General features: G+C 43.0%; 3 pseudogenes; all 3 read left to right on the top strand.

Moving 5' to 3' along the window:
• The first annotated feature begins 2931 nt into the window (after nucleotides 1-2931).
• On the top strand, nucleotides 2932-7815 carry LOC144821666 (uncharacterized; annotated as a pseudogene).
• A 24693-nt stretch (nucleotides 7816-32508) lies between these two features.
• On the top strand, nucleotides 32509-41609 carry LOC144821665 (uncharacterized; annotated as a pseudogene).
• A 145-nt stretch (nucleotides 41610-41754) lies between these two features.
• Nucleotides 41755-76777, top strand: LOC144821664 (uncharacterized; annotated as a pseudogene).
• The last annotated feature ends 67402 nt before the right edge of the window (nucleotides 76778-144179 follow it).

The following is a 144179-nucleotide window of genomic DNA, read 5'->3' as shown; positions in this document are numbered from 1 at the left end:
TTCATCTCTATCCAGGGACCACGTGACAATTTCTACCCAGTCTCGCTTCTCCACACACCATAAAAACCCAGCTGGCTAAGGGCTCTCCCCTCCCGCATATCGGCAGCCGGCATTTAATGTCTGCAACCCAGGAACACAGACCTAGGTAAGCGCTCTCTCACTCTCCCAAATCCTACTCCAACACGTTGAAGATACCATTCTTCAGACCTGACCTCATACTTTCCTTACAGAACAACCCGATATCTGGATTTAGGAGCAATCGGCTGAGGCCCGCTCCCCCATTGGGATACTCAAGCCATCGCGCCTTCGCCTTCCCTTTCCCATCACTGGATGAGTAAGCCCCCTTTTCCTTCACTCATAAATCTCCATTTGAGAGCGATTCCTTCAGGTCTGGCTGGTCACCATTCGTGCCCTTAGTTCCATATTTGTTACTATCCATGCAGGCGTTGCCAACTTGTATGTGCTTCTCTTCACAAGTGTTCATTCACGGCTTAACTTACGTAAGGCATGCACGTTCACTCTCCCAGTTCACAGCGGAATCACTCGCCTTTTCATATTTCCTAGGCACCATCACAGGGCCAAGCGCAGAATGTGTATGCATTTTGCTTCCTTCCATGTTTTTATCTCTACTCGCACGGCCTCCTTCAGACCTTGTCATTAAGGCAAATGTGTAATTGTACTATATTTATGAGGTGTACCCAAACCTTGCTACATAGAACAAACTAATCTGTATTTTACTCTTATGATTGTACCTGAACCGGTGCTCTCTTTTAATTATTTGTATTTCCTATTTTTCCCCTTTTCCTTCTCCTAATTGAACCTCAATTATTACAGACAATTGCACACAGGAATGCTTATTCTAAATGTCCTGATGATGATACATTTATTACATATATGGATCGAAACGCAGTCGACACCCGAAACACCTTCTACACTGCTCTAATTTGTCATTTAATGTGTAAAGGTGTTCTCTTTCAATTTGTTTGTAACATTGAAAATTGTGCGTTTAACAAACCTACAGCTTTGCCTGAGTCTTTTGTGTTCTTCATTGTTTGTCCCTCTTGGTTTAGTAGTATTCAGAAGTATCTTGTGATCTGGAGCACAGTGACATTACCCAGCAGCTGACGCAGGGGTTGTTTGCACAATTGTTTTGACATATTGGAACTGGGGCAGATGTGCGGCATCTAAAGGTCGGCTGCTGGCTCTTCTTAAATTTGGTTCTGTCCAATTGGGCCAGCACCCATCCGTATACAGCAAGATGCCAAGGTTTGATGATAAACGTGAAGAGATGGCATTGGATCTCTTTGGAAAAAACACGGACACTACCCCGGTGGGACAAGCGGGACAGAGCACTGCGCTCTCTATTTTTGAAACTCGAACGCCTCAAAAAGCAAGAACTTTCAAGGTGGTGGGATGGTGTAACCCTACAGCAATATATTGATAAGAAAGTTCAGAGGGGGTTGCGCATTCTCATCTTCCCTACTTTTGAGGATCTAAGTGATGAGCTGCTTAAGGAGTGGGAGGCAAACTTGGAAGGTGCATCCCTTGTCATGATGCAAATCTTGATAAGGTATGCCATTGAAAAGGGGGCCAAATTGCTATTTGAGATAGAGGCTATTGAAGAGGAACTAGAATCCTGTGAAAACACTGAATTAGTTGATAAAAACTTTGAAATCCTGAAAAAAGTAATGGAGAGTAATCAGGCATATCTTAAAGATGAGAAATTGCGAAAGATTAAACAGGATGACAGAGATTATAAAGAGGGCCGCATTTATACTTTCACAAAAAGATTTGATAATATTACTCTAAGAGATGACAATAACAAGAAAAGAATAAGGGAAGAGAGTGAGGAGTTGTGGACAGCAAGTAGTACATCTCTCTTTTCCATTGACAGTATCTCCTCCAATGTTGCCACAGGTGGACTCCCTTTAGGGGAAGGTTCCTCCACATTCCAAAAAGAAATGGCCAAATTGAGAATAAGTGGCAATCAGGTAAAGAAGGGACAGCAACTAAAAAGACAAGGAGAGGGGGTCGCAGGGGGCAAGGGGGCAAGGAGGCAGTCGGGGACTCGACCGAGGACCCACTAAGAAGGTCCGAAAGGGCGAAGAACAAGATGAAAGATCAGGGGAAGCAGTAGGGAGATTTGGTACAGGTGATGTTACCAGCACCTCTCCTGATTTAGAACTCAAAGTGGTCAATCTATCTAACAGAATGCTGGATGAGAATGAAAAGAATTTACTTTGTAACGGATTGGGGTTTTGCCCCACCCAGGATGGGGATTTTTCTAATGTACATGTTGATTTTTTCAAGTTGGCAAGACAATTAAAATTAAAAGATTTCTTCAGCGACAAGGCTTCACGCACTGTATTTTCTGGGGGGGCAAGTGGTACTGCTCCTATGTCTATAGCTGAAGTGAAAAATTTGCACTGTCTCAACACTTAGGGCCAGATGTAGGTAATTTTAATTTACCACCTCTTAAATACCGATTCATACCGAATCGGTATTTAAGAGGTGGTAAAATAGAGGGGGGGGGAGATGTAGGTATTTCAGGGTCAGTAAATACTGAATCGTTAAGATGCAGCCCATAGGAATCAATGGGCAATACCGATTCTGTAATTACAGATTCGGTAAATACCGATTTTTGCAAGGGTGCAGGGGGTGTCACTTTGACACCCTCTGGCACCCCAAAAATAGTTGGCCGATAGTGGTTTACACCCCAAATCCAAATTCTCGCCGGGTGTGTACCATCGTAATATTGATACTTTTACAGAACGGGTGAGTGAAGGTCTTTACAAACTTGAGAGGGAGAGCAGGGACCGTCGGAATCTGCAATATATTTTTTCCAAAGGGAAAAGGGAGGCCCTTAAGAGATTAAGAAATGACAAAAGCCTAATTATCAGGGAGGCGGATAAAGGCGGTAACGTCGTTGTAATGAACCTCTCTGACTATAAGAATGAGATCGAAAGGCAACTAGGGGACTCAGAATGTTATGAACGAGTATCAAGTAACCCTATAGGGCCTCTTATGGTTGAAATTAACTCTAAACTAATGGAGTGGAAAGACATGGGTTTCCTCAGCGATCTTGAATATCGGTACTTGAAGATCGCTAACCCTAAATCCCCCTGTATTTACATCCTCCCGAAAGTCCAAAAACGCTGTAACTTTCCCCCAGGGCGACCTATTATATCTGGAATAGGTTCAGCAACGGAAAAGTTAGCCGAATTCATTGACCTCAAACTGAATAAACATGTCCAGGATTTACCATAGTTTATCCAGGAGAGTAAGGACATCCTCACAAAACTGCAAGACTTCGAGTGGTCAGAAGAGCTATGGTTTGTCACACTGGATGTGACAAGCCTCTATACATGCATTCGACACGATCTCGGACTCAAATCCGCAGAATTTTACCTGGATAGGGAAGGAGCTGATCTCTTGTTACAGAAACAAATGGTTCTTGAGATGATACAGTTATATCCCTGCTGCAAACATGAACCACATGTTTTGGTACTACTGTGTATTTTGATGTTAGCTGTGAGTTACTGCTTTTCACAAACATATCATGAGACCTGATTTGTTTACTTGTGGAACTTCTGTCCTGGTTGCTCCTGGTGCTCAACTTGAGGGTGCTTACTTTAGATGTTGGGGGATCTGAAGTCTTTATGTACCCAGACGTTTTCATGCAACAACAAAAAAAGTTAACAGGTGAATAATGCTGCAGCAAAAGGAGGTTTGTTTGTCTAGTGACAGTTTTCACAAAAGATTATAAACCACGTTTTCTCAGAACTGTGTATTTTGAGGTTAGCTTTGTTATTGCTTTTCACAATCAGATCATGAGAACGGTTTTGTTTACTTGTTTTTGAAACTTCTGTCCTGGCGTCATCTTGAGGGTGCTGTGTTTAAATGATGTTGGGGCTAAATTTGTGTACTCAGGAGTTTTCATTCAAAAACAAATGTCACGATAACTGGTGAATAATGCTGCAGCAAGATGATTTTTTTCTGACAGTTTTCACAAAAGATCATGAACCACATGTTTTTATCAGAACTGTGTATTTTGAGGTTAGCTGTGACTTACTGCATTTGACACTGAAAAATCCTTTCCTTACTTGTGGAATTTCTGTGCATGGCACCTGTGCTAAAGAAGTGGAGGTCACCTGGTTTCTAGAAGTTTTCCTGGTTTCTAAGGCCTGCTATCCTGCAAATGTCAAAAGAAGCTACTATCATGGTCCATCAACTGTGTTCTAAGGCTGTGGTTAATCATGTTACAGGTTACCCTGCCAATGCAACCTATACGTGTCCTTGTTAAACTTCAAAAGAGACAAGGTTTTTTTGCTGAAACTGGTGTATAATGTCTTGTTTGATAAGGTACAGAAGGATTTTTCTAAAAATGCTTAATTGTGAGAAGAGAGGGCCTACAAAAGAAATACATTTTACTCTTATGTTGACACAGATGCTTCAATAGTATGACTACCTGCTTGCCTACCCCCAAGCTTGCCTGGGTTTTGTAAAGTATAATATTGCCTGTTTTTATGTGATGAACAAAAACACAAGTCCCAATAATGCAGTGTGTTGGCTAAATAAAACAAGCTGAGCACCCCATGATTGTAAGCCTTCCATCACAATGCTCAGCATTTTATTAAAACAGCAATCCTGTGGTGAGGTTTTTTTTTTAAAGCAAAGTGTGTCTGTGCAAATTAACGTTAATGCTCTCTGGATAGCTGACTTGGTATATTGTGGTGTTATTTGGTGTGTGCTTGTATCAACTGGTCTTTTTCTCTCTGACTTTGAGCTGTGGCACAGTGGGAGATGACAATTGGAGGAGTAGTAGCTGGGAACAATGCACAGGCTTAACCCCTTCCCTGCTCATGACAAGCTCAGCTCGTCATGGCATATACCTCTCAGGTCCTCATGACGAGCTGAGCTCGTCATGACCACACCCATTTTCATTGCTGTCCAGCACAGCAGGGGAAATTCTCAAGCAGCGATGAGGTTAATATAGCTCAGACTTCAACCCAGTGTTTCTTCCAGGATGTCTCCCTTGATCTAAGTTGCATTTGATTGAATTCAATTTGCTGACTAACATATTGAAATGTTGATTTGTGTTGCTATAGTGCATTCTGGGTTATAATACTGCATTACAATCAGGAATCACTATAAATCTGGACCAGTACATTCAAATTGGGTATCTTTGTGTGTATCTTTATAGATATTCAAAGTCCAACCTCTTTGCAGTGTCAGTGCTCGAGTGACCCAAGAAATCTGTGTAGGAATACACTGAACAGGATCAGCCACTTCACAGCAGAACAGAGCCAGTGACACACCAGCAGACTGAGTACTAAACATTTGGTCTTTGTCTGTGTACCTCCGGTATAGACACATTAGTATTGGCGAAAGGGCATCATTTAGTATTTCAGAAGGTCTGAACATATTAGTGGCTGGCTGACTTGTATGAAAAGAGATTTCCAACTATGCCAGATAGTTGTGAGGAATAAAAACAAGGAGTTCGGGAACATCATAGATTCATTTTGGAGCCAGCACCTGCTGGACTGCAGCTTCACTGTGACCGCATAATGGATAGACAAAACCATGCTTTATCCCCATTGGTCATACATGTAAAATCATATAGAGCATATTTGAGTTTCTTTCCCTTCCCTGTCTCAGCAGAATAATGTTTAATACAGATGACAGTGAGCCCTGCACTTCAGCTTTGACTTCCAAAAAGGGAAAGTCTGCTGCTAGCCAAAGGAAATTTAGCAAGAAGAAATATGGGGCACGGTACTATCGAACTAAATTCAACCAGTCCTGGACAAAGGTAGTTCAATAAGGTTATATACTTTAAAGTGTGTGGACAATAGCATGTCTATTTTTTTGTATGTTACTTTTGCTATACCATGCTGCAACCTAGGTTTTGTGTTATAGTTTTGAGATGACTCGTATGTTTTAAGACTCAAACCACCACAATGCCAACAGATTTTATGTTTGTTTGCCTTTCATTATATGAAGAGTGTAGATTTTCTACTATGTGCATCAGGTATTGGGAGAATAACATTTTAATAAAGGCTCTCATACATTGTCTATTCCTGGGCATTTCAGTTTCTCTTTCTGCACAGTTTCATTTTCAGTCAGGCATGGATGCTAAACTATGATGACTGGACTGCTCTATTTTATGTCAGTTGAAGGGTGGTCCTGGTATGCTCAATTCATTGCTTGGTGTACTTTCCTAAACAGTGTAGAGTCAGTGCTCAACAAATGTCATAATGCATAACAGACTTTTTGTGTTGTACTGCAGTAGCCAGCATAAGGCGTGGTCAGTAGGTGCTTGTGAGCAGCCTAGCCACTCTATGCACTAGTGCTTTCAATTAAAATTCTCATAGGTTAAAACTCGTAGGGGACATTCATAATTTTGGAAATTCTTTTTACCTGCAGGGATCATTGTTCCTTTTAAGACCAATCAGTATTCCTACCGCTACTACATTTCCAAGAAGAAAGTCTCCTGTGAGCATCAAGGAGAGTTTGATCTGAAACGCCATATTAGGGGTAAAGTTCATACATCTCTTCAAGGCACAACGATTAAAATGAAGCCCATCTTTGGCTACATGTCAATGAAGAGTTCCGGCGAAGACTCCCTTGCCAGAGAGGTGAAAATAAAATTTACAGGATTTTTGACAGAGCATAATGTACCCTTTGCTGCTGTTGATCATTTGGGCAATCTCATAAGGACATGTTTCCCAGACTCTAAAATCATGCAGGGTTATGCTTGTGTGAGAACAAAAGCAACCTGTGTATTAAATGATGCAGTTGCACCAGAGTTGTTGACTCACTTAGTTGCTGACATGACATCCTCAGCTTTTAGTCTGTGTATTGATAGTAGCAATGATCAAAGTATTGAAATGAACCCCATAACTGTACATATTTTTGATACGAAGCAGGGTTTGGTATGCTGCACATTTCTTGACATGTGTTCAAGCAAGGAAAGTACAGCTGAAGGTATATTTACTACAGTATCTAATGTTATGACAAAGCATTCCTTTCCTTGGGAACATGTTATTGGCTTGGGTGTAGATAGTGCCTCAGTGAATGTGAGAAGGCATAACTCTGTTAGAACTAGAGCACTCGCTTTGAATTATAATGTGTATTTCAAGGCCTGTCCGTGCCACATGGCTCACAATGCTGAATCCCATGCTGCTTCTGCCTTCTGCTCTAACTTGAAAAATGTTGATATAGAGGAATTGCTTGTAGATGTCTACTTGTGGTTTGACTACTCTTCAAAATGTAAGAATGTGCATGCTGAACTGCCAATTTGTTGATTCTGATTACCGCCGGATGGTGAAATTTATTTCTGTGAGGTGGTTGGGAATGTCTACATGTTTGGATAGACTGATTCTTCAGTTTGCTGCTCTGCGTTCGTAATTCCTATCAACACCAGACAGTGACAGAACTAGCAAGGTCAGGTTAAGGAGACTTGTTCACAGTTTTGAGAACCGTATGACTGAGGTCTACTGTCTATTTTTTCAGGCTGCGTTACCTGCTTTTATTAATTTCAACCTTTTGCTTCAAAGAGAAAACCCAGTCATGCACCTCTTGTATGATGCCATGATCAAATTAATTGTTGTGCTCTTGAGTAGAGTGTTTCATGTAGATGTCATTCAGTCATTCAAGGGGAGCCCAGATGCCAGTTTGCCTGATTTAACATCAGAGGAATGCCAGATCACAGATATAAGTCTGTATGTTGGCATCACTGTGTGCGGAAAGTTGAGAAACATGCTTGAAAGCGGGGACACTGAGCCAGGAATCCAGACAGCTTTCTACATGGTCTGACCATAAACGTATCCCCTTTGAACTCCTGATAAAGGATAGCTACGAAGCACAGATAAAACTAAAACTTCTCTGCAGGATAAAGCCAGCTGGAAATCAATCATAAGGCTCCCAAATCTTATTCCTAAAGCCCTCGAAGGTGGACCTAATATGACTGGAGACCTTATAACTGACAACCAGCTTTTTGGGCACTGGATGCTCGGATTAAGAGATCAGTTGGCTCCTATGGTTCTGACTAATAGGCCACTAAAAAAGAAACAGTCTGCACCTTGGTTTTCGCAATCCCTAAAAGAAAAGCAAGGTGAAGTAAGGGCACTAGAACGTAGATGGCGCCGAAACTACAAAATTAATGACATTAAAATCTACAAATCCACATGCAGAAAATATCATGCCCTGATCAAGACCACTCAAATAAACTACTACATGGGGGCCATAAAAACCACCAATAACAAACAGAAAGAGATTTTCAAAACAGTAAAATTATTTACGAACCCGAAAAGCCTTCTGCAAGAGATCCCTCCCTCCCAAAGTCTCTGCAACAACATAGCAGAGTATTTTGAAGAAAAAGTTCTGACACTCAATAAAGATTTCCCCCATCCCATGCCATCTATTTCAGATGAGGGGATCACTGCAGGCACAAATACAGCCTGTATGAAAACTTTCCTGCCCATCACCTTGGAGGAAACTCGTCCGGCTATCCTATCTATTAAATCAGGCTCTCCTTTTGACCCCTTCCCCCCATTTTATTACAGGCCCTCATAGACATTGTCAACCCCACCATCAACAATAAAATTAAATTCCTCACTTTGTACAGCAAAGATCCCTATAGAATGGAAACTTGCAGTGGTAAAACCACTCCAGAAAAAGCAATTGGCAGATCCCACAACCCTATCTAACATACGGCCTATATCGCTTTTACCCACCTTGTGTAAGCGAAATGAAACATTTGTGAGCAGACAACTCACTACTTTTTTAGAAGATACAAATGTATGGCACTCCAACCAATCGGGTTTCTGAGCCCAACACTCTACAGAATCCGCGGAAACCCTACGTGTAGCCATGGATCAAGGGAAAGAAGGCAGTTCTGGTGCGGTTAGACCTATCTGCAGCCTTTGACACAGTCTCTCACGCCATTCTTATAGACAATCTATCAACATCTGGCATAGCTGGAAATGTCCTGGAGTGGATCAAGAACTTTCTGCAAAACAGACACCAAGTGATCACTCTAGGGCGGTTCAGCTCAGAAGAAAAAGCGCTCACCTCAGGGACCCTCAGGGATCAAGCCTGAGCCCGACCCTCTTTAATGTATATATGGCCCCCTTGATCAAGCTAATATCGTACTTCAAGATTAATACAATCTCTTATGCGGAGGATACGCAGCTTATTCTGGTCCTGGACAATGATACGACGGATGCAGAAGAAAATCTCAAAAACTGATTCTCAGCCACCTTCGAATGGATGAACAACAACCATTTGAGGTGTAATTCAGAAAAAACAGAAATTCTGCCTTTTGGCCAACAAAATTTATTTGTGCCTAAACTCTGGTGGCCTGAGAGTGCCACCCCTCCTCCCCCCACCCCAATACAATAAATGCTGCCAGGAATTTAGGAATCAAATTTGATACCACTCTCTTTTAAACAACAGTCCCTGGCAGTTACGGGCACTTGCTTCCACATCATTAAAAGCCTAAGGAAATTCTTCGACCTGCTACCATACTCAGCCAGACAAACGGTTGTGGTTGCCCTCATAACATCTAGGCTGGACTACTGTAATAGCCTTTACGCGGGAACCAACAAAGCAGTTATGCATAAGCTGCAGATGGTCCAGCATGCAGCTGCCCGTCTGGTATTGAGGTGGCCCAGGAAATCCTCTGCCACACTTGCACTGTATGTCCTTTACTGACTGCCAATTCATAAACGGGTTTTGTTTAAGGTCCTAATCATTACTTTTAGGGCCTTTCACTCACGAGGTCCTAAATATCTCCAAACGGGTTTCAGGCGCTACTTCCTGTCCCGTAATCTAAGACCATCCAATGCAAATTTGCTGACCATTCCAACCTTTAGAATGATCTCAAAGGGAGGGAAATCTCTGGCGGTCATAGGGTCTAGGCATGGAATCAACTCCCACTCTATCTCCGCCAAATTGCATCCGAATCGGTTTTTAGGAAGGCACTTAAAACCTGGATTTACAGTGCACCTGACACTGTGTTAAGCTCTGATCTGAATGCCTTATCTCCTCTCATAGGAGCAGCAAACCAGTGTCTCTTCACCACCCCTGGTGTTCCGTTTTCAGCGCCAAGATGCTCCTTGGAGTAATAGCTGCGCTTTATAAGACCCCATTTACATTACATTACATTACAGTGTAAAGTACGTGCGCGCTCTGAGTGCGTGTGGTGAGATTGCCCTGGCCTCCCATAGGAATGCATGAGGGATGTGTGTGTCCATGGAATTTCCTGGTATGAAAGGAGTGCAGGGGCGAGTTTAGTATGCATGAACTCGTGAGAATAAATGCTGCACAATGGTGTGCGCAAATTAATGGTGACTGGTGGAGAAATTCCACTTTTAGAAGTTAGTTGGCATTTCTGTGTGCTGTGTGTCTGCCTGCCTGCCTGATGTGAATTGCATGTCTGGATTGTGATTGACAGGAGGTGTGGGTGGCTCCAGGAGACAGGGTGAGTCAGCCCAGTGATAAATAGAGAGATATGCATGCAGATGGGAGGGAGGAGTTGCACCTGGGACCTGAATAGGGCTGTGCCTTCGCTCCACAATACTGGCTCCGTCCCCTGTGGTCTGTCTGGTCACTGAGCCCCCACCTGACAAAGGGAAGAGCAGCTGGGCAAAAACAAAGTGCTCCAAATCCCCCCTAAACTAGTTCTTACTGGAATCCCCAAGCACTGTGTGACACAGAGGGATTTACTGGTATAAATATAGGGGCTATGAGCCCATGAAAAGGTTCCTGTTCTGGTGTGCTGTTCCTGATGGAGGGGGGCTTGCTGCTGCTGGGGCCCAGGAGGAACTGAATGGGGGCTGCTTCCCTGCGGGAGGGCCGTGTGTGCTGGCCCCTGGGCTCAGCTATGCCCCTGAAACCTCTCATGGACTTTTTCTAAAGGAGCTGTGGCTCCTAGCCCCTAAAGAGCGCTTTATTCATATTTTCCCCAGGAGGAAGGAGCGCTTTACTTGGGTTCCCCTGGGGCGCAGGAGCTCCAATATCCCGGGGCTGCACAGCGCTGCTGGGGGGGAATCCCCAGCGTAGGGATTCCCCCATTATGGCTTAGATGTGGGTGCCCAACCCGCATTTTTATTCATTGATAGGTGGGTGCCCACCCCGCAGATTGACCGAAGCAGGTGCCCACCCTGCTTTATACTTCTAACTAGAGGGAGCCAACCCCCTCGTTGCTGCCAGAAGGAGAAGAGGCAGAAGCGCCGTGTCCGCCCGAGCCCAGCACTGCGAGAGAAGTGCTGCCTGCAGAGGAGTTGCCTGTCAGCACCAGTGAGTGCAGGCTGGGTGGGATTCAATGGCCAGCAGCTACTTTCCATGAGCGGGCCTGCCGTTGCGGGTCGCTCCAACGTTGTGTGCATATTTTGTTTAAGGGCCCCAGTGGGGGTCCCAAAGGCCAGTGTGCCCGTGCTTCCCCGTATTGGCCATTTTTCTCCAACTGCCACACTTTGCTAGATGGCAGCTGCAACGCTTTGGGGCAAGTTCTTTTCAGTGCATCAAAGAGCCCCAGAGGGCCCAGTGCGTATTGGGGCAGATTGTCGTGCCTTGTTGGTCCCGCCAGAGAGCGGGTCGCCCCAACAATGGGGGTCCAAAGGGCATAGAGGTGCCGGGCCCCCTCTATGCAAAGTGCCACAGCTGCGCTGCACTAGGGCGGGCAGCTGCAAAGTTTGGCAAATTGTTCAGAGGGCACAGTGGTGCCAGGGCCTTCACAGTATTTACAGCTGCGCAGCACTTAGTGCCAGCTGCTTCGTTTAGGCCCTCATTTGATAATCCCAGCTGCCTGGGCCAGCAAGCAGTGGGCAGCTGCAACGTTTAGGTCTGCGCAATTGCGCACCCCTGACTTCTGCTGCATTGGCATCGTGCCCTGACTTTTGGACATAGGGCATTTGAGCCCCTTTTGAGATTGCCAGTTGGCCAGGGGGACAATTGGGTTTATGGGGCGCCAGGCCCTATGTGAATTATGTGGTGCTAGAAAATGTGATTCATGTAGTATGATTTACGCACCCTGTTGTATACCTCTAAATGAGGTTTTTATGATTATTAGGTTGGTTTGCATATTATGGTTTATGCTAGTGAGATTATGTACCACTGAGATGTTCTAATGTGAGTTATACTTGGGAGGTTGGGGTCTAAGGTGTTTAGAGATGATTGCATAATGTGTTCATGCAGGTGAGGTTGGCACAGAATGTAATTCACGCCTAATGTGATATTGTGCTGTACTGTGCATAATGTAGTTTATGTTACAGGCTCATGCTAAGTACAGTGGTTACCAGTGATTACTGGTTGTACGTTTATGATATGTTTTACTTTTTACTAAGTTCACTCTGTGATGGTTCTGACAGTGGTCCAGTGGGTGCTGTCAGGTGTATCGAATCCCTTGTAAATATGACCCAGTGCCAGGTGGCATCATGTATATTATGTAAGTACTATTCCAATGTGTTATGAGAATACAAAGGCTCTTTTCGATATAACCTTGTGTGGAGTTCCTTTTGTGGTGTGCCTGGAATGTTGTTGCTGTGGGTGTGCGCAAATGCTTTCCACATGGCCTCCGGGATAAGCCTGACTGCTCGTGCCAAGCTACCAAGGGGGTGAGCAGGGGTTATCATTGGCGTGTAACTCCCTTGCCCTGACTAGAGTGGTGGGTGGTCTCTGCCTGGCTTTGGAGCAAGCCTTATCCAACCAGAGATCCCATTTCTAACAGGCACTATGCAGCACCAGTTGAGATATACCACAGAAATGTGTTATATTTATGCAAATATGGCACATTTCTGCTCTCTCCCTTTCATGCAACAGTGCTGCACGTTCCCTTGCTATGTTGCGGTGAATTAAAGTTTAGTAAATATGGGTATAGCAGTATTTTTGAAAATGGTGGACCAGGAAAAAAGTGACATTTTGCAAGATAAAGTCCATCATCTTTCTTTATTGTTCCAAAATATTGCACAATTATTATTATTTTTTTATTAAATCAGCCAACGTGTTTCGTTCCTGGATGCCTAGGAACTTAATCAGGGCTGTAAAATTCACATAAAAGACAATCTAAATCACCACATATAAAACATGTAAAATGGCATTACATAGTTACATATGAAAAGACACACAACACATCTCTATGTATCTCAGAGATCACACCATAAAATACAGGGTTTAGGCACATAACACACCACACAAAAATCACACTAGAAGTAGTTTACAACTTAGCTACCCACAAGTACATATAGTTGAGGTCAGCACAAATCCCATAAAGATCCCAAATAGTATAAAAGTTCAAAGCAAACACATCCCATCTGTATACAGGTATTAATTGCATATAAAATGATGTACAGCATACTATCCCACCTCACGTGAGTGAACAGTGAAAACTTAAATAGGTCAGCAGCATAATAATAAAAGAGAAGGTGGGAACACAGACAAACTAATTGAACTGTGTGCACGTATTGGAAGGACAATTACGGTCTACTAATTGCCCATGATAATAAAGATTCCAAACCACTAGTGTAGCATTTCAGGAACTCTATTTCTCATATAGGTTGTTATTTGCTGATGGATCTCACCTTAAAGTATAGGTTATCGTATTTAAAATACTTTAGAATATTAGTTGCTGTACCTTCCTATGGCAATCGTCATATCACGGGTTACAGTCATCTAGTGCATAGATGGTGTACAGGGACCATATCATGCCCCAGACGAGACCTGTGTGGGAGAGAAACATTTAGCCCAATCATGTTAAAAGCCTCGCGTTGTGAGCATAATAGGTAAAGTCACGATAAGAGCAGCATTAGATAAAAAAGCACCCCTCTCTCCATCATGTCACCGCTGCTGGGGATTACCTGAATAAATGGTCAACCAAGATAGTCAACCTTCCACACAGACATTGCTGAATAAAATGTAGAATTCATCACCATATTACAAGAATTGTCTGTCTTATGTCCACAAAGTCACCAGGAACACCTCCTCAAGTTTGTTGGTACTCCAAAGTAGTTAACAATTGAACAGGCATAGCCACTCAAACAATAAGTATATTCTGCATAATGAGAGTTAATCGATTACATTCATTATCTAATTTCCACAAGGGCCATATCACAAGGCATATCTATATATGTTCTCCCTACCACCATCAAATATTCAAATGTAAAAAAAAATGTGTACAATTTCGACAAACAAATAAGCGTACATAAATAAACACAACAAACCATCTATCAACATCACACAAAAGAGACATAAATAAAACAAATAGGTGTTTATCCAAAGTTCGTCCTTGGCCACACCGGGACTAGAAGGGTTTTGTACATTCAGTCACAAGTAATATGGCCCGATGTCCCCACCGCCTTGACACCCTCTCATAATCCCCCCTTTTTACACCAATCAACATCCATTCCATGTGAACTTAACCAAGTTCTGAGAACTATCAAGTATATCCAGGGGTTTGTGTTCAAAAAGATACGCCATATTCGCTGTTTTAGGGATCAAATGGACGTTATGTGGTGCGCCTACATGAACCAGAAATGTGATGTTGGTCACATGATGAGGGGAGCAACTAAGGACGCTATGATAGAATGGCAGTCGCGCTCTAAAATCCCTATGTGTTCTGTGTAAAATATACAATCAGACGCCAGTGTCATGTATTGTTAAATATCCAGCTTAATATATCAAACAAGGTAGAAATATATAATAGAGCAGAATCAGTTGGGGGACTCATTTGTAATATATTCAATATATCTGATGTGGTACGCCTAAATGAACCGGAAATATGATGACGGTCATGTGATAAGGAGAGCAAACTAGGACGCCATGAAAAAGTGGTAGTCGCGCTCCATAATCCCATTGTGTTCTGTATAAAATACACATTCAGACACCAGTGTCATCTACGATTACATATCCAACGTAATTTATCAAGTACGGTAGAAATATATATTAAAGTGAAAGAAAGTAAAGGACTTATTTGTATTATGTTCAATATATACTGTACCATCCTATAACAAACACTGTAGCAGAAAGCGCCTATAGTACTGTCTCAAATGAGAAAAGGCATAAATATCAAAGAATGAGAAACCGGACACCTGTTTGTGTAGTGAGTAGGTAATGCCAAGGTGACAAGACATGATGCAAGTTGTGAAGAAAGAATTCCTATTTTGACCTAAAAAGATCCAAGGTGAATAAACGTAATCCAATCATGCAATTAACATTGGGTCACACAAGAGAGAGTCTCCTTTACGTAGAACCTACCTACTTAGTTCTCCACAAAACCTCAAAAGAAATAACTCTTACATCATTATAACTGGTACAGGGAACTGGTACAGAGTGCACCAAATAATGTGGGGCTAAGAACATTATTCCTGAGATTGAAACGCTTAAGAAAGCAGGAATTGGCATGTTGGTGGGATGAGAGGACCCTCCAATAATATATGGATAATAGAAAGATACCGAGAGAATTACGAATACTAATTTTCCCGACATGTGAAGATTGAAATGAGGAGCTGTTAAGAGAGTGAGAAAGTAACCTCGAAGGGGCTTCCCAGGTTATGATGCAGATCCTTATAAAGCGAAACAAAAGGGGATGATGGACGGTGCATTCGAGCAAATCAAACACTCACCCCCAGTCAACTGATCTGGGTCATAATCCTCATCAGCCAGGCTATCTTGAATCCAGTGGCCAAGTGAGCAAGGGACTCACGTCTGAGCATACCCTGCCAACTTAGATCCTTATAAGACACGCTAGGGAGAAAGGGGAGAAACTACAACCCGAGATTGAGGCTACTGAAAAAGAGATAAATGACGTTGATTCCAAAGATATTACTGAAAATAATTATGTTATTCCTAAAAAGGTGAAGGAAAACCATCAACAGTATCTGAAAGAGAAGAAATTAAGGAAAATCAAATGGGAAGATAGAGATTACCAGGAGGGACGTATTTACACCTTTGCAAAGAAATATGATAAGGTCCAGGGTGTGGAGGACAGGAAGAGGAATAGGGACGAAAGCAATGATACACGCTCTGTGAGTAGCATCTCAATTTCCTCACAAAGTAGTGCAGCGTCAAACAGTGCACAGCAGGATAACTCTTTATGGGAGGGTTCCTTCTCCTTTCAAAAGGAACTTGCGAAATTACGTATGAACAACACACAACAACAACCAAAAAGATCTGTCAAAACCTGGAAGATAGGGAGGAGGTCCAAAGAGAGGGAGCAGTGGACAATATGAATGTGGTAACTCGATCAAAAAAATCATAGGGCATTCTCTACAGGATATGGAACATATATGGAACCCTAGTGTTATGGAGAGTGAGAATAGTGATCTCAAGATTGTGAATGTATCAGATAAAATGTTGGACAAAGATTAACTGAAAGTATTAAGTATTGGTTTGAATTTCTGCCCCACACAGAGTGGTGACCTTACCAATGTGCATATTGATCTATACAAATTTGTGAGGTCCTTTAAATTAAAAGATTTGTTTGCTGAACGAACCACCCAGCCGGATGTATCTGTTGCCGGACATAGTGCCACGACTCCCACTATCCCTTATGTGCTAAATATTCAGTGCCTTTTATCTATTGAAGGTGGGGGGGTCACTGATATGCCCTCACTCTTGGAGGACCTTAACATTACCCAAAGTTTTAACACAGACAGTGGCTTAAAGCCTAAGTCTAAATGTGTCCCCACCACGGCATACCATCGCAATATTGATATCTTTTATGAGAAATTTACAGAGAAACTGTACAAGATGGAACGCCCAACTAAATTTGCACCACAAGTCAACCACAATATCTCTGCTAAGGAGAGACGGGCACTGAGTAGATTGTGTATGGATGACGATATTGTAAATCGGAGAGGCCGATAATGGCAGATATGTGGTGGTGATAAATCAATTAAATTATATGAATGTGATAGATCACAATTGAACAACAGACCATGTTATAAATTGATTGAGGGGGAAACCCTATCAAGAAGTTGACAACAATGATTAATATCAAAGTGAGGGAGTGGTGAGACACATGCCTGCTGATGCAGGATGAATTTCCCTATCTATGGGACAGATATCCCAAATTACCCTCTATATACATTCTGCCGAAAATCCACAAGGGTGGGCTGTTTCCACGAGGCCGATCAATTATTTCAGGGGTGGGCTCACCCACTGAAAAGATATCTTAATTTGTGGATTCATGGCTTCAAAAACATGTCCAAAATGTACCTTCCTACATTAGGAATAGTAAGAACATACTGGTGAATTTCAAGGACTCTAGTTTTTCTGAGGAACTTTGCTTTGTTAAATTTGATGTGGAAAGTCTGTCCACCTGCATCCACAAAAAATTTGAACTCATGGCGGACCAGTCTTATCGGAATAGGGAGGGGGCAGACTGCTATGAGTACAATGAGATGATAATGCAGATGATGGACGTCATCGTGACTAACAACTTTTTTTCTCCACAATGACCAGCGGTTCCAACTGACACAGGGAGCGCTATGGGTTCCCGGTTTGCTCCCTCTTAGCCTACATGCCTCCCCTGGACTGAACACATCGTCTTCTGGGGGAGGTACATAGATGATATCATCTACCTCTGGTCAGGCTCGGATGATGCACTACACCAATACTTTGCCTTCCTCAATATTAATCCATTCAATGTCAAACTGACAATGACATACCACAAAGAATGGATACATTTCTTGGATTTACATTTTTATGTAAAGAATGGGGTACAGCAGAGTACCCTAAATGGAAAGGAAACAGCTTTCAATGGGGTGTTACATGCTTCTAGTGCACACTTACGGGCTGTAATCAACAATATCCTCTATGGGGAAATGATCAGCATTAAAATGAACTGCAGTGAGGATGAGACATATCGAGTCAATATTCTAGAGACCCAAAGAAGATTTCTTAAAAGGAGATATGGATACAAAGTACTGAACAAAGCCCACTCTAGGATACAGCAGACAGAGAGACTACATTAATGGACAGACAAAACAAGACATCTGATGTATCCCAGAAAGGCAGACTGAGATTTGTGACTCAATACACTACCTACAGTAATAAGATTTTAACGCTCTGAAAAAAGACTGGCATCAGCTTGCTCACGTTCCTGGTCTTAAGGATTCTCTGACTAGGAACTAGGAATTACCTACAGAAGAGTGATATCCTTGAGGAATATGCTTTGCTTGGCCCTAGCTACATTGTAACTCCCCAAAGGAAAAGAACACGGCTGCCATCGAAACCGCAGGGCTTTTTCCATACAATATCTGTCCATACGGTAAAAATAAGACCAAAACATTTATGTATAATATTACTTGCCAATTGGAAATCAGACATTTGATTAATTGTAACACCACGTATGCCGTATATGTATTGGGTTGTTAACGTGGACTGATTTACATGGGCAGCACTATACGATGTCTTGAATATCGAATACAAGAACACCGTAAGGCTACAATGAGTAAAGATGTCCGATATCCCATGATAAAACATTATAGAAGTGTACATCCAGATGTCTCTGAATTCTGGTTTCATGGTATTGATCATGTCAGTGCTGGAAAACGGGGTGGAGACAGGGAATTGGCATTAAGACAGATGGAGGCTAAATGTATTTCCCATTTGAGAACCACCATTGAGGGCCATAATACTGATAACTAGCTCCATTACTTTTTGGAACAATGATTTGCTTTTGATATTGACAGAGGAAATACTGGGACCAGTAACTTTTATTCATAACTGGGGTCTCGAGTTCTGCAGTTATATTATAATGTAAGAGTTTTTTCTTTTGAGGTTTTGTGCCAATTAAGCTTTAGCACTCAACTTGCAGAACTGAGTTTGTAGGTTCTATGTATAAGAGTCTCTCTCGGGTGACCCAATGTTGCATGTATGATTGGATTACATTTATTCACTGAGGAACTTTTTAGGTCAAAAAAGGGTTCTTTCTTTACAACTTGCTTAATGTATTGTCACCATGCCCTTACCTACTCACTACAAAAACAAGTGTCAGGTTTCTCAATCTTTGATATGTATGCCTTCTCTCAATTGAGAATGTACTATAGGCAGTTTCTGTTACAGTGTTTGTTATAGGATGGTACAGGATATATTGAACATAATGCAAATGAGTCCTCTACTTTCTTTTTCTTTAATTTATACTTCTACCTTACTTGATAAATTATGCTGGATATGTAATCGAAGACGACATTGGTGTTTGAATGTGTATTTTATACAGAACATAATGGGATTGTGGAGCGCGACTATCACTCTATCATTGCGTCCTTGTTTACTCCCCTTATCAATTGACCGGCGTCATATTTCCAGTTCAAGTAGCCATACCATATCAGATATATTGAATATATTACAAATGACTCACCTACCTGAGTCTGCTCTAGTATATATTTCTACCTTGTTTGACATATTAGGCTGGATATTTAATCATAGACGACACCGGTGTCTAATTGTGCATTTTACACAGTACACATTGTTGTTTTGGAGCACGATTGCCATTCTATCATAGTGTCCTTGGTTGCTCCCCTCATCACGTAACAGACATCACATTTCCGGTTCACGTAGGTGCACCACATCACGTTCATTTGATCCAAAAAACATGCAAATATGGCATGTCTTTTTGAACACAGACCACAGGATATATGTGATAGTTCTCAGGACTCGGGTAAGTTCATACGGAAGGGATGTCTATTGATGTACAAAGGGCGGTATTAGAGGGTATCAAGACAGTGGGGACATTGGGCCATTTTGGCATATTATGTGTGACTGTATGAATGAAATCCTTTTGGTACCGGCGTGGCCAAGATCGAACATTAGGATAAACACTTATTTGTTTTATTTATGTCTCTTTTGTGTGATGTAGATAGATGGTTTGTTGTATTTATTCATGTCCGCCTTTATGTTTGTCAGAATCGGACAAACAATTTACATTTGAATGTTTAATGGTGGTAGCGAGAACATGTATAGATAAGCCTTGTGATATGGCTCTTGTGGAAATTCAATTATAAAATAAATCAATTAACTCTCATTATGAAGAATATACTTATTTGAGTTTGATATGCCTGTTCAATTTTTAACTACTTTGGAGTATCCACAAACTTGAAGAGGTATTCCTCTGGACTTAAGTCTAACAATTCCTGTGATATGGTGATGAATTCTACATTTTATTCGGCAATGTCTGTGTGGAAGGTTGGCTATCTTGGGTGAACATTGGGAGGGGTGACCAGAGGGAGGGGTGCTGTTTATCTAATGCTGGTCTTATTGCGACTTTACCTATTATGCTCAAAACGCAAGGCTTTTTACATGATTGTGCTAAACAATTCTCACCCGCATATGTCTCGATCTGGGGCATGATATGGTCCCTGTACACCATCTATGTACGGGATGAATGTAACCCTGTGACATGACGATTGCCATAAGATGGTACAACAACTAATATTCTACGGTATTGTGAATACAATGTACTATATGAGAAATAGAGTGCCTGAAATGCTACACTAGTGATTTGGAATCTTTATTATCATTGAAAATTAGTAGAGCTTAATTGTCCTCCCAATACGTGCACACAGTTCAATCAGTTTGCGTTTGTGTTACCCCTCCTTTTTTATTATTATGCTGCTGACCTACTTAAATGTAAGTTTTCATGGTACACTCACATGAGGTTGGATAGGATGCTGTATATAATTTTATATGTAATTAATACCTGTATATAAGTGGGTGTGTTTAGTATGAAAGTTTATACTATTTGGGCTCTTTATGGGATTTCTGATGACCTCAATTATATCTACTTGGTGGTTCCTTAGTAGTAAACTACTTCTAGTGTGATTTTTGTGTGGTGAGTTACGTGCCTAAAGCCTGTATTTTAGGGTGTGCACATGTGTTGTGTCTTTATATATAACTATGTAATGCCATTTTACTTGCTTTATATGTGGTGATTTATATTGTCTTTTATGTGATTGTTTCATCCCAGAAGAAGTTCCTAGGCATCCAGGAACAAAACGCGTTGGCTGATTTAAAAAAAAAAATCTTTGCAATATTTTGGAATAATAAAGGAAGATGATGGATTTAATCTTGCAAAATTGAACGTTTTTCCTAGTGCACCTTAGTTTCAAAGAATTTCCTGTTCTCTACTCTCCAGTGGCACTGAAAGGTGGCAAGTGCCGGAAGCACATGCACAGGACACTAAACTTTATCAGACTGATTTGAGGTGCTAAGACTTGTGGTCCGCTGCTGCTAGCGTTGTGTGGATACTAAATATTTTTTAGGCCTGTTCCTTCATTTGGTCATAGTCAAGCATGTATTGAATTATTGAGGGCAGAAGTCTTTGCGTTAAACATTGGAAACTGTAATCCTCTAATTACATACCCAGATGGTTTTGCAGAATTGTTTGGGGCAGATTAGCATTGGACCTCTTCATATTATAAGAAATTGCAGCCATTTCTTTGAAGTTTAGACATATGGTAAGTGTGTGGTATCATAATTGTACAGAAAACCAGGGTACTTCAAGCTTGCTTAGAGTGTAGGGTAATTTAGAGATTTATTGGATGTTTCACTTGTATTTCTTGGATTTTTATGATGTTTTATTGCAAAAAATTATATTCTATTTTGCCCCAGTGGTTTTGTAATAATGAAGTATTTTACCTGAAGACCTTTCTATATCTCCCTAGCCATCGCCATCCGCACACAGCAGGATACCAAACACCAGAGGCTTTGGACCACAAAATGTTAAGCGACTAAAGATAGGGAATTTCTCATCGGCAAGCCACACAGATCCTTTGACAGCAGGTTCTGAGTTAGTTGAAGAACCTGCCCTGCCAGCTTCCGACTATAATCCAGAAGAACATTTAGCATTGCTTGATTCTGAGTCTCTTGCAAATACAACCACAAGTACACAAACAACTACCAGTCCATGTTTTAAACAGTCATAGAGTTCATACATCTTTGATATAGGAGAACACATACTTGTCTCAAAACTCAGCACAGTTTCATCATCAAACGCAGATGAGTAATGCTACCAACTTTGGAACTTTTCCTGGACACCAGACATCATACAAGTTTACAGTAGTTCAGCTGGGAACTCAAACACGTCGCTTTCAAAATGATTGGTTGAAAATCTATCGGTCTTGGCTTGCCTACAGTGCTAAACTTGAAGGAGCCTTCTGCAAGATATGTGCACTCTTTTCTCATAAAGAAGTTGGAAGAAGTTCTCATCAAACTGTGGGGAATTGAGTGCTTCAGCCCTTAACAAAATGGAAAATTGCACAAAGTGATTTTTGTTCCCCTGCTTCGTCGATTTATCTCAAAGAGTATAACAGCAGCAGCTAAGTTGTCATCTGTTTTTGAAGGGTAGTCTGTTGCTGTTACTATGATCAAGACCAACTGGAAGAAAACTATTTTGGAATACAGAAAATGACTTGTGCGAATAGTGGAATCAGTACTCCATTCTACCAAACAAGGTACAGCTGTTTGAGGACACAGAGACAGTGGGCAACCTATTACATCAAAGGAACCTGAAGAGAATAATGGCAATTTCCACGCTGCTCTGCGCCTACGACTTCAAGCTGGTGATAAAGTTCTGGCATGGCATCTGGCAACATGTCCTTCCAATGCAACCTACACAAGTTGGAAGATTCAGAATGATATTATCTCTGCTTGCAACATTCTAGTTAGAAACAGAGGGGTGGAACGCGCAAACAATGCAAGATGTTTTGCCATTTTAGCAGATGGGACAACTGACAGTGCCACTACTGAGCAACTTGTTCTATTAAATCATTTTATAGAAGGCACATCAGTATATGAATATTTTCTTGGCTTTTAAGAGCTTCATAATGCAACAGGGGTCGGAATTGGAAAGTAAATTCTCCCTTCTTAAGAAACATATGGCCTGACCTGTCCCTGACTGCAGGGGCAGACGCTCCACACACCGCGCGGCTCCCCCCCCCATGAGTGACCCCTCCGCTGATGCCTCGCTACAGCCGTGTGCCTGGAGTGCTGCTGCCAGTATCTTTAGCCTGCGCCTTAGCCTGTGCCCCTGTGTTTAGTAAAGTATTTTGTTTTTCTGTGTGCCATAGCCTGTGCCCCTGTTTCTGCCAATCTACTGTTCTGTTTTCGCCGTCTCCGTGTTTCTTCCCGTCGCTTCTCCCCCTCCCCGCTCCCCGCCGCTGCTCCCCTGCGGCCCCACCCACTTTTCTTTTTGTATCCCGCCCATTGGAAACCCCGCTCCCACCTCCCAGCTGCTCCTCCCTCCCACTTGGCCATTTATGGAGGTCGCCGCACGGTGGTGAGCTGTAACCTGTCCCTGACTGCAGGGGTGGTCGCTCCACACACCGCGTGGCTCCCCCCGTGAGTGACCCCTCCGCTGCTGCCTCGCTACAGCCGTGTGCCTGGAGTGCTGCTGCCAGTATCTTTAGCCTGCGCCTTAGCCTGTGCCCCTGTGTTTAGTAAAGTATTTTGTTTCTCTGTGTGGCATAGCCTGTGCCCCTGTTTCTGCCAATCTATTGTTCTGTTTTTGCCGTCTCCGTGTTTCTTCCCGCCGCTTCTCCCCCTCCCCGCTCCCTGCCGCTGCTCCCCTGCGGCCCGCCCACTTTTCTTTTTGTATCCCGCCCATTGGACTCTCTGCTCCTCCCTCCCACTTTGCCATTTATGGAGGTCGCCGCACGGGAGCGCAGCGGACGTGCGCAGCGGGCGCGCCGATTGTGCGCCAAAGGCAAGCCAGTCTGCGCCCATCTGCGCCTGGACCACGCTCAGCGCCAGAACCACTGGTCCCCGAGGGCACCAGCCCACACGACGGACCTACGACGCCGCCACCCTCAACGCAAACCCCGCCTGCTACCGAGCCGCCCCGAAACGCACCCACGGACCCTTCACCTGCCAAGCCTGCAAGTTCACCTGCATCCGGACCTGCACCGCACCCGACAAGCCAAGCGCCAGCAGAAACCACCTCAAGTGCATCCTGCTCAACACCCGCTCCGTCCACAGACACGCCATCGAACTCTGGAACCTGCTCGACACAACATCACCAGACGTCGCCTTCCTTCCAGAAACCTGGATGAACGCCTCCTCAGCGCCCGGCATTGCCATAGCCATCCCGGACGGATACAAGATCACCCAGAAGGACCGCGTCAACCAGACTGGAGGAGGCATCGCCATCGTACACAAGAACACCATCCACATCACGACCAACCCCAACGACGCCTTCACCGCCGCCGAACACCTCCACTTCCAGATACACACCGATCCCAAGACCACCCTCAGAGGCACCCTCATCTACAGATCCCCGGGACCACGCACACAATTCAGCGAAGACATCGCAGACTTCATCAGCCCGTACGCACTCCCCTCCACTGACTACATACTCCTAGGGGACCTCAACTTCCAACTGGAGAACAACAAGGACAGCAACACCACCTCCCTACTGGACAACCTCGGACTCATGCAACTGGTGAACACCCCCACCCACTACGCCGGCCACACGCTTGACCCCGTCTTCTCCTCTAGCGAGCACAACTCCTTCAGCCACTCCACCGGATTGACCACAGCTGCATCTACTTCAGCTTCAGAAGAACAACAACCCACCACCACCCGAAACAGATTACTCGCAGAAGCTGGAGCAAGATCACCACCGAGCAGCTCACCACCTCCCTCCGCCAGAACCCTCCCGCCAGCACAACGGACCCCAACGAAGCAGCCAGCAACCTCACACAGTGGCTCACCAACTGCGCAAATGACCTCGCACCACTGAAGAACCCTCCCGGCAGACCCGGCAGCAGGAAAGCCTCCTGGCTCACCGACGAACTCAAGAACTTCAAGAAGAACTGCCACACCCTTGAGAAAGCCTGGCACCACAGGCAACATGACTGCCCTCAAGCACGCCACCCGCAAATACCACCAGCTGATTCGCACCACCAAAAAGACAGCATTCACAGAATGACTGGACAACAACGCCCACAACAGCAAGGAACTCTTCAGCATCGTCAAAGAGTTCTCCAACCCCAGCACCGGAAACAACGACATCACTCCCTCGCAAGACCTCTGCGACTCATTCGCCTCGTTCTTCCACCGCAAGATCGCCGATATACACAACAGCTTCGGCGCACCTACCACGCACCCAACCACCGAACCAATGCCCCCCACCACCACCCTCTGCGCCTGGACCCCGGTCAGCACCGAAGACACCACCCGCACGATGAACACCATCCACTCCAGATTACAAACCGACCCCTGTCCCCACCACGTCTTCAACAAGGCCGACTCCATCATCGCACCCCAACTCTGGGTCGTCATCAACACCTCCTTCAACACCGCCACGTTCCCGGAGACCTGAAGGCACGCCGAGCTCAGCGCCCTCCTGAAGAAACCTACTGCAGACCCCCCGACCTCAAGAACTACCGCCCCATCTCGCTCCTCCCTTTTCCTGCCAAAGTCATCGAGAAGACCGTCAACAGACAGCTTGCCGCCTTCCTCGAGACGAACGGATGCCTCGACCCATCACAGTCTGGTTTCCGAGCCAACCACAGCACCAAGACCGCCCTCATCGCAGCCACTGACGACATCAGATCCCTGCTCGACAACGGGGAAACAGCAGCCCTAATCCTCCTGGACCTCTCTGCAGCGTTCGACACTGTCTGCCACCGCACCCTAGTGCAGCGCCTCAACAACATCGGAGTCCAACAGAAGGCACTGGAATGGATCATCTCGTTCCTCCCCTGAGGAACCCAGAGAGTCCGCCTCCCCCCGTTCAGATCCGAGGCCACCGAAGTCATCTTCAGCGTACCACAAGGATCATCACTCAGCCCAACCCTCTTCAACGTCTACATGAGCCCTCTCGCAGGCATCGCACGCAAACACAACCTCAACATCATCTCCTACGCCGACAACACCCAGCTGATCCTCTCCCTCACCAACGACCCCGCCACCGCCAGAACCAGCCTGCACGTAGGGATGAAAGACGTCGCCAAGTGGATGAAGAACAGCCGCCAGAAACTGAAATCAGACAAGACGGAAGTCCTCATCCTAGGATCATCGCCCTCCTCCTGGGACGACTCCTGGTGGCGCCCTGCCCTGGGCACCACTTCCAAACCAACGGGCCACGCACGCAACCTGGGCTTCGTCCTGGACTCCTCCCTCTCGATGACCAGACAAGTCAACGTCGTCTCATCTTCATGCTTCAACACCCTGCGCATGCTCCGTAAGATCTTCCGATGGATCCCCACTGAAACCAGGAAGACGGTCACCCAGGCACTCGTCACCAGCCGACTGGACTACGGAAACACCCTCTACGCCGGAACCACAGCCAAACTACAGAAAAGACTCCAGCGCATCCAGAATGCCTCCGCACGACTCGTCCTGGACATCCCCCGACACAGCCACATCTCTGGCCACCTGAGAGACCAGCACTGGCTCCCCGTCAGCAAGAGGATTATGTTCAGGCTCCTCACCCACGCACACAAGGCCCTCCATGACCTGGGCCCCAAGTACTTCAACAACCGCCTAACCTTCTACGCGCCCACCCGCCAGCTACGATCGACCAGCCACGCCCTCGCCGCCGTACCACGCATTCGTAAAGCCTCCGCCGGGGGAAGATCCTTCTCCTACCTGGCAGCCAAGACATGGAACTCCCTCCCCATCCACCTTCGACTGGCACAGGATCACCTTTCCTTCAGGAAGCTCCTCAAGACCTGGCTCTTCGAGCAGTAGAGGACCCCTCCCCCCCTGCGCCTTGAGACCCTACCGGGTGAGTAGCGCGCTATACAAATGTCCATGATTGATTGATTGATTGATTGAATGTTGATTGTATGCGTGGGCAAACATACTATGGTTGTGCTCCAGAGGGTGTGCCAAAGGCATTTTATGTACATTGTGGAAGTAATTCACTGAACCTTGTGATTGGACAATCATGTGATATACGTGAAACCCATTACTGCCTTTCAACACTTAAGTAGTATCTAATTTTGTAAGAGGCTCAGCAAAAAGGATGGCTGTCCTAAATTAATAATTTTCTACTTTGCTAAATACAAAAGTAAACTGTTAAGTGGTTTATGTGAGACACAGTGGGTTGAAAGGAATGCATCTGTTATTCATTTTGTTGATTTGTACCCAGCTGTGGTGGACTCTCTGATTGAGATCTCAGACTGGCATGATCACGTCTCTTTCAAGACTGAGCAATTTCTTGCAGCTGTTCAGTCCCATAACTTCATTGTTGCTTTACACATCCTGGCATGTTTTTCTGGGCTACTGCTTCCTGTTTCAGCTGCACTCCAAAATCCTAATATAGATATTTTGAGTGCATTGGACAGATTGAAAAATTCAAACAGGTGATTCAAGCTGAAGAAGCATTTAATGAATTTGTTGTGAAAGCCTAAACCACAGCAGGGGAACATCTGACCATGCCACACCTTACTGGCTGGCAGACACAACGGGACAATTACAAGACTAGTGATCCTGAGGCTTACTATAGGATTTCAATATTTTTACCATTTATAGACAATGTATTGAATGAATTGTCAGAAAGATTCAGCCGGCATGTGAAAAAGGCGTGCACAATGCAGTATCTGGTACCAAGGACTGTCAACTAGGAGTCTTTTAAAAACATGAAGGATGCTTTCAACATATACGAGGATGATTTACCTGGCACATGAGAGGATTTAAAAAATAAATAGGACACGGGTTATGACATGGCTGAAGGTACCTATTGAAGAAAGGCCAGGGAATATAATGAATACCTTAAGTCATGCTCACATTGATTTCTCTCCCAACATATACTGCCTGCTAAAATTATTTGCCACTTTGCCAATGACAACCACATCCCCGGAAAGGTGCTTTGGTTGTCTTCGCAGACTGAAAACCTATCTTCGGTCAACAATGGGACCTGAACGACTCTCTGGACTTGCAATGATAAACATTTCATGAGCACACTGTCCTCCTACTGAAGCAATTATTGATGAACTGGCAAAAAAGGGTGGTCACCTTGAAATGGCATTGTGAAAATTGGTTCTATTGTGTTCCTAAGTGTTTTGTAGGAAAATGTATTGAAGTGGACTTTAATAACATTTTCAGTACACTCAGTCCCTTTTTCATAGGACAATAGCAAATAAATGCATCAAATTAACAAAAATGTGTGCTCTAATTGTTTTCCAATATCGAATGCAGAATTTGCCACTTCTTTTTCTCAACTTGGCCTGAGCATTACCCGCTCCTGATTGTCTGCAATTGTAGCCCCGCCCCATTGATTAACATAAGCTATGCCACTTCATTTGACATGTTAGCCTCCCCCCCCGAACTTAAGACGTAGTTGCGCCCCTGCTTGGAGGTACAGCTGCTTCACCATAGATTGCGGCCCGCACATGCTGCCAGTGAGCCAGGGTCCTCCCCATTAAAAGCAAAAGCACCGGACTAAACTCAGCCCGTCCAGGCTTTGAAACTCACAGCTAGGTATCGGACACTGGGGATAACTGGGTGCATGGTCTGGTAGGAGCATTTAACACTACCAGATTGCATTTCTTTGGATTGCTCTGCACCTGCACTCAATAGCAATTTTACTTTCCGTGTAGTGATAATGTGCCTGGAGATTCCTGGCTCCTGCTGAGGTTGGCAGTCATTGCTGCGTGACAACATTGTTTTTTAAATTTAGTTTCTATCTTATTTTACTCACTTTCTTTGTCTTTGCTGCTTGAATTATCTTTTAATTTTGCCAGTATCTCCTATCTCGAAGGTAAGCTTTTCAGACAGGTATTGGACTGCTGGGCTTCTGCTCATGCTTTCTTTGGCCCTCTTGAGTTTTTGCAACATTTCCTACACCATAGTTACCCCCTTTGAAGGCGGACTACTTCATCCTGGCCTTGGCGCGGATGAGGCCTTGGCGCGCCAAAGGTGTGCCTAAGGGAAGCCCTTTTGCACCCTGTATGGTATCAGGGGCCAGGACCACTGTCATTTAGGTATCCAAAATAAGATGCTATACAGCTAGAGAAATCCTTCAGCTTGCTCCCATCTTACTTCTCATATAGCCTCAGGATGGGGCAAGTGTGGTTTTACCTTGTTGGGCCAATTAACAGAGTCCCCCACTGGAGAAAAAAAAACCTCTGCACTCATTTCAGTTGGCCCGCTGTTATTCAATGAATTGTCGATCGCTCCCCTACACACAATGCTGAGATTTTTGATATTCTTACAGACCAAAAGCTGGATGGTCTATTTTTATCAGAAACCTGTCTTACTGAAAACTCTGCAGAATATATTCTTGCTGCTATCCTGCTTGGTTATTTGACAGTTAGGCAGGATAGCAAGTCACAAAGGAGAGGTGGGATTGCAACCATTTTTAAACAAGCTATATGTTGTACTTCTTCAGAAATTGACTTTGTAGATTGTGAAGCAGCCTTCTTTACCCTGATAATGTTCAGCAACTGCACGCTGGCAGGGTTTTTAATCTACCATCCACCTGGATTGGCTTCCAATTTTATCTCCTCATTAGCAGATATATTGCCTTTTTTTTTTGCTGCACTATACTAAACTGTTAGTGCTAGGGGACCTTAATTTACATATCAAAGAAGCTTTTTGCGACCTGGACTCCATCCTCATTCAGGATCTAGAAAAGACTGCAGTTTTTGCAGTGGGTCCACGCCCCAACACACATTTTAGATCACACATTGGACCCAGTCTTTTCCAACTTGGAGGTGATAGTAGAGGTTCCCATCCCTATAATCTGGTCTGATCATTAGATCATTCCTTTTCAGTTGCCCCTGAGTAGTGCCATACCTATCGGTACAGAAGGTATGAAAAGTAAAGTGTGAAAATGGGCTAAAGTCACCTTGAAGTCCGGCACGTATGCCCTAGTGACCAATTGATCCATTCTAAGTATGGATATTAACTCGGCAAACAAGCGACTAAATGACAGGATAACCAGGGCCCTCGAGTGAATTCCACCTTTGGCACAGCATTCAGCTCTCAACCTTCAGCCGAATAGTTCAATGAGGAACTCTTGCTGCTTAAGAAGTCTTGCAAATGCTTGGAGATCCTGTGGCACAAAGATTTTAGTACTGATAGGAAAGCCAATACCCATGTGGCTTTTAAGGAATATCACAAGCAATTTCAAATTACGTCCAGTCAATTCTATGCTCAGAAGACGTAATCATCTCATAACTTTGACAGAGCTATTTTCAATTCTGAAAATACCTGTTGTTCCTAGAGCAGGTATCTGCACACATTGTTCCATCTGTAATGTAAATCGACCATTTTTTTCCAAATTAGTCTCCAAACTCTATGGCACTTTTCCTGAAACAGCTCAAGATACTCCATGTCTTAAGATCTGGTTTAATCCATCCGAGACGAGGCTTTCTAGCTTTAACACCCCTCCCTTAGATGAGCTATAGCCCCACTTCACTAGGGTAAAATATGGACCCCCCAGCTAACCCAGCTCCACCAATGGATCTTAGCTAATGGGATGGAGTCTATTTTGCCAGACTTGTGTAACTAGCTCAATATCTTGTTCACGTTGGGAAAGTTACCTGCGAGATGGAAGTATGCTACTGTCATGCAACTGTATAGAATTTCATCCAATCGGCTCTCTGTTTTTCATTTTTATTTCTCTTTTACTCTCACCTCCATGATCTACTTTTTCTACATTCTCTAGCTATCAGAGTTGCATTCAACACTCTAACACTCAGTCACTTCCTTACCAGCTGAAGATGGTTGACACCATTCTTACTTTCCCTTGTCCCTCGTTCAACTCTATCCAGAGACCACATGACCATTTCTAGCCAATCGCGCTTCACCACACAACAAAAAGTCCCTTGTCTCTCTTTCATCTCTATCCAGGGACCACGTGATAATTTCTACCCAGTCTCGCTTCACCACACACCATAAAAACGAAGCTGGCTAAGGGCTCTCCCCTACTTCATATTGGCATCCGGCATTTACTGTCTGCAACCCAGGAACACAGACCTAGGTAACCGCTCTCTCCCTCCCAAATCCTACCACTACACTTGACATCCGGGCCGCGGGTGCGCAGGAGGGGAGTCGACGCGCGGAGAGGAGTCGACGCGCAGGAGGCGGGTGCGCAGGAGGGGAGTCGCCGGGGCTGAGATGTTACTGGAGCTTCCACAGTCACTTTAACAAAGAAGCGGATCAGCTATTCAACACACAGGAGTCTTCTTATCAGAAAGCCCTTCAGTCACATATCAAGAGTGCAGACAGCATTATGTCCCTCCCCCAGTCAAATCGCTCATCTTCCAGCTCACAAGAGAGCCTCAACCTTGAAAAAGTCTCTATGAGACAAAACACGTGTCGGCGGTGTGAGCTGGGAAGTTTATGTCTATGAAAATAAAGAATTGGAAGTAAAATACCTGGTCTGGATCCATAATTTGGAGTCTGCTGCTAACATTTCAACATTTTTCATATCGATGAGTGGGAACTAATCCATAATATATGATTTTTTGATTAATATATCAACGATATTAGTCCAGGACATTCTAGACTAATATATTTAACATAATAGGCTTTGAGTAGTGCTGCATTGACCTGTTTCTCTTTTCCTTGATATTAGCACTTTGTGCTGTTTGACACCCCGGGTGGTGGGTGTATATCAGGCCATAATAGCACCTCGTTGGATTACACCGACATAACGGTGTATAACATACTTCACATAGAACAGTTCTTGTTGAGATATGTACTAGCATTATGTGCGGACGTTTTCTCTTTCATTAGAGAAACACTACCACCAATCTTTTTTGTATATACTTGAAGATACCATTCTTCAGACCTGACCTCATTCTTTCCTTACAGCACAACCCGATATCTGGATTTAGGAGCAATCGGCTGAGGCCCACTCCCCCATTGGGATACTCAAGCCATCGCGCCTTCCCCTTCCCATCACTGGATGAGTAAGCCGCCTTTTCCTTCACTCATAAATCTCCATTTCAGAGCGTTTCCTTCAGGTCTGTGTGTAATTGTACTATATTTATGAGGTGTTCTCAAACCTTGCTACATGGAACAGACTAATCTGTATTTTTCTCTTAAGTTTGTACCTGAACCAGTGCTCTCTTTTAATTATTCATATTTCCTATTTTTCCCCTTTTCCTTTTCCTAATTGAACTTCATTTATTACAGGCTATTGGACACAGGAATGCTTATTCTAAATGTCCTGATGATGATACATTTATTGCATATATGGATCGAAACGCAGTTGACACCCGATACACCTTATACACTGCTCTAAATTGTCATTTAATGTGTAAAAGTGTTCTTTCAATTTGTTTGTTACATTGAAAATTGTGCGTTTAACAAACCTACAGCTTTGCCTGAGTCTTTTGTGTTCTTCATTGTTTGTCCCTATTGGTTTAGTAGTATTCAGAAGTATCTTGTGATCTGGAGCACAGTGACGTCACCCAACAGTTGACGCAGGGGTTGTTTGCACAATTGTTTTGACATATTATTGGAACTGGGGCTGATGTGCAGGATCTAAAGGTCAGCTGCTGTCTCTTCGATTGGGCCAGCAAGCACTCTTACCCATCCGTATACAGCAAGATGCCAATGTTTGATGATAAACGTGAAGAGATGGCACCAGATCTCTTTGGAAAAAACACTGACACTACCCCGGTGAGACAACCGGGACAGAGCACTGTGGGACAGCGCTCTCTATTTTTGAAACTCGAACGCCTCAAAAAGCAAGAACTTTTGAGGTGGTGGGATGGTGTAACCCTACAGGAATATATTGATAACAAGAAAGTTCTGAGGGGGTTGCGCATTCTCATCTTCCCTACTTTTGAGGATCAAAGCGATGAGCTGCTCAAGGAGTGGGAGGCAAACTTGGAAGGTGCATCCCTTCTCATGATGCAAATCTTGATAAGGCATGCCATTGAAAAGGGGGCCAAATTGCTATCTGAGATAGAGGCTATTGAAAAGGAACTAGAATCCTGTGAAAACACTGAATTAGTTGATAAAAACAGTGAAATTCTGAAAAAAGTAATAGAGAGTAATCAGCGTATCTGAAAGATGAGAGATTGCGAAAGATTAAACGGGATGACAGAGATTAAAGAGGGCCGCATTTATACTTCCGCAAAAAGATTTGATAATATTACTCTAACAGATGACAATAACAAGAAAAGAATGAGGGAAGAGAGTGAGGAGTTGAGGACAGCAAGTAGTACATCTCTCTCTTCCATTGACAGTATCTCCTCCAATGTTGCCTCAGGTGGACACCCTTTAGGGGAAGGTCCCTCCACATTCCAAAAAGAAATGGCCAAATTGAGAATAAGTGGCAATCAGGCAAAGAAGGGGCAGCAACTAAAAAAGACCAGGAGAGGGGGCCGCAGGGGGCTAGGGGGCAAGGGGGCAGTCGGGGACTCGACCGAGGATCCACTAAGAAGGTCCGAAAGGGTGAAGAACAAGACGAAAGATCAGGGGAAGCAGTAGGGAGATTTGGTACAGGTGATGTTACCAGCACCTCTCCTGATTTAGAACTCAAAGTGGTCAATCTATCTAACAGAATGCTGGATGAGGATGAAAAGAATTTACTTTTTAATGGATTGGGGTTTTGCCCCATCCAGGATGGGGATTTTTCTAATGTCCATGTTGATTTATTCAAGTTTGCAAGACAATAAAAATTAAAAGATTTCTTTAGCGACAAGGCTTCACGCACTGTATTTTCTGGGGGGCAAGTGGTACTGCTCCTATGTCTATAGCTGAAGAGAAAAATGTGCACTGTCTCACAACACTTAACGAGGAAATGGAAGTAGATTTGGACACTATACGTGCAGAACACAATATTTTTGAGAACATGTGGGCCGATTGTGGTTTACAGCCCAAAACCAAATTCTAGCCCGGTGTGTACCATCGTAACATTGATACTTTTACAGAACGGGTGAGTGAGGGTCTTTACAAACTTAAGAGGGAGAGCAGAGACCGTCGGAATCTGCAATATAATTTGTCCAAAGGGAAAAGGGAGGCCCTTAAGAGATTAAGAAATGACAAAAGCCTAATTATCAGGGAGGCGGATAAAGGTGGTACCGTCGTTGTAATCAACCTCTCGGACTATAAGAATGAGATCGAAAGGCAACTAGGGGACTCGGAATGTTATGAACGAGTATCAAGTAACCCTATAGGGCCTCTTATGCTTGAAATTAACTCTAAACTCATGGAGTGGAAAGACATGGGTTTCCTCAGCGATCTTGAATATCGGTACTTGAAGATCGCTAACCCTAAATCCCCCTGTATTTACATCCTCCCGAAAGTCCAAAAACGGTGTAACTTTCCCCCAGGGCGACCTATTATATCTGGAATAGGTTCAGCAACGGAAAAGTTAGCCGAATTCATTGACCTCAAACTGAATAAACATGTCCAGGATTTACCATCGTTTATCCAGGACAGTAAGTATATCCTCACAAAACTGCAAGACTTCGAGTGGTCAGAAGAGCTATGGTTTGTCACACTGGATGTGACAAGCCTCTATATATGCATTCAACACGATCTCTGACTCAAATCCGCAGAATTTTACCTGGATAGGGAAGGAGCTGATCTCTTGTTACAGAACCAGATGGTTCTTGAGATGCCACAGTTGGTTTTGACTAATATCCCTGCTGCAAACATGAACCACATGTTTTGGTACTACTGTGTATTTTGATGTTAGCTGTGAGTTACTGCTTTTCACAAACATATCATGAGACCTGTTTTGTTTACTTGTGGAACTTCTGTCCTGGTTGCTCCTTCTTGCTTAACTTGAGGGTGCTTTCTTTAGATGTTGAGGGATCTGAAGTCTTTATGTACCCAGACGTTTTCATGCAACAACAAAAAACGTTAACAGGTGAATAATGCTGCAGCAAAAGGATGTTTGTTTGTCTAGTGACAGTTTTCACAAAAGATTGTAAACCACATGTTTCTCAGAACTGTGTATTTTGAGGTTAGCTGTGTTATTGCTTTTCACAATCAGATCATGAGAACGGTTTTGTTTACTTGTGTTAGAAACTCCTGTCCTGGTGTCATCTTGAGGGTGCTGTGTTTAAATGATGTTGGGGCTGAATTTGTGTACTCAGGAGTTTTCATGCAAAAACAAATGTCACGATAACTGGTGAATAATGCTGCAGCAAGATTATTTTTTTCTGACAGTTTTTACAAAAGATCATGAACCACATGTTTTTATCAGAACTGTGTATTTTGAGGTTAGCTGTGACTTACTGCATTTGACACTGAAAAATCCTTTCCTTACTTGTGGAATTTCTGTGCATGGCACCTGTGCTAAAGAAGTGGAGGTCACCTGGTTTCTAGAAGTTTTCCTAGTTTCTAAGGCCTGCTATCCTGCAAATGTCAAAAGAAGCTACTATCATGGTCCATCAACTGTGTTCTAAGGCTGTGGTTAATCATGTTACAGGTTACCCTGCCATTGCAACCTATACATGTCCTTGTTAAACTTCTGCAGAGACAAGGTTTTTATGCTGAAACTGGTGTATAATGTCTTGTTTGATAAGGTACAGAAGGATGTTTCTTAAAATGCTTAATTGTGAGAAGAGAGGGCCTACAAAAGAAATACATTTTACTCTTATGTTGACACAGATGCTTCAATAGTATGACTACCTGCTTGCCTACCCCCAAGCTTGCCTGGGTTTGGTAAAGTTTAATATTGCCTGTTTTTATGTGGTGACCAAAAAACACAAGTCCCAATAATGCAGTGTGTTGGCTAAATAAAACAAGCTGAGCACCCCATGATTGTAAGCCTTCCATCACAATGAACAGCATTTTATTAAAACAGCAATCCTGTGGTGAGGTTTTTTTTAAAGCAAAGTGTGTCTGTGCAAATTAACGTTAATGCTCTCTGGATAGCTGACTTGGTATATTGTGGTGTTATTTGGTGTGTGCTTGTATCAACTGGTCTTTTTCTCTCTGACTTTGAGCTGTGGCACAGTGGGAGATGACGATTGGAGGAGTAGTAGCTGGGAACAATGCACAGGCTTAACCCCTTCCATGCTCATGACAAGCTCAGCTCGTCATGGCATATACCTCTCAGGTGCTCATGACGAGCTGAGCTCGTCATGACCACACCCGTTTTCATTGCTGTCCAGCACAGCAGGGGAAACTCTCAAGCAGCGATGAGGTTAATATAGCTCAGACTTCAACCCAGTGTTTCTTCCAGGATGTCTCCCTTGATCTAAGTTGCATTTTATTAAATTCAATTTGCTGACTAACATATTGAAATGTTGATTTGTGTTGCTACAGTCATTCTGGGTTATATTACTGCATTACAATCAGGAATCACTATAAATCTGGACCAGTACATTCAAATTGGGTATTTTTGTGTGTATCTTTATAGATATTCAAAGTCCAACATCTTTGCAGTGTCAGTGCTTGAGTGAACCAAGAAATCTGTGTAGGAATACACTGAACAGGATCAGCCACTTCACAACAGAACAGAGCCAGTGACACACCAGCAGACTGAGTACTAAACATTTGGTCTTTGTCTGTGTACCTCAGGTATAGACACATTAGTATTGGCGAAAGGGCATCAATTAATATTTCAGAAGGTCTGAACATATTAGTGGCTGGCTGACTTGTATGAAAAGAGATTGTCAACTATGCCAGATAGTTGTGAGGAATAAAAACAAGGAGTTCGGGAACATCATAGATGGACTGCAGCTTCACTGTGACCGCATTATGGATAGACAAAACCATGCTTTATCCCCATTGGTCATACATGTAAAATCATATAGGGAATATTTGAGTTTCTTTCCCTTCCCTGTCTCAGCAGAATAACGTTTAATACAGATGACAGTGAGCCCTGCACTTCAGCTTTGACTTCCAAAATGGGAAAGTCTGCTGCTAGCCAAAGGAAATTTAGCAAGAAGAAATATGGGGCACGTTACTATCGAACTAAATTCAACCAGTCCTGGACAAAGGTAGTTCAATAAGGTTATATACTTTAAAGTGTTTTGACAATAGCATGTCTATTTCTTTGTATGTTACTTTTGCTATACCATGCTGCAACCTAGGTTTTGTGTTATAGTTTTGAGATGTTTTAAGACTCAAACCACCACAATGCCAACAGATTTTATGTTTGTTTGCCTTTCATTATATGAAAAGTGTAGATTTTCTACTATGTGCATCAGGTATTGGGAGACTAACATTTTAATAAAGGCTCTCATACATTGTCTATTCCTGGGCATTTCAGTTTCTCTTTCTGCACAGTTTCATTTTCAGTCAGTCATGGATGCTAAACTATGATGACTGTACTGCTCTATTTTATGTCAGTTGAAGGGAGGTCCTGGTATGCTCAATATATTGCTTGGTGTCCTTTCCTAAACAGTGTCTAGTCAGTGCTCAACAAATGTCATAATGCATAACAGACTTTTTGAGTTGTACTGCAGCAGCCAGCAGGCGTGGTCAGTGTGAGAAGTTGGCCTGATATATGATGCTCACTAGTTCTAGTGATCACCTTGTATCATGCCAAGCAACCCTTATGGTGGAGGTTGTAAAGTCAACCTTATAGACAAGCTATCCTAGGGGTAGCATGGACTAAGCAGTCTTAGGCTAAACTCTGTAAAGGCATGTGAAGCAAGCTGTTTTACCATACACAATCCCCTTGAATACCAAATGAAAGGACACCACACAGATATATATTGAAAATATATATATAGATTTATTTCTACAAATATCCCCTATACTCTTTATGAGCACAGAAGCAAATGCGTTAAAACAAAACACAGTTTAAATAAACAAATGTTGCACAAATATGGATGAGCCCTAGGGGCCACCTAAACCATATACTAAAATAGTGGTATAAGAACCACTATGGGGAAAGTGAAGAGGCCTAGGGCCTGGGGAATCGCTGGAGCGGTTTGAGACTAGCAGTGATGTAGTCGGGAAAGGCCCGCGGGACTCGGGTGCAGTGCTCAAAGTGCACGCATGCACCAATGTTAAGTCAATGGTGCGTAAAAGTTACAAAGTTAGTGTTTAAGGAACCTTCCGATGGACCTACAAGGATAAAACTTTAGACACAGGCACTAGAGGTGTACACCAGTGTGGGAACACCGGCGTTGCTGAGTTACCTCACCCACAGGAAGCGGGTGCACAGGTGCGAAGTAGTTTCGGGTTTCGTCACGCAGGCCGATGGTGCTTGGAGCTAAAGATGCTGCAGGCGGGTCGTCGAGAAGAGTTCCGGTGGATCCAAGGGTGGATCTTAAGAGGTGAAGACCTGAAAGCAGAGGGGACAATGTTCAAAGTCACTAGCCAGTGACTACCGTGGAACCAGGATGGAACCAGGCGATGTCGGGTGCAAACAGGTGATGAAGTGAAGTTTGTCTCTGCAGCCGCGTGGACATGAAGAGGTCAGGGACGTCCAGGAGTCGATCACGAGCTGTCCCATGATGGCTCTTGCTGATGGCGGTGTCGGCAACTTGATTGGAGCAAACAGGCCTTGGCAAAAGCAAGTCACGCAGGAATCGATACAAGCTTCTCACTCGGACCAGCAAGGTCAGAGCGGGTGCTTCTTTTCAGGGGAGCAAGGGCCAGTCTGAAGCAACCAGACCAGTGGTGTAAGTTGTAGTTTTCGTCGCCAAGATGGCCACTAGCTGCGTGGCAAGTGACCGGGATGGCGCGTCAAGTGGCAAAGTGCAAAAGGGCCCCACGCAGATCGTGGCGATGCTGGGGGGCTGATCTTCGGTGCAAATGCTGCTCGGTGTTGGGGCTTCTCAAACCCCAAAGCACAGCATCGAGGGTGCCTCGGGTGCTGCGCAGTCAGCTCTTCGGGGGTCTTCCAAGATGTCCGGTCCCACGTCTCTCGGTGCCTCCACGGGTCTCTTCTTTTCAGGGACTGTGGATCGGGCTCTGAGATGTCTGGGAGTCTGGGTCTTGTCAGGCTCTGGGCTCGGGCAGAAGGCAGCGGCAAAGCAGACGTAGAGTTGCTGGTTGGTGCCTGTATTCACAGGGTGGTCACTCCTTGGCCACAAGGGAGATTCTCTTCAGTCTTCTGTGCAGCAGAATGTCGAAGTCCAAGTTTCTTCTGTATTTCAAGTCGAGTTCAGGATGATCTGAAGTCTAAGGACACAGCTCCTACTCTTATTCCAAATCTGGGGGCCGGATCACCTACTAGGTCCCTCCTCTGGGTGGGACCAGGAAGGGGGTGGTTACACCCCCTTTCCTTTGTCCAGCTTCGTGCCAAGACTGGGGCTGGAAAGCCCCAGCACCGGTTTGAACTTGCATATGTACAGGGACACCTTGTGTGCCCCAGGCATGTCTGATTCTTTTCAACCCTGTCCTACCCAATGCACAAAATCCTGTCTGGGGTGGTGCTAGCACCTCCCAAGGCAGGAAACCCTTTGTCCAAGCTGCCCTCGCTGGAAGGACTCCCAGCAGCAGGAGGTCAGACTTGTGTCTGTGGTGGCAGCATCCATTTTGTGATGCTGAGGCTCTGTTTAACTTTAACCGGGGTTCAGGCTAGGTACATGTTGTGTCCCTCTAGAAGGGTGGAATGCTACCCCCGTCGCCAGAACTGGTGAGGGGGTAGTATTCCAATTCGTATGACACCTTACTCGACATGTTTTGATAAAGCCAAACCAAAGATAGCATTTAACCGCGAGGTTCATGATGCACTTAAGAGTATATGGTATGGCAGTATCATGGAACAGCTAAAGGACATGGTTCCGAAAGCTGCAGACAGGCTCAGCTCATGCCAGAGCACCATCTCACATATTTCCAAGCACTCTGCCTCCAGGATTGATGAGGCCTTCCATAGGAGTGACTGATAGGAACATATGTGTCCATTTTAGGTTAGGTATAGGAATACTACACCTAAGTAAGGGGTGGTTACACCGACTTACCCCAGCTGAGTGATCAGCCAGTTGTGTCAAATATGGAGGCCAGGCCAGGGGTGGCACAATACGTGCTGCTGCCCCTGGTAGGCCTTGGAAGCACCTATGCCCTGGGTACCTGGGTACACTGTTACAGGGGCCAATAAGGTGAACCAGTTCCAATTTCGTAATGCACCTAAAGTACATTGGCAATAATTTAGAGAGAGAACAGCAGGCTGTGGGTCTGATTAGCAGGCCCACAGCCACATTAAGTCATAAACCAGTGAAGCAAAAAGCAAAAATTTGGGGTGACCATAGGATAGCAGACCCTACTCTCCTACAGTCAGTAGGTGCTTGTGAGCAGCCTAGCCACTCTATTCACTAGTGCTTTCATTTAAAATTCTCATAGGTTAAAACTCGTAGGGGACATTCATAATTTTGGAAATTCTTTTTACCTGCAGGGATCATTGTTCCTTTTAAGACCAATCAGTATTCCTACCGCTACTACATTTCCAAGAAGAAAGTCTCCTGTGAGCATCAAGGAGAGTTTGATCTGAAACGCCATATTAGGGGTAAAGCTCATACATCTCTTCAAGGCACAACGATTAAAATGAAGCCCATCTTTGGCTACATGTCAATGAAGAGTTCCGGCGAAGACTCCCTTGCCAGAGAGGTGAAAATAAAATTTACAGGATTTTTGACAGAGCATAATGTACCCTTTGCTGCTGCTGATCATTTGGGCAATCTCATAAGGACATGTTTCCCAGACTCTAAAATCATGCAGGGTTATGCTTGTGTGAGAACAAAAGCAACCTGTGTATTAAATGATGCAGTTGCACCAGAGTTGTTGACTCACTTAGTTGCTGATATGACATCCTCAGCTTTTAGTCTGTGTATTGATAGTAGCAATGATCAAAGTATTGAAATGAACCCCATAACTGTACATATTTTTGATACGAAGCAGGGTTTGGTATGCTGCACATTTCTTGACATGTGTTCAAGCAAGGAAAGTACAGCTGAAGGTATATTTACTACAGTATCTAATGTTATGACAAAGCATTCCATTCCTTGGGAACATTTTATTGGCTTGGGTGTAGATAGTGCCTCAGTGAATGTGGGAAGGCAAAACTCTATTAGAACTAGAGTACTCGCTTTGAATTATAATGTGTATTTCAAGGCCTGTCCGTGCCACATGGCTCAAAATGCTGAATCCCATGCTACTTCTGCCTTCTGCTCTAACTTGAAAAATGTTGATATAGAGGAATTGCTTTGTAGATGTCTACTTGTGGTTTGACTACTCTTCAAAATGTAAGAATGTGCATGCTGAACTGCCAATTTGTTGATTCTGATTACCGCCGGATGGTGAAATGTATTTCTGTGAGGTGGTTGGGAATGTCTACATGTTTGGATAGACTGATTCTTCAGTTTGCTGCTCTGCGTTCGTAATTCCTATCAACACCAGACAGTGACAGAACTATCAAGGTCAGGTTAAGGAGACTTGTTCACAGTTTTGAGAACCGTATGACTGAGGTCTACTGTCTATTTCTTCAGGCTGCGTTACCTGCTTTTATTAATTTCAACCTTTTGCTTCAAAGGGAAAACCCAGTCATGCACCTCTTGTATGATGCCATGATCAAATTAATTGTTGTGCTCTTGAGTAGAGTGTTTCATGTAGATGTCATTCAGTCATTCAAGGGGAGCCCAGATGCCAGTTTGCCTGATTTAACATCAGAGGAATGCCAGATCACAGATATAAGTCTGTATGTTGGCATCACTGTGTGCGGAAAGTTGAGAAACATGCTTGAAAGTGGGGACACTGAGCCAGGAACCCAGACAGCTTTCTACATGGTCTGACCATAAACGTATCCCCTTTGAACTCCTGATAAAGGATAGCTACCAAGCACAGATAAAACTAAAACGTCTCTGCAGGATAAAGCCAGCTGGAAATCAATCATAAGGCTCCCAGATCTTATTCCTAAAGCCCTCGAATGGACCTAATATGACTGGAGACCTTATAACTGACAACCAGCTTTTTGGGCACTGGATGCTCGGATTAAGAGATCAGTCGGCTCCTATGGTTCCGACTAATAGGCCACTAAAAATGAAACAGTCTGCGCCTTGGTTTTCGCAATCCCTAAAAGAAAAGCAAGGTGAAGTAAGGGCACTAGAACGTAGATGGCGCAGAAACTACACAATTAATGACCTTAAAATCTACAAATCCACATGCAGAAAATATCATGCCCTGATCAAGACCACTAAAATAAACTACTACATGGGGGCCATAAAAACCACCAATAACAAACAGAAAGAGATTTTCAAAACAGTAAAACTATTTACGAACCCTAAAAGCCTTCTGCAAGAGATCCCTCCCTCCCAAAGTCTCTGCAACAACATAGCAGAGTATTTTGAAGAAAACGTTCTGACACTCAATAAAGATTTCCCCCATCCCATGCCATCTATTTCAGATGAGGGGATCACTGCAGGCACAAATACAGCCTGTATGAAAACTTTCCTGCCCATCACCTTGGAGGAAACTCGTCCGGCTATCCTATCTATTAAATCAGGCTCTCCTTTTGACCCCTTCCCCCCATTTTATTACAGGCCCTCATAGACATTGTCAACCCCACCATCAACAATAAAATTAAATTCCTCACTTTGTACAGCAAAGATCCCTATAGATTGGAAACTTGCAGTGGTAAAACCACTCCAGAAAAAGCAATTGGCAGATCCCACAACCCTATCTAACATACGGCCTATATCGCTTTTACCCACCTTGTGTAAGCGAAATGAAAAATTTGTGAGCAGACAACTCACTACTTTTTTTAGAAGATACAAATGTATGGCACTCCAACCAATCGGGTTTCTGAGCCCAACACTCTACAGAATCCGCGGAAACCCTACGTGTAGCCATGGATCAAGGGAAAGAAGGCAGTTCTGGTGCGGTTAGACCTATCTGCAGCCTTTGACACAGTCTCTCACGCCATTCTTATGGACAATCTATCAACATCTGGCATAACTGGAAATGTCCTGGAGTGGATCAAGAACTCTCTGCAAAACAGACACCAAGTGATCACTCTAGGGCGGTTCAGCTCAGAAGAAAACGCGCTCACCTCAGGGTCCCTCAGGGATCAAGCCTGAGCCCGACCCTCTTTAATGTATATATGGCCCCCTTGATCAAGCTAATATCGTACTTCAAGATTAATACAATCTCTTATGCGGAGGATACGCAGCTTATTCTGGTCCTGGACAATGATACGACGGATGCAGAAGAAAATCTCAAAAACTGATTCTCAGCCACCTTCGAATGGATGAACAACAACCATTTGAGGTGTAATTCAGAAAAAACAGAAATTCTGCCTTTTGGCCAACAAAATGTATTTGTGCCTAAACTCTGGTGGCCTGAGAGTGCCCCCCCTCCCCACCCCAATACAATAAACGCTGCCAGGAATTTAGGAATCAAATTTGATACCACTCTCTCTTTTAAACAACAGTCCCTGGCAGTTACGGGCACTTGCTTCCACATCATTAAAAGCCTAAGGAAATTCTTCGACCTGCTACCATACTCAGCCAGACAAACGGTTGCGGTTGCCCTCATAACATCTAGGCTGGACTACTGTAATAGCCTTTACGCGGGAACCAACAAAGCAGTTATGCATAAGCTGCAGATGGTCCAGCATGCAGCTGCCCGTCTGGTATTGAGGTGGCCCAGGAAATCCTCTGCCACACTTGCACTGTATGTCCTTTACTGACTGCCAATTCATAAACGGGTTTTGGTTAAGGTCCTAATCATTACTTTTAGGGCCTTTCACTCATGAGGTCCTAAACATCTCCAAACGGGTTTCAGGCGCTACTTCCTGTCCCGTAATCTAAGACCATCCAATGCAAATTTGCTGACCATTCCAACCTTTAGAATGATCTCAAAGGGAGGGAAATCTCTGGCGGTCATAGGGTCTAGGCATGGAATCAACTCCCACTCTATCTCCGCCAAATTGCATCCGAATCGGTTTTTAGGAAGGCACTTAAAACCTGGATTTACAGTGCACCTGACACTGTGTTAAGCTCTGATCTGAATGCCTTATCTCCTCTCATAGGAGCAGCAAACCAGTGTCTCTTCACCACCCCTGGTGTTCCGTTTTCAGCGCCAAGATGCTCCTTGGAGTAATAGCTGCGCTTTATAAGACCCCATTTACATTACATTACATTACAGTGTAAAGTACGTGCGCGCTCTGAGTGCGTGTGGTGAGATTGCCCTGACCTCCCATAGGAATGCATGAGGGATGTGTGTGTCCATGGAATTTCCTGGTATGAAAGGAGTGCAGGGGCGAGTTTAGTATGCATGAACTCGTGAGAATAAATGCTGCACAATGGTGTGCGCAAATTAATGGTGACTGGTGGAGAAATTCCACTTTTAGAAGTTGGCATTTCTGTGTGCTGTGTGTCTGCCTGCCTGCCTGATGTGAATTGCATGTCTGGCTTATGATTGACAGGAGGTGTGGGTGGCTCCAGGAGACCGGGTGAGTCAGCCCAGTGATAAATAGAGAGATATGCATGCAGATGGGAGGGAGGAGTTGCACCTGGGACCTGAATAGGGCTGTGCCTTCCCTCCACAATGCTGGCTCTGTCACCTGTGGTGTGTCTGGTCACTGAGCCCCCACCTGACAAAGGGAACAGCAGCTGGGCAAAAACAAAGTGCTCCAAATCCCCCCTAAACTAGTTCTGACTGGAATCCCCAAGCACTGTGTGACACAGAGGGATTTACTGGTATAAATATAGGGGCTATGAGCCCATGAAAAGGTTCCTGTTCTGGTGTGCTGTTCCTGATGGAGGGGGGCTTGCTGCTGCTGGGGCCCAGGAGGAACTGAATGGGGGCTGCTTCCCTGCTGGAGGGCCGTGTGTGCTGGCCCCTGGGCTCAGCTATGCCCCTGAAACCTCTCATGGACTTTTTCTAAAGGAGCTGTGGCTCCTAGCCCCTGAAGAGCGCTTTATTCGTATTTTCCCCAGGAGGAAGGAGCGCTTTACTTGGTTTCCCCTGGGGCGCAGGAGCTTCAATGTCCCGGGGCTGCACAGCGCTGCTGGGGGGGGAATCCCCAGCGTAGGGATTCCCGCATTATGGCTTAGATGTGGGTGCCCAACCCGCATTTTTTTTCATTGATAGGTGGGTGCCCACCCCGCAGATTGACCGAAGCAGGTGCCCACCCTGCTTTATACTTCTAACTAGAGGGAGCCAACCCCCTTGTTGCTGCCAGAAGGAGAAGAGGCAGAAGCGCCGTGTCCGCCCGAGCCCAGCACTGCGAGAGAAGTGCTGCCTGCAGAGGAGTTGCCGGTCTGAGCCAGTGAGTGCAGGCTGGGTGGGATTCAATGGCCAGCAGCTACTTTCCATGAGCGGGCCTGCCGTTGCGGGTCGCTCCAACGTTGTGTGCATATTTTGTTTAAGGGCCCCAGTGGGGGTCCCAAAGGCCAGTGTGCCCGTGCTTCCCCGTATTGGCCATTTTTCTCCAGCTGCCACACTTTGCTAGATGGCAGCTGCAATGCTTTGGGGCAAGTTCTTTTCAGTGCATCAAAGAGCCCCAGAGGGCCCAGTGCGTATTGTGGCAGATTGTCGTGCCTTGTTGGTCCCGCCAGAGAGCGGGTCGCCCCAACAATGGGGGTTCAAAGGGCATAGAGGTGCCGGGCCCCCTCTATGCAAAGTGCCACAGCTGCGCTGCACTAGGGCGGGCAGCTGCAATGTTTGGCAAATTGTTCAGAGGGCACAGTGGTGCCAGGGCCTTCACAGTATTTACAGCTGCGCAGCACTTAGTGCCAGCTGCTTCGTTTAGGCCCTCATTTGATAATCCCAGCTGCCTGGGCCAGCAAGCAGTGGGCAGCTTCAATGTTTAGGTCTGCGCAATTGCGCACCCCTGACTTCTGCTGCATTGGCATCGTGCCCTTTTGGACATAGGGCATTTTAGCCCCTTTTGAGATTGCCAGTTGGCCAGGGGGACAATTGGGTTTATGGGGCGCCAGGCCCTATGTGAATTATGTGGTGCTAGAAAATGTGATTCATGTAGTATGATTTACGCACCCTGTTGTATACCTCTAAATGAGGTTTTTATGATTATTAGGTTGGTTTGCATATTATGGTTTATGCTAGTGAGATTATGTGCCACTGAGATTAAGTTCTAATGTGAGTTATACTTGGGAGGTTGGGGTCTAAGGTGTTTAGAGATGATTGCATAATGTGTTCATGCAGGTGAGGTTGGCACAGAATGTAATTCACGCCTAATGTGATATTGTGCTGTACTGTGTATAATGTAGTTTATGTTACAGGCTCATGCTAAGTACAGTGGTTACCAGTGATTACTGGTTGTACGTTTATGATATGTTTTACTTTTTACTAAGTTCACTCTGTGATGGTTCTGACAGTGGTCCAGTGGGTGCTGTCAGGTGTATCGAATCCCTTGTAAATATGACCCAGTGCCAGGTGGCTTCATGTATATTATGTGAGTACTATTCTAATGTGTTATGAGAATACAAAGGCTCTTTTCGATATAACCTTGTGTGGAGTTCCTTTTGTGGTGTGCCTGGAATGTTGTTGCTGTGGGTGTGCGCAAATGCTTTCCACATGGCCGCCGGGATAAGCCTGACTGCTCGTGCCAAGCTACCAAGGGGGTGAGCAGGGGTTATCTTTGGCGTGTAACTCCCTTGCCCTGACTAGAGTGGTGGGTGGTCTCTGCCTGGCTTTGGAGCAAGCCTTATCCAACCAGAGATCCCATTTCTAACAGGCACTATGCAGCACCAGTGGAGATATACCACAGAAATGTGTCATATTTTTGCAAATATGGCACATTTCTGCTCTCTCCCTTTCATGCAACAGCGCTGCACGTTCCCTTGCTATGTTGCGGTGAATTAAAGTTTAGTAAATATGGGTATAGCAGTATTTTTGAAAACGGTGGACCAGGAAAAAAGTGACATTTTGCAAGATAAAGTCCATCATCTTTCTTTATTGTTCCAAAATATTGCACTATTATTATTATTTTTTTATTAAATCAGCCAACGTGTTTCGTTTCTGGATGCCTAGGAACTTAATCAGGGCTGTAAAATTCACATAAAAGACAATCTAAATCACCACATATAAAACATGTAAAATGGCATTACATAGTTACATATGAAAAGACACACAACACATTTGGATCTCTATGTATCTCAGAGATCACACCATAAAATACAGGGTTTAGGCACATAACACACCACACAAAAATCACACTAGAAGTAGTTTACAACTTAGCAACCCACAAGTACATATAGTTGAGGTCAGCACAAATCCCATAAAGATCCCAAATAGTATAAAAGTTCAAAGCAAACACATCCCATCTATATAAAGGTATTAATTGCATATAAAATGATTTACAGCATACTATCCCACCTCACGTGAGTGAACAGTGAAAACTTAAATAGTTCAGCAACATAATAATAAAAGAGAAGGTGGGAACACAGACAAACTAATTGAACTGTGTGCACGTATTGTAAGGAGAATTACGGTCTACTAATTGCCCATGATAATAAAGATTCCAAACCACTAGTGTAGCATTTCAGGAACTCTATTTCTCATATAGGTTGTTATTTGCTGATGGATCGCACCTTAAAGTATAGGTTATCGTATTTAAAATACGTTCGAATATTAGTTGCTGTACCTTCCTATGGCAATCGTCATATCACGGGTTACAGTCATCTAGTGCATAGATTGGTGTACAGGGACCATATCATGCCCCAGATCGAGACCTATCTGGGAGAGAAACCTTTAGCCCAATCATGTTAAAAGCCTCGCGTTGTGAGCATAATAGGTAAAGTCACGATAGGAGCAGCATTAGATAAAAAGCACCCCTCTCTCTATCATGTCACCGCTGCTGGGGATTACCTGAATAAATGGTCAACCAAGATAGTCAACCTTCCACACAGACATTGCTGAATAAAATGTAGAATTCATCACCATATTACAAGAATTGTCTGTCTTATGTCCACAAAGTCACCAGGAACACCTCCTCAAGTTTATTGGTACTCCAAAGTAGTTAACAATTGAACAGGCATAGCCAACTCAAACAATAAGTATATTCTGCATAATGAGAGTTAATCGATTACATTCATTATCTAATTTCCACAAGGGCCATATCACAAGGCATATCTATATATGTTCTCCCTACCACCATCAAATATTCAAATGTAAAAAAAAATGTGTACGATTCCGACAAACAAATAAGCGTACATAAATAAACACAAAAAACCATCTATCAACATCACACAAAAGAGACATAAATCAAACAAATAAGTGTTTATCCAAAAGTTCGTCCTTGGCCACACCGGGACTAGAAGGGTTTTGTCCATTCAGTCACATGTAATATGGCCCGATATCCCCACCGCCTTGACACCCTCTAATAATCCCCCCTTTTTACACCAATCAACATCCATTCCATATGAACTTAACCAAGTTCTGAGAACTATCAAGTATATCCTGGGGTCTGTGTTCAAAAAGATGTGCCATATTCGCTGTTTTAGGGACCAAATGGACGTTATGTGGTGCTCCTACATGAACCAGAAATGTGACGTTGGGAGCAACTAAGGACTCTATGATAGAATGGCAGTCGCGCTCTAAAATCCCTATATGTTCTGTGTAAAATTTACAATCAGACGCCAGTGTCATGTATTGTTAAATATCCAGCTTAATATATCAAACAAGGTAGAAATATATAATAGAGCAGAATCAGTTGGGGGACTCATTTGTAATATATTCAATATATCTGATGTGGTATGCCTACATGAACCGGAAATATGATGCCGTTCATGTGATAAGGAGAGCAAACTAAGACGCCATGAAAAAGTGGTAGTCGCGCTCCATAATCCCATAGTGTTCTGTATAAAATACACATTCAGACACCAGTGTCATCTACGATTACATATCCAACGTAATTTATCAAGTACGGTAGAAATATATATTAAAGTGAAAGAAAGTAAAGGACTTATTTGTATTATGTTCAATATATACTGTACCATCCTATAATAAACACTGTAGCAGAAAGCGCCTATAGTACAGTCTCAAATGAGAAAAGGCATAAATAGCAAAGATTGAGAAACGGGACACCTGTTTGTGTAGTGAGTAGGTAATGGCAAGGTGACAAGACATGACGCAAGTTGTAAAGAAAGAATTCCTATTTTGACCTAAAAAGATCCAAGGTGAATAAACGTAATCCAATCATGCAATTAACATTGGGTCACACAAGAGAGACTCCTATACGTAGAACCTACAAACTTAGTTCTCCACAAAACCTCAAAAGAAATAACTCTTACATCATTATAACTGGTACAGGGAACTGGTACAGAGTGCACCAAATATTGTGGGGCTACGAACATTATTCCTGAGATTGGAACGCTTAAGAAAGCAGGAATTGGCATGTTGGTGGGATGAGGTGACCCTCCAATAATATATGGATAATAGACAGATACCGAGAGGATTACGAATACTAATTTTCACGACATGTGAAGACTGAAATGAGGAGCTGTTAAGAGAGTGAGAAAGTAACCTCGAAGGGGCTTCCCAGGTTATGATGCAGATCCTTATAAAGCGAAACAAAAGGGGATGATGGACGGAGCGTTTGAGCAAATCAAACACTCACCCCCAGTCAACTGATCTGGGTCATAATCCTCATCAGCCAGGCTATCTTGAATCCAGTGGCCAAGTGAGCAAGGGACTCACATCTGAGCATACCCTGCCAACTTAGATCCTTATAAGACACGCTAGGGAGAAAGGGGAGAAACTACAACCCGGGATTGAGGCTATTGAAAAAGAGATAAATGACGTTGATTCCAAAGCTATTACTGAAAATAATTTAGCTATTCCTAAAAAGGTGAAGGAAAACCATCAACAGTATCTGAAAGAGAAGAAATTAAGGAAAATCAAATGGGATGATAGAGATTACCAGGAGGGACGTATTTACACCTTTGAAAAGAAATATGATAAGGTCCAGGGTGTGGAGAATAGGAAGAGAAATAGGGACGAAAGCAATGATACACGCTCTGTGAGTAGCATCTCAATTTCCTCACAAAGTAGTGCAGCGTCAAACAGTGCACAGCAGGATAACTCTTTAAGGGAGGGTTCCTCCTCCTTTCAAAAGGAACTTGCGAAATTACGTATGAGCAACACACATCAATACCAAAAAAGATCTGTCAAAACCAGGAAGATAGGGAGGAGGTCCAAAGAGAAGGAACAGTGGACAATCTGAATGTGGTAACTCAATCGAAAAAATCATAGGACATTCTCTACAGGATATGGAACATATATGGAACCCTAGTGTTATCGAGAGTGAGAATAGTGATCTCAAGATTGTGAATGTATCAGATAAAATGTTGGACAAAGATTAAATGAAAGTATTAAGTATTGGTTTGAATTTCTGCCCCACACCGAGTGGTGACCTTACAATGTGCATATTGATCTATACAAATTTGTGAGGTCCTTTAAATTTAAAGATTTGTTTGCTGAACGAACCACCCAGCCGGATGTATCTGTTGCGGGACATAGTGCCACGACTCCCACTATCCCTTATGTGCAAAATATTCAGTGCCTGTTATCTATTGAAGGTGGGGAGGGTCACTGATATGCCCTCACTCTTGGAGGACCTTAACATTACCCAAAGTTTTAACACGGACAGTGGCTTAAAGCCTAAGTCTAAATGTGTCCCCACCACAGCATACCATCGCAATATTGATATCTTTTATGAGAAATTTACAGAGAAACTGTACAAGATGGAACTCCCAACTAAATTTGCACCACAAGTCAACCACAATATCTCTGCTAAGGAGAGACGGGCACTGCCAGCAGATTGTGACATCCCTGGACGATCTGGCTCCCTTAAGGAAAGTGAGGGATAGGCCTAGAAGAACTAACGCCTGGTTCACTGATGACCTTGGACAGCATAAACTTCGCTGCAAACAGGCGGAACGACTCTGGAGGAGAGAATACAGGGAGTCAGATAAGGCAGCATATAAACTGACCTTGTAGGAATATAAGACTCAGCTGAAGAAGGCCAAAGCCCAATTTCTGGCAGACACATTGGCCAAGGCCTCTAACAAATCGCAGGCACTGTTTAAATTGGTCGACAATCTAGCCAACCTGCCTTGTACTGCCTCGGCTATCCCTGTCTCCCAGGAATTGTGTGATTCTTTGGCCTCTGCGTTTGAGGAGAAGATTAGGATAATCCTGAACGGACTTCGGATCCCTGGTCAGTCTGTATCTTCCTTGTTTCCACTTGTAGAACCCTCTCCCACGGCGGCTCAGCTGTCCTGCTTTCCTAGCCTTTCTCTGGAGGAATTTTGCCTCCTGGCTAATGGCGTGTCTTCAGGATCACCACTTGATCCTATGCCTCATAAGATCTGGAAGGCATTTCAAGATGAGCTGTTTCCTCCGCTCCACACCATTTGCTGCCAGTCATTGAGTACAGCAGTAGTCCCAGATAGCTGGAAGTTGGCAATTGTCACACCACTGCTGAAGAAGGTTTCTTTGGACCCTTCGAGCACGGCCAACTATAGGCCCATCTCGCTTTTACCATTCATAATAAAAGTTGTAGAGAAGTGAGTCACGAGAACACTATCCAGCTTTCTGGAGAACAACTCCTGCCTGGATACATCGCAATTCGGCTTCAGACCGGCTCACGGCACGGAGGCTGCATTGGTCACCGTGTTGGACAATCTACGAACGCGTGTCGACATGGGCAAGTCAGCATTTTTAGTGCTGCTTGACATGTCGGCCGCGTTCGACACGGTGGACCATGCAGTACTACTGAGCCGTCTTCAGAGTACAGGAGTAACTGGCTTGGCCTTGAGATGGTTAACATCCTATCTCAGCAACAGACAGCAAGCAGTGGCACTACCGCCTTTTCGATTTGCCATACAACAAGTGGATCAGGGTGTCCCCCAGGGGTCGGCGATCAGCCCGATCTTGTTCAATCTGTATCTTCGACCTCTGGTGGATCTGATAAAGTCATTCGGCATATCTGTCATCAATTATGCCGATGACACTCAACTGATTTTTTCATTTGAGGGTACTAAGGCAGTATCGAGAGACACTTTTCATTGCTGTATGTCGACTACAGCTGAGTGGTTGCGAGCCAACTCGCTTCAATTCAATGGATCTAAAACGGAGGTTCTTCATTGCTCCCTAGACCGTACCCCCCCGGCCGCTTCCGGACGACTTCTGGCCTATATCCATCTTAGGTACGGTAGAGGCTGCTGAGTCAGCCCGCAATCTGGGAGTTCTGTTTGAACCCAGCCTGCAGCTTGATGCCTCTGTGAACAGGACTATAGCGGTTTGTATGGGCTTACTCCGTGCCCTACGTAAGATCTTACCGCTCCTCCCCATAGAGGCTAGGGCAGAGGTAGTGCGCAGTTCTATTCTTAGTCGATTAGATTACTGCAATGCACTACTTCTGGGAGCCCCCAAAACTTTGATTTTAAAGCTGCAGAGGATCCAAAATATGGCGGCTAAACTGGCTCTATCCCGTCCTCGCTCTGCCTCTTCTTCCGACGCATTGGCTGATCTTCATTGGCTACCCGTCGAGCAGAGAATTTCCTTCAAGGCGTTATGCCTTGTCTTTAAGGCCCTGCATGGACATTGGCCAATACCGCTCCAAAATCTTTTTTCCTGGTACCATGCTGCTAGACTTCTAAGATCCTCCTCCGCGTTTCTAGTGACGGTCCCCAGGATCAATAGAGTGAGGATGGGCGGCCGTGCTTTTAGTTTCACGGCCGCTACTCTTTGGAACACCCTCCCGCTGACGCTGAGGAGTAGACAAGATCTCACTTCCTTTAAAAAGAACCTCAAGACCTTTCTGTTCCCCAGAGTAATGTAATTGTAGTCTACCGCAGGAAAGACGCAGTCTCAGCGCCAGGATACCCTTTGGGTGGCAGCTGCGCTAAATAAGCAAATAAATACATACATACATACTGAGTAGATTGTGTATGGATGACGATATTGTAAATCGGAGAGGCCGATAATGGCAGAAATGTGGTGGTGATAAATCAATTAAATTTTATGAATGTGATAGATCACAATTGAACAACAGATCTTGTTATAAATTGATTGAGGGGAAACCCTATCAAGAAGTTGATAACAATGATTAATATCAAAGTGAGAGAGTGGTGAGACACATGCCTACTGATGCAGGATTAATTTCCCTATCTATGTGACAGATATCCCAAATTACCCTCTATATACATTCTGCCGAAAATCCACAAGGGTGCGCTGTTTCCACGAGGCCGATCAATTATTTCAGGGGTGGGCTCACCCACTGAAAGGATGTCTGAATTTGTGGATTTATGACTTTAAAAACATGTCCAAAATCTACCTTCCTATATTAGGAATAGTAAGAACATACTGGTGAATTACAAGGACTCTAGTTTTTCTGAGGAACTTTGCTTTGTTAAATTTGATGTGGAAATTCTGTCCACTTGCATCCACAAAAAATTTGAACTCATGGCGGACCAGTCTTATCGGAATAGAGAGGGGGCAGACTGCTATGAGTACAATGAACTGATAATGCAGATGATGGACGTCATCGTGACTAACAACTTTTTTTCTCCACAATGACCAGCGGTTCCAACAGACACAGGGAGCGCTATGGGTTCCCGGTTTGCTCCCTCTTAGCATACATGCCTCCCCTGGACTGAACACATCGTCTTCTGGGGGAGGTACATAGATGATATCATCTGCCTCTGGTCAGGCTCGGATGATGCACTACACCAATACTTTGCCTTCCTCAATATTAATCCATCCAACGTCAAACTGACAATGACATACCACAAAGAATGGATACATTTCTTGGATTTACATTTTTATGTAAAGAATGGGGTAGAGCAGAGTACCCTAAATCGAAAGGAAACAGCTTTCAATGGGGTGTTACATGCTTCTAGTGCACACTCACGGGCTGTAATCAACAATATCCTCTATGGGGAAATGATCAGCATTAAAATGAACTGCAGTGAGGATGAGACATATCGAGTCAATATTCTAGAGACCAAAAGAAGATTTCTTAAAAGGAGATATGGATACAAAGTACTGAACAAAGCCCACTCTAGGATACAGCAGACAGAGAGACTACATTAATGGAGAGACAAAACAAGACATATCATGTGTCCCAGAAAAGCAGACTGAGATTTGTGACTCAATACACTACCTACAGTAATAAGATTTTAACGCTCTGAAAAAAGACTAGCATCAGCTTGCTCACGTTCCTTGTCTTAAGGATTCTCTGACTAGGAACCCGGCAATTACCTACAGAAGAGGGATATCCTTGAGGAATATGCTTTGCCCGAGCTACATTATAACTCCCCAGAGGAAAAGAACATGGCTGCCATCGAAACCGCAGGGCTTCTTCACATACAATATCTGTACATACGGTAAAAATAAGACCAAAACATTTATGTATAATATTACTTGCCAATTGGAAATAAGACATTTGATTAATTGTAACACCACGTATGCCGTATATGTATTGGGTTGTTAACGTGGACTGATTTACATGGGCAGCACTATACGATGTCTGGAATATCGAATACAAGAACACCGTAAGGCTATAATGAGTAAAGATGTCAGATATCCCATGATAAAACATTATAGAAGTGTACACCCGGATGTCTCTGAATTCTGGTTTCATGGTATTGATCATGTCAGTGCTGGAAAACGGGGTGGAGACAGGGAATTGGCATTAAGACAGATGGAGGCTAAATGTATCTCCCATTTGAGAACCACCATTGAGGGCCATAATACTGAAAACGAGCTCCAATGATTTGCTTTTGATATTGACAGAGGAAATACTGGGACCAGTAACTTTTATGCATAACTGGGGTCTCGAGTTCTGCAGTTATAATGATGTAAGAGTTTTTTCTTTTGAGGTTTTGTGCCAATTAAGCTTTAGCACTCAACTTGCAGAACTGAGTTTGTAGGTTCTATGTATAAGAGTCTCTCTCGGGTGACCCAATGTTGCATGTATGATTGGATTACATTTATTCAATGAGGAAATTTTTAGGTCAAAAAAGGGTTCTTTCTTTACAACTTGCTTAATGTATTGTCACCATACCCTTAACTACTCACTACAAACACAAGTGTCAGGTTTCTCAATCTTTGATATGTATGCCTTCTCTCAATTGAGATTGTACTACAGGCAGTTTCTGTTACAGTGTTTGTTATAGGATGGTACAGGATATATTGAACATAATACAAATGAGTCCTCTACTTTCTTTTTCTTTAATTTATACTTCTACCTTACTTGATAAATTATGCTGGATATGTAATCGTAGGCGACATTGGTGTTTGAAGGTGTATTTTATACAGAACATAATGGGATTGTGGAGCACGACTACCACTCCATCATTACGTCCTTGTTTACTCCCCTTATCAATTGACCGGCGTCATATTTCCAGTTCAAGTAGCCGTACCATATCAGATATATAGAATATATTACAAATGACTCACCTACCTGATTCTGCTCTAATATATATTTCTACCTTGTTTGACATATTAGGCTGGATATTTAATCATAGACGACATCGGTGTCTAATTGTGCATTTTACACAGTACACATTGTTGTTTTGGAGCACGATTGCCATTCTATCATAGCGTCCTTGGTTGCTCCCCTGATCACGTAACCGACATCACATTTCGGGTTCACGTAGGTGCACCACATCACGTTCATTTGATCTATAAAACATGCAAATATGGCATCTCTTTTTGAACAAAGACCACAGGATATACTTGATAGTTCTCAGTACTCGGGTAAGTTCATACGGAATGGATGTCTATTGATGTACAAAAGGCGGGATTAGAGGGTATCAAGACAGAGGGGACATTGGGCCGTTTTGGCATATTATGTGTGACTGTATGAATGAAATCCTTTTGGTACCGGCGTGGCCAAGATCGAACATTAGGATAAACACTTATTTGTTTTATTTATGTCTCTTTTGTGTGATGTAGATAGATGGTTTGTTGTGTTTATTCATGCCCGCCTTTTTGTTTGTCAGAATCGGACAAACAATTTACATTTGAATGTTTAATGGTGGTAGTGAGAACATGTATAGATATGCCTTGTGATATGGCTCTTGTGGAAATTCAATTATAAAATAAATCAATTAACTCTCATTATGAAGAATATACTTATTTGAGTTTGATATGCCTGTTCAATTTTTAACTACTTTGGAGTATCCACAAACTTGAGGAGGTATTCCTCGGGTCTTAAGGCTAACAATTCCTGTGATATGGTGATGAATTCTACATTTTATTCGGCAATGTCTGTGTGGAAGGTTGGCTATCTTGGGTGAACATTGGGAGGGGTGACCAGAGGGAGGGGTGCTGTTTATCTAATGCTGGTCTTATTGCGACTTTACCTATTATGCCCAAAACGCAAGGCTTTTTACATGATTGTGCTAAACAATTCTCACCTGCATACGTCTCGATCTGGGGCATGATATGGTCCCTGTACACCATCTATGTATGGGATGAATGTAACCCTGTGACATGACGATTGCCATAGGATGGTACAACAACTAATATTCTACGGTATTGTGAATACAATGCACTATATGAGAAATAGAGTGGCTGAAATGCTACACTAGTGATTTGGAATCTTTATTATCATTGAAAATTAGTAGAGCTTAATTGTCCTCCCAATACGTGCACACAGTTCAATCAGTTTGCGTTTGTGTTACCCCTCCTTTTTTATTATTATGCTGCTGACCTACTTAAATGTAAGTTTTCATTGTACACTCACATGAGGTTGGATTGGATGCTGTATATAATTTTATATGTAATTAATACCTGTATAGAAGTGGGTGTGTTTAGTATGAAAGTTTATACTATTTGGGCTCTTTATGGGATTTCTGATTACCTCAATTATATCTACTTGGTGGTTCCTTAGTAGTAAACTACTTCTAGTCTGATTTTTGTGTGGTGAGTTACGTGACTAAAACCTGTATTTTAGGGTGTGCAGATGTGTTGTGTCTTTATATGTAACTATGTAATGCCATTTTACTTGCTTTATATGTGGTGATTTATATTGTCTTTTATGTGACTGTTTCATTCCAGAAGTTCTTAGGCATCCAGGAACAAAACGCGTTGGCTGATTTAAAAAAAATCTGTGCAATATTTTGGAATAATAAAGCAAGATGATGGACTTAATCTTGCAAAATTGAACGTTTTTCCTAGTGCACCTTTGTTTCAAAGAATTTCCTTTTCTCTACTCTCCAGTGGCACTGAAAGGTGGCAAGTGCCGGAAGCGCATGCACAGGACACTAAACTTTATCAGACTGATTTGACGTGCTAAGACTTGTGGTCCGCTGCTGCTAGCGTTGTGTGGATACAAAGTATTTTTGAGGCCTGTTCCTAGTCTTTGCGTTAAACATTGGAAACTGTAATCCTCTTATTACATATCCAGATGGTTTTGTAGAATTGTTTGGGGCAGATTAGCATTGGACCTTTTCATATTATAAGAAATTGCAGCCATTTCTTTGAAGTTTAGACATATGGTAAGTGTGTGGTATCATAATTGCACAGAAGACCAGGGTACTTCTAGCTTGCTTAGAGTGTAGGGTAATTTAGAGATTTATTGGATGTTTAACTTGTATTTCTTGGATTTTTATGATGTTTTATTGCAAAAAATTATATTCTATTTTGCCCCAGTGGTTTTGTAATAAAGAAGTATTTTACCTGAAGACCTTTCTATATCTCCCTAGCAATCGCCATCCGCACACAGCAGGATACCGAACACCAGAGGCTCTGGACCACAAAATGTTAAGCGACTAAAGATAGGGAATTTCTCATCGGCAAGCCACACAGATCCTTTGACAGCAGGTTCTGAGTTAGATGAAGAACCTGCCCTGCCAGCTTCCGACTATAATCCAGAAGAACATTTAGCATTGCTTGATTCTGAGTCTCTTGCAAATACAACCACAAGTACACAAACAACTACCAGTCCATGTTTTAAACAGTCATAGAGTTCATACAACTTTGATATAGGAGAACACATAGTTGTCTCAAGACTCAGCACAGTTTCACCATGAAACGCAGATGAGTAATGCTACCAACTTTTGATCTTTTCCTGGACACCAGACATCATACAAGTTTCCAGTAGTTCAGCTGGGAACTCAAACACGTCGCTTTCAAAATGATTGGTTGAAAATCTATCGGTCTTGGCTTGCCTACAGTGCTAAACTTGAAGGAGCCTTCTGCAAGATATGTGTACTCTTTTCCCATAAAGAAGTTGGTAGAAGTTCTCATAAAGCTGTGGGGAATTGAGTGCTTCAGCCCTTAACAAAATGGAAAATTGCACAAAGTGATTTTTGTTCCCCTGCTTCCTCCATTTATCTCATAGAGTATGACAGCAGCAGCTAAGTTCTCATCTGTTTTTGAAGGGAAGTCTGTTGCTGTTACTATGATCAAGACCAACTGGAAGAAAACTATTTTGGAAAACAGAAAATGACTTGTGCGAATAGTGGAATCAGTACTCCATTCTACCAAACAAGGTACAGCTGTTTGAGGACACAGAGACAGTGGGCAACCTATTACATCAAAGGTACCTCAAGAGAATATTGGCAATTTCCACGCTGCTCTGCGCCTACGACTTCAAGCTGTTGATTAAGTTTTGGCATGGCATCTGGCAACATGTCCTTCCAATGCAACCTACACAAGTTGGAAGATTCAGAATGATATTATCTCTGCTTGCAACATTCTAGTTAGAAACAGAGGGGTGGAACGCGCAAACAATGCAAGATGTTTTGCCATTTTAGCAGATGGGAGAACTGACAGTGCCACTACTGAGCAACTTGTTCTATTAAATCATTTTATAGAAGGCACATCTGTATATGAATATTTTCTTGGCTTTTAAGAGCTTCAGAATGCAACAGGGGTCGGAATTGGAAAGTAAAGTAAATTCTCACTTCTTAAGAAACATATGACCTGACCTGTCCCTGACTGCAGGGCCGGTCGCTCCACACACTGCGCGGCTCCCCCCCGTGAGTGACCCCTCCGCTGCTGCCTCGCTACAGCCGTGTGCCTGGAGTGCTGCTGCCAGTATCTTTAGCCTGCGCCTTAGCCTGTGCCCCTGTGTTTAGTAAAGTATTTTGTATTTTCTTTTTCTGTGTGCCATAGCCTATGCCCCTGTTTCTGCCAATCTACTGTTCTGTTTTCGCCGACTCCGTGTTTCTTCCCGCCGCTTCTCCCCCTCCCCGCTCCCCGCCGCTGCTCCCCTTTGGCCCCACCCACTTTTCTTTTTGTATCCCGCCCATTGGACACCCCGCTCCCGCCTCCCAGCTGCTCCTCCCTCCCACTTGGCCATTTATGGAGGTTGCCGCACTGTGGTGAGCTGTAACCTGTCCCTGACTGCAGGGCTGGTCGCTCCACACACCGCGTGGCTCCCCCCCGTGAGTGACCCCTCCTCTGATGCCTCGCTACAGCCGTGTGCCTGGAGTGCTGCTGCCAGTATCTTTAGCCTGCGCCTTAGCCTGTGCCCCTGTGTTTAGTAAAGTATTTTGTATTTTGTTTTTCTGTGTGTCATAGCCTATGCCCCTGTTTCTGCCAATCTACTGTTCTGTTTTCGCCGACTCCGTGTTTCTTCCCGCCGCTTCTCCCCCTCCCCCCGCCGCTGCTCCCCTGTGGCCCCACCCAATTTTCTTTTTGTATCCCGCCCATTGGCCACCCCGCTCCCGCCTCCCAGCTGCTCCTCCCTCCCACTTGGCCATTTATGGAGGTCGCCGCACGGGAGCGCAGCGGGCGCACCGATTGTGCGCCGAAGGCGCGCTAAAGGCAAGCCCGTCTGTGCCCGTCCGCGCCAGGACCACTGGCCCCCGAGGGCACCAGCCCACACGACGGACCTACGACGCCGCCACCCTCAACGCACTCAACCCCGGCCGGAACCCGGCCTGCTACCGAGCCGCCCCGAAACGCACCCACGGACCCTTCACCTGCCAAGCCTGCAAGTTCACCTGCATCCGGACCTGCACCGCACCCGACAAGCCAAGCACCAGCAGCAACCACCTCAAGTGCATCCTGCTCAACACCCGCTCCGTCCACAGACATGCCATTGAACTCTGGAACCTGCTCGACACAACATAACCAGACGTCGCCTTCCTTACAGAAACCTGGATGAACGCCTCCTCAGCGCCCGACATCGCCATAGCCATCCCGGACGGATACAAGATCACCCAGAAGGACCGCGTCAACCAGACTGGAGGAGGCATCGCCATCGTACACAAGAACACCATCCACATCACGACCAACCCCGATGACACCTTCACCGCCACCGAACACCTCCACTTCCGATCCCGACACCGATCCCAAGACCACCCTCAGAGGCACCCTCATCTACAGATCCCCGGGACCACGCACACAATTCAGCGAAGACATCGCAGACTTCATCAGCCCGTACGCACTCCCCTCCGCTGACTACATCCTCCTAGGGGACCTCAACTTCCACCTGGAGAACAACAAGGACAGCAACACCCCCACCCTACTGGACAACCTCGCCAACCTCGAACTCAAGCAACTGGTGAACACCCCCACCCACTACGCCGGCCACACGCTTGACCCCGTCTTCTCCTCCAGCGAGCACATCTCCTTCAGCCACTCCACCGGATTGACCACAGCTGCATCCACTTCAGCTTCAGAAGAACAACGACCCACCACCACCCGCAACAGATTCCTCGCAGAAGCTGGAGCAAGATCACCACCGAGCAGCTCACCACCTCCCTCCGCCAGAACCCTCCCGCCAGCACAACAGACCCCAACGAAGCAGCCAGCAACCTCACACAGTGGCTCACCAACTGCGCAAATGACCTCGCACCACTGTAAAACCCTCCCAGCAGACCCGGCAGCAGGAAAGCCTCGTGGCTCACCGACGAACTCAAGAACTCCAAGAAGAACTGCCGCACCCTTGAGAAAGCCTGGCACCACAGACAACATGACTGCCCTCAAGCACGCCACCCGCAAACACCACCAGCTGATTCGCACCACCAAGAAGACAGCATTCACAGAACGACTGGACAACAACGCCCACAACAGCAAGGAACTCTTCAGCATCGTCAAAGAGTTCTCCAACCCCAGCGCCGGAAACAACGACATCACTCCCTCGCAAGACCTCTGCGACTCATTCACCTCGTTCTTCCACCGCAAGATCGCCGATATACACAACAGCTTCGGCGCACCTACCACGCACCCCAACCACCAAACCAACGCCCCCCATCACCACCCTCTGCGCCTGGACCCCGGTCAGCACCGAAGACACCACCCGCACGATGAACACCATCCACTCCAGATTACAAACCGACCCCTGTCCCCACCACATCTTCAATAAGGCCAACTTCATCATCGCACCCCAACTCTGGGTCGTCATCAACACCTCCTTCAACACCGCCACGTTGCCGGAGACCTGGAAGCATGCCGAGCTCAGCGTCCTCCTGAAGAAACCTACTGGAGACCCCACCGACCTCAAGAACTACCGCCCCATCTCGCTCCTCCCTTTTCCTGCCAAAGTCATCGAGAAGACCGTCAACAGACAGCTTGCCGCCTTCCTCGAGACGAATGGATCCCTCGACCCATCGCAGTCCGGTTTCCGAGCCAACCACAGCACCAAGACCGCCCTCATCACAGCCACTGACGACATCAGATCCCTGCTCGACAACGGGGAAACAGCAGCCCTCATCCTCCTGGACCTCTCTGCAACGTTCAACACTGTCTGCCACCGCACCCTAGTGCAGCGCCTCAACAACATCGGAGTCCAAGAGAAGGCACTGGAATGGATCATCTCGTTCCTCCCCAGAGGAACCCAGAGAGTCCGCCTCTCCCCGTTCAGATCCGAGGCCACCGAAGTCATCTGCGGCGTACCACAAGGATCATCACTCAGCCCAACCCTCTTCAACATCTACATGAGCCCTCTCGGAGCCATCGCACGCGAACACAACCTCAACATCATTTCCTACGCCGATGACACCCAGCTGATCCTCTCCCTCACCAACGACCCCGCCACCGCCAGAACCAGCCTGCACGAAGGGATTAAAGACGTCACCGAGTGGATGAAGAACAGCCGCCTGAAACTGAACTCAGATAAGACGGAAGTCCTCATCCTAGGATCATCGCCCTCCGCCTGGGACGACTCCTGGTGGCCCCTGCCCTGGGCACCACTTCCAAACCAACGGACCACGCACGCAACCTGGGCTTCGTCCTGGGCTCCTCCCTCTCGATGACCAGACAAGTCAACGCCGTCTCATTTTCATGCTTCAAAACGCTGCGCATGCTCCGTAAGATCTTCCGATGGATCCCCACTGAAACCAGGAAGACGGTCACCCAGGCACTCGTCACCAGCCGCCTGGACTACGGAAACACCCTCTACGCCGGAACCACAGCCAAACTCCAGAAAAGACTCCAGCGCATCCAGAATGCCTCCGCACGACTCGTCCTGGACATCCCCCGACACAGCCACATCTCTGGCCCCCTGAGAGACCTGCACTGGCTCCCCGTCAGCAAGAGGATTATGTTCAGGCTCCTCACCCACGCACGCACACAAGGCCCTCCATGACCTGGGCCCCAAGTACCTCAACAACCGCCTGACCTTCTACGTGCCCACCCGCCAGCTACGATCGACCAGCCACGCCCTCGCCGCCGTACCACGCATTCGTAAAGCCAACGCCGGGGAAGATCCTTCTCCTACCTGGCAGCCAAGACATGGAACTCCCTCCCCATCCACCTTCAACTGGCACAGGATCACCTTTCCTTCAGGAAGCTCCTCATGACCTGGCTCTTCGAGCAGTAGCGGACCCCTCCCCCCCAGCGCCTTGGGACCCTACCGGGTGAGTAGCGCACTATACAAATGTCCATGATTGATTGATTGATTGAATGTTGATTGTATGCGTGGGCAAACATACTATGGTTGTGCTCCAGAGTGTGTGCCAAAGGCATTTTATGTACATTGTGGAAGTAATTCACTGAACCTTGTGATTTGACAATCATGTGATATACGTCAAACCCATTACTGCCTTTCAACACTTAAGTAGTATCTAATTTTGTAAGAGGCTCAGCAAAAAGGATGGCTGCCCTAAATTAAAAATTTTCTACTTTGCCAAATACAAAAATAAACTGTTTAGTGGTTTATGTGAGACACAGTGGGTTGAAAGGAATACATCTGTTATTCATTTTGTTGATTTGTTCCCAGCTGTGGTGGACTCTCTGATTGAGATCTCAGACTGGCATGATCACGTCTCTATCAAGCCTGAGCAATTTCTTGCAGCTGTTCAGTCCCATAACTTCATTGTTGCTTTACACATCCTGACATGATTTTCTGGGCTACTGCTTCCTGTTTCAGCTGCACTCCAAAATCCTAATATAGATATTTTGAGTGCATTGGACAGATTGAAAAAGTCAAACAGGTGATTCAAGCTGAAGAAGCATTTAATGAATTTGTTGTGAAAGCCTAAACCACAGCAGGGGAACATCTGACCATGCCACACCTTACTGGCTGGCAGACACAACGGGACGATTACATGACTAGTGATCCTGAGGCTTACTATAGGATTTCAATATTTTTACCATTTATAGACAATGTATTGAATGAATTGTCAGAAAGATTCAGCCGCCATGTGAAAAAGGCGTGCACAATGCAGTATCTGGTACCAAGGACTGTCAACTAGGAGTCTTTTAAAAACGTGAAGGATGCTTTTAACATATACGAGGATGATTTACCTGGCACATGAGAGGATTTAAAAAATAAATAGGACACGGGTAATGACATGGCTGAAGGTACCTATTGAAGAAAGGCCAGGGAATATAATGAATACCTTAAGTCATGCTCACATTGATTTCTCTCCCAACATATACTGCCTGCTAAAATTATTTGCCACTTTGCCAATGACAACCACATCCCCGGAAAGGTGCTTCGGTTGTCTTCGCAGACTGAAAACCTATCTTCGGTCAACAATGGGACTTAAACGACTCTCTGGACTTGCAATGATAAACATTTCATGAGCACACTGTCCTCCTACAGAAGCAATTATTGATGAACTGGCAAAAAAAGGGTGGTCACCTTGAAATGGCATTGTGAAAATTGATTCTATTGTGTTCCTAAGTGTTTTGTAGGAAAATGTATTGAAGTGGACTTTAATAAAATTTTCATTACACTCAGTCCCTTTTTCATAGGACAATAGCAAATAAATGCATCAAATTAACAAAAATGTATGCTCTAATTGTTTTCCAATATCGAATGCAGAATTTGCCACTTCTTTTTCTCAACTTGGCCTGAGCATTACCAGCTCCTGATTGTCTGCAATTGCAGCCCCGCCCCATTGATTAACATAAGCTATGCCACTTCATTTGACATGTTAGCCTCCCCCCGAACTTAAGACGTAGTTGCGCCCTTGACTGGAGGTACAGCTGCTTCACCAGAGATTGCGGCCCGCACATGCTGCCAGTGAGCCAGGGGCCCTCCCCATTAAAAGCAAAAGCGCCTGACTAAACTCAGCCCCTCCAGGCTTTGAAACTCACAGCTAGGTATCGGACACTGGGGATAACTGGGTGCATGGTCTGGTAGGAGCATTTAACACTACCAGATTGCATTTCTTTGGATTGCTCTGCACCTGCACTCAATAGCAATTTTACTTTCCTTGTAGTGATAATGCGCCTGGAGATTCCTGGCTCCTGCTGAGGTTGGCAGTCATTGCTGCGTGACAACATTGGTTTTTAAATTTAGTTTCTATCTTATTTTACTCACTTTTACTTTGTCTTTGCTGCTTGAATTATATTTTAATTTTGCTAGTATCTTCTATCTGGAAGGTAAGATTTCCAGACAGGTATTGGACTGCTGGGCTTCTGCTCATGCTTTCTTTGGCCCTCTTGAGTTTTTGCAACATTTCCTACACCATAGCCACCCCCTTTGAAGGCGGACTACTTAATCCTGGCCTTGGCGCGGATGAGGTCTTGGCGCGCCAAAGGTGTGCCTAAGGGAAGCCCTTCTGCACCTTGTATGGTATCAGGGGCCAGGACCACTGTCATTTAGGTATCCAAAATAAGATGCTATACAGCTAGAGAAATCCTTCAGCTTGCTCCCATCTTACTTCTCATATAGCCTCAGGGTGGGGCAAGTGTGGTTTTACCTTGTTGGGCCAACTTACAGAGTCCCCCACTGGAGAAAAAAAACCTCTGCACTCATTTCAGTTGGCCCGCTGTTATTCCATGAATTGTCGATCGCTCCCCTAAACACAATGCCGAGATTTTTGATATTCTTACAGACCAAAAGCTGGATGGTCTATTTTTATCAGAAACCTGTCTTACTGAAAACTCTGCAGAATATATTCTTGCTGCTATCCTGCTTGGTTATTTGACAGTTAGGCAGATAGCAGGTCACAAAGGAGAGGTGGGATTTCAACCATTTTTAAACAAGCTATACGTTGTACTTCTTCAGAAATTGACTTTGTAGATTGTGAAGCAGCCTTCTTTACCCTGATAATGTTCAGCAACTGCACGCTGGCAGGGTTTTTAATCTACCATCCACCTGGATTGGCTTCCAATTTTATCTCCTCATTAGCAGATATCTTGCCTTTTTTTTTTGCTGCACTATACTAAACTGTTAGTGCTAGGGGACCTTAATTTACATATCAAAGAAGCTTTTTGCAACCTGGACTCCATTCTCATTAAGGATCTAGAAAAGAATGCAGTTTTTGCAGCGGGTCCACGCCCCAACACACATTTTAGATCACACATTGGACCCAGTCTTTTCCAACTCGGAGGTGATAGTAGAGGTTCCCATCCCTATAATCTGGTCTGATCATTAGATCATTCCTTTTCAGTTGCCCCTGAGTAGTGCCATACCTATCAGTACAGAAGGTATGCAAAGTAAAGTGTGAAAATGGGCTAAAGTCACCTTGAAGACCGGCACGTATGCCCTAGTGACCAATTGACCCATTCTAAGTATGGATATTAACTCGGCAAACAAGCGACTAAATGACAGGATAACCAGGGCCCTCGAGTGAATTCCACCTTTGGCACAGCATTCAGCTCTCAACCTTCAGCCGAATGGTTCAATGAGAAACTCTTGCTGCTTAAGAAGTCTTGCAAATGCTTTGAGATCCTGTGGCACAAATATTTTAGTTCTGATAAGAAAGCCAATACCCATGTGGCCTCTAAGGAATATCACAAGCAAATTCAAATTACGTCCAGTCAATTCTATGCTCAGAAGACGTAATCATCTCATAACTTTGACAGAGCTATTTTCAATTCTGAAAATACCTGTCGTTCCTAGAGCAGGTATCTGCACACATTGTTCCATCTGTAATGTAATCGACCGTTTTTTTCCAAATTAGTCTCCAAACTCTATGGCACTTTTCCTGAAACAGCTCAAGATACTCCATGTCTTAAGATCTGGTTTAATCCATCCGAGACAAGGCTTTCTAGCTTTAACACCCCTCCCTTAGATGAGCTATAGCCCCACTTCACTAGGGTAAAATATGGACCCCCCAGCTAACCCAGCTCCACCAATGGATCTTAGCTAACGGTATAGAGTCTATTTTGCCAGACTTGTGTAACTAGCTCAATATCTTGTTCACGTTGGGATAGTTACCTGCGAGATGGAAGTATGCTACTGTCATGCAACTGTATAGAATTTCATCCAATCGGCTCTCTGTTTTTCACTTTTCTTTCTCTTTTACTCTCACCTCCATGATCTATTTTTTCTACATTCTCTAGCTATCAGAGTTGCATTCAACACTCTAGCACTCAGTCACTTCCTTACCAGCTTAAGATGGTTGACACCATTCTTACTTTCCCTTGTCCCTCGTTCAACTCTATCCAGAGACCACATGACCATTTCTAACCAATCGTGCTTCACCACACAACAAAAAATCCCTTGTCTCTCTTTCATCTCTATCCAGGGACCACGTGATAATTTCTACCCAGTCTCGCTTCACCACACACCATAAAAACCCAGCTGGCTAAGGGCTCTCCCCTACCGCATATTGGCAGCCGGCATTTACTGTCTGCAACCCAGGAACACAGACCTAGGTAAGCGCTCTCTCCCCCCCAAATCCTACCACTACACTTGACATCCGGGCCACGCACGCGCAGGAGGCGGGTGCGCAGGAGGGGAGTCGACGTGCGGAGGGGAGTCGACGCGCAGGAGGCGGGTGCGCAGGAGTCGCCGGGGCTGAGATGTTACTGGAGCTTCCACAGTCACTTTAACAAAGAAGTGGATCAGCTATTCAACACACAGGAGTCTTCTTATCAGAAAGCCCTTCAGTCACATATCAAGAGTGCAGACAGCATTATGTCCCTCCCCCAGTCGAATCGCTCATCTTCCAGCTCACAAGAGAGCCTCAACCTTGAAAAAGTCTCTATGAGACAAAACACGTGTCGGCGGTGTGAGCTGGGAAGTTTTTTATGTCTATGAAAATAAAGAATTGGAAGTAAAATACCTGGTCTGGATCCATAATTTGGAGTCTGCTGCTAACATTTCAACATTTTTCATATCGATGAGTGGGAACTAATCCATAATATATGATTTTGTGATTAATAGATCAACGATATTAGTCCAGGACATTCTAGACTAATATATTTAACATAATAGGCTTTGAGTAGTGCTGCATTGACCTGTTTCTCTTTTCCTTGATATTGGCACGTTGTGCTGTTTGACACCCCGGGTGGTGGGTGTATATCAGGCCATAATAGCACCTCGTTGGATTACACTGACATAACGGTGTATAACATACTTCACGTAGAAGAGTTCTTGTTGAGATATGTACTAGAATTATGTGCGAACGGTTTCTCTTTCATTAGAGAAACACTACCACCAATCTTTTTTGTATACACTTGAAGATACCATTCTTCAGACCTGACCTCATTCTTTCCTTACAGCACAACCCGATATCTGGATTTAGGAGCAATCGGCTGAGGCCCACTCCCCCATTGGGCTACTCAAGCCATCGCGCCTTCCCCTTCCCATCACTGGATGAGTAAGCCCCCTTTTCCTTCACTCATAAATCTCCATTTCAGAGCGATTCCTTCAGGTCTGGCTGGTCACCATTCGTGCCCTTAGTTCCATATTTGTTACTATCCATGCGGGCGTTGCCAACTTGTATGTGCTTCTCTTTATAAGTGTTCATTCACGGCTTAACTTACGTAAGGGACGCACGTTCACTCTCCCAGTTCACAGCGGAATCACTCGCCTTTTCATATTTCTTAGGCACCATCACGCGGCCAAGCGCAGAATGTCTATGCATTTTCCTTCCTTCCATGTTTTTATTTCAACTCGCACGGCCTCCTTCAGACCTTGTCATTAAGGCAAATGTGTAATTGTACCATATTTATGAGGTGTTTCCAAACCTTGCTACTTGGAACAGACTAATCTGTATTTTACTCTTATGCTTGTACCTGAACCAGTGCTCTCTTTTAATTATTTGTATTTCCTATTTTCCCCTTTTCCTTTTCCTAATTGAACCTCAATTATTACAGGCAATTGCACACAGGAATGCTTATTCTAAATGTCCTCATGATGATACATTCATTGCATATATGGATCGAAACGCAGTCGACACCCGATATACCTTATACACTGCTCTAAATTGTCATTTAATGTGTAAAGGTGTTCTCTTTCAATTTGTTTGTTACATTGAAAATTGTGCGTTTAACAAACCTACAGCTTTGCCTGAGTCTTTTGTGTTCTTCATTGTTTGTCCGTCTTGGTTTAGTAGTATTCAGAAGTATCTTGTGATCTGGAGCACAGTGACGTCACCCAACAGCTGACGCAGGGGTTGTTTGCGAAATTGGTTTGACATATTATTGGAACTGGGGCTGATGTGTGGGATCCGATTGGGCCAGCAAGCACTCTTACCCATTCATATTCAGCAAGATGCCAAGGTTTGATGATAAACGTGAAGAGATGGCACCGGATCTCTTTGGGAAAAACACTGACACTACCCCGGTGGGACAACCGGGACAGAGCACTGTGGGACAGCGCTCTCTATTTTTGAAACTCGAACGCCTCAAAAAGCAAGAACTTTCGAGGTGGTGGGATGGTGTAATCCTACAGGAATATATTGATAACAAGAAAGTTCCGAGGGGGTTGCGCATTCTCATCTTCCCTACTTTTGAGGATCTAAGCAATGAGCTGCTCAAGGAGTGGGAGGCAAACTTGGAAGGTGTATCCCTTGTCATGATGCAAATCTTGATAAGGCATGCCATTGAAAAGGGGGCCAAATTGCTATCTGAGATAGAGGCTGTTGAAAAGGAACTAGAATCCTGTGAAAACACTGAATTAGTTGATAAAAATTGTGACATTCTGAAAAAAGTAATAGAGAGTAATCGGCATATCTGAAAGATGATAAATTGTGAAAGATTAAACGGGATGACAGAGATTATAAAGCGGGCCGCATTTATACTTTCGCAAAAAGATTTGATAATATTACTCTAACAGATGACAATAACAAGAAAAGAATGAGGGAAGAGAGTGAGGAGTTGAGGACAGCAAGTAGTACATCTCTCTCTTCCATTGACAGTATCTCCTCCAATGTTGCCTCAGGTGGACACCCTTTAGGGGAAGGTCCCTCCATATTCCAAAAAGAAATTACCAAATTGAGAATAAGTGGCAATCAGGCAAAGAAGAGGCAGCAACTAAAAAGACAAGGAGAGGAGGGGGCTAGGGGGCAAGGGGGCAGTCGGGGACTCGACCGAGGATCCACTAAGAAGGTCCGAAAGGGTGAAGAACAAGATGAAAGATCAGGGGAAGCAGTAGGGAGATTTGGTACAGGTGATGTTACCAGCACCTCTCCTGATTTAGAACTCAAAGTGGTCAATCAATCTAACAGAATGCTGGATGAGGATGAAAAGAATTTACTTTTTAAGGGATTGGGGTTTTGCCCCACCCAGGATGGGGATTTTTCTAATGTCCATGTTGATTTATTCAAGTTTGCAAGACAATTAAAATTAAAAGATTTCTTCAGTGACAAGGCTTCACGCACTGTATTTTCTGGGGGGCAAGTGGTACTGCTCCTATGTCTATAGCTGAAGAGAAAAATTTGCACTGTCTCACAACACTTAACGAGGATATTGAAGTATATTTGGACACTATACGTGTAGAACACAATATTTTTGAGAACATGTTGGCCGACAGTGGTTTACACCCCAAAACCAAATTCTAGCCCGGTGTGTACCATCGTAACATTGATACTTTTACAGAACGGGTGAGTGAGGGTCTTTACAAACTTGAGAGGGAGAACAGGGACCGTCGGAATCTGCAATATAATTTGTCCAAAGGGAAAAGGGAGGCCCTTAAGAGATTAAGAAATGACAAAAGCCTAATTATCAGGGAGGCGGATAAAGGCGGTAACGTCGTTGTAATGTACCTCTCGGACTATAAGAATGAGATCGAAAGGCAACTAGGGGACTCCGAATGTTATGAACGAGTATCAAGTAACCCTATAGGGCCTCTTATGGTTGCAATTCATTCTAAACTAATGGAGTGGAAAGACATGGGTTTCCTCAGCGATCTTGAATATCGGTACTTGAAGATTGCTAACCCTAAATCCCCCTGTATTTACATCCTCCCGAAAGTCCAAAAACATTGTAACTTTCCCCCAGGGCGACCTATTATATCTGGAATAGGTTCAGCAACGGAAAAGTTAGCCGAATTCATTGACCTCAAACTGAATAAACATGTCCAGGATTTACCATCGTTTATCCAGGACAGTAAGGACATCCTCACAAAACTGAAAGACTTCGAGTGGTCAGAAGAGCTATGGTTTGTCACACTGGATGTGACAAGCCTCTATATATAAGCATTCAACATGATCTCGGACTCAAATACACAAAATTTTACCTGGATAGGGAAGGAGCTGATCTCTTGTTACAGAACCAGATGGTTCTTGAGATGCCACAGTTGGTTTTGACTAATATCCCTGCTGCAAACATGAACCACATGTTTTGGTACTACTGTGCATTTTGATGTTAGCTGTGAGTTACTGCTTTTCACAAACATATCATGAGACCTGTTTTGTTTACTTGTGGAACTTCTGTCATGGTTGCTCCTGGTGCTTAACTTGAGGGTGCTTTCTTTAGATGTTGGGGAATCTGAAGTCTTTATGTACCCAGACGTTTTCATGCAACAACTAAAAAAGTTAACAGGTGAATAATGCTGCAGCAAAAGGAGGTTTGTTTGTCTAGTGACAGTTTTCACAAAAGATTATAAACCACGTTTTCTCAGAACTGTGTATTTTGAGGTTAGCTGTGTTATTGCTTTTCACAATCAGATCATGAGAACGGTTTTGTTTACTTGTGTTTGAAACTTCTGTCCTGGCGTCATCTTGAGGGTGCTGTGTTTAAATGATGTTGGGGCTGAATTTGTGTACTCAGGAGTTTTCATGCAAAAACAAATGTCACGATAACTGGTGAATAATGCTGCAGCAAGATGATTTTTTTCTGACAGTTTTTACAAAAGATCATGAACCACATGTTTTTATCAGAACTGTGTATTTTGAGGTTAGCTGTGACTTACTGCATTTGACACTGAAAAATCCTTCCCTTACTTGTGGAATTTCTGTGCATGGCACCTGTGCTAAAGAAGTAGAGGTCACCTGGTTTCTAGTAGTTTTCCTGGTTTCTAAGGACTGCTACCCTGCAAATGTCAAAAGAAGCTACTATCATGGTCCATCAACTGTGTTCTAAGGCTGTGGTTAATCATGTTACAGGTTACCCTGCCATTGCAACCTATACGTGTCCTTGTTAAACTTCTGCAGAGACAAGGTTTTCATGCTGAAACTGGTGTATAATGTCTTGTTTGATAAGGTACAGAAGGATTTTTCTAAAAATGCTTAATTGTGAGATGAGAGGGCCTACAAAAGAAATACATTTTACTCTTATGTTGACACGGATGCTTCAATAGTATGACTACCTGCTTGCCTACCCCCAAGCTTGCCTGGGTTTGGTAAAGTTTAATATTGCCTGTTTTATGTGGTGAACAAAAAACACAAGTCCCAAAAATGCAGTGTGTTGGCTAAATAAAACAAGCTGTGCACCCCATGATTGTAAGCCTTCCATCATAATGCTCAGCATTTTATTAAAACAGCAATCCTGTGGTGAGGTTTTTTTTTTAAAGCAAAGTGTGTCTGTGCAAATTAACGTTAATGCTCTCTGGATAGCTGACATGGTATATTGTGGTGTTATTTGGTGTGTGCTTGTATCAACTGGTCTTTTTCTCTCTGACTTTGAGCTGTGGCACAGTGGGAGTGGAGGAGTAGTAGCTGGGAACAATGCACAGGCTTAACCCCTTCCATGCTCATGACAAGCTCAGCTCGTCATGGCATATACCTCTCAGGTGCTCATGACGAGCTGAGCTCGTCATGACCGCACCCGTTTTCATTGCTGTCCAGCACAGCAGGGGAAACTCTCAAGCAGCGATGAGGTTAATATAGCTCCGACTTCAACCCAGTGTTTCTTCCAGGATGTCTCCCTTGATCTAAGTTGCATTTGATTGATTTGTGTTGCTATAGTGCATTCTGGGTTATAATACTGCATTACAATCAGGAATCACTATAAATCTGGACCAGTACATTCAAATTGGGTATTTTTGTGTGTATCTTTATAGATATTCAAAGTCCAACATCTTAGCAGTGTCAGTGCTTGAGTGACCCAAGAAATCTGTGTAGGAATACACTGAACAGGATCAGCCACTTCACAGCAGAACAGAGCCAGTGACACACCAGCAAACTGAGTACTAAACAGTTGGTCTTTGTCTGTGTACCTCAGGTATAGACACATTAGTATTGGCGAAAGGGCATCAATTAGTATTTCAGAAGGTCTGAACATATTAGTGGCTGGCTGACTTGTATGAAAAGAGATTTTCAACTATGCCAGATAGTTGTGAGGAATAAAAACAAGGAGTTCGGGAACATCATAGATTCATTTGGGTGCCAGCACCTGCTGGACTGCAGCTTCACTGTGACCGCATTATGGATAGACAAAACCATGCTTTATCCCCATTGGTCATACATGTAAAATGATATTGGGCATATTTGACTTTCTTTCCCTTCCCTGTCTCAGCAGAATAATGTTTAATACAGATGACAGTGAGCCCTGCACTTCAGCTTTGACTTCCAAAAAGGGAAAGTCTGCTGCTAGCCAAAGGAAATTTAGCAAGAAGAAATATGGGGCACGGTACTATCGAACTAAATTCAACCAGTCCCGGACAAAGGTAGTTCAATAAGGTTATATACTTTAAAGTGTGTGGACAGTAGCATATCTATTTCTTTGTATGTTACTTTTGCTATACCGTGCTGCAACCTAGGTTTGACTCGTATGTTTTAAGACTCAAACCACCACAATGCCAACAGATTTAATGTTTGTTTCCCTTTCATTATATGAAGAGTGTAGATTTTCTACTATGTACATCAGGTATTGGGAGACTAACATTTTAATAAAGGCTCTCATACATTGTCTGTTCCTGGGCATTTCAGTTTCTCTTTCTGCACAGTTTCATTTTCAGTCAGTCATAGATGCTACACTATGATGACTGGACTGCTCAATTTTATGTCAGTTGAAGGGAGGTCCTGGTATGCTCAATTCATTGCTTGGTTATGTTATGTTATGAGGCATTTGTTAACCGCACTGTCACCATAAGTTTCCTGGCGCTGATAGGATCCTAAGATTGAACAGAGGGAATTTAGTGGAGGTGGGAGAAAAGCAATGTTTTTAGGGATTTCCTGAAAGAGAGGAGGGAACAGGAGGTCTTAAGTGAGAGTGGGAGGGAGTTCCACAGCTTAGGGGCCAGATAAGAGAAACTGCGACCACCAGATCTGGTAAGTTTAAAGCGGGGAACGACTAGGAGCTGGAGGTGGGTGGACCTCAGGGTACGAGAGGGACAATAAGGAGTAATTAGAGAGTTGAGGAAGGCAGGGGAGGGACCGGTGAGAGCCTTGAATACCAGGCAGTGGACCTTAAAGGCTATTCTTTCACTGACTGGAAGCCAGTGGAGTTGATGTAATAGGGGTTTGGCCGACTGCCATCTAGGGATTTTGAAAGCAAGCCTAGCAGCCTGGTTCGGTACGATCTGTAGCCTGGACAGCTGGGATTTGGGAAGGCCGTGGTATATTAAATTAGAAAAGTCCAGCCGGGACATTACCAAGGCTATTAAGACTTGTAACAAGGCTTCGGGAGTCAGGAGGTGGGCAACTTTCCGTATCCTGTATAGCTGGAACATACAGGAGGATGTTACTGCACTCACCTGGGCCTTGAGAGTGAGCCCAGAGTCAATAATGACCCCGAGGCTCTTTACGTAGCCAGCAGGAGAGGGAGGTGTACCGAGCTCAATGGGCCAGTACTGAGGGCCCCAATAAGGGGCACTTCTCCCAGGGAGGAGGAGCTCAGTCTTGCCCGGATTGAGCTTTAGTTGATTTTGGTTCATCCAGTGCTGGATGTGTGTCATGGCCGTCTGAAAGTTGGTGACAGCGTCAGGGGAGGTGAGGGGGAAAATAATTTGCAAATCATCCGCGTAGTTAAACACGGTGACGTCCCACCTACCTAAAGAATGAAGGAGGGGTTGAAGATACAAATTAAAAAGAAGGGGGGACAGGGAAGATCCCTGAGGGACCCCGCAAGATGACGGAACGCTGGTAGCGCTAAAAGGACCCAAGCTAACTGCCTGAGACCTCTCCTCTAAGAAGGATTTAATCCAGGACAAAGCAGCCCCCCAGACTCCGGCGGACTCGACACGGTGGATTAAGATGTTATGGTCCACCGTGTCGAATGCCGCCGATAAGTCAAGTAGGACTAAAGCCTGGGGTAATCCTCTGTCAGCGTTGCTTCTGAGGTTGTCCAACACGGCAAGAATCACAGCCTCGGTGGAGTGGGCTGGTCTAAAACCGGCCTGGGTTAATGCCAGGAAGTTGGACTCCTCGATGAATTGCGAGAGGCAGGTCGTGACATGAGCCTCCAAGATTTTAGACAGGAAGGGCAAGAGGGAGATGGGCCGATAGTTAGCGAGGACCGCTGGGTCAGCGCCAGGTTTCTTTAACAGGGGCACCAGTACGGCCTCCTTAAATGACCTGGGGACTATGCCAGAGTTGAGGGAGGAATTAAGTAAAGGAAGAATGCAATGTGGAAGGGTGTGACAGATATCGCGGAGACAAGAAGGGGGGCAGCAGTCCTTGGGGGATCCAGATTTCACGCGGATAGACAGCCTGGCAAGCGATTCCGGGTCGAGTGTAGGAAACCGGGACAGGAAGGAGGTATTTGGCTTGGTGTCCTTTCCTAAACAGTGTCTAGTCAGTGCTCAACAAATGTCATCATGCATAATAGACTTTTTGTGTTGTACTGCAGCAGCCAGCATAAGGCGTGGTCAGTAGGTGCTTGTGAGCAGCCTAGCCACTCTATGCACTAGTGCTTTAATTTAAAATTCTTATAGGTTAAAACTCGTAGGGGACATTCATAATTTTGGAAATTCTTTTTACCTGCAGGGATCATTGTTCCTGTTAAGACCAATCAGTATTCCTTACACTGCTTCATTTCCAAGAAGAAAGTCTCCTGTGAGCATCAAGGAGAGTTTGATCTGAAACGCCATATTAGGGGTGAAGTTCATACATCTCTTCAAGGCACAACGATTAAAATGAAGCCCATCTCTGGCTACATGTCAAAAAAGAGTTCCGGCGAAGTCTCCCTTGCCAGAGAGGTGAAAATAAAATTTACAGGATTTTTGGCAGAGCATAATGTACCCTTTGCTGCTGCTGATCATTTGCGCAATCTCATAATGACATGTTTCCCAGACTCTAAAATCATGCAGGGTTATGCTTGTGCGAGAACAAAAGCAACCTGTGTATTAAATGATGCAATTGCACCAGAGTAGTTGACTCACTTAGTTGCTGACATGACATCCTCAGCTTTTAGTCTGTGTATTGATAGTAGCAATGATCAAGGTATTGAAATTAACCCCATAACTGTACGTATTTTTGATACGAAGCAGGGTTTGGTATGCTGCACATTTCTTGACATGTGTTCAAGCAAGGAAAGTACAGCTAAAGGTATATTTACTACAGTATCTAATGGTATGACAAAGCATTCCATTCCTTGGGAACATTTTATTGGCTTGGGTGTGGATAGTGCCTCAGTGAATGTGGGAAGGAATAACTCTGTTAGAACTAGAGTAATCACTTTGAATTATAATGTGGATTTCAAGGCCTGTCCGTGCCACATGGCTCACAATGCTGCATCCAATGCTGCTTCTGCCTTCGGCTCTACTTGTGGTTTGACTACTCTTCAAAATGTAAGAATTGTGCATGCTGAATTCTGCCAATTTGTTGATTCTGATTACCGCTGGATGGTGAAATTCATTTCTGTGAGGTGGTTGGGAATGTCTACATGTTTGGATAGACTGATTCTTCAGTTTGCTGCTCTGCGTTTGTAATTCCTATCAACACCAGACAGTGACAGAACTAGCAAGGTCAGGTTAAGGAGACTTGTTCACAGTTTTGAGAACCGTATGACTGAGGTCTACTGTCTATTTCTTCAGGCTGCGTTACCTGCTTTTATTAATTTCAACTTTTTGCTTCAAAGGGAAAACCCAGTCATGCACCTCTTGTATGATGCCATGATCAAATTAATTGTTGTGCTCTTGAGTAGAGTGTTTCATGTAGATGTCATTCAGTCATTAAAGGGGAGCCCAGATGCCAGTTTGCCTATTTTAACATCAGAGGAATGCCAGATCCCAGATATAAGTCTGTATGTTGGCATCACTGTGTGGGGAAAGTTGAAAAACATGCTAGAAAGTGGGGACACTGAGCCAGGAACCCAGAAAGCTTTCTATGAAGCAGTATGCAGCTTTCACCAGAATGGTGTAAGTTATGTTTTAAAAGTCCTTCCAGTTAATGACAATGTGCTTAAGCATGCACAGTTTTTTAACTTTTTCGAGAAACACAAACACAGTTTTGATAGTGTGCCACTACGCCTTGAGTCTTCACACCCGTCCTTTTACAAATCTCGCCGTTATACCGAATGAACATCCTTTATGCACGGTATGGCTTTTAGTTTAACTATCACTTCGGATCTTACTTCAATGCGCCGCCCACATTACCGGTTCCTTAATAGCACAGGAACCTAGACACAGATGTATATTGCCTTGTCAAGTTCCCCCACTTACTCCTGGTTCCCAACACACCCAATCCATCGATCGTCAGCACAACACTTATTCTTGATTTTTTGAATTACACTCCCCACTAATAACCAGCGTACGCCACGTACACCCCGTTGTGCGTTATTTACTGTAATTAGGTTCACCATTCACTCAAGTCACCTTGAAATATGCAAATATTACTATGTACATGTACATAACTTAAATATATGTATACATTCTCTCTTCCTCCCTTCCCTAGTCATTAGAGGCTTATAATGTTAAAGGCAATTACTAAATGTCCTGATGATGGTCCCCATGATTAAGTAGTGGGACCGAAACGCCGTCGACCTGTTGTGCACCTTATACAAAAACTTGATTTATATGTTATGTATATGTAATGGTGCTTACCTGATATTTCTGTACACTCTAAATTTTACAGAAATTGCTGCTTTTGCCTTGAAAAGCCCTGTGTTTGTCTTCTGTCAACCTTCTGTACTGATCTGATTGTGTCTGGGTACAGGCTTGTGCCCCACACTGGTGATTTGTTGAAGGTATTCCTTCTGTATAAAACTTTCAATTGAGTAAAAAATTGAAGACCTCTGTCCGGCTGGACATATCGCTCCAAATATAGAATTGATTTTGTCTATATTCATTGTTTCGCATATAATTCTTATGCATGGGACCGCTGTTGTTTCACAAAATATGCTCCCCGAGGTCCTATGCTGACTCAATTGGGGCCCCCTTGTTGACCTTAATATAACTTTGCGCAATTGGCTGTTTGGAAGGGCTTTGCTTGCCTTGTACTTCTTCAAAGTGGGGGCTCACCTCCCTACCCTCTCCCCCTTCTCCTTTACACTTGGCAACACACTGTAATGTCTGACTCAGCCCCCTTATATTCAGTTGAATATATAAAAAAGATTTGTGAAGGTCCTTCTTTGTTCACAGACCAAGAAGAGCATACCACAACTGGAAGCTCTAGTTTATCTGATGATTTAGAAAAACAAAAGAAAAAATATGTCCGACTAAAACTAATGACTCTCATGCTTACCCAATACCTGAAATCTAACACTATCCCATTAGGTCTACAAGTTCGGAATATCCCGGGGGTATTCACCGATAATCCCAAGTACATCACAGGATTCAGTAGTATAGGAACCACTTGCTCTAGGCACTGGCTAGTCCTAGGAATAGAAACTGCAAGTGAAGAACTAAAAAAATTGGGCGACATCATCAAAGACCTCGAGAAACAAATAACGGACAACAACACAGTACCTGACGGTAAAAAACTACTTGAGAAAGTTGAGAAAACGGTGCAAGAATTTCACCGTATTGAACAAAACAAGAAGTCAAACAAAGTGAAGAAAGACATCAAATCTTTCACTCTTGAACGCACTTACCCTTATTTGCACAAAGACTTCTATACCAACCTCAATTTTAATTCTCATCAACAGACCCCGAGACCTTGGGGCCGTTTTAACAAAATAAACACTGTGGAGGGCTTCACCGATTCCTCGGCAGAATCCTCTGACAGCTCAGACACTGGTGAGGGTTCAAGTGGCCCTACACGTAATCAGAATCATTTTTTAGCCAGAGGCAACTCTGAACCTCCAAAGAGAGGACGCGTGAAACAACAATCAAGATGGCACAATCCTCCAGGAGAGAGGCAAACCAGACAGAAGTTTTACCAATGGTAGCTGAAAGTGTCAACACAGAAACCATCCCTGTGTTTAATATATCCAATCACACTCTGTCCAGCCAATAAATCTCTATCCTAAGTAAAGGCTTGTCGTTTGTTCCAACTACCTATCCCAACTTCCTTGATCTCCAGTCTGAATTAATGGGCTTTTTCCATAAACTCAGACTCCGGGCATTTTCTGAACTTAACCCCTCGGAGCCTAAATCTGTATTTACACCTTTCAGACCCCCCATCCACCTTCTCGCCCACTTCGAACATGATCCCCAAAGAGATCATTACCTTTGAAAAGGTCATCCTGAAAGAGACCTCAGACTTGGCAAAAACACACCTGTTTATACCATACAACATCTCCCTGGGAGAAAAATCTGCCATCTCCACTTTGAAAAACAACACCAACCTGATTATCAAACCAGCGGATAAGGGGGTGGGATAGTGTTGCAAAATATTGATAACTACAAAGACGAGCTACTACGCCAAGTCTGAAACACTGATCATTATTGTTAACTCCCTTGTAACCCCACCAAAGGCATACAGACATTGATTAAACAACTTACTACGGATGCCCTCGAGAATGGCTATTTGAGTAAGCACGAGTTTAACTTTCTTAACATCACCAACCCAAGAACTCCAGTCATTTATACCCTCCCCAAGACTCACAAAAGACTGGATAATCCCCCAGGTAGACCGATTGTGTCTGGTTGCGGTTCTGTTTAAGAACCTTTAGGACACTATGTCAATTTTTTTCTAAAAGATTTTATGCCTGAAACGAAGTGCTTCATCCGAGATAGCATGCATATGATCAACCTGATTGAGAATCATCCCTTCGATCATGAAAAGGAGACTCTATGTACCCTGGACGTAGAGTCTCTCTATACAAATATACCCCAGAGAGGCTTGCTTCTAGTCATGGAGACAATACTTAACACCACACCACTCCCACATATAGTACCCACTCTATTTATAGTACAACTCCTTGAGATTTGTCTCACCCAGAACTTCTTTATGTTTGACACCCAGTATTACCAACAGGTCCGTGGCACATCCATGGGTGCTATTTTCGTACCAACTCTAGCGATCCTGTACATGGACTGGCTAGAATGCAATACCATTCTTACAGACAGCAACCCGTTCCATCGGGGGTTACTAACATGGAAACGCTATATTGACGATATTTTCCTTATTTGGGGTTACTCGCCAGATGCCTTTCCAGCCCTTCTGCATTGGCTCAACAACAACTGTAATGGCCTCACATTCACCCTGACCCATAGAAAAACCCATATCCCATTTCTTGACTTAACTATCCAACACAAAGATGGGATACTCTACACATCCTTGTTTCGTAAGCCCACCGAAAGAAATACGTTACTTAGTTATGGTCGTTTTCATCTCAGGGCCCTGAGAGACAGCTTACCATACTCCCAATTCCTAAGACTTAGGAGAAACTGCTACCAAAAAAGAAGACTATTTTGCTGAGGCTAACATCCTCTCAACTAAATTAAGAACTAGAGGCTACCCACGGCACCTAGTAAAAAACTCAATGAAAAGGGCATGGTACTGCACTCGTGAGACTCTATTGGAACCCAAACCCAAACAAACAACTGACAAAATGGTCTGTGTCACTATCTTTTCCACCATCTCAAACCGTGTTAAACAAAGTATAAAAAAGAACTGGCACATATTAAACTCTGGACAACTGCAGTGGGAATCTCCCCTATTTGCTTAAAAAAAAAAAGAAAAATCCTCAAGGACCAGTTAGTCAGGGCAACCCTTCCATCCTCAACCACAGTGAATACCACACTTAATGATCACTGGTCATTATCACCCCTCCGAGGCCATTCTAAATGTGGGTCATGTGTTGTTTGTGACTTCTCCATTGATTGTAAGGAGTTTGTGTTCAAAGATGTGAAGCATGAACTTAAGACTTTTACTAATTGCAATAGCTGTAACATTATCTATGCAATCTTTTGTCCTTGTGATCTAATTTATGTGGGCCAAATCAAGCAAAAAATCAAGCTACGAATCTCCCAACATCGGAGCCGGATTCGGTGCGGCAGAGCAAATGCTCCCTTGGTCGAACATTTTTCCAACAAAGAGCATACGGAAAATGAAATACGTTGGACTGTAATCAGTCAAGTTATCATACTACCGAGAGGTGGTGACCTGACGCGGATGCTCAACAAGGAAGAGCTTAAATGGATAATAAAAACGGACAGCCTAAACACTGGACTCAACCTTCGAGAGGATTGGACTGCCCTGATCTAAGCTCTAACCCACTGAACAATTGATTGCTTAACCTAAGCCCCATGCCTTGGGCTTCTCGGACGTACATAATGTTGCCCTGTGAAATTGCTTGACCATACTATGATTCGTTGTCCTTATTTTGTTTATGTTTTATTAATTGTGATATTTTTAAAACTACCTGCTCACTGTCGCCGGGCACTATTTACCTGCACCAATGCACTACTTCTTATCTCACTCTAGCGGCTCTTCCCTTGATCCTACCACCCCAATATGGTCGCTGCGCTCTGAACCCCTTGTCCATTTCCATGCCCTGGAACTCTGGAACTCCCCTGAGACTGCCATCCAATCAGGAACCTCTTACCCCCTATAATCCTCCCCCGGCATTCCCCACGAGGAAGCCAGGAAACAGATCCAACTACCGACTGACCCGGTAAGTCAAGCGACGCTTGGAGCACGGATCCCTCCTTTCCTCCACTTCGCTGATTTCCCTAATGACCCGTTTTCCCTTGCAGGCTAACTCCTGGTACCGCGGATTTATACCATTGAAACGCGGTTAAACTGATTTGCGCCCGATTCTGGTAAGAGCCCTACCGCGCTCGCCCAAAACACACCTCTGGGTTATGGCCCCTCCGGTTTTAATGTCATCCCTCCTTCATTTACAGGGTTGCTTCCCCAGGCTACCAATTCTTTAGCCTCTGCATGCACCCACCGGGTTATATCCACCCCGGTGAGCTACCTTTTGCTTTCCCCACTGCGCCGTGATTCCTCGTAATCTCGCCGAATGTAGCATGCTTGTTTAGTTTATTCGACAACTGTCACCTCGTATTCGGACTCTCCCACTGCGCCTTGAATCTTCTCGCCCGATGTAGCATGCTTGGTTAGTTTAATGTACAAATGTCACCTCGGACTCCCCCACTACGCCTTGAATCTTCACACCCGTCCTTTTACAAATCTTGCCGTTATACCGAATGAACATCCTTTATGCACGGTATGGCTTTTAGTTTAAATATCACTTCAGATCCTACTTCAATGCGCCGCCCACACTACCGGTTCCTTAATAGCACAGGAACCTAGACACAGATGTATATTGCCTTGTCAACTTCCCCCACTTACTCCTGGTTCCCAACACACCCTATCCATCGATCGTCAGCACAACACTTATTCTTGATTTTTTTAATTACACTCCCCACTAATAACCAGCGTACGCCACGTACACCCCGTTGTGCGTTATTTACTGTAATTAGGTTCACCATTCACTCAAGTCACCTTGAAATATGCAAATATTACTATGTACATGTCCATAACTTAAATATATGTATACCTTCTCTCTTCCTCCCTTCCCTAGGCATTAGAGGCTTATAATGTTAAAGGCAATTACTAAATGTCCTGATGATGGTCCCCATGATTAAGTAGTGGGACCGAAACGTCGTCGACCTGTTGTGCACCTTATACAAAAACTTGATTTATATGTTATGTATATGTAATGGTGCTTACCTGATATTTCTGTACACTTGAATTTTTACAGAAATCGCTGATTTTGCCTTGAAAAGCCCTGTGTTTGTCTTCTGTCAACCTTCTGCACTGATCTGATTGTGTCTGGGTACAGGCTTGTGCCCCACACTGGTGATTTGTTGAAGGTATTCCTTCTGTGTAAAGCTTTCAATTGAGTAAAAAATTGAAGACCTCTGTCCGGCTGGACATGTCGCTCCAAATATAGAATTGATTTTGTCTATATTCATTGTTTCGCATATAATTCTTATGCATGGGACCGCTGTTGTTTCACAAAAAATACTTTTACTAATCATCATCTAGTATCTTCTTTGAACAACCTTTGTTGTAATTTTGTATTTCTCTAGTACAAATCCACTTGACAGGCTGGGTCTCTGCCTCTCTGATTCAATCCACCGAAGTAGGTCTTTAGCTACACAATTTGGCATGCTTGTTATACCTAATCATGCACACAGCACTGACCGAAGTTTCCCACCCCCCCCTTTAATCCCTAGACTCCAACCTTCAAGGTGGTTCTCCTCACATTACCTAGAATGGTAAGTCCAGCAGCCTGTGCTGCACCCTCAGTTAGTTACTCTCAACACTGGAAGACACTGGACTATTACCGCATGGTGAATTCAAATTCATTTTTAACGCTCACTCTGCTGTGGAAGTGTTTAATCTTGGTGAGTAGACCCAGCTACTTACTGGAGCTTTACAACAATATTATTTATCAATGGAACACACATGACTTACACATTAATCATTCCCCTTTAGGCTGTCTATCCTCGTTGTCTGCCCGTCCTGAAGAACACCCGACTTGACGCTTATCTAATTGGCATTCGTCTGGGTTGAAACGTCGACGTAGTTTTCGGTCTATGTCCTTTAGATCTACCAGCTCCAAGAATTAAAAAACCCATTTAATGTACACCGGAGACACTATATATAGAATTGAAAAGGACAGACCCCATCTTACAGTTGTCTTCTGTATATTGTGTACATAGTTGTTTGTCTCGTATCACTCATGTATAAATCTAACCCAGTCACCTACGTCACTTTATTCACTCAACTTTGTCACTATCATTTGCTGCCTATTGAACTCTGACAGCCATATATGATTTACAATAAACAAAAAAGTAAAAAAAAATATCTTTTATATCAAATAATTATTGTCATTGATGTTCCATCCTGCAATCTACAAAGAAATTAATTAGACTCATCAACTTTGTTTTTGAATGATTAATAAAGCCGAATTTCATAGCAATTGCTCTACCCAACAGAGCCATTTGTAGTTTATCATATATTTGCCCAGGTTCTCAGGGACACAGGGTTACCCCATTGACTTTTTCTCTTGTCTCGTGCAGGTAATTACCTGCAAGGGTTTTTTGTTTTTATTGAATTACGTACTATAGCTATTGTTTACTAGTCACCTACACAGGTTTAAGATATGTCAGAAAGAGAAACATTACCCTTTATTGTAGATTAAATAAAAAAATTGATCCAGCATTAAGGCAAGTTCAATTTCTTAGGAACAGGGGCGATATCAGTTGACTCGTCCTTGAATGAGTAACTCGCTAAATTGGAAGGATTGAAAAAAAGCGAATCCACTCTCGCTTACACAGACACCTACTGGTAAAATACTTAGAAGCCAATATTATACCTAAAGGTTTGCAAGTAAAAAGCGAGACCACAATATTCATAGACATTCCCAAATTCAGAGAGGGATTCAGTTTTGTCCCAAAAACAGTTGAAGGCATTGGATGGTGCTTGGCGTAGAAACTGCATTTGATTACGTTAAAAAACGTACCCAGGAGATAGTGGAACTTAAAAAGGAAATCTTGGAGGATAGGGCTCCGAGTAATGCTAAGGACGAGAGCTCAACTGGCTTCTCCAGTATATATGGTTCAGTTAGCGGTGACTCTAGCTACGAGGGAAGGAACAACTCTAACAGACAGAGGGGCGGTTTCACTAACCACCCATCCCCCCCTCTTTTCCAATTTTCCAACACAACCGTACCGGACAAATATGCTCTCCCTAGAAGATGGATGGGACCACTCCCCCAATGTTGAATATACAACCTGGTCACCCTCAACAATTCCCGATGTACCAACAATTCCTGAACCCCCCTTTTTTCAACTGAGGGAGGGGTAGAGGAAGAAGAAGAGGCACCACCAAGAACATCATTGGCAGGACCTAGAAGCCCAGATGTTACTGAGGCACAAGACAATGGGACCCAAACACTCGTAGTCAATCTCTCTTCACCACAACTAGATGCAAACAAAACAAACTTGTTGGAGAAAGGTCTTAGATTCATCCCCATCCCATGAGAAGATAAATTTAAGTTCCACCAGTAATTACACCAATGCTTCTGAAAAATCAGATTACGAGTCTATTTCCAAGATAAAACTTACACCCCGGAAGAGGGAACAGGAATACGCAACAGGTTCAGTTTTATGCCCCCGGCTACCACGGAAATACTCACTTTTGAGCAGGCCATCAATAAAAGGTAGCTCTTCCAAGTGGAGCCCCTCCATTCAATAACATGTCCATCAGAGAATAATCTACATTGCGGGAGTATGGACTACACAACCATTGAGGTTAAATCGGCTGACAAAGGCGGCGCCATTGTACTCAGGATGTGACCACCTATGATGATGAATGTCGACGTCAACTAGCTAACACACGCTACTTACTACCTTCCAATTGAAACATCTCCCAATTAAGATCAAAGTGCTCATCACAGAGGCTGAAACGGAGGGTTGGATTACCAAACAAAGAAGCAAGCTTCCTAAACAACAAACAAACCCCGGACAACATACTTTTACACCCTCCCCATCTCGCCACCGGGATACCCAATTGTCTCAGCTATCGATTCGCTCCTGGAACCACTCAGTAAATTCTGTGTTTTTTTTTAAAACTGATTGTAATGAAGACTCCAACATACCTAAAAGACACAACTGATGTCCTCAACCTTATACATGCCTTCCCAGCACCAGAGAGGTAAGACCTCCTGGTGACCATGGACGTCGAAGCCTTGTATACTAACACTCCCCAGGATGCTACTCTAGAATTCCTGGAGCACATCCTTCTCTAGGAGGACCCATGGCCATTCAAGACCCCAATCACATTCATTTTTAGTGTGCCTCTCTCACCCTCAAAGAAAATGTCTTTAAATTCCAAGACCAACTCTACCAACAAATACAAGCCATATGCATGGGCAGCACTTTCGCCCACAGTTTGGCGTGTCTCTACATGGCTGCCTTTGAAAGTAACTACAATGAGCATGAGACCAACCCCTTTCACAATAAATACTACTATGGTGTTGTTATATTGATGTCATTTTACTATTTTGGGGTGGCGACTCAAACATGTGGGGCATTCTGCGATTGGGTCAATACATTGGACCCTTACCTGAAATTTACCAACACTAGATCAGAGAACTCCATACCATTTCCTGACCTATTACTCTCCATTCAAGAGGGTCAGTTGTTCACAACAAACTACAAGAAACCAACTAATAGAAACAGTTTGTTACTCTGCGAAAGCCACCATTCAAAATCCCTCAAGGAGAATTTACCAGTAGGTCAGTTTCTCCGTTTACGCAGGAACACGATTAACGAATATGATAGGCAGGCATTCGTCCTCAGATCCAATTTACTGGACCGTCACTACCCAGACAAGGTGATACACCAGGCCTACAAGAGGGCAAAGGACAATCACAGGGAAAGTTTGTTAGAGACCGGAGAAAGGACCCAAAATGACACTAACTGCGTAACGACTTTTACCCCTACCTCTAACAAAATACAGAAGGTTATCAAAAAACACTGGGCGATCCACAACACAGGAAACTTTATCCCTGGACCACCCCCCTTTTTGCATACAAACGCATACACAATTTTAAGGACCTCCTTGTATTCACCCACCACCCTATCCAACGAACCAGGCAACCCACCATATGGGCCCTCCCACCAGTTAAGGGTCACTTCCCCTGTAGATCATGCTCAGTGTGCCCCTTAACCACCACAACAAAGAGCATAGACCTAGGTTTACAGAGACCATGGCAACAAAAACAGCACACCAATTGCAGTACAAAAAATTGTGTCTACGTAATTAAATGCCCTTGTTAACTTCATCATGTGGGGATGACGACAAGACCTGTAAAACACGGATCAGCAAGCACAGCAGCATGATCTGCTGCAAAAAAAAAATACTAAAATGTGCTCACATTTTCTTGAGAAGCAACACACACCAGATAGTTTGTGTTGGACCATTATTCACTCCAACCCTGGCTGGCCAGTGAGAACCCTGTTCACTCAGGAGCAACGCTGGGTGTTCTGTTTGAGATCCAAAACCCAGGTACTGAATGAAGACATACCCTGGGCTGAAGTCATTAATTGTTCATTCCCACCTCTTCAGCACCCTCCTTAGCCAATTGTATATAAATAATGGAACAGTTAGGATCTATGATCCATTTCAACACCTAGAAACACATCAGTTTAGCTAAAGACTGTATAACACAATTATCCAGAATATAATGTACTTTAATTCATTGCTACGGGCACTCCTATTTATAAAAGGAGCCTCCCACTATACAAGCAAAACAATGTGTGGTTGAGTGTTTATTAGGAAAATGGGCAGGGCAAAACGATTCCCCCATTAGCTTTGAAATTAAAATATAATATAGTCTATTGTCCCCAATGGTCCAGGTTTTGTGGGGTTTTACGAAGCTGACTTAGTGTTTGGTCTATGGTATGTCTGAGTTGTTTTCATCGCGGGCTGGTTGTCAGTATTATTAGGATATACAGCGATTGTCCTGGTTTTGTTCCTATCCCAGTTGCAAGTATATAACCAAGGGTCATAATGAAGATTTCCCATGCTTTCACTGTTTGGGCTGTTGTATCTTTCCCATGGACATTTAATGTTTTGGCGGTGACTGATATTGCATCGATGGATTTGCATACCTCTAGTGTGAGGGCAGTATTTGCTTTTAACATCACTTCCTGAGGTAGATGATCGCTATGTTCATTGTCACCTATTCTAAAAAAGGCAATTTAACTGAACATGGTTAGGTTTGTGAACATGAAATCTAGAAAAATAGAGGTTTTTGTTGAATGAAACATGGCAGCCGGTGAATTGTCGCCCTGAAGGCAGCTATTCAAGTTTAGATGTTCAAGTTCTTGAAGCAGGATTTTTGAGCATCTTGTTGGTTTCTCAATTTTGCTAGGCCCTGATTTGGTATTCCCCCCTGCAGCAGTAAGGTATTGCGCAAGTTCATAATCAAGTCCGGGGCCTAAAAGGTGTAAGTTAAATTCGCCTGCCAGGATGTTGAGTTCTGTGTCTTGCTCACGCATAACCTTTTTGCTACTTTGATCAGTTCTTTGCCTAATTTTAATTTTGTTTGGGGTGTACGTAGGTGTTAATTATTATAACTTCTGGGCATTCCTTATTAAACAGCAATTTTATCACCACAGTCTGAATGGCACTTGGAGCTACAATGTTGGCCTCTATATGCAAGATTTCTCCTATTGTGGTTATTTAGGCCAGTATCATTAGCCCCCCTGAGCTGTGGCCAAAATCAGATCCCTTTATTGCTGGAACGAAGTAGGAGGTGTACCACTAAAGCTCAAAGGCCTTTTCTTTCCAGGTTTCCTGGAGCAGTATACTGTTGAATGTTTTTAGGTAATTTACTACCTCAAAATCCTCAGTTTTACTTGCTAGGTCGTTGATGTTCCAATACATGCTTATGTAGACACTCCATCACAGCAGTGCTGATATCATCATCTGTGGTGCCATCAAGTTCACGTAAAAAAAGAAGTACACACTTCTGAATCCTTTGCGACTGCTGCACTCAAGCAAAGGACAAGCACAGATTTTCCACTAAATGTGGTTGATTCATCAATTAACGAGCATATTTTACGTTTTTTTCCCTAATATGTCCTTTACAAGTTTTTTCCTCATGCCTAAAGCTATATGGTCTAAAATGTCAGCACATGAATTGTTACTATGAAGAACAAGGCCCATATGTAATCCATTCAGTTGTTGCACCTCAACTTCCAGTGACATAAATGCAAATGGCCACCCATATTACCCAATGTTATAAGCTGTATGAAACACATGCTGTTTCCTGATCTTCAATGTACATTAAATGTGCATGATTTTCCATGCTCTGTCTCAGGTACTCTTGTGCAATTTTTTTCTGCAGAGACATGACCTGTTGAAAATGTATGCTCTCTGATTTTTTTCCATAGGGACATCTGCTGCTCATATTTTTCTTTTCCATAATGAGCTACATTGCAATCGGACCATTCTTGTGCAAATCTTTGGGTTTTATTTGCACCTAGTGCTGTAGGCAATCTACGTGTTGAGCAACCTAATTTTTTACTTTCAATAATTAGCCAGCTATATTCTTTACAGAAATGTTGCATTTGCTCAATATTCCAGCATGTCCCCCTCTTTTGAACTACTTTGTAGCAGATGCAGTTAAAAGCAGTGTTTTGTTTGGTAAACAGGACAAACTCTCACTAGAATGATGCACATTAGTGGCCAAAATAATATAATCATCTGCTTTATGATTAGTATTACCACCATTAGATACAGCACATTCAATATAGTCAGCACACTCAAGCTCCATTTGCTTCCTTATAATGCCTTTAGAGGCATTACGCTTTTGCACCCACTTCAGCAAACTAAATTTCTCCACATAAGCTGACACCGACAACCTCTCCCTGTTCGCAATGTCTAACGAAGCCAGACGCAGTTAAACTGAAAGAAAAAAAAAGTTGCTTCGATCTGCAATGAAAATACACAAATGTGGCACGGGGTGATGTAAACTGACTTGTCAAGGTCAAAGCTTGCACGAATTGCTAATATGGAATTGAAAAACTGCACACTGAGGCAAATTCAGAAATATTCCCACAGGCAGTCCTGTCCATAAGTCAAGTGAGATAAAGAGATTAGGTAACTTGCTCAGGATCACATAATTCGGTCATAGCAGAAGACTCGCTTTGAAGGATGATTTAGCTCCCCATAACCATGCCTTGGTTTGCATTGTGCAAAGAGATCTAATTCACTTATGAGTGTGCTGTTGTAACTTGCACAGCACCAGTACTTTAAACAAACATTAAAAACTGCATAGACTGGTTTTACTGAAAGATTAATGATCCTGTTCACATAATGCGGCACTGCATTAGCAGGAACATTCAAGGTGTGAAGTTCTTTTTGAGAACCACTAGTTATGAGGCAGGGGAGGACCAAAATACATGGCAGGGTTTGCATCAAGAAAAGACAATTATGTATCAGAAATTACACATCATAAAAGTACAACTGCGGTGTAATGCAGCACAGTGTGGCAGTATCACTTCACTAATGAGTGATTTTAACACTGCAACTCTGTCTGGGTAGCATGATCACGGTACAGTTGCACATCAACTAGTGCAATTCTGATACTTCACTGTGCAGTTTGCTGTTCATGTAACTAGTTTGTCATGCCATGTCCACATAAGATTATCCAAAGTGGCCAGAATCAATATTCATTCAGCGGGATGGTGTTTAAGCACTAAGACAATATGATGTTTAATAATACTGTACCCTGCTTTGCTAATTAGATGATAGGTTTGCTCACATCATAATGAACCAGCACTTTCTATTCTGTTTTATGATAGGATTTCCTATTTAAACCCCTGATTTTAGGGGTTTGCTAAATTACTTTTAAATTTTAGTATAATAATGTATGTTTCTCTATTGATTGTGCTGCTCATTTTGTCAGGGTGAGCCTCAGCTAGGCCTACCAGTGCTAGGGGTTTGCCCTTCTCTGCACAAAGTCCTCAGACCAATAGGATAGAAGTTGGCACAGAAACTGAAATATAAAACAAAGTACTTTATTAACCTCAAGAGGTGGAACTACATTCACACAACACCCTTTGGTAGTGTATGAAGTAGCACACTGAACAGAAGGAGCATGGTCCTTTTATACCCACACAGGGGCTCAAAAGTAGGCGGTACAAGTACAGAAGAGAAGGGTTACATACATAAAAGGTCATACATAAATGCACAGTCAACAGTAGGGTGGAGCTAGCAGTTTGCTGACTCCGGTAAGAATAACCTGACATAGGGGGCGCTAGAGGGCGCACTGCGGAATGGCTGCCTTGTAAAGCAGCTCCGCCGGATGGACTGAATAACGGGAGATTACAGCGGTAAAACGACAGCGCCAGGGATGTTGTAGACATAGACTGCTGTCGGAAATATCCAGCGCCTCATTTGATGCCAGCAAGATGCGCTACCACTGGTGTAGAAGGCAGTAACTGCTGTTGAAACCTGCCTGAAAAGTGAGCGGGTAAGATGGCGATCGCCACGCACTAGATCGGAATTGCCCCTTGCGCTGCAAGCGTCCTTCCAAGGCAGGCTGTGTGCATAAGGAATACATTCCGAAGCATCATCACACACAATATAGTGCCACTGATGCAAGCACGAAGTGAGATGTTGTGCACAATATAATTGCCTAAGCGAGAGGAAACGGACAACTGTACCAAGATGGCGGCCGGCGGGCAATTGTTCGCAACGGCATTCGGCGCTGCAATTGGCATTGTCACTCTGATTACATACATCTGAAAAGGGAAACGCGCTGTCATAATTAGCGTACTATAAATACTGCAAGTGCAGATTGCGACCAACTACAGCATGCTGCTAACATAGCACGCCTGAACTGTAACACTACACCAAGATGGCGGCGTCTGCAGATGTGAAAGACTCAGCAAAAAGGTGCGAATGATCACCACCTCCGCATTAACACGCAAGTTTACCTGTGGCTACCTTTTCTGGCACATAACTGACCAAAGCAATGCTGAGGATGGCCGCTCGAGACGCTGATGCGATATAACAGCTGTACTGACCTGACCGCTACTGGACGATCTCCCAGCCCACGCAAAACTTGCGACGGCGCTAAATACGCTGAGCACGGCAGCCACCATCATCGCGAAGACGGTAAGGGTAGAAATCCACATGCAGCACAACTTTATTAAAAGAAGATATGGCTGTCGAATAAGCATGAAAAAGGCACACTTGCAGGCGCATGTTCAAAATTCCGCGCAGCAGAAGCGCAACAACATATCTGTTAGGGAGACCCTATTTCAAGGAGTTTGGAAGACAGCACGTGGAAAGTAGCCATTCTGACCGTATATCAGAAGAATGCCACTTCACCTATCCTTGCACTGACACGTACCTGCAACTGCGGTTAAGTAGCTGTATGCCGAACTACTCCTGCATGTGAAAGCTGAAGTGAACACTGTGCAGCACATAGAGGGATCACCACTGCATCGCATCTATTGAAAACAACGGTCTAGTCCTGACTAAAGCGAAAAAAGTGATAGACCAAGATTACGAGTGTGAGCAAGAAGGCTAACAATATAACACGCCTTCCCCGCAGGTAGGGGAACATGGGGAAACCAGAAAAACAACAGCCAAAACGTATGTTTGAACCACGGCGGTCGGTGAGAGGACCGGCTTACGCGACTGACAGTGATGCTGTGCGGAAGGCAGCACTGAACATAACATGGAAGCCATATTAAAAGCAATTCAAACCAGCCTTCAAGACATTAACGGCAAATTAGACCACCTAACTTGCCGAGTGGACACAATGGCGATAAAGCTAGACAAACAAGGCGAAAGACTTGATGAGGCTGAGAAGCGATTATCGGCAGTAGAGGATGAAACGCGAGCCAATACCGCAAAAAGTAGTGAAAAAGAAAAACTACTTGAAGTGCTTAGAAACAAGACTGAAGCTTTAGAAGCGCGCTCAAGGCACAACAAAGTCCACATAGCAGGAATACCAGAGACAACTAACACTGGGAAAATGGAGAAATATATAGAAGACCTGTGCAAGGCAATATTCGGAACAGAACACCTATCACCCATCTTTATAGTTGAACGTGCCCACCGTTCCCTGGCGCCCAAGCATCCACTCGGAGCTACTCTTCGACCTATTGTAGCTAGAATACTGAATTATCGGGATAGAGACGACATATTACGGATGGCACGGGAAAAGAAGGACATTGAATACCAAGGCAACCGACTGGAGTTTTATCCAGACCACACCTATGCGGTGCAACAGGCAAGGAAGGAATTTAATACTGCAAAATCAAAACTACGTACTTTACAAATTGAATATGCGATGCTATATCCAGCCCGTCTCAAAGCTAACTGGAGAGGGAGAAAAACAATACTTCCCACACCAAAAGCCACTCATGACTTCATTAAGAAAGTTCACTAGCAGAGGAAGCAACAAAAACAAGCAGAACAAGCGCAAGACTTTGAATAAAGACAGTATAATGAGATTACGAATCAATCGAGACACAGCGCGTATGTACTACGCACCGCGGTAAGCCACTAGAAGGTAAGAGAGAAAGGTGAGCTAAGGATAAAGCGATCACAATGGCGCAAAACTGTATACCGCACGATCCGCAACATCACTGGGATAGACTTAGGAGGCATATGCTGTGGATCTGTAGTAATGACAAGACAACGCGACCATTAGATGTAGAGTGTCTAAGGAGTACACCGAGACATTTAAAATGGTATCTGCTTCCGAGGAAACATAAATGAGCTACTGAAGACTTACCCACAGGCTGACACGTCTCATGTGACATCACATATTACTCCTCACCACCTACATTTGTATATATCAAAATTGCTGACGAACAGTTACAACAGTGTTCTCCTACCTCTCCCAGTCTGGGATGACCTGGGGTTGAGATATGGAGAGTAACAATACCAAGTTATGTGCTCTTTATTACCCAGCGTGCACGACGAGATATATACAGGTCTGTGTATTACAGGCAAACTGGTAAAAGGATGCAGAGGAGAATATGCTGAATGTCTTGGGGCAGACAGGAATGTATAAATATGAGGCAAGGCGAACTAAATGTTTATTATGCTAATGTGTGTGGGATACTTGTAAAGCACACTGTTACTCTACCCGAGTGTCCTAGCGCTGTAGACCGCTGGGGAACCCGTCCTGATTTTCCCTGTGAGATGGTCCCTTTCTGGGTATCTCCAGGGTGAAACCAGGAATCCCCGGCGTCTGTGGGGGGCCGTTGTAGAGATGAGGCAAGCTTAATGCCCAGAGTTACCGAGTGTGTTCCCTGGTTAGAGTAGGCACTGAGGCGAGAATTATCGAGTCCGTTGACCCTGGTCCAAGACCCTGCCGCGTCGGGAATTGAACCCTGGTCCCGGGCCGTTCTCTGCTTACAGGTCTGCCGCCTCTAACCAGTGAGCCACACCTCTCCACAATGTCCATCTGAGAGCATGATATTTATGCGTATATAAGAGAATAGGTCTAACTTCTCTATATAATTATGCAGGCTACTACTGTTGGACCTGTAAGATGAGACCATATACACTGTTTACTAATATGACAAGTCCATCAACATCCATTAAATTGGATGGAGATGTGTGTTCTCGGCGAGCCTCCAAATGGGAGCTCCCTGACCTGAATTCTAGTTATGGAAAGTTCTATGTTTGGGGATGGCTTCGGCAGGATTGGGCTGCTGTTGTGGGAGGGGGGAGGGGGAGGGGGATTTTTCTGTTTCTGGAACCGAAACACTTGAGAAGCATTGCTATACTTTGGAAGACACACACTGAAAGAAATATATGTTTACTGTACATAGGAAGACAGCAAAGAAACATGCAGACAACCGCTGTTATCACATGGCAGAGAATTCAATTAGGTGAAACAATTTGAGGTAACACACGACATGGCAGATAAAACAAAGCTAAACATGTTAACGTGGAATATACGTGGCTTCACTAACCCCAAAAAATACAGCAGATCTTTGCTAGCATTGACAGGTGGCATATTGATATCATTATGTTGCAAGAGACTCACATGACCCCGTATGCATCTAAAAGTATAGGCATACGCTGGGCAGAAACGGTATACCATGCTGCCTACTCTTCATATTCCAGAGGAGTGTCCATCATGATTAAAAACGGTACGAATTTCTGAGTAGAAAGCACGATTATTGATAAAGAGGGCAGGTACATTTTACTAAAAGGGTTATTACGGGGACTAAACACATATGGACCAAACATAGATGATCCAGATTTTTTTCACGCACTATGAAGACACTTACAGGAGGACCTAGATGGGACTCTATTATGGGGAGGAGACTTTAACTTGGCATTAAATGACCGCCTGGACAGATTTGGATTAACCACTGAACATCATACCAGGGCAAAGACTAAACTACTAGACATAATGGCTGACAAACAACTATATGATATTTGGAGAGTGAAACACCCAACGTCACAAATGTCCACACACACGTCTGCGGCTAATAATAGCTGGTCACAAATAGATTACTGGCTAGGGCCCGAGAATGCACTGTTATGGACCACAGAGGTGAGACACCTCCCGAAGACACTATCAGATCACAATCCAGTGGTGTTAACACTACAGATCCCACAGTACACACCGCCTCGGTACACCTGGAGATTCAATGCAACTGCACTCACGGACACAATTTATGCTGACACGCTGGCCCGAGCAATCGCGGATTATTTCATAAATACCGAAAACTGTTCGGATGACCCTTGTTTATTGTGGGAAGCCTTTAATGCGACCATAAGAGGAATTTGTATAAGCACGTCGACGGGCATTTTGCGTGACATAAGAACACAGTTAGCACGCTGTGAAAAACGACTGACAGACCTAGAAATGGCTTAAAACAACACACAAGACACGACCATATTGGGTGATATTAGACGTACACTCACGGAATACCAAACATTTGCGCAGGACGAGATCAAATATATACATAAGTGCCCCACGGCTAGGAGATTCGGTGAGGGTGGGAGATCAGGCTAAATACTAGCTGCAAAGATAAGTGAAAACAGAGGCCAACAAGCAATCGTACAGGTTAAAGATTCAAATGGCGATATGTGCACAGACACTCGATCAATATTGACTAGTTTTGTGCATTCCTACAAGACTCTGTACCCAACCCAACCCACCAAATCTACAACTGAGATACTCACATACTTAGAAAATGTGGCCATTGCGTGGTTATCTGACACCCATAGACAGTATCTAGCCTTACCATTAACTGTAGAGGAAGTGTCAGAAACGATAAAAGCTCTACCCAACGGTAAAGCGCCGAGACCGGATGGATTCACCGGAGAATTTTACAAAGCATACGTGAATATACTAGCTCCACACCTGGTAGAGATGTATGGAGCGGCTTTTGATAGCGGTGTTCTGCCCCCAAGTTTGCGTGAAGCTGTGATAATAGCATTGCTAAAGCCCAGTAAGAATCCAGAAAATTGTGACTCATATAGACCATTATCACTAATCAATGTGGACTCCAAAATGTTGGCAAAACTATTGGCTAATAGGCTACAACCCCTTATGACCAAGCTAGTGCTAGCTGATCAAGCAGGCTTCATTCCCTCTAGATCCACATCTCATAACACCAGGACACTATTTGCTTTATCACATTATCTGACCCCAAATACTAAAGCAGTGGCGGTTATGTTGGATGCTGCAAAAGCTTTCGACTCCATTGAATGGCCCTATCTACTCACAGTTTTACAGAAAATGGAATTCCCACCGATGTATATACAATGGGTACAACTTTTATATACAAAGCCAGTCGCCAGAGCTCACATAAACGGATATATATCAGAGGCATTTGATATAGAGCGTGGGACAAGACAGGGTTGCCCCCTTTTCCCCCTTATTATTTGCCCTTGCTTTAGAACCACTCGCTTGTAAAATCAGACAATTACACCATCACTCTGCATTGCAGTTTCCGAGCCGCCCACTGCACATTTCGTTGTGTGCGGATGACATGGTGCTCTATGTAAGAGACCCAGAACAAAATCTGACGTCATTAATACGGGAATATATATTCATTTCGGCGGGCACTCTGGCTTACAAATAAATTGGGACAAATCTTCCATTATACCGCTAACTGATTCCACTGCCCCACATGACGTAGAGTTCCCACTAGAATGGCAAACTGATCCTATTAAGTACCTCGGAGTGTGGTACCATAGAGATCCAGAGCTGGTTATACGCACTAACTATGGTAGAGTAATATCCTCCATAGAGGACAAAGTAAGCAGGTGGATACAACTCCCGTTTTCACTAGCTGATCGTATAGCACTGGTCAAGATGGTGATATTACCTAAACTACTCTACTTATTCAATAACATTCCTATCCGCCCACCGATGGTAGTATTTAAGAAGATTACGACAATGGTATTGAGGCTAATATGGGCGGGCAAACATGCAAGAATCGAACTACGCACACTTACATTGCCATATTCTAGAGGCGGACTAAACGTACCAGATTTCTATCTATATTACTTGTGCGCACAGGCACAGTACGCAACCCACTGGTATCATGAGGTTCCCTGCTTAACCCATACAGCGGTGGAAGAGGGTGATGCATATCGGATCCCGTTAGACGCGATAATCACGTATGATAGACCACCATTGCATGAACGAGACAAACACCATCGACACAACTGTTAAAGCGTGGCGAACACTGGGACGACTAGCGAACAAACTGCCTCTATATGCCCCAGCACTTCCCCTACACCATCATCCTGAGATATCGGTGACGAATGAAAAGATGGGTATGGACCTACTACGACAAGTGGGAATAGTCACGATGGGTGATTTATACACAGATGGTGTCTTTAACACGACCCAAGATCTGTCTTACATACATAATCAATCCTTACTGTTTCAATTCAATCACCATAGATTAAAGAGGGCCGTAAAGGACCTGTACACGGACTTTCCCAAGGAAAAGTCACATCACCTAATACCACACATTTGGTGTCATGCCTCTACAAGATAGCACAAGATGAAATAGGCTATACAACCCAAAAATCTATGGATAGATGGAATATGGCTCTAGAGGAGCCACTAACGGAAGAGGACTGGCTCACAACTTGCACTCTAACACAATTACTGACGCCTAATGGGAACCTTAGATTGCTGCATGTAAAGTACATACACCAAACATACTATACACCCGCCAAGCTCTATAAATATGGGTTACGACCGGTAGCGAACTGTCCTAGATGTGGTTATGATCCAGCTGACTTTCTCCATCTGGCATGGAACAGTGTGAAAATAAACGACTATTGGACACAGGTCACTGGGAAATTAACTGACATGATTGGGGTCCCGGTGGCATGTACCTGTAAAAAGTTGTTTGTTAGGCCTATTACCAAATGTGAAAGCTTTGAAACGTAAATTTTGCATGATAGCTTTGCTGCTCGCAAAACGCAGAATATCCCTATGCTGGGACAGTAAGCAGACACCGTCCATTAAACATTGGATTGCAGACATGACATACTGCCAAGACACATTACGCACCTATGAGGAAGGATTACCAGCCAGATCAAGACCCCGTGACTATTGGGCATACCTCACAGACTATTTAAGAACTAATGCGACGAACACTGATGACGAATAATGTTCTACCGTGCGATGAGTCAGTTTGCATGTTTCTCATAATGATCTTTTGTTTGGCTATGTACACTATCTCACAATGTATCCGGAGAAGAATGCTGTAGTGTAAAGGTTCGATCTCACTGAGTTTTATGTTGATATTGTGCAAAATCAATAAACAGATTTAAAAAAAAAAAGAATAACCTGACATATACAGGCTAGAACAAGTGTAAGAACAGTCACAGTCTCCTCTGCGCATGTGCAGAGTAGCAGAGCCTAAATATAGTCTGTCTATGAGCAGAGTACATAAGCAAACGGCAGCAAGGTAGGACAGAGCACATGGTGAGCACATGGCAGACAAAATGGCTGCCGAATACAAGATGGCTTCAGCTAAATGCTAACCCCGATCGCTGCCAAATTACAACAATTTGGACCTTCAAATAATTATGACTTTGCACTATCCTGTAATGCGCTATGTACTGATAGCCTTTATGGGTGACTCCATCATATTTATTAAATACAACTTTTTTTAACTTATTCTTCTGATCTAGAACTTAATTATTGATTCGGCCTTTACTGGGTCTATTGTATTTTTGATGTGCATGGAGGTGCCTTGACTCTGGTACACATTGCCTCATGAAATTGAGGTTTAACACTGTTTCGGAATCATCAATTCTGTAGCCAAGTTATTGAGGTACATTTTGGGCAGGTCACATGAGGGAGTTTCCCATGCCCACACCTTAATGGTGGTACCTGAGGGGAATAAAAAGATAATTACAGGAGGAGTATTCAGAGATGGACCTAATGAAAAGTGCAAGAGTAAGGAAAGAATGTAGTACACCTGATCTCACAGATCTCTGTACCCAGAGAGTCTTCTGTAAGCTCTTGTGCTCTGCCTCTATGCCCCCTGGATAACCTACTCATCTGCAGGAGTGCAACTTTCTCAGTACTTTCTTTGTACCTGAACCCTCTGCAGTCCCTGACTATGTACTCTCTAGTGGTCTCGAGTCTGTTTCCCCGGCACCAACCTGTGCCACTGTCCATGTGTTCTCTTGTACCCTTTGGTATCCTCTGACATCTCTCCCTTGAATACTCACTGCACTTTATATCTACCCTCTGCATTTGCACCCTCAGCGCACTGCATCTCTAAACTGTAACAGCTATGCCTCTGCACCCTCAATGCACTAGATCTCTCTGGTATCTCTGTGCACTCAGTGTATTGCATATCTACCCTCTGGTCAAGTCAAGTCAAAAGTTTTTATTTGTTACGGTACTCTATTGAGGACCACAAATTTGATAAAATATAAAAATACACTTAAGTTTCCATACAAATTAATACATTTTCAGTGAAATTTTCAAGAACGTAAAAATTCTGTAACAGACATATTCGTTAGGTGGATTTTTACATAATGTTAAAAAATCTTTAGTATTAACAATCCTACAGGACCGATAGATGGGTTCAATACATGTTAACCTTGCATTTACAATTTTCTCATTTGGACATATGAAAAGAAGGTGTTCCAAGTTCTGTATGCCCCCCTGACAGAGGGTGCATAGCGCGGAGCTATCTAGACTCCAGGAAGAACTAAAGGTTAATACTGGGAGTATGCCTAGACGCAACATCATGATCACTCGCCTTGCGCCGTGTGCCAGAGTATATCCTAGGTACAGCTGTTTTTGTTTGTATTCCTGGGAGTCTGCATAGATCCTATACACAGATAGTTTTTTACAGTAAATATGGTCAAGCTCATAGCTCAGTTTGGGGGAAAAGTTTTTTAAAAAAAGTTTTAGTTGTGCAGGTGACCATGTTGACAAAATTTCCAAACTAATTTTTGCAAGCTGGAATGCCTCGTTCATGTTTATAGAGAAGGTGAGATGGACAGAATCTTTATTAAATGTCTCAACTTTTAACAAGTTTCGTAAAGTTCCTTCTTTTGAATGAAGGAGGTTATAAGCCCACCTGATGATGCTTGTTATCGCTGTGACATATGCGCTCGTGATGGAACATTCTAGTCTCAACGCCTGTACTGGTGTAGATGTAGAAACTTTCATTAATTTTTTTAATATTTTGCCTTCTTGTAGGTCCATATATGCCCATTGTTTTAAAAGGATATATTCCGAGGCGTATGACAAGACCGGTGGAATCTTGGCTTTATAGACTTGTATTAGTGCGGAGAAATGTCTGTTCCCAGCGGCTGAGTATAAGCGTGACAGGGCCCCAGCATGTAGATCACCTTTCTTTTTAAGATGTTCAATTTGTTTGGTATTATTCATTTTATGTGAAAAAATTCTGCCAAGGTATGTATATTCCTTTACCTGCTCTAATTTCTCGCCTCCTAGCTTCCATTCATACCTTACACGTTTCTTCTTTTTTGAAAATACGACCACTTTGGTTTTATTTATGTTTGGGATAAGAAAATTCTTCCTCGAGTAGTTATGTAAGATATCTAAAAGATTTTGAAGTCCGAACGGTGTTAGGTCAAACATGACTATGTCGTCCGCGTACAGCAGCGTATGAATGGACTCGGTGGCAATCTTTGGAGGAGTACATAATCCTAATTGAAGTTGGGATGGTAAGTCACTTAAATACAGAGAGAATAAAATTGGAGCCAGAAGACACCCTTGTTTTAGACCATTGAATGTCCATATTTTCTTCGTCAGGCCCTTATCTCGCCCCATTTGAACCCGGCACCAGGTGTTACTGTGTAAGTTCACTATAAGTTGTAATAGTGATTCAGGAATGCCCATCCTTCTTAATTTTAACCACAGTGTCGGTCTATCGACTCGGTCAAAGGCCGTAGAATAATCGATGAACGCTGCATATATGGGTTGTTTTTTCCCTGATGCATATTTATCTAAAATTGTCTGGAAGATTGCTATGTTATCTGTAACAGAGTGGTTCGGACGAAATCCAGACTGAAACATAGGAATTTGTCCGGTTGTAAATGCCCAAGCTTTCAATCTATTCAGAATTTCTGCTGCAAATATCTTCCCGGCTGCGTCCATGAGCGCTATTTGTCTATAATTCCCTGGTGTAGATCTTTTTCCTTTTTTGTAAATCGGGATAATTATACTTCCCTTCCAGGAGTTTGGTATTTTGCCGGTGTCGAATATGTAATTAAATAGTGGTGAAAGCACCAGACCCCACTTTTTTTGGTCGAGTTGGTAGATCTTAATAGGGATCTGGTCAGGGCCAGATGCACCCGTGCTTCTTGCCGTTCTTATATTCATGGCGATAGATACTGCCGAAGTTTTGTTGATTTTAGAATCATTCGTTTCCATAAGTCGTTCATCTGCCTCTCTTGCCTTATTGATCTGATTTGGTTTGTACAGCTCGCTAAGGTATGTATCCCAGTCTTCCTCTGAAACAGGAGTTGCTTCCAGCTTTTTTTTGTTCCAGTAAATTTCGCAATCAAGGACCAGTATTTGCGTTGGTTATTTTGCTTGGCTGCTAATTGGATATCTATCCAGTTAGCGTCCTGCTTCAGCTTTTTCTGTTTAATTTTTTCTCGTCGTATTTGGTTCTTTAATCTGTTAATTTCCGTTTTTGTTTCAGACGAGAAATTCAAATACTGGGCTCGAATCAACCGATTAAGTTTTTTTATATTGGGTTGATTCCAATTTTTATTTTTACTGCTACGTTTACTTTTTATCTGTGTATCTATTTGTAACTTACTTTGTAAGGCAAGCTTAAGCTTGTCAATGATAAGTTCAAAGTTCACAATAGGGTCATCTGAATAGATGGTAGTCAATAACTGAGTATGAGAAAGTATAGTATTCAAATGGTCTAATTTTTCAGTGCTCCAATATATACGACACTTCTTTGTGTTTACTTCCGTATTGGGTTTGTGAAATATTAACTGGTTCTGAAAAGAAGACTGTGCATTCCATTTAGTTGTTAAATATAATAGTGCATGATCACTTTCCTCGTTAAATTTAATCGAGAGTTGGATAATTTGTTCTTTCTCTTCAATCCCACATATAGAATAATCAAGGATAGAGGGAGATCCATTTCCCCGCCTCGTGTAAGATGCCGGTTTGTCTCCGTTGGCGTTACCATTTAATATTATCCCATTTATACTCGGAAGAATTGATAATAATGAGCGTCCTCTCTTATCTGATTTAACTCCTTTCGGTAACTCTGGAAGAGATATTTCCAGAGATTCCTCTTTAAATAAGAGTGCCCATTTCTTAAGTTCACTATTTGAGATTTTAGCATTTAAATCTCCCATAATGATATATGGCATATAAAGTTGATCTTCAATAATCTGCTTAATAATCTCCATTAGATGGTCAAACAACAAGTCATAATTACTATTGGGGGGCGCATAAATATTGAAAAGTAATATTTTTTCATAAGTAACTGATGTTTGAGTTTTAAGTGACACCTTTACACATTGCAGATTATCAGTATTAGTATTAATTATTTCTTGTGACCAGGAATATTCTTCTTTTAATAAAATGGCCAGACCTCCCTTGGCATGTCCTCTTTTAGATTTTTTTGCCAGAGTTTCATAAACATAGTACCCTTTTTGTATAAAGGGATCAGTTGACCATGTTTCCTGAAGGGCTATAATGTCTGGGAAATCCTTAATTGCATTTTTCATTTTTTTCACAGATTTCCCAGCCAGGTTCCAAGTTAATAACGACAAACCTTTGCTAAACCTGATGTTGTTGAGGTTTATCCATTTTTTTGTTGTTTAGAGTCTCTGATAGCCATGCCCAGGATGTTATAGGGTTCTCTGTGTCACTTAATCTTGTTACCCTCTGGTCAATGAATCAAATCAATCAGTTAGTCAGTCCTAGTTGAGCACCTACTCACCGTGGGTTGCATTTACCAAGGATTGTTGGTGCTCCAGCCAGATAGCGACCCCTAAGCACTAAACATCCTTCTTGAGAGAGCTCACCTCCAGATCCTGGTCATCCTCAACAGCTCAGGGTCCCTGTGGCTGCAGAGTCAAGCATCCCTTCTTCGCACCTGAAGCACCCGACATTCGACTACTGAGCCTCTGGTCACCTGAGTTTGCTTGAAGTCTTTGTAGAAGTGTCCTTTAACTGTATCTTTACTACTGCGACTTTCCCATAGAGTTGTACGGAGCACGCAGTCGTGTTTCCTCATTGCACCTTTCCTCCGTGGGCTGCCTGTGTCACTACCATGGGTGGTTCCTTGTGGTCCGAGCAAATCTACCTGCTCTAGGCACTGTGATATAACAAACTACAGCTGACTATATGTTTGGCACCTCAATTTCAATGTCCACAATATATTAGAGTCCTCTGCCCATAGCCTCCGAGACCTGCTGCAGTTAGGTCACACTGGAGATCCAGAAACATCAAAATGAAAAAGTGTGGAGGCAGCACCAGGGATGGAGTTACAACAACCAATATGTTCCACTCATATCTTTATTCTTCTTTATAAAAAGCGTTCTTCCAAAGTGATCTGGGCAAAGAGTAATTGTAGGGAATCAGACGGTAGTAGTGTTTAGCTATCGACATCGCCCCTAACCGAGTGGAGTCAGAATCCACCCCAGTCGTGGCAATCAGAAGAGCTTCATGTAGGGATGGCCAAGAGTACGCCCGGGTCCGTAATGCAGGGACACAATCATTACTCTTTGCCCAGATCACTTTGGTAGAAAGGTTTTTATAAATCAACATGTGTATTACGGCGAGTGTGATATTATAACTGCAATCCCAAATCTATTTGTCGGGAACCCTCCGCCTACGTAACCACGTGCTACTCCTTTTTGTTATATGTGAGGGAGTTACCAGAGTCATTTTTTTTTTCATTTTAAATAACTTTATTCGATTCAAAAAAGAGAATCATAAAAGTATACAATTTAAAAAGTTTATACATACAAGTCACAAATGGTATTTCATATTCAAGGTTTAGAGGCAAAACACAGTATATCATATCAAAAGCATAACATCGATAAAACGTATTCATAATTCATAGTGATTCCTAATTAAAAATCAGATCTGATAAAGCTGAGCATAGAACTACATATAGCAGCAGTTGATAACGATCTCAAATACTCAAAACCTTCCTTATATGTACATGGTTGAATATCCCTCAGGAGAGGTTTAATGAAACAATCTCTTGAGACTTTATAAAGTGAACAAAAAAGCACAAAGTGCATAGTGCCTTGTTGAGCTACATTATTACATGGACAAGGGGGTAGCCTCTCACACCAACCCCCTTGTTTAGGGAAGGCCACTAAAAAGTTCAGTGCATTCAACCGGAGACTCGTCAAATAAAAACGCTATTGTGTATGTGTTGTGAAAGACAAATAAAACTGTTGCTGTAGTATAACTACTTTGTCTAATGTATGTTTATCTTGTCTGGGCGAAGCTAGAGCAGTATAATATGCGTTCTTAATGACCATCTTCATGTCCAGTTAATAGAGTCAGGGTTTTCGTAAAAAAAATTCAGGTCTATTTTATGAAAGGTTTCCTTCACATAATATAGCCGTGGTATCATCATAGCTTTATCGAGATTCATACAATCTTTTAAAATTTCTTTTGAAAACAGCAAATCTTCTGAGGTCCAAATTTTCCCCCATAGAAGCAGGGGGGACACATGAATTCTATCACTCACGAAGTCTAAACCCACCTCGGAATGACAAAAGGTATTCGAAGAACTATTCGGAATAGATAAAAGACGTTTTAAGAATTTGTTCTCCATAATTTGTAGTTGCGCACTTTTGTGGTATCCCCATACCCCTGCCCCATAGGTCGCTACTGCCAAACATTTGGATTGATACAAGCTCTTGAGCTCCGCTATTGGTTTTTGGCCCAGTTTACTGGTGAAACGGAAAAGGCCCTCTATCGATCTACTTGTCTTTTGGAGCCGGGTTGCTATCAAATGGTCCCAATTCAATGTTTTATTAAAAATATTTCCTAAGTAATTAAAATTTGGGACTTTCTCGATGATCATATTATCAACAATATATTTACAAGTTTTGGTTCTATTTGAACCACAAGTTATTGTGAATGATTTAGTGAAATTAACCTTAAGATCTAATCCCAACATGAACTCATTAAAAGCATTCAAACATTTTTGCATACTATTTGCTGTTAGGCTCATCAACACAGTATTGTCTGCATAAGACAATAAGGATATGTATTTACCATTTATTTTAGGAAAGTCTAAACCTTGTTCCAATAAAAAATGTTCCAAACCATTTGTGTATACTAAAAACAAAAAAGGGACCAAAATACAGCCCTGGCGGACGCCTTCAGTTGAAGCAATGGGCCCATTTTTTTCACCGCCTGGACCATATTGAATGGCTACAGATGTAGCAGCATGCAATATGCGCAACAAAGTGACGAGCCACTCCTCAAAACCTACAGACTCCATTAGTGCCACAGTTTTCCCCGGCACACAGTATCAAATGCACTGGATAAGTCCATAAAGGCCAGGTGAATTGAAACACCCTTGGCCTTTATGTACTTACCCATAATCATGTCCAGGTTAAGGCACTGTTCTGTGGCCCCCTGCCTCTCCTGAAGCCATATTGGGTGTCCACAATAATGCCAGAGGCGTTTGCCCATGTTTCCAGGCGTACTAGTATTACTCTCCCCAATAGTTTACAAGAAGCATCTATTAGGGAGATTGGCCTATAACAACAGGGATCGCTTCTATTTCCTTTTTCAAAAATAGGCACAACTACCGCCTCTTTCCATGAGGGTGGAATGCGTCCCACGATTGTCGCCTTAAAAACATTAAGCAGCATGGGTGCCCAGACTTGGAGATTATATTTAAATAAATCCAGGGGTACAGCATCAGGCCCTGGTGCCTTAAGGGAGATACCTTTTCTCAAAGCCTCCTCAACTTCAACCAATGAAAGCGATAAACTAAGCTGTCATGCAGTCTGAATATTAAAAGGAACATCGTCCTCGCACTCATTTGATAATGAGATGCCCTTTGGGTTAAATATCTTGGAGTAATGGGACTCCCAGGCATCCCCAGTTATGTGCGCGGCCATGGTCCTATTTTCATTACTGAAAAGCGGGCGATTTATAACCTCCCAAAATATCCTACTGTCTCTCAAATCACTAGCTTTCTCAAGGTCATCCCAAGCCTGCTTTTTCAGTTCTACTTTCCTTTTTTCAATGGCCTTTTTATAAATTTGCCTTGGTTTCCTAACCATTACTTTATCCCGTGGGACTACATGTAATGCCTTCCTCAAAATTGTTTGGGCTGCAGAACATTCGGCATTAAACCATTTGATATCAGGTGGGCTACCCTTCCTGGCTGGTTTAATCAAATTTGTGGCCACACTATTACAAAGAACTTCAAAGTTATATAATATCAATTCTGGCTCAGAGGTAGCCGTCAGACAAGTCATCATTTGCGGTAAGTTAGCATTAAAAATCATTTCCTCCAATGCCTTAGGGTCAATCTTATCCCACTTTAACCTTATCACTTGATTAGGATTACATTTTATTGGATGTTAAAGGGACTTTTCCCTAGATACCACAGTATTTAACAATAGAACAAGGGGTTTATGATCGCTGGCAGGGTTTGGTTCTACCCAAAAATCATCAGCAAGATATAGATATCTGCTGGAAATCAACATAAAATCAATTACACTCATACACCCCCCGGCCCCTTGGAAAGTTGGAAAAGGTCCCATTGGGGTGTTAGTCAATATATCGAGCATGCATAAGTCATTTCCCACAATAATAATATTTAATGCATCACCCTGTATGGAATGCTTAAAATGTACCACAGGTTGTTCATTAGTGTCAAGTAGCCCACAGGCCTTGCTCCCGCTATATTTACATAATGTGCAGTTAAAATCCCCCAACCACATAATGCACAAGGGAAAAAAATTCAGTCACTTTGGCATGACACGGTCAGTCATGAAACTCTTTTACAACGACTAAAAACAGCAGAAATACATGACTCAACGTGTACTCTCATTGAATCCTATCTTGCTAATAGAACCTTTACAGTAGAAGTAGAAGGATCGAAATCTAAAGCCTTCTCTCTACCATGCGGAGTTCCGCAGGGATCATCATTAAGTCCCACCCTTTTTAACCTTTATGTTGCCCCACTTGCAGAGATAATAAGAAACTATGGTTTCACCCCAATATCATACGCTGATGACACTCAGATTGTAGTGACCATCAATAAAAACATAGAAGAAACAGCAGAAAAATTCCAACATTGTATGATAAAGGTCAGCCAATGGATGGAAAGGAATTGCCTGAAGCTCAATGGAGACAAGAGTGAAGTGATGATAATAGGGGGTGACACGAACATCTGGTCCCCCGCCTGGTGGCCCAAGGACATGGGCAGATGCCCTGGATCATCAGAAAAAGTGAAGAATTAGGGATTCACTCTTGATATGAATTTATCATTTGAAGCTCAAGCCAACAAGCTGTCATCATCACTCTGGTACATCTTAAAAATGATTAAAAAAACTATTTCCATATCTACCACAAGAGTCTCGTAAAACGGTAGTTACAGCATTAGCTTTAGCAAGACTGGACTATGGAAATGGTCTATATGCCGGAGCCAGAAAAAAGATCACAGATAAACTACAGCGTCTACAAAATACAGCAGCTAGACTGGGTCTGGACGTACCCAGGTTTGAGCCGATCAGACATAGACTGAAAAATCTACACTGGCTACCAATTGAAAAGAGGGTGAAATTTAAATCACTCTGTCTAACATACAAGGCACTTCAGGGAAAGGGTTCACAGTTTTTTTGAGGGACCATTTGAAACAGTACGAACCCATGAGACCTTTAAGATCGGGCCAGATGAAATTAATTGCTGTTCCCAGATTTAAAAGAGGTAACTGGGGAGGAAGAAGTTTCCTGATACATGCAGAACGTACATGGAATCAACTGCCTTTGAAAATAAAAACCTGTCCATCTTTAGAAACCTTTAGAAAGGAAGTAAAAACATGGCTTTTCTCCGAATAAACATCAGACTCTGCCATATGGCTGAAAAGGATTTATCTTAGCGCCAAGACGCCCATGGGCAATCGCTGCGCTGTATAAATTTACAAATCAAATCAAATCCAATCAATTTCTGCCTGCAAAGAATCAATAATAACAGATGTCTGTGTGTCAAAGATATTATAATACCAATTAATTAGAAGCAAGGGTGTACAACAATCAGATTGGTACACAGAGTCAGTTGGTACCAAGGGGAGGCCATTATTTTATCTATCTTTAGTGACTTACACCGTACCGAGATTGAAGTCATTAGGCCACCCTTTGCCCTCCCAGCCAGAGAGGGTTCAGCCTGAATAGTTAGAGAATTCTATCCATCTAGGAAAAGATCCTTTCAGCTCCATGTTTCTTGGAGACCAATAATATCAAAGGATTTGATGTACTCTACCCACACCTCATCTAATAACCTTCGTGAAATGCCTGCCACATTCCAAGAAATTAGGCGGAGAGTACATCTATCAGATTCACTATTTATTGGATCTAGATGTTTACTAATGCTCTTGTCCTCCACTATATGTTCGGCTTGTATGATATTCCGGTCACCCTCAGTGTCTTCTATTGAGCCCTGGGTTTTGTTATTATTATAGAGCAACTGCAAATCGCTGGAGTTGCCCAAAGTATCAGCAGGAAGTATGTGCTCACTAATGTTCCTACAATAAGTTGGAATTACAACAGTGTCTTTAGCATCAATTCCCATTGGACTCTCTAGCTGTAGTCAATCAACCTCTGCCAGGCTACTCAAGGGCTCAAATTGATTCACATGGTACCATGGTGGAAACTGTGGCTGCTGTTTTGATCTTATGTGATGCTCCATTTCTGTTGGATTGGGTTGCCATAAGGGGGGGGCGATAGAAAAAGCCCAATGGTAGTATCAAAACCCTTGACTTATCCATGATTTGATTAGCCACCCTATCAATTATAGCTCTTACCAAACCCAGGGCCCTAAAAGTCAGTACGATACAGTCTCCCTCCAATGACTTCTCAGTTGGTCCAACCCATGTGACACTGCGTGCCATCTTGAGTTCTGAGAACAAAGAGTTGTGATTTATACCGGTCTTGACATTTACAAGATGCAAAGATTTGTTCCTCAGAGAGGGTCAGTCTTCTCCTTCACCTGGGGCTAAAGGGTGAACATTTGCTAACACAACGATATATGGTGTAGTTTGTGGAGGCAAATTAAGGATTCAGTCTGGGCCACTGTAAGGCAGATGGCGTGAACAGCATTCCGCAGCAGTGGCCATAATTGGAGTTCCTTCATTTTGAGTATTTTGCACCCCTAAGACTCTCTTAATACTTGGAGGATTTATAACTTGAGTACCACCCTGGATCGGGCCAACTATTTCCATTAAAGGGGCATTTATTTGGGGACTGGCATTATTTGTATTCCCCCTTGGTTTCCCATCTTGTGTTATGCTTTTACTAAAGGAATCTAGGTTATGAGCACCCCCACTTATAGTTTTTCACGTGGGCTCGTTCAAACGGAGTCTAGTTTCAGCATATGAGGCACAGACACTAGATTGTTGACTCTCTATGCGTGATAACCTACTTTAAATAATTAATTACCGCTTCCAGTTTGTTCCAAAAACTTTCCTCCAGGTCATGTTCTAGGGTTGGTTTAATCAATGTAGGTACTATATCTGCCAAAGCTATGTCTTGGCTTGCCTCAGAGGCAGGCTCCAGTGTAAGTTCCGTAACCTCTTTAGTACCCTTCCTTACCAGAGGCTTAGGAATATGATGAATCTGTTTACATGGTCTATTTATTGCCTGTCCCCTTAGTTTTTTAGGGGGTGGTACAGAACAACTTCCGTTTATTTGCTTAGATTTTTGTGCCCTCGTGACTACATTAGGTTTATATGTAATAACAGGAGAATCTAAATTTTCCTGGGTAATGGGGGATTTGGCTGGCGATAGTGAACACCCATTAATGTGTAACCCTCCATCAACCATGTCCTCATGTGGGTTTGGGCTGGTAGTGGTATATGGACTCTGTAACATTTGAGAGTCTAAGGACAATCTCCGTTCAGTTAACTTAATTTCGTGTATTATAGCAGATTCGGCTCTTATTAAAAAAGCATCTAAAGTACCTACTACCCCTTTCCCTTTGACATCTTTTAATTTTGCCATTATTAGTGTGCCCCCACAATACAGTAATTGTCACCAAATAGTAGAAGCTCTACAAAGAGTAACACATACACATATATCCCCCAAATAAATAGCGACCAGCACCAGGTAATGTACACATTTTTCCAGTTCCGCTTTGCGATAATGAAACAGTGTCTTACATGGTCCGGAGGGTTAGATGTTAATACCGTGGCACAACACGGCCTCCTTTGGCCCCTGACGGCCACAGGCGGCCAGCCCTTTGCCCGGGCTTAGCCCGGCACGCGCCCGCGGGGCGGGAGAGACTAGTTGATTAAATCCCCCTGATGGCGTGGAGGGAGGGGCTGCAACTCCACTATCAGCCAGCTGTCTCCTGGGGCGTGTGGTCGCTCGCAGCAGCGGCCCTGCAGCACAGAACAAAGTGTCTCCCACGAAGCGGGAGGCGCGAGCAGTGTTTATTCCCCCGGTAGTGTGGAGGGAGGGGCTGCAACTCCACTATCAGCCCGCTGTCTCCTGGGGCATGTGGTCCCTCGCAGCAGCGGCCCCGCAGCACAGAACGAAGCATCTCCCCAGAGTCAACTGAAACCCATACTGATACCGTAAAGGGACTCTCACATGCTCCAGCCGGAATTTGATATTCAACTCACGACATCTGGGCTGACCTTCTCCTTGTTTTTGAAAGTGGGACCTGTCTGGGACAGAAGTCCCTTGCCCTGATGAAGTTCCTATTAAAGGAACGAAACGCGTTGGCTGTTGTCCTGTTGTTTTAACCCAACAAAAATAAAGATATCTGAGTAGAACATATTGGTTGTTGTGACTCCATCCCTGGTGCTGCCTCCACACTTTCATTTTGCTCTAGGCACTGTGTCTAGTCAAGTTGTGATTGTTATACCATTTTTTAGTATATGGTTCAGTCTCCCCATGGAGCCCGCTATGTATTGTGCTACTTACAAATGTTATTGTGTGCTTTATGTTCTAATCTCGTGTAGAGCTTAGTAGACCGTGCTATAGTGATAAATACATATTTCTATATAACTACTGTGTGTTTCTCCTTTCATTTAGTTATTCAGGAGGTGATATTCTGGTAAAACAAGCTGCTTTACATTCCTTCACGATTAAGCCTCAAGGCTGCTTGCCATAGCTACCACTAGAATATTGGTCTAAAGGTTATCTTTGACCTATAACATCATAAGGGTTGTGTGGAATAGTACAAGGTGCCCACTTTAATTAGTGGACAGCATATACCAGCCCACCTTCTTACAGATGTCTCTTGCTTCATGCATGCTTGGTAAAATCACTGCTACTACTCCCAACTTTGGCAAGCATAACAGTATAAACGTAATGTTTAACTCTAATTAAAACTAATTTTGACAGAAGCATGTTTCAATTGGAAAGGACTATGATATAGTTCGATGCAAAGTACCTTCTTGGTAATGTCATTGCATGCAACGTATTGCCATGCTGACATAACTGATTGTCAGTTACCCTCCTCATGATATCAATTTTCAGACAACACTTTCACAGCACAACAATAGTGAGATATACATTTTAAAAATATAGTAGAAATATTCCATTGTGTACCCCATGAATAATGTGTGAATCCTTTTCTCATGTACCAGGACACTGTTGTTCCATCATTCATTCTGCACCTGTGTCTACCTCGTGTGCCTCATCCTTCTGTCCCCAGCATGGGTCCCATCGCTTTCAGTGTCTCTCATAAATAGAACAGATGCCTGCCTCAACATCCCTAACAAGAATTTGCAAGTAGGTCTCGCATTTACAAGAGTTTGTGATTTTGGCATTGTAAATAACAATGCCTTTTATTTTTTATTTTGTTTTTAAAACAAATAAAAGGCATTGGTATTTACAATGCCAATAGCTGAAACTTGCGTAAATGGAAGACATATTGCATTGCAAATGCTTGTTTTAGTGTATGGTTATGTCTCCCCCTGGAGCACCTTTGTGTATTGTGCTACTTACGAATGTTCTATTGATTCCGTATTGTGTGCTTTATGTTTTAGCCCCTCCCAAGCACATTATGAGCTCAGCTCGTCATGAGCCACGGTTGCCGTGTGCTCATGACGAGCTGAGCTCGTCATAACGGCTCCAACGCTCGCACGCGGGGCTAATTGCCCCGCTGTGCTGAGCATTCCAAGAAACGGGTGTGGCCGTGATGAGCTAAGCTTGTTACGAGCACCAGGGTGCTGTGCACGCCCCCCCTCCCCACAGCATAGCACAGCGGGGGAATTACCCCCGCGGCCAAGGTGTTAATCTTGTGTAGAGGTTAGTTGACAGTGTTATAGTGGTAAATACATATTTCTATATAACTACTGTGTGGTTCTCCTTTCATTTGGTTATTCAAGAGGTGATATTCTGGTAAAACAATCTGCTTTACATTCCTTCAAGATTAAGCCTCAAGGCTGCTCTCCACAGCTACCACTAGGATAGCGTTCTAAAGGTTATCTTTGACCTCATACATCATACGAGTCGTGTGGACTGGTACAAGGTGCCCACTTTAATTATTAGACATCATATACCAGCCCACCTTCTCACATTGGTGTGCAGTGGTTGGGATTCAAGCTTGCTATTGTTTTACCTGATACATCTCATTGTGTGATTAACTGAAAAACACTAAATATTGGGTACATATAATACATCAAGATTTCAATAAGTAAGTCAAGGGTCTAGCACACCCTTTCTCCAACTCAAGAGAGGTTAGTCTCCACTAGGTTGGGTAGGTGCCTACACCACATAACACTAGTATGTCTTCTAGAGGAGAAGCCAGTGGCTCTCTGCCAACTAGGTACAATGGCCTCTCATTTCAAGAATTGAAAGTCATGTGTGTGTCTAGGAAGTTGACAGGGAGAAGTGCAAATACCCAACTTCTCATTGAGATTTTGCTCTTAGGTGACCTTAGAAAGACCCCAGGGTCTGATGAGGTAGATAGAGTGGGTGGGGCAGGGAATGAGGAAAGGCCAGGAAGTGAAACCTTATTTGACCTGAACTCAAACCCTGACCAGGAGGGTGAAAAAATCACTCTAACCTTGACTACATAGATCTTCCTTTAGGTCGGGGAGAAGGCCTCAGTGGCCCTCTCTTTATTTCACCAGGAAGTTTACTTAGGAGATCCATTTCTCCCACTGTAGAATCTCGACAGTCAGGAACTTCTGTAGGGACTTCCATATCAAATAAGATGGAATCTTAGTATGATAGACAGTGCCTTCTTCTGGAGATTGAGAAAATCAAGCTTAGGCTCAAGAAGGAGTAGTTGGCCCGAGACAGGGAAAAGAGATTGGGACTAGAGTCAGATGGTGGCCGCAACAGTGTCCCTAGGGTTAAGGAGTATACTCATGATCATAGGAACATGTAAAAGATAGTGGGGATGACATCCACAAATGGATAACTGCACTAGAGAGGGCCTGTAAGGTACAGAGGGTCCCTCAGGAGCAGTGGGCAGCTATCTTGTAGCTCTCCTTTGCTGTCAAAGGTAGAGATAAGCTCCTCACTGTAAGAGAAGAGGAGGCTGACAATTATTCAGTCCTGAAGAGTGCTCTCATTGATGGGTTTGGCTTAACCACTGAACAGTATAGTATTAAGTTCAGAGACACCCAGAAGACACAGACTCAGGACTGGGTTGATTTTGTGGATCGTGCTACTAAGGCTCTGGAAGACTAGTTACTTGGCAGTAAAGTGAATGATTTTAAAGGATTGTACAATTTAATTATGAGGGAGTAGATCCTTAATAAATGCAAAAATCAGTTGTTGCATCAGTACTTGGTTGATTCTGATCTGACCTCTCCCCAATAATTGGGAAAGAAAGCAGACAAATGGGTCAGAACCAGGGTGAAGCAGAAAACTCAGAATCAAGGTGGTGACCAAAAGAAGCAAGATGCTAAAACTCCAGATAAGGGTGGGAAAAAGTATAAAGACCAGATGTTTTTACAAAGGCCCCAAAAACCTGCATCTGGAGGGGAGTCACAATCTAACAAGGCAAAAGGCAAAAGGAAACCTTGGGTCATATCTGTAAAGAGAAGACCCATTGAGCAAACAAAACCAATAGTCCAAGGACCAAGAATTCTACTCCTACCACAACTGACTCTAAGGCAACTGTCCCTCCTAGCACAGTTTCAAGTGGTGGTACACGGATCAAGGGAATAGTGGGGCTAACCTTGGGCTCTGAGATGGAGCCCGGCTTAGTCAGAATTCCAACTCAGCCTGTTTTGGTCTGTGGTAGAGGGATATTGCCTTATTTGTCAACCCCAGTAATCTGGACAAGTACATACAACAGCCTTTAATCATGGTAAGGAGGCCATGGCATACAGGGACACCGGTGCAAGTGTCACAATGGTGAGAAAAGTTCGTGTGGACCCTGAACAGATCATAATTGGTGAGATGTGCCAAATGACCAATGCAAGCAATGTCAGGACAGACCATTCCTTTGCAGTTGTGAATTTCAGCTCTGGAGGGGTGACTGGCCCTAGGAAGGTTGTGGTTAGCTCAGACCTTCCTGTGGAATGCTTCTTTGGCAATGATTTTGAGACTTCAGTTTGGTCTGAAGTGGAACTCAGGACACATGCTGAAATGTTAGGCATCTCTGCAGATGTGTTTGCAGTGACTAGGTCACAGGCAAAAATGTCTTCCACTGAACAGGCCCTGGATCCAGGAATAATGGACCAGGTGCCTTCCAAGAGAAGGAGTAGTAGGGGTAAGGCAGTGTCTTCCTCCCTGCCTCAGAGTGAGGGTCAATCTCCTGAGACAGATGACCTCAGTCCCTGTGAAGGAACTGTCTCAGAGTAACTTGAACCTGATCAGGTTGGGTTCTTGGAAACAGGTCGCCGGCCCTTCGAGGGCAGATCTGAACCAGGGGAAGCTGAGCTGCCCCTCTCTTGAACCCCTTAGACAGCAAGCTGCTGCTGAGGCTGCTGGGAGTACCAGTGGGTCCCACAGGATCTACTAGGATGATGGACTTCTTTATTCAGAGGGTATAGACCCCAAGCCTAGTGATACCAGGAGGTTGGTTATACCTCTGAAGTTTAGAGACTTCCTAATAACACTGGCCCATGACATCCCATTAGCAGGACACTTAGGCCAAAGTAAGACCTGGGCCAGGCTTGTCCCTCACTTTCACTGGCCTCACATGTCAGAGGACACAACGGAGTTGTGTCAGTCCTGTATCACTTGCAAAGCCAGTGGTAAGGAAGGTGGTACTACAGAGGCCCCCCTGATACCACTACTAGTGGTGGGGGTTCCCTTTGAGAGGGTTGGGATTTACATTGTTGGTCCCTTGGATCCTCCAACTATATCTGGGGACAGACTTATACTAGTGGTAGTGGCATACCCCTTAGGACTACCACAGCTCCTGCTGTGGCTAGGGCCATCCTGGGAATCTTTTCCAGAGTGGGTTTCCGTGAGGAGGTGATAACAGACAGAGATGCTAACTTTATGTCTGGTTATCTTACTGCTATGAGGAAGGAGTGTAGAGTGAACTACAAATTCACCACACCCTATCACCCACAGCGCAATGGTTAGTTGAGAGATTCAACAAAAACCCTCAACGGCATGATAAAAGGTCTCCCTGAAAAGCTTAGGCTTAGATGGATATCCTTTTGCCCTGCCTTCTCTTTGCCTACAGCTACTGTTTGGACATTCAGTTAGGGGTCCCTTGTCTTTAGTTAAGGACGGATGGGAGTTACCTCTCAAACTACCTACACAGACATAGTGGACTATGTACTTGGTCTCCCCTCCAGATGGCTGAGTACATGAAGAAGGCGTCCAAAAACCTTGAGGCTAGTCAGGAATTGCAGAAGGCCTGGTAGCACCAAAAGGCTGCTTTGACTGTGTATCCACGAGGACAGAAGGTATGGTGTTGGAGCCTGTGGCCCCAGCAGCTCTCCAACACAAGTGGAGTGGGCCCCATATTATTCTTGAGCAGAAGGGAGAGGTCACCTGCCGGGTGGACCTTGGAACTCTCAGGAGCCCCCATAGGGTGCACCATGTGAACAGGCTTAAGCCATATGTGGACAGGGAAGACATGGGCTTGCTTGTGGCTACTGATGAGGGACATGAGAAAGAGTGACCTACTCCCTAGCCTCCTTCCACAGAACCGGGATGATGGTGTAGCCTTGGCAGGCAGCCTCACTGAAAAGCAACAGACTTATTGCAGGAAGGTCCTCAATCAGTACAGACACATGTTTTCTCTGACTCCAAGTCAGACTACCTGGTGTACACATGAGGTGGACACAGGTGACAGTCTGCCTGTTGAAATTAAGAATTACAGGCAACCATACCATGTCAGGGTCTGTATCAGCACTGAAGTCCAGAAAATGTTGCAACTGGGAGAGATTGAGCCCTCAGATAGCCCTTGGGCTACTCCAGCAGTCTTGGTACCAAAACATCGCACCCAGGATGTTGAGGGATGAGGTTCTGTGTAGACTACAGGGGACTCAATGCAGACAGTAGGACTGATGCTCATCCATTCATAGGGCAGATGAACTGATTGATTATTTTTCCTCAGCCAAGTTCTTAAGTACATTTGAACAGACAGCTGGTTACTGATAAATAAGATTAGCTGAGAATGCTAAACCAAAAACAGCATTCCCAACCCCTAGTGGACACTACCAATTTGTGGTGATGCCTTTTGGCTTGAAGAATGCATCTGTCACATTACAAAGGCTGGTGAATAATGTTCTCACAGGTTTGGAAGCCTATAGTGCAGCTTAGCTCGATGATATTGCTGTCTTTAGTTCCACCTGGGAGGATAACCTGGTCCACCTGAGAAATGGACGATCGGGACAAGGTGTTCAACGATATTTTTACACCTAAGGGGATCCAGACAAAGCAATTGACAGCTAAAGAAGATAAACCATAAGGACTTAAACAATTATTTGTTAAACTTGAAAGACTGCGCAAATTAGAACTATCTAGGTGGTGGGATTTGACGACTCAAAAAAAATTACAGAGAAATCAAACAAGTCCCTAGGGGACTGCGGGTCATCACCTTCCCGACATTTGAAGACTTCGATCCGGATCTACTTGTTGAGTGGGAGAATTTATTACTAGGGTCATCCTTTGGCATGATGGATATACTTATCCAACATGCAGAACGTAAGAACAAAACTGCTTAGTGAAATCAAACAGATAGAAGATGAGATCAAATAATTGAACCTAACTGAAGCCACAGAAAAGAACTTTAAGATACTTAAGGAAGTATTAAGCTTACACCAGACATATATCAGGGAAGATCAAGAAGATAAGAAAATTAAAGAGAGATGAAAATGACTATGAGAACGGCAGAGTATTTACATTTGCAAAAAAGTTTGATGAGATCAAACCCAGAATGGGGGTCGCTGCTCTTTATGACAAAAGATCGGACACAGTCACGTCAGTCATTGAGTTGGACCTGTCTAGTGGTATGAGTGAAACAAGTGAAGTAAGAAGTGAGACATCCTCCACTATGGGACTGACTGAGAACAATGTCACTGGTTCATCTTTTTTATTAGAACTAGAGAGGTATCGAAAGGGTACGAAATCAGGGTTCAACAGAAAAAACATCGGAGGAAAATAACAAGGAGGGGGGCAGAAAAACAGATCTAGATAAGAACAAAAACAGTCACCAAATCAGTATCACGCACACAGAGGAAATGAGGGAGGTTGTGGGGGATAATCCTGAGGTAATCAATGTTGCACCAATCCTCAATGTGATCAATGCATCTATTGTCAATCTGTCACAAGTAGCGTTAATGGATACTGAAAAGACTGTGTTAAAGAAGGGCTTAAGTTTCTGTCCTTTATCAAAACCGGACTTTACACAAATATACATTGATTTGTACAAATTTATTCGCAGACTCAAATTAAAAAAGTTTTTTGATGTCAATAAAGGAGTGTGTCCTATACCTGTATATACTATTGAAAAGAGGGGACAAACCATCAAGGACATTCAAGATGTACAAATGTTGTCGTCATTAAATGATAGTTTGGAACAGGTGCCTAGCATTAGTGAGATAATGCAGGATCTAGACATTGAAACCAACTTACAGACGGATAGTGGGCTGAGAATTAAATCCACATTCCTGCCTATCTTACGTCAGACAATCTTATTGACTGTTTTTATAGAGCACTCACTGATGATTTGTACAAATTAGAGGACAGATTGCATGGTGCGTCCATTAGATATACTGACAATCTGAATAAGGAGGAAAGATCAGTGCTACAACAACTCTCTAATTATAGGAATGTGGTATTAAAGGAGGCAACATTGTCCTGATGGACAATGTAGACTACACTGCGGAGATTGACCATCAACTGGAAGATAAGAATTCATACACCCGGATTCTGCATAATCCTATACAGGATGTCAATCTACGCTTGGATAGAGCACTAGGATACTGGCACAGCGAAGGTCTCCTTTCTGACTTTGAACTTAAATATATGTTCAATCCAAGTCTGATGGCAGTATATATATATATATATATATATATATATATATATATATATATATATATATATATATATATATATATATATATATATATATTCACTGAAAAAAACATAGGTTATAGACCATATATAGTTAGGAATTAGCATTTAGAAAACCTTATTTTACTCACACAAAACCATTGAAATTCCATATATAGTTAGTTGCACTAACTATATATCGCGCACCCGCAATCCACTGCTGATGATGTCACATATTACATCATTCATGACATGGTCAGTGACATCACTGATGACATCACTGATGACATCTCAAATGACATCACTGATGACATCATCTAGTGTCTGTGTGTTTTTGTAAAGTTTAAATACGTTTTACATATTGAAGAATGAGTGGATGTATGGAAGACTGAGTGTGTGTGTGGCTGGCTTGGAGGTGTGTGACTCTGTGCATATCAATGTGTACTTGTATCAGTGATTGTATAAGAGAGTAAGTATGTGTTAGTATATGTGTGAAAAGTATGGTGTTCTGTGTTTAACTATAGATGAGGAAATCGAAGTGTGATTGATTCTTCACAGGACTCACTAGGTGTATGAGTGCATATGATAGTGTTGTAATAATGAGTGACTGTATGTATGAGTGATTGTATGGGTGAATGAGTGAATGTGTGTGTAGACGTAGGAATCAGGTATTGGTGTGTCATGATGTCATCAGTGATGTCATTTGAGATGTCATCAGTGATGTCATCTGAGATGTCATCAGTGATGTCATCAGTGATGTCACTGAAGTATGGTGTTCTGTGTTTAACTGTATAGATGAGGAAATGGAAGTGTGATTGATTCTTTACAGGACTGACTTGGTGTGTGAGTAACTCCATGGATGAGTGGCAGTGTGTGACTGTCTGCATAGGTGTATGAGTGCATATGATAGTGTTGTAATAATGAGTGACTGTATGTATGAGTGATTGTATGGGTGAATGAGTGAATGTGTGTGTAGACGTAGGAATCAGTGAGTGCGTATGTAGTAACTGGTATTGGTGTGTCATGATGTCATCAGTGATGTCATTTGAGATGTCATCAGTGATGTCATCAGTGATGTCATTTGAGATGTCATTTGAGATGTCATCAGTGATGTCATCAGTGATGTCACTGACCATGTCATGAATGATGTAATATGTGACATCATCAGCAGTGGATTGCGGATGCGCAATATATAGTTAGTGCAACTAACTATATATGGAATTTCAATGGTTTTGTGTGAGTAAAATAAGGTTTTCTAAATGCTAATTCCTAACTATATATGGTCTATAACCTATGGTTTTTTCAGTGAATTTTCAAGGTTTTGTAAATGCTAATTCCTAACTATATATGGTCTATAACCTATGGTTTTTTCAGTGAATTTCATTGGTTTTTTAACAGCTAATATATGTAGCTGTAAAATGTATTCTTCTTTAAATCCCAAAATATATTTTATATGTTTATTAATAATTTTTTTTTTAAATATTTTTTTTTCTTCGTTCCCGCTTCGCGAATCGGGAAGCTTCCCGTTAGCTGACCTTGATGCCGCGAAATAGACCGCGAGCCGGTAAACGTTCCTTTACCGCAACTGCCGCGTTAGAAAACAACATCGTGACGCCTCCCGTCCGCATGACGTTTCGCGTTGTCGCGTGATACGTCATATGACGTGCTACGTTAGCGAACTGGTACACTTACCAAGGCGCAAAGCGCAGGTTTCTGGAAGCAAACCGGGAGGCGGTGCAAAGCGCGTAACGTAAACACAGCAGGTCATGTGACTTGGTAATAACACTTTTCATTGGTTCATTTCACTTTTGGTTTCCTAATGATGTAAGACTAGGTCATATAATCTAAAATGAACACTTTTCATTGGTTGAGAACTATTGTTTTTCCCAAATGATGACAATCCCTCCTTCTTTCCTCACTCTGACTTTCATCATTGTGAGAGAAAGACCCTTTGTTACCAGTGAGCAATGGCTTCTTTAGTAGCTTCAGCTGGTGCTTCCCCACCACCTCCACCACATCCAAGGAAGAGTGGACCACCTGCTGAAGTTATAATTCAGCAAGAAGAGGAAGAAGAGGAACAGGAGGAAGAGCACGAAGAGAGGCAGTTTTTGCCTGAGGAGCCCAGGACGTCTCACCGGAAAGAAAACTTCATTTGGCAATTTTTTAAAATTCCCAAAGGTCAGAAAAAAGTAAATGCAAGATACGTAACTTGCCTTATATGTCAAGATAGACTGTCCAGAGGGACCGACAAAAAATACAGTTTCGGAAACTACACAATGCATCGCCATATGACTAGGTGGCATCCTAACAACTACAGTGCTGCACAGTTTCGTAACGACCTAGATAATCTCCCTATTATGGCCAGAAGATCTGTTGTACCGGAAGTAACGGGACCAGAGGGCAGGGAGATGGTGCCAAATATACAAATGAGATTTGGTGAAGTAAAACAAGTCTGCGTACATTGCAGTGGATTCATTTGCTACAGAGAAAGTAGCATCACTCTGATCAACAGAGCTATTGACAATCATATGCAAGTTTGTACGAAACGCCCCAAATAATAAATTCTTTATTTTTTTTGTTGCTCCTGTTGAGCCCTTTACAATGAATCGTTTTCGTTGCCCCCTCCGAAAAAAAAACAAAAAAAATATAAAACTGTTCAGAAAAATTCAAAAAAAGTAAAAAAAGTTCAGAAAAATAATAAAAAAAATATAAAACAACAAAAACAATAAAAAAAAGTTCTTTTCAGAACTACCTCCCCGTTATTAAAAAATTGGTACAATATTTGGAACTGTGCCAACCTCTATCTCTCTTAGTTCGCTTCCCAGTTCGCTCGCCGGTACGCGAACCGGAAGCGAACCAAAAAATTTTTTTTTTTAAAAAGAACAGTAAGTATAAGGGAAGGAAACAGACAGTTATGTTAAAAGAAAGACAGCTATATGGGAGTAAACTAGAGATACTATTACCCGTAATCCACTGCTGATGATGTCACATATTACATCATTCATGACATGCTCAGTGACATCATCAGCAGAGGATTGCGGGTAACAGTATCCCTAGTTTATTCCCTATAGCTGTCTTTCTTTTAACATAACTGTCTGTTTCCTTCCCTTATACTTACTGTTCTTTTTAAAAAAAAAAATTTAGATCAGTCAGAAACAGTGAAAGTAATGAAATATAAAAGACTACGTAGAATATGAGCACTGTATGCAACAACTTTGACACGTACAGAAGCCTCCCCTTCTCCATGCCTCCTACACAGTTCTACATATACATCATAAATGCAAACAGAACAGAATTAATTATACATGTTAAATGGTTTATTTTTGCTGTTCTCAGAATGTATCAAATTTCACTAAAAACAGTGACTTGAAGGTATTCATCATATAACAGCGGGGAAAAAAAAACACAATCAAAATGATTGTGTTTAAAAAACCCATACAACATAACAAATCAGAATTCAGAACTCCTTAAAGTTAACTTACTTTCCATGACGGCCAAGGATGTCCTATGAACAGCTTACACTCTGTTGTGCTGTTATTACTTTCAACCCGCCACTTTCTGAAAGAAAACCTCCATCGTTTTCAAAAACATGTTACATACAATAAATGACTTCTCGCTCTCTACCACACGTTTCCACAAGGCCAAATCGTGTCTGAGCCATTTATAACTCTTAGAATTCTTTTAAGCCAATCCCGTCATGTTGTATTTCCGCAACTTTCACAATTAAAATGTTGAAGATCATTTTCACAATCCTGGACTAGTAATATCTTCCCCTTCTTGCTCAATCATGTTCTACATTTCCTATCACACTGATACTGCTTACTATGAAGCAGACTTACACTACCTTTATGACTAGTACAATTATTTAATTCTCTACATCACTTTTAATCACAAAGCAATGTAAAACAGTAGACAGCATTGCAGACTTACATTCCCTCTACTCCAGGTTTTGATTGGCTGCTTCAATTAGCTTATAAAAAAGAAACAGTTTTTCTGAACTCATTCAAAGTGCACGTATTTCTCCATGACGTCCAGTGTTATGGTAAGAAGTTATGTCTCTGTACTACACTTATCCTCAAGGCCAAATCGTGTAGGAGCCATTAGAACTTCTTGAAATTCCTCAGAGCACATCCCGAGATTCTTTCCCTAAAATTTTGGTTTTAAAAACACCAGGTAAGAGTTTTTAAGGTCATACGGCAATTTGTTTTTGAAAATTAAAACAGAATCATTGCAGAATGACCAGCCATTTCTACACTTTAAATAAGCTGTGTAATGTCCTGATGTTATTGAAGGACCATCATGATATATAATTGCTACAGTTACAAAAGTCCTTCCTGATATTGACAACTGTGAAGCCACAAAATTTTTAATTAAAGTTGTCAATTTTGTTCCATCAGGCCTACATCGTTGGAACATTAAAATGACATACTGGCCATATGTTCGTATAAATATTGTGGACATCATTTCAGATTTACATTGGCTACACTCCATGTTGTGATCAGCTGCTTTTACTAGCTTATTAAAAGAGACTGATTTACTGTCTGGCAAAGTTAAATATAGAAATCTTTCTGAGTCTACACTAGTAGTACTTGATACCCTACAGTTCTCACAGTCATGCTGCCATTGATAAGAAAGCCCAAACAGGTGATCTACATCTACACCTTCATCATGCAATACATCAAGCATATACATTAAAAACTCCTGACAATCTTGCTGACTATTTTGAGAGAATTGTGTTTGGCCTGAACATCTGTCTAACAGATTTCGAATTTCAGACACACTTTCTATGTTTGTTCTATCAGTGCTACATTTCTCTAACACAGAATTTAACAAACTGCAAAATCTTTGATCAGAATTGACCACAATCTCTTCTTTTACATTTTCTAGAGAAAACAAAACATTAACCACTACATTAGCATAGCAGTTGACACCAGAACTGTTTTCAAATTGAAAACCAACAACATCTTCAACAGAATCCTTTTTGTTTCTGCTTATAATTTCAGGTTCATCGACTTTTCGTCTTTTTGCTACAACCTCCCCAGTATTGGTCACATTTCTTCGTTTCCGGCCTACCACACGTTTCTCAAACAAAGGATACTGAGGCAAATGTGGCGCATACTCTCTTCTTAACCTATTGTATTCCTTAACACAATCTAGATCCGCACAAATGTTTGTGACATCACACTCAATCAAGTACAATCCCGATAAAGTTCTAACTCGTGACAATGCCACATATGCCATACCCTCCTTGAACACAGAACTGCCAATATTCACCAATTGACAGTCTACACTTAAACCTTGCGATTTATGGATTGTCACCGCATATGCCAAGCAAACAGGAAACTGCTTACGACGAACATATAAGTCTTTTACAAGCAAAAATCTAGCAGAACAACGACCAATTAGCTGTACTTCCTCAATGCCATCAAATTTAATTTTTAAAAATTCAATTCCATCTCTATTTCTGTATTTCACAAAATCAACAACATTACCCATTGATCCATTTACCAGACCTCTTTCAACATGTAAATTCCTTCTTAAAATTATACGGCAGTTCAAGCACACATTCAGAGTGTTTTCAAAACCTGCAGTTTTAGATATACTCTTCTCTAATGAATCCAATTTTGTTTTCAGATTCTCAGACAAAATAATTGTTGATCCCATATGCTCTACTCTGTCAATAGCTTCCAGTTTCACAATCTCTTGCTTTTCTAAATGCAACATTTTGTTGTTGAATTTGGCACATTCTGCAAGAGTTGGCATCAAACATATTCCAGATTTTTTCTCAGTAATTTTCTGAAAAATATTCTCAGGCACAACATCTTCGTCTGGATATAAATTTGTCAGTAATCGTGCATGTAAAGCTTCTTTCCCATGCTCGGTCACTTTTCCAATTCTAACATCTTGTAGAATAGTCTTGTAAACTTCATCCTTTGCCTGACGCATATTTTCATGCAGTTCAGCATAATTGAAGTTTAACCATATATTGACGTTGCCAATGCTCCCTAAGCACTTCCTGGTATCTTCATGCGTGAGCATTTTGAACACAGGTTGCCCTTTCACTGGTGTCAGCTGCAGAAGATCTCCGAAAACAATGATGTGTTTGCCACCAAATAACACATCATACTCTGTTTTGAGAACTTCTTGCATTCTCAAATGCACAAAGGCAAGCATGACATTGGAAACCATGCTTACTTCGTCAATGATAAGAAGTTTCATTTTCCTCAAGACTCTTGAAACTTCAAAACAAGCATCTCCAGATAGCTTGTGATATTCTAATTTGTTGTCATGCTCCACTGGCAGCATCAGTAAACGATGTAAAGTAATCCCTTTAATGTTATGTGCTGCCAGTCCAGTTGGAGCGGTGACAACACAAGACAGCGATGACTCTGTCCTTTCCTGCAAATAACATGAAATTGCTTTAATAAGGAAACTTTTTCCAGTTCCCGCTTCTCCACTCACGTACAGTCGGACAGGCTTCAACGACGTACATGAGCACTCTTTCTTGTCATGACTTAATCCATGATCAATTTGCATGGTAAGTTCGTCATATATTTTCCTCTGCTCAACGTTGAGTTGTCTTTCCAACTCTTCTAAGTTAACCGCATCCTCCTGAGCATGTGCCATGGCTCTTTCCACTTCATTCATAGCAGTGGCAGCTTCATTTTCGATAAGAGGTCCTCCTAGTGGATCCTGACTCAATGAAGCAGAACTCTGACTGTCCTAAGAACTGTCTCTGGCAATCTCGACTGCAATCGTTGCTTCCTGCTCAATTTCCACATTCAACATTTCTACATATTTGGGAAAAGCAGGACATTCTATGGTCTCCTTGGCAGCATTGAAAGAGTCTTCGTAACAAAGGAAATCTCCAAGCAGTTCCTCTTCTGCACGCCAAGGCTTAAAAAGTTGCAAAAGTGCTAAATAGAAAAACTCCTTTTTTTCAGGAGATTCGCCACTCAATTTTCGATGGTTTATCAAGTGGCATTTTCTTTGCTTGACCAGACATCCCTCACTTCCTATTACAGCATACACTCCTTTCTCAGTATCTTCTTTGATGTTCCTCTTGAATATGTAATTTTGCAGAACCTCATACAGACAAACATTCTCGAGGTGACTGCTTCGATTTGGATAATATGTATCCAACATGTTGGTCTTCAAAATGTCGGTACTGTTTGGCTCCTTTTCCGCCAAATACTCAATTTCCCGCACAGGTTTGAGAACTCGATTACGCGTTGCAGCAAGACCAACACTCGCCCAAACGATACTCCTGGACTTGGCATAGAGACTTGCTGAAGACAACAGGTCAGAACATTCGTAAGCTCCGATTTCTCGATGCGACAACATCTTCAGACTGAAACTGTACAACTTCTTGCTGAGGCTCTTTTCATGGGAAATGTCCTCCCACATATCCTTCAATTCTGTCTTCTCTTTTTTGGTGATGTAAGATGTCACATACCGAGCCACAGCCATACAGTTATCAGCCACAAACTGTATATCCATGTTAGCATTCCACATGGACAAAATCACCGGGTTGTAGTCGTTGATGTACTTAGACTCTTCGTTCCTCTTCAAATTGTATGTGTTTTTAGGTGATTTCTTCATCACATTATGTCGCAGCGAAGACATCAAACTGTTCACTCTTCCTTTAGAAATCACCGGTCGTGGAAAGCCGAAACGACATTTGGTGTAGAACTTGTCTTTGTTCCGGAATTTACGACAACAGTACTTTCCACATCGATGGCTTTGGAAACGTAGAACTTTTTCTCTTAGGCTTTTTTTCTCCTTTGCGTTTGGAACAGCACACGTAGAATACTGTTCTATGAAACTCATCACTGAGTCTTCTGCATCCGTTCCAAATTTAGGTGCATCCTTGATCCACAGCAACATATGTATATGAGGAGCACCTCTTGCTTGGTACTCCTTCCTCCAGAAGAAATCCAACACCTCTCCAAGAGGTGGATTCTTCTTATTCATGATGAAAGACATCATACCTTCAAATCTATGATTGAAGTACCTACATACATTGACTGGATCCAAAGAGCACAGTTCTCCGGGTGTCTTGAATTCGATGTTTTCTACGTTAGCATTTGCCTCTCGTAGAAATTCAAGTAAGTCTTCCCAGCCATACTCAGCACAGCTCAAAGTGAGGAACCATGTGGGAGTTCCTAAGTTTCTCAGCATACATTTTAAATCACCATGACGACGGTACCAGTACTCATTAGTACCACGCTGACACGCCATGAGATTAATCAGGTGAGAATCCAAAATACTGTCTTGGACATTGACTTTATCCATAAAGTCACTTGCCGAGATGTTTTGCATGTGTATACCACTTTTCAAGATGTGGTTCACTGCATATGACAGTCCAGACAGATCGCTTTCAAACAGGAGATGAAACAAATAAGGAATGCATTGTCGAAACCTAGGATCTCCTGCATACAATCGCAAAGTCCGGTATTCAGAAGCAGGAATTTGATGAGGTCGCTCATCATATCTTCCTCCCTGACCTGTTGGAAAAAGCTGTGGGAAACACCGAGCTTCCAAACTTTCCTCCCAAACACTAATGGGACTCCCTTTCGCTTGTTTCATTTGAAACAACTCAATAGCATTCCCCATGACTTCCTTGGAATGCAAAGGATGAACACTATAATGTTCATATATTTCTTCACTAGTACAGGGTTCTACTTTCTCAATTTGACCAGCACACAAATCGCTATCCTCTTCCTCACTTACTTCCTCTTCTGCAACATATACATTTTTATAGTATTTATTATATTTTTTCAAATACAATGTTGCCCTTTTGACTTTCCTAACATTTACTAAATCTTGCCATATTTTCTTATTCTTTGTCGGAACCCCATTAACTAAGATAACAAGAGGTTCCTCTTCCACTTTTTCTACTCCAATTGTGTTAATGTTTTTCTTCAAATCTAGAGGCAAATAAACAACTCTTCCCTTTAATCCTCTCTGTAAATCTGATGGAGGCAATTTCCCTGTCTTTGGCTCCATTCTTACAATAGCCTGAAAGGGATGGATACTTTGAATCAAAATAGATTCATAAGTATTTAAATCCTTCAATTCAGAAGGAATCTCAACCAATTCCAGATTATTATGAACTGCTCTAGCAGGCATCTGGTTTTGATTTAATTTGTTACAACAATAAGTACACACACGTTGATCCAATCCCAAATCAAAACAATTTTCTACCATCAAGTATGTTGTAAAATCCTTCCATTCACTATTATTTTAACTTTCACTTTTTCCATATAAATCCACTAACTTAGTCTGATTCTTATAATAAGTGCGTCGACAACACACACAAGTGAAATTTGGCCTCTCACTTGATTTCACCTCAAACGTCGCAATTTCCCTCTGGAAATTATCTGTACTGGAAACCTGTACACTATCTTCCACATTACTCTCTTCTTCTTGGTCAATTTCAACATTCTCCTCTTTACTTCCAAAGTAACAAAACTCAATTTCTTCACATATATTCTTCACATCTATTTCAGAACCATGCAAAAGAGCAGCGCATAATTGTTTAAGCATAATTGCTGGACTCTTAGCATAATACAACATTCTAACTAATTTCCTCACTTTATTATGATGCACTGCTAGCATCCTGAAATGATGAAAAACACTCTGGCATACTCTCCTGGAAAGACAAGCCAGTGAATGACCATGCAAACCTATCACTTCTCTCACTCTGCAAGGATCTAATTCTTGCAACAACTTCATTTTCTGCTTCAAACTTTTCCTATTAAATGACCGTATAAAATCACAAAGCAAATTGATGGAATCCTGTCGTACACTGCAAATACTACTACACTTCCAGGTGTACACAGGACCCTTAGGACGTCTCCCTAAAACCTCATTACCTAACACCTCTTCTATCTCTGTTGTCACAAGTTTTTCTTTTTCAACTGGACAACCATCTTTCACTTCATAAGCTCGACCACTGGTGTCAACTGCATGCACCAAATCATTATCCTGGAAATAACTCTCCTCATTAAAAAATGCCTCAGAGCTTGAACTATGCATCCATTCTCCAGAAAAAACTTCACAAAAATTACTACGATTAACTATTCTCTTCCATCTACTATTTCTTTTGAAATCATAAATTGCCTTGTTTAGATTCCTAATTCTATTGATTGTCAAAATAAATAACTTATGTTTAATTTCAAATGCCTGATCAATAACTTTCTCAACTATTTTTTTTCTCTTATAAAAAACCACTTTCTGTTGACCTTTCTTAATATTTTTTAACAAATTGCCAATTATCCTGTTGCGGAACATTCGTTTACGAATGTCCCTAAACTGTTGTTTCCTTCTACTTTCATGCATAGAGTTATCTCTTACTCTAGCAGTAACATTTTTCATTGGCCTTTCCTTACCGTTTGAATTGCTTCTCCTTTTCTGGACTGAAACATTTTCTGTAGTAATATTTTTTTTACTACAGATATTTCTTATGAATGTTTTTGTACTCTTACCCGGTGCTTTCTTGGTGACTTGACAAATCTTTTTGTTAGAGGACTGCTGCTTTTTTTCATTCACCTGCTGTCTTTGACGTTTTGCAGCCTTTCTCACTCTTTCTTTGGTTGGCATGCTGAAATCTTGAAATGATCTGCAGTTGAATCTGTGGTAAAATATAATAAAAAATGTTATTAACCACTATTACCCAACAGTAAATTAATAACAGTCATCAAAAACTTAACACATTACTTAACATTTTTACATAGAACATTTTTTTGTACATGGCAAATTTAGAATACAGAAATAGCAGAAAAGAAATGGAATTTATATTCATTTTACCTGTGCTGTTTTATATATGAATCTGATCTAATTTTATGACCATATTTTAATATTTTATTGAAGACACTACACATAACCTGTTTTTGAAGGTGTCTTTATTTTTAAATTAAACGGTTTAAATATTTACTTTTTATTTATTATAAATTTATAAAATAAATGTTTATAGTTCCATAGGCTCAAGCACGTCAGCTTCCCATCCTATGTCATACAATTCTGACAAATCTGCATCCTCATCACGTTCTTCTTCATCCTCAGGATTGAAATCATCCAAGGGATCAACATCCACTGATGTTTCAATTACGAGTTCAATGATGAGGTCGAAATCAACTGATTGCTGATTGTCGCTCATGTTGATGTTGTCTTTATCTTTAAAGAAAGATAACAACAATGAGATGTTGCAGAGTAAGAGACAAATCTCAGAGATTATAATAGTAAAATTGTTTAACAAGAGTAACATTTTGCAGCTATTATTTAACCATGTCCAACGATGATGAGGAGGCAGCCGCGGGCCGTGGAGGGAGTTACGGTGGAGCAGGGAGGCGGGTAGGGGGAGGGGCAGGGTGGAGGGACCTAAAAACTGGCATATGAATAATTGCAGGTAAGTACACAATTTAATTATTCAAACGAATTTCGTAGCGCGCACAGCATCGCAAAATGCGATGCTGTGCGCGCTACGAATTTCGTTTAAATAATTAAATTGTGTACTTACCTGCAATTATCCATATGCCAGTTTTTAGGTCCCTCCACCCTGCCCCTCCCCGCCTCCCTGCCCCACCGTAACTCCCTCCACGGCCCGCGGCTGTGAGGAGGTGAAGCCTATCTCCAATTTTTCACTGAACAGGACTCATCTCTTCTTAACCTTGGATAAACCTCACCGACTCTGTGTCCCCTGCACATAATTAAATGTAAAGGGGCAGATTTATATTAACTAGCACATCCCCAGGGATGCACCAGTTAACGTGCACCGCTGCTCTGCCACCCACGGTGTGTCGCATTTACAATCAGATAGGACAAAGCTGCATCAAAACCCTGCGCCTGCTTGAAGCAGGCATAGATCTTGACGCAGGTAGGCTGAAAGCTAAAGCAACAACTAAGTGTCGTGTGCAGAAGTTGCAAAAAAGGAAAAATGGCGTTTAAACCAGTAATGAGCCCATGCTAACTTAACACAGTGTAAAGATATCCAGGATCTACATCAGTTTGGGGTTCACGAACCTGGCAGGTACAAGGCACTGAGGCTTTGCACCGTGCATGTCTCATCCCAAATCATATGTTGTTTGTGAATGAAACAATTTCCCAGACCAAATGCTTTGGATTGGCTACTTCTAAAAAATTAAACACCCCTACTATCCCGGAGTTAGAGGAATATGATGGTTGGAGTAATTTTACTCGGTTGTCCATTAAAGATTTACAGGCCCTACTCCGTAATTCTTCCTTTAACATTTCCAGTATAAATCCAAAAGGTTGGCTGCTTTGGCAACGTGCCTTATCCACGGTTTAATAACGCTGCCTTTTGCTTGATATAAGTTTTCAAATTGTATGAAATATATACCAATAGGTCGTTATGAACCTTTAGGTAGTGGTTTTCTTCATGAGGTCTGGTCGCTTCCATACACATACAGATGTTTCAAAGATGATCAAGAAGTTTATCTGAATGGAGAGGAATGCACTGAGACGCCAGATCATTCACTAATGTGTAGGCACATACAGTTACACGGTTCATGCAACAAACACCGACCAAATATGGCTTGCGTGTTGCAAGGCACGCCAGTTCCTGCTATCATCCCCACGTTCAAGTTGTTGGAAAATGGTAGTTATTTGATGCTCAATAATGAAGATTGTTCTGGGTTAATTAAAAGTATTCCTTTTATCGTAACAGTAAGTGAACGGGTTATTTGCTGCAGAAATGTTCTATTTCCTCCCACACATGAACATAGGGAGTTTTCAATCTGGCCACAAATACCAACCTTGGGAGCAGATTTCAACGGCATGGCAAGAATAAGAGCTCTTTTGTCTCAGAGAGAGGTGGCCTTGAGTTCGGCCCGTGAAACTTTCGTGCTTCACATAGCGAACACCCGTACAGAGGTGCAGACCCTTTTAAATACTGATTCGCCTTTCCATTTCAGCAAGATGGTTCGGACTATCTTTAACGCGTCCTCCACAAAGGGCCTGGCGCACTTTTTTAAAGTTGTTACCAGTGGTCTCGTGACTTCATTTGAGAAAATCTTTGGAGTCATCCCTGCTTTCTTTCATTCTATTTTTTCCACTGTGCTTGGTGGATTCCCATTTTTACTTGCATTAGCAGCGGACGCTCTTGTGCTTTTTTACATTTTTAAATATGGATGTCCCTCCTGTGCAAGCTCCCGCCCTGCAGCTGCTGAGGCTGTTCCGCAATCGCATGCTTGAATATTATGGCACAATGCCGTTGGCGATATTAAGCACGGCATATGGATTATCTTTTCGATTCTCCTACTTCACCTGTGTCCAGCCTGTATTTCACTGCCTGACCTGTGATTTCGATTGGGCCATTGATTTGTGTCTCTGCGGACCGGTTTCTCCTGACGTCGACTTTAATCAGCTGATGAGTCCTATCATTACTCACGAGTTGGTTTGTCCTGGCGAAAGGATTTTGGCTGTGGCATTGATGCATGGACTAATTGGTCCCTGGAATTTACTGGCGGCAACACAGTCTTTCTTGGAACAGAGCTTTCTTGAAAACCCACCGAGCTGTCCTCTGATGGTGATAGAGGATCCGGTGCTGGGAGAGCACGTATGTTCTTTTCCGCTTTTAAATTGGATGGCTGAACTCTTTTCGGATGAAGACGGTGACTTCCTATTGGAGGCTGTTGCAGCTTATTTTGCATACACAGTTATGTCATAGACCTTTTTCATGTTTGATATGCTGAGTACTAGCATTTCATTGACAATTCATTGACTTATTTGTCAAGTTTTTATTATTTAGCTTGCCTATTGGCTTAGGCCTCGATAAAGTAGTTGGCTGTTTTATTTTTCTTTAGCATTAAATTTTCCTAGTTTTTAATGTTTTACCTTGCGGACCGTCCACATATAAAGTTGCAATCTGCTCTCATGAGATGGCACTTCTATTATCTTATTCAGTTCGTTTCCGGATCATGGGGAGGTGTCATCTAGATCCTGGATATCTTTACACCGTGTTAAGTTAGCATGGGCTCATTACCGGTTTAAACGCCATTTTTCCTTTTTTGCAACTTCTGCACACGACACTTAGTTGTTGCTTTAGCTTTCAACCTAGTAGTTCATCGTGGTTTACATGAGAATAATATGTTATTGCTCTACTATCTGCTTTGCTTGTTAAACTATATCTGTACAGCGAGTGCTGAAGTTTCAAGAACAACACGATACAGAATTGTTATGAGGTCTGATCTCCACGACTTCATACTCATAACATAAGTGAAGCTTCTGCCAATTCTGGGCATGAGGCGGGTTTTATATTGCTTTGCCGAACACACATACACAACACTTGATGCGGTTCACATGAAGAGAGAGCTGGTGTATGCTGATGTGATTCCTTCAAATCTAAGAAACTAAAGTATGGGCACGCCCTAAACCAACACAAAGAGACTTTCTTAGCAAATAATATAATATGTGTATTAGGGAGGGTGAGATATAAGCAGCCGCGGGCCGTGGAGGGAGTTACGGTGGGGCAGGGAGGCGGGGAGGGGGAGGGGCAGGGTGGAGCCCTCTCCACCCTGCCCCTCCCCGCCCCACCGTAACTCCCTCCACGGCCCGCGGCTGCTTATAAGTGTTGCTAACTCTTATTCACTTACAGCATGTTAACATACTGTCACCATTCGCTTTTTATGTACTAGTAACTATGCTGGTAATTTTGCTACTGATAATATGTGTACTTGTATTATCTAAGATACTACGCCTGAGAAGACGGCATTAGTAAATAAACATTTCAAATACACATGTGTTCTTCTTAACTCCATGTTCTGGTTTCTAAGAAATATATAACGACCGAGTGTTCATGAGTTCCACGTATCCTGAGGTACTATAAGTTCATATTCTGGATTGTCTAAACATTGAGAGTTTGTTATATCCAATGTGACACTGTACCTAGCTTGCTAAGGGGTTTTTGATTACTAAGGTGAGTTTTGGGGCACCCTAATTCGCCGAGGTTCCAATCCTCTGTGCACAGTTCTGTGTGAGAACAGAAACCCTGCGACAGGGGCACCCCTGAGCCTTGCTGGAGCTTCATCACACTTGCGATACAACTCCAGCAATGCGCCACCTTTACGGCACAGATACGTCACGCATCTGTGCTGTTTTTGCCCCATGATGCGCCGCATTGTAAATGCAGCACACCATAGGTGGCGGAACAGCGGCACAGGATGACTAACACATCCCTGGTGATGCGCCAGTCATCATAAATCTATCCCTATGCTTCTTATCTTGTTAGAGATGAACCACCATATGTATCATCAAAGTTTTTTGCATTTCCTAAATAGCGAACTTTAAGGAATAAATAGCGATTCTTTACCATTCCTAGTTTGCGATGAGCTATTTGCTAATTACAAATTACCCATTCATTTCCATGGAGCAGGAGGCCCATACGAATGAAGGTGCAATTTGCGATTAGCAATTACCTCATCGCAAATTACGAATTTTTCCGAGGGTGCAGGGGTGTCTCAAGAACACCCTGCTGCACCCCTGAAAAAGAAATTTGGGGGCATATGGCGCACATAAATTTTGAAAACATTCCTTTACCTCAAAAACGATTTTCAACTCATAATTTGAAAACACTGCCTACGGGGAAATGACTTAAAATGTCCTCAAGACACATGAAAGTCTTTTTTAAAGCCTTTGCAACTTTTTTGGGTCACTTTTAACATGACTATGTAACTCAAACAGTCAAAATCTAAATTTACCATGCACAGGTGGGAGCATATTTACAAGGAATTTGCTCCACGGGGAAAGGTCTTTTAATTTAATATTGGAAAAATAACATCAGAGACACTGAAATGCCTTATAAAGAAGCATACACCATTATGTCCGTGTCATAAATTTTAAAAGCCTTCATTTTCCCCAAAAACGATTTTCAAGTCATAATTTAAAAACACTCCACATGGGGAAATGACTTAAAATGTCCTTAAGACACATGAATGCGTTTTTTGATTGCCTTTGCAGCATGTTTCGGTCACCTTTAACATGCCTATGTAACGCAAACATTCAAAATCTAAATTTACCATGCACAGGTGGGAGCATATTTACAAGCAATTTGCTCCACAGAGAAACTTCTTACATTGAAATGGGAAAAATAACATCAGAGACTCTCAATTACCTTATAAAGAAGCATACACCATTATGTCCTTGTCATACATATTAAAACCATTGCTTTTCCTCAAAAACGATTTACAAGTCATAATTTGAAAACACTCCACAGCTCCTATGCACATAAAAACCCTGTCAGTACTAATACTTCACATTTTCTCCAATTACAATTTCTCAAAGAAACAAAATCTATTTATAAAACACTTCAGACAAACCAACATTTGAAAAACACAACTTTCTTCATAATTTTCTCCTTAAAGCACACTATTTTCTATCTAAATTAAAGAAATCTTTTCTCACCTTAGCAAATACTTTGAGTTTCAAAACAGTCTCAGAAACACACCAATTTGTCTTCAGCAGAGCAAAAGGTATGCACTCCAGAGTCTGCAGCTATCAAAAGCACAGAAATGCTGTAATTCTTCACACATATCTCTCATGTCACCCAATCAAAACTCTTCCCTCACTTTTTTTCAAATCAAACCCCTTCCCCCCTCTGCCCCCTCTCTGCTTTTTCTGCATAGCAACCACCTCTTGCAAGACCTCTGGTGTTTCCAAGTTCACACAACAATGTTGCAATTGAACTCTGAACTCTCAGTGCACCTGCATATCCAGTGCATACTTTCATTTAATGATTTTTTCTTCGCCACTCAAAATACATCTTTCAACGAACTCATCCATGCACCCTAACTTTCTGTTTTCAGCAATCAAAATCCACCAATCACTCTTACTGCTTCATTAACACAGAAACTCCTCAGTTTTTTTCATTTTACACTCATTTTTTCAACTGCCATTTCATTGCCACACTTCATCTGACTGCAGGAGAACCTTCTCTCGCCATGTTTTCTGTCTGGATTGTTGGACATAGTTACATCTATTGGGCTCAGAGGTACGCTGAAAACAGGAATTTACCTAACCTCAATTTACAAGATGTGGAAATTAAGTGGTTTGGCCACAGAGGATTAAAATGTCACCAATTGATACCATTGGTGAAAACCTTTATGCATTTGCCAAAACCTGACCTGTTAATTGTGCACTGTGGAGGTAATGATTTGGGCACTTTGACTGGGGTAGGTCTAGAAATGCTTTTAAAGGACACCTTTGAGCAATTGATGGCACTTTTTCCTCAGACTGCCTTGGTATATTCAAATATATGCCAAAGACAGAAATGGAGGTGGTCGAACCAATTTTTTCCACAAATTGAGAAATCGAGGAAGCATGTAAACAAATCTGTTTCAGCTTACATGAGAGACCATGGAATGGGCTCCCTGTACAACAATAACTTGCGTTACTACATGCAAGATATCTACAGAGGAGATGGAGTTCACTTCTCAGATGAGGGCAACAGAATTTTCACTCTGAATTTAAGACTGTGCATTGGTACCTACTTATAAGTACCTAAATGTACCATAAACCCAAAAGCTCTTCTCAGAGCTACCCTAGATCTGATCACTCACAATTATTATTTTTCTCTAACTTTTTTCACTAATTTTCAAGAAAGTACGCTCCCCACAACGCTTCCCGGTTCGCGAACCGGGAGCACTCCACGCAAAAAAACTTAAAAAACGATATTTTTTTTTTTTGCCCTGCGAGACCCTTTTAAAGCCTCCACATCAAACCTAGGGGGTCAGGGAGGATCTACTATGCCCCCTTATGGTCATTTTCCCCTTCGCTTTGGCCTCCTCTTGTCTCTCGATCCTACCGAGAGACAAGATGGCGGCCGCTACGGACTGTTTGGAATGTTTACAGACGCCGAAGAACCAATCAGCTTCGCAAAGCTCCGTAACGCGAAAAGTACGCGAAGCGGAGCGCTGTTACAGATATATATCTTTTTTTGAACATTAACTTCTCAAAATCCACTGGAGCACATATATTGAGACCTAGCAAAGGCACATCGGGCTACCAGTCCCTACAATTTTGCCAATTTCGTGCAAATCCATTCAGCCGTTCCATTATTATTTTTTATTTTTTTTTTGCCCCGCGGGGCCCTTTTAAAACCTTCACATCAAACCTAGAGGGTCAGGGAGGATCTACTATGCCCCCTTATGGTCATTTGCCCCTTCGCTTTGGCCTCCGCTTGTCTCTCGATCCTACCGAGAGACAAGATGGCGGCCGCTACGGACTGTTTAGAATGTTGACAGACGCCGGAGAACCAATCAGCTTCGCTTCACAAAGCTCCGTAACGCGAAAAGTACGCGAACTGGAGCGCTGCCCGGTCCGCTGTTACAGATATACATCTTTTTTTGAACGTTAATTTCTCAAAATCCACTGGAGCACATATATTGAGACCTACAAAAGGCACATCGGGCTACCAGTCCCTACAATTTTGCCAAGTTTCGTGCAAATCCATTCAGCCGTTCGGGCTAAAAGTGAGGCCAACCGCCCTATGGAAAACTCAATGTTAAAAACACGTTTTGGGACCCCCCTTTTTTCTCGGCCCCCCCTTGACGAACCCCTCCCAAATTTTCAGGGGCTGCTCAGAAACAAAATGTTCCATTTTCCTGATAATTTCAGCCAATTCCGTCCACAAACGCCAAAGTTATTAGACATAGAATTTTCAAAAATCCCATAGAGAAAAAATCCTAACTATATATACCTACTGGCGACCGCCAGTAGGTAATATATATACATATATATTACCTACTGGCGATAGCCAGTAGGTATATATAGTTAGGATTTTTTTCCTATGGGATTTTTGAAAATTCTATGTCGAATAACTTTGGCGTTTGAGGACAGAATTGGCTGAAGATTTCAGGAAAATGGAACATTTTGTTTCTGAGCAGCCCCTGAAAATTTGGGGGGGGTTTCGTCAAGGGGGGGCCGAGAAAAAAGGGGGGTCCCAAAACGTGTTTTTCTCATGCAATTTTCCATAGGGCGGTTGGCCTCACTTTTAGCCTGAACGGCTGAATGGATTTACACCAAACTTGGCAAAATTGTAGGGACTGGTAGCCCGATGTGCCTTTGCTATGTCTCAAGATATAGGCTCCAGTGGTTTTTACGAAAATTAACTTTGAAAAATATATATTGGGCTACATTGGGCTATATATATGTTGGAGCCCAAATGTAGCCCAATGTAGCCCAATGTAGCCCAAAGATGGCCACCAGAGACAAAAAAAAACAAATGTAGCCCAAATATCAGCCAGATGTAGCCCAACTATAGCCCAATGACAGAATGTCCCAGAGTGTTCTAAAGAATAACTAGAGTGCTAACAGTCCTACTTATTACAAAGGTATGGCACACCTGAAGCCATCTTGATTGGAATAAAGTGGTAACTCTTAAAACATTTAATTTAAAAAGGAACAAAATGAGGGGGTTCATTTTGCCATAGAAAGTATGATTAGCGAATATATGACGAAATCCCGCATACCATCAGTCATCAAAAAAATCCCGCATGTACTATTAGGCCGCAAATTAAAATAACGAAAACGTTTAGAACGAATATGCCTTTAGCATACACTAAACAACTAAACTACCCTAAACCCTAAAACACTACCCCCAGCATGACCCTACACTACACAAACAGTACAACACTACCCTAAACCCTAAAACATTACCCCCAGCATGACCCTACACTACGCAAACACTACAACACTACCCTAAACCCTAAAACACTACCCCCAGCATGACCCTACACTACGCAAACACTACAACACTACCCAAAACCCTAAAACACTACACCCCAGCATGACCCTAGACTACGCAAACACTACAACACTACCCTAAACCCTAAAACACTACCCCCAGCATGACCCTACACTACGCAAACACTACAACACAACCCTAAACCCTAAAACACTACCCCCAGCATGACCCTACACTACGCAAACACTACAACACAACCCTAAACCCTAAAACACTACCCCCAGCATGACCCTACACTACGCAAACACTACAACACTACCCTAAACCCTAAAACACTACCCCCAGCATGACCCTACACTACGCAAACACTACAACACTACCCAAAACCCTAAAACACTACACCCCAGCATGACCCTACACTACGCAAACACTACAACACTACCCTAAACCCTAAAACACTACCCCCAGCATGACCCTACACTACGCAAACACTACAACACTACCCAAAACCCTAAAACACTACACCCCAGCATGACCCTACACTACGCAAACACTACAACACTACCCTAAACCCTAAAACACTACCCCCAGCATGACCCTACACTACGCAAACACTACAACACTACCCTAAACCCTAAAACACTACCCCCAGCATGACCCTACACTACGCAAACACTACAACACTACCCTAAACCCTAAAACACTACCCCCAGCATGACCCTACACTACGCAAACACTACAACACTACCCTAAACCCTAAAACACTACCCCCAGCATGACCCTACACTACGCAAACACTACAACACTACCCAAAACCCTAAAACACTACCCCCAGCATGACCCTACACTACGCAAACACTACAACACTACCCAAAACCCTAAAACACTACCCCCAGCATGACCCTACACTACGCAAACACTACAACACTACCCAAAACCCTAAAACACTACCCCCCAGCATGACCCTACACTACGCAAACACTACAACACTACCCAAAACCCTAAAACACTACCCCCAGCATGACCCTACACTACGCAAACACTACAACACTACCCAAAACCCTAAAACACTACACCCCAGCATGACCCTACACTACGCAAACACTACAACACTACCCAAAACCCTAAAACACTACCCCCAGCATGACCCTACACTACGCAAACACTACAACACTACCCTAAACCCTAAAACACTACACCCCAGCATGACCCTACACTACGCAAACACTACAACACTACCCAAAACCCTAAAACACTACCCCCAGCATGACCCTACACTACACAAACAGTACAACACTACCCTAAACCCTAAAACATTACCCCCAGCATGACCCTACACTACGCAAACACTACAACACTACCCTAAACCCTAAAACACTACCCCCAGCATGACCCTACACTACGCAAACACTACAACACTACCCAAAACCCTAAAACACTACACCCCAGCATGACCCTAGACTACGCAAACACTACAACACTACCCTAAACCCTAAAACACTACCCCCAGCATGACCCTACACTACGCAAACACTACAACACAACCCTAAACCCTAAAACACTACCCCCAGCATGACCCTACACTACGCAAACACTACAACACTACCCTAAACCCTAAAACACTAGCCCCAGCATGACCCTACACTACGCAAACACTACAACACAACCCTAAACCCTAAAACACTACCCCCAGCATGACCCTACACTACGCAAACACTACAACACTACCCTAAACCCTAAAACACTACCCCCAGCATGACCCTACACTACGCAAACACTACAACACAACCCTAAACCCTAAAACACTACCCCAGCATGACCCTACACTAAACAACCACCACAACTCTACACTACACTAACACAACACTACACTACACTACACTACACAATCACTAACCCACGAAAAAATTAACACAAACCCACTTACCTCTCTCGTCATCGTGGTTTTCACAACGCAAATGCATTTACCATACATGCCTTTAAAACGTAATTCTTTGTAAAGGCATGCGCGATAAATGCACATGCGTTTTGAAAAAATGCGGGATAATGGTATGCGAGGTCAATGACCTTGCGGGATAATGGTATGCGGACTGAAAGTCTGCGGGATAAAAAATGCGGGAAAATGGCTGCAAACCATGATTAGCAGCAGACTTCCCTGGTGAGCACTAGCTTTACTACAGTGATCTAATGAGCAACTAGAGTGCTAACATTCAGAATTTATGGCAAATGTGTGACACATCTGAATACCTTCTTGATAGAACCAAAGTAAACAAGCATTGAAAATGCAATAGATCTCGCCCTCGTTTAAGTTAAAGCCATTCTGTTTGTAATGAGGTGGCTTTTTAGCTTTGCTTTTATTAGTGTTTTTAAAACTTTCATGTAAATAACATGCATATGTATGCATATATGTATATGTATACATGCATTTATATTTATATAGATATGCAGATTATATATGTTTATATATGTATATTACCTACTGGCGATAGCCAGTGGGTATATATAGTTAGGATTTTTTCTCTATGGGATTTCTGAAAATTCTATGTCTAATAACTTTGGCGTTTGTGGACGGAATTGGCTGAAATTTTCAGGAAAATGGCACATATTGTTACTGAGCAGCCCCTGAAAATTGGGGGGGTTTCGTCAAGGGGGGGCCGAGAAAAAAGGGGGTCCCAAAACGCGTTTTTCCCATTCATTTTTCCATAGGGCGGTTGGACTCACTTTTAGCTCGAACGGCTGAATAGATTTACATGAAACTTGGCAAAATTGTAGATATGGTTTGCCCGACGTGCCTTTGCTATGTCTCAATATATGTGCTCCAGTGGATTTTGAGAAATTAGCGTTTAAAAAAATATATATATCTGTGACAGCGCTCCGGTTAGCGCCCCGGTTCGCGTACCTGACGCGTAACGGAACTTCGCGAAGCGAAGCTGATTGGCTCTCCGGTGTCTGTCAACATTCTAAACAGTCCGGAGCGGCCGCCATCTTGTCTCTCGGTACGATCGAGAGACAAGATGTGGTGAAAAAAGAATGGGGAAATGAAGGAAAGGGGGCAAGGTAAACCCCTCCTGACCCCCTAGGATTGATGAGGGGGATATTAAAGTCCCCCGCGATTTTTCGCGGTAGAGGCGCTTCCCGGTACGCGAACCAGGCAGCTAACCGGCAGCGTAACGGGAGTCCGCCATCTTGTGTTTTTGGAGCGTCCGGTTCGCGTACCGGGTAGCGTCCCGGTAAGCGTAACAAGGGGAAAACCAAGAGAAACAGTAAAAAAAAAATTATGGGAATAGATTTCCAGCAAACTTGGCAAAATTGTAGGGACTGTTTGTTTGATGTGCCTTTGCAAGGCCTCAAGATATGTGCACGTGTGGATTTTGTCTAATTAAGGTTAAAAAATATATATATATCTGTAAGCGTGCTCCTGCACGCTTACGTTACGGGTTTTGTTTGCGCTGCAGAGCCGATACGTCACGGTTATGCGACACGTCATGAGGCGTCTTACGTGGCTACGTGATACGTCACGTAATAAAGAATATATTTTACAGCTATAGATATTAGCTTTTAAAAAACCAATGAAATTCACTGAAAAAACCATAGGTTAGAGACCATATATAGTTAGGAATTTGCATTTACAAAACCTTGAAAATTCACTGAAAAAACCATAGGTTAGAGACCATATATAGTTAGCTGGACATTTTATTGACATAAAACCAATGAAATTCCATATATAGTTAGTTGCACTAACTATATATCACGCACCCGCAATCCACTGCTGATGATGTCACATATTACATCATTCATGACATGGTCAGTGACATCACTGATGACATCACTGATGACATCTCAAATGACATCACTGATGACATCTCAAATGACATCACTGATGACATCATGACACACCAATACCAGTTACTACATACGCACTCACTGATTCCTACGTCTACACACACATTCACTCATTCACCCATACAATCACTCATACATACAGTCACTCATTATTACAACACTATCATATGCACTCATACACCTATGCAGACACTCACACACTGCCACTCATCCATGGAGTTACTCACACACCTAGTCAGTCCTGTAAAGAATCAATCACACTTCCATTTCCTCATCTATACAGTTAAACACAGAACACCATACTTCAGTGACATCACTGATGACATCACTGATGACATCTCAAATGACATCACTGATGACATCTCAAATGACATCACTGATGACATCATGACACACCAATACCAGTTACTACATACGCACTCACTGATTCCTACGTCTACACACACATTCACTCATTCACCCATACAATCACTCATACATACAGTCACTCATTATTACAACACTATCATATGCACTCATACACCTAGTCAGTCCTGTGAAGAATCAATCACACTTCGATTTCCTCATCTATACAGTTAAACACAGAACACCATACTTTTCACACATATACTAACATATACTTACTCTCTTATACAATCACTGATACAAGTACACATTGATATGCACAGAGTCACACACCTTCCAGCCAGCCACACACACACTCAGTCTTCCATACATCCACTCATTCTTCAATATGTAAAACATATTTAAACTTTACAAAAACACACAGACACTAGATGATGTCATCAGTGATGTCATTTGAGATGTCATCAGTGATGTCATTTGAGATGTCATCAGTGATGTCACTGACCATGTCATGAATGATGTAATATGTGACATCATCAGCAGTGGATTGCGGGTGCGCGATATATAGTTAGTGCAACTAACTATATATGGAATTTCATTGGTTTTATGTCAATAAAATGTCCAGCTAACTATATATGGTCTCTAACCTATGGTTTTTTCAGTGAATATATATATTACCTACTGGCGGTCGCCAGTAGGTATATATAGTTAGGATTTTTTCTCTATGGGTTTTTTGAAAATTCTATGTCTAATAACTTTGGCGTTTGTGGACGGAATTGGCTGAAATTTTCAGGAAAATGGCACATTTTGTTTCTGAGCAGCCCCTGAAAATTTTGGGGGGGTTCGTCAAGGGGGGGCCGAGAAAAAAGGGGGGTCCCAAAACGTGTTTTTAACATTGAGTTTTCCATAGGGCGGTTGGCCTCACTTTTAGCCCGAACGGCTGAATGGATTTGCACGAAACTTGGCAAAATTGTAGGGACTGGTAGCCCGATGTGCCTTTTGTAGGTCTCAATATATGTGCTCCAGTGGATTTTGAGAAATTAACGTTTAAAAAAATATATATATCTGTAACAGCGGACCGGGCAGCGCTCTGGTTCGCGGACTTTTCGCGCAACGGAGCTTTGTGAAGCGAAGCTGATTGGTTCTCCGGCGTCTGTCAACATTCCAAACAGTCCGTAGCGGCTGCCATCTTGTCTCTCGGTAGGATCGAGAGACAAGAGGAGGCCAAAGCGAAGGGGCAAATGACCATAAGGGGGCATAGTACATTGTCGCTCACCCCCTAGGTTTGATGTGGAGGTTTTAAAAGGGCCCCGCGGGGCAAAAAAAAATAAAAATAATAATAATCGAACAGCTGAATGGATTTGCACGAAACTTGGCAAAATTGTAGGGACTGGTAGCCCGATGTGCCTTTGCTAGATCTCAATATATGTGCTCCAGTGGATTTTGAGAAATTAACGTTCAAAAAAAGGTATATATCTGTAACAGCGCACCGCTTCGCGTACTTTTCGCGTTACGGAGCTTTGCGAAGCGAAGCTGATTGGCTCTCCGGTGTCTGTAAACATTCCAAACAGTCCGTAGCGGCCGCCATCTTGTCTCTCGGTAGGATCGAACAGCTGAATGGATTTGCACGAAACTTGGCAAAATTGTAGGGACTGGTAGCCCGATGTGCCTTTGCTAGGTCTCAATATATGTGCTTCAGTGCATTTTGAGAAATTAACGTTCAGAAACAAGATATATATCTGTAACAGCGCTCCGCTTCGCGGAGATAAAATTATATGTGTATTACCTAGCTGTTGCTAACACCAGTTAGCGACGGCTAGTAGAAGATAGCGACCATCTTGGGCCCCACTTTGCATGTGAGTGATATTTATCACTAATGACATGCAAAGTGGGCATGCCAAGATGTTAGCGACTGGAAACAGTCGCTAACATCGCTATCTCCTATTATCAACTTTTGGAAATATTCGAGATAAGGGCGAATATCTCTAAAAGCT

This window comes from Lissotriton helveticus, chromosome 2_2 (genome assembly GCF_964261635.1).
Source record: "Lissotriton helveticus chromosome 2_2, aLisHel1.1, whole genome shotgun sequence".
Taxonomy (NCBI): Eukaryota; Metazoa; Chordata; class Amphibia; order Caudata; family Salamandridae; genus Lissotriton; species Lissotriton helveticus.
Note: the sequence above shows the minus strand (reverse complement) of the source record. Positions and strands in the feature narration are given on the sequence as shown.